This window comes from Brachycentrus maculatus, unplaced genomic scaffold (assembly GCF_059751285.1).
Source record: "Brachycentrus maculatus isolate JH-2025_06_01 unplaced genomic scaffold, ASM5975128v1 h1tg000113l, whole genome shotgun sequence".
Classification (NCBI taxonomy): Eukaryota; Metazoa; Arthropoda; class Insecta; order Trichoptera; family Brachycentridae; genus Brachycentrus; species Brachycentrus maculatus.
In genome coordinates this window covers 66803-181635 of record NW_028280866.1, presented here as the reverse complement: position 1 = coordinate 181635, position 114833 = coordinate 66803, and the positions used below count along the sequence as shown (strand labels likewise).

At 35.5% G+C, this 114833-nt stretch overlaps 3 protein-coding genes and 5 non-coding genes across 10 annotated transcripts; 4 read left to right on the top strand and 4 right to left on the bottom strand.

The window, feature by feature from the left end:
* The first annotated feature begins 225 nt into the window (after positions 1–225).
* Positions 226–5345, top strand: LOC148310000 (F-actin-capping protein subunit beta-like). The gene is made up of 5 exons (XM_088259180.1): positions 226–531; positions 718–1102; positions 2264–2463; positions 3299–3410; positions 4926–5345. The coding sequence occupies exons 1-5, from the start codon at positions 529–531 to the stop codon at positions 5054–5056; spliced, it is 831 nt and encodes a 276-aa protein (XP_088115306.1). The 5' UTR covers positions 226–528; the 3' UTR covers positions 5057–5345.
* A 6074-nt stretch (positions 5346–11419) lies between these two features.
* LOC148309999 (eukaryotic translation initiation factor 5A) lies at positions 11420–14894 on the bottom strand. Of its 3 annotated transcripts, none has more exons than XM_088259182.1 (4): positions 14793–14894; positions 13888–14164; positions 12385–12583; positions 11420–12303 (listed from the first exon to the last, which is right to left on the bottom strand). In XM_088259182.1, the coding sequence occupies exons 2-4, from the start codon at positions 14094–14096 to the stop codon at positions 12232–12234; spliced, it is 480 nt and encodes a 159-aa protein (XP_088115308.1). In that variant the 5' UTR covers positions 14097–14164; positions 14793–14894; the 3' UTR covers positions 11420–12231. The 3 variants fall into 3 exon arrangements, with proteins under 3 accessions (XP_088115308.1, XP_088115307.1, XP_088115310.1); XM_088259181.1 differs by having other exon boundaries at positions 14861–14894; XM_088259184.1 differs by lacking the exon at positions 14793–14894 and adding an exon at positions 14481–14757.
* A 584-nt stretch (positions 14895–15478) lies between these two features.
* TRNAT-AGU (transfer RNA threonine (anticodon AGU)) lies at positions 15479–15552 on the bottom strand. The gene has a single exon. It is a non-coding gene; the product is annotated as a tRNA-Thr (tRNA).
* A 756-nt stretch (positions 15553–16308) lies between these two features.
* TRNAR-UCU (transfer RNA arginine (anticodon UCU)) lies at positions 16309–16381 on the bottom strand. Its single transcript has one exon. It is a non-coding gene; the product is annotated as a tRNA-Arg (tRNA).
* Positions 16382–28388: 12007 nt separating this feature from the next.
* On the top strand, positions 28389–109014 carry LOC148309993 (uncharacterized). The gene is made up of 9 exons (XM_088259158.1): positions 28389–28787; positions 49063–49174; positions 66376–66467; positions 66548–66649; positions 84389–84505; positions 84979–85178; positions 86260–86361; positions 106957–107066; positions 108002–109014. The coding sequence occupies exons 2-9, from the start codon at positions 49087–49089 to the stop codon at positions 108313–108315; spliced, it is 1125 nt and encodes a 374-aa protein (XP_088115284.1). The 5' UTR covers positions 28389–28787; positions 49063–49086; the 3' UTR covers positions 108316–109014.
* On the top strand, positions 53011–53082 carry TRNAE-CUC (transfer RNA glutamic acid (anticodon CUC)). The gene has a single exon. It is a non-coding gene; the product is annotated as a tRNA-Glu (tRNA).
* LOC148309995 (5S ribosomal RNA) lies at positions 53386–53504 on the bottom strand. Its single transcript, XR_015837448.1, has one exon. It is a non-coding gene; the product is annotated as a 5S ribosomal RNA (ribosomal RNA).
* TRNAI-AAU (transfer RNA isoleucine (anticodon AAU)) lies at positions 55059–55132 on the top strand. Its single transcript has one exon. It is a non-coding gene; the product is annotated as a tRNA-Ile (tRNA).
* Positions 109015–114833: the final 5819 nt, after the last annotated feature.

Here is a 114833-nt window from a genome sequence, read left to right as displayed (position 1 = left end):
ATATAATATTCTATGGCTGTTGACCGCTTTACCCTATTATATAGTAAAAAATCTGTGGATTAAATTAATGTCTCCAAATTATATTTATTTGAGGATCGTTAGGTTCCTATGTTTGTAGTTTTAGGAACATCTGAGCGGTTAGGGTTTTGAAACGCGCTTTGAAATCAAATTAAAAAAGCAAATAAAAAAAGTACAAAATATATGGCAATACTGGGCTCGGTATGTAATGAAGGAAGACGAAAACCAATGAAGACTTTTCCGGAAATATGAGGACGCGATTAGAGTCAATCAAATCACTTTAAATGCGAAGTGTATTTTTATAATATAACACAAGGATTATTTATGGAAACCACACGAATTTGTTACATCAAACTATGTTCGCTGCGAGTGTGTAGTAGTTATTTTTTCTGTATGGCCGCGACCGGAAGCTGTCACCAATAACTTTAGTTCATTTTACGCTGGCTCCTATCTTGCCCAGCCCATTTCCAAGAAGATTTTATTTTAGTAAATCCATTGTGAATATCCAAAATGGTAAGTTTATCACTTTTGAATAAAGTTTTTTACAAGTTACCGAATTTTAGATTTACAGTTAATCGTAATGTTAAAAACTATTATTTTTTGACAGTTTATTTCGAAACCTAAATATTTGTTTTTAAATTGTGGGCATTCGAAAAATATACGAATGAAATCGGATATTTATGAATTTATCTTTTACAGACGGATGCTCAGATGGATTGCGCTCTTGACCTGATGAGGCGGTTGCCACCTCAACAAATAGAAAAGAATTTGAGCGATTTAATAGACCTAGTTCCGAGTTTATGCGAAGATCTCTTATCGTCAGTAGACCAGCCTCTGAAGATAGCCAAGGACAGGAGTAACGGAAAGGATTACTTGTTATGCGACTACAACAGGGACGGAGACTCGTACCGGTCTCCGTGGTCCAACACGTACGACCCGCCGCTGGAGGATGGCTCCATGCCCTCCGAGAAGTTGCGCAAGTTAGAAATTGATGCGAATCACGCCTTCGATCAGTACAGGGAAATGTATTTCGAAGGAGGCGTCTCTTCCGTGTACTTATGGGATCTGGACCATGGATTTGCAGGTTAGTTTGCGATAGATTAATCTTATCTGATGAGATCTAAAACCCTTGTTTTTTACTTTTCTCTGACAATGTCACGCTATTTCATGATCCACCACCCTAGCTCCAATTTGATTACTGTATAGTATTACATTTCAGCTTTGTTAAAGGGTAAAGTAATATTATTAGTGTTTAAGAGGATTCAATTTCTTTCAATAAACACCAACCAATTGGCAACAAAACGAACAAGATGGACGCTCCAGCAGATTCACCCGTGCACGGGAATACTTCTTTTTGTAATAATATTAATTTACATCATTTGAAAAAGGCTGTATTTTAATTTTTCTTATTATAACTATTAATTCCAATGCATTTTCATCACTGCTTAGACTTTGCACAGCTTTGATTTTTCATGCGCAATCATATCACAAATATAATAAATGTAAATGAGTGATAACTATTATTTTTTCAAAAATTTCCTTATTGATTTAGAGTATTTGAGTAAGTATGCATGTTGGTTTTGGAATATTAATTGTGATACCTTAATCAGTGCATATAAGTTACCACAGGCGTCAATTCCCCAGTTCCTTACTTGAAAAGCATCAACAGGGTTTGTATTCTTTGCGGTAATAGTAATGACACAGTAACAGAGGTTACAAGTTTGGTTTTGATTTTGTTGGTTGCCACAACTAAAACTTCGCCAATACCCACTGGCGAAATTACCCAATTTGCCATAAGGAATAGCGTGTTCTATTTTTGCGATATTTTTTTCCTTGGAAGTAATTCCAAATGGGCCTATACTCTTAATTTGACCTGAAACTTTTGGGAATAAGTCTATTATTATGTAGTAGATATATTTTAAAACTTTTTAAAATAAAAGTTAAACTTTGTTTTTAACCACTTTTATTTTTGGTACTTTTCTCCAGCTGGTTTCGACATGAATTTTTTTATCTTCAGGGATGGATATGTGCCATGAGTAAAGTAGAGAAAAGTACCAAATATTAAAGTGGTTGATTACAAAGTTTTTGTTTTATTATATAAAGTTTTTAAAAGTGTGCCACAAAGTATCTGCAATAAACATTAAAGAAAAAATAAATAATTGTGATTGTAGTTTGGTCTTCGTCCTACTCGATACTAAATGCTGGGTACTTGGGGCCATGGTTTTATTATTATCGCGCATTGCAGGAGTAATCCTGATAAAGAAGGCGGGCGACGGGTCCCAGAAGATCAAGGGCTGCTGGGACTCGATCCACGTGGTGGAGGTGCAGGAGAAGAGCTCGGGGCGCAGCGCCCACTACAAGCTCACCTCCACGGCCATGCTGTGGCTGCAGACCCACAAGGAGGGCTCCGGCACCATGAACCTGGGAGGCAGCCTCACCCGCCAGGTACGCTACCCTATACTAGAGGAGTCCAGGGCTGCCGGAAGAGCTTTATCAGGCCTGATAGTTCTAGATCTCTGGTGACCATCGCAAGCACATTGCTTCAGGGTGTTTTATTTTGTGTCAAAATATCCAGGGTCTCTTTTGCTGTCTTATTGTTGCCTTTTATCCACATTAATTGTTTTTATTATCTATATCCTTTCCTCCTTATTTTCCGGGAATAGGAGCAATATAAAATGTTGTAACTCAATGGATATGAATGATTTAATATGCTACTGTTAAATGCTGAACTTTTTTCAGTGTTATAAATGTTTTTTTTGGTATCGTTTTTATGCTTCAGTTTTCTTTTTTGTTTGTAATTCATGGGCTATTGCAATCAATCAAATGGTGTTTGCACAGAATAATAGCATATCAAGAGACTATGTATTATTAATTGAAGTTTTACTAGGTAAATACAACTATTTACCGTTAAACTTCAAAATTCAACGTTCCAAAGACACAACACTAAAATTTAGACTTGGCTTCACATACGGTGTTTGAAAATCATGTGGAATGCATCGCATGGAATGTGTCGCAATAGATTTTAAGAAATAGTGGTATATCCAATTGAAAATGGATGGATGTTACTACGAAGCGACTGCTGAATCAATAAATGAAGAGATTATGTACTCTATATTCTCCATTGCTAATTTTATTCCCTTATTGTCTAACCACAAGGACTTGGTTTTTTTTCCTGACATTATGGTTTCCGCCATGATATTTATTTATGCATGTTTATATAAATATCATCAAATCTGTTTTCAACATCTATTAATAATGATACATATTATAAATGTTCCAGAATGAACAAGACGCCCCTGTATCGGATGCCAGTCCACACATCGCCAACATCGGTCGTATGGTCGAGGATATGGAGAATAAAATTAGGAATACCCTCAACGAGATTTATTTCGGTAAGTTTTTCCCATGCATACTGTTCCTTTACTTCATATACCCGATTGCTTTAATAAAATGTATCAACAAGATCACCACGTTTCAAATTAGTTTTTACGGAATCATGACATCTTTAGTGCATTATTTTAAACACTTATCTTGAAAAATATTAATTTATTACAGTAACAGATATCTAAGTACAAACCATACAATACAAACCATTTACATAGATAGTAAATTACCCATTTAAACTTTGAAGAATATGATATATTTAATATAATGTGTTAGAATATATTTTTGAAATGTGTTTCTCAATCAGATAGAAGTGGTCAAGTTGATATGTGGGGCAAACGTGACGCAGATATAATTTATTGAATTGTGGTAGCCGCCAAGATCAATATTTTATTACATAAATGTATAATATTCTTTTTGTGTATTTTTCTTTAGGGTTATTTTCACAGATGTCAGTAGTATGAAGCATTTGCTAAGTTTTTAACAAAAATCATTACAATGACTAACAATCCTTTCAATGAAATTTATATTTGAATTTTGAGTACCACACTATCACAAACTGTGTGTTAAATGTGCATTGGGGACTATCAAATGTGTCACAGACTGCATGTTATAAATGTAAATGAAATATTAAATTTTGTATGCCAATAAATTTATATATATGCCAATAAACATACAGACACAGCTTACTCACATTTTTTATCTTATTTGGGCATGTATAATTTATTAGTGGCAGACCACATTTTGTTACCTATTCAAAGTCACCTTAGTGACACACAAATGACACATCTGATTGAAATTGTTTTAAATACATATCAGTAATAAAATTGACTTCTTTTTATGATATTGTGCCATGTGTCGACGGTATAATTTCCAAAAATAAATAACATTTAAAATCTAAAGAAATTGAAATTTTAATAAATTTCATCTATAATTTGTATATTTCTATATTTTTTAAATACTTAATATCAAATACCTTTAGTACAGTTTTATTTTATTATTATTTTTTGTATTTCAATCAATTTCACTTGTGTCTCATGCAGGGCTGATCAAGCATATGTTAATGAGTAAAACAAGCGTACTCCACTCACGTAACATATTTATCGCGACAGCATATTTATCGTAGTGGAGACAGTCCGGTGTTATACTCTTATAATAAAGCCTAATGAAAATTCAACAGATGTCACTTTAATATAGCTATTTATTAAGAATTATTTTGTGATCACAGTCTCTCACTACAGTGGCAAAAATTTTGGTAATTGTGATTAGTCTCCTGCAAATGGGGACGAGTTGGACTGAAGACTGTAAAATTTGCCTTTCGCGTAAGTTGTGTTAAGACGCTATTATTGCAGGGATTAGTTTTGTCTTTTGTCAGGAAGTCAATCACAATTGAAAAGGTGAAGAGAAAAACATGCGAATTAGAAATTATTTCAGGACACATTTTCCGTTATTCTTTTCAGTACATACTATCTGAAAAGTGTGAATCGATGTCTTTGCCTAATTGACTGCGCACTTTGTTCCAGGCAAAACGAAGGACATTGTTAATGGATTACGTTCCTCTGTGGCCCTCGGGGAGCAGCGGCGGCAGGCGGAGCTGCACCAGGACCTGGCGGCCGCGCTGCAGCGCCGACACGCCTCACGCCCCGCCGACTGAGGGCCCCTGAGCCCCCCCTCCCCTCCTCCCCCCGCCTCCCCTACATCCTACTCCTCGCACTCGCCCGACTCCCTCGCACTTTGATGTTTTGGAATCCATTCGGCCAATAACTATTTTTTTTAATTGCTCCTCGAAATAATATGATAAGACGCAGAAAGCAAACGGAGTGTAAGCATCCGTCACTTGAAGAATTTCATTTTGGAATGCCTTATTCAAACTAAAACAAATAACGATAATGGACGGTAAGATTTGTTAAAGATTTAAGAGGCTAAAATTGAAAAATGAAAAACCTGAATTTTTATAATTTATGTAAATTATTTACCTAAATAGTAGACAAATTTTGTAATCAGTTGTAATTACTCCCTTTTCGAAGCGTATAAATTGAAGGGTTGTACTTGATGCTAGAAATTTAGCACATATGTTATTCGAGATAACGCTCTTTTTGCTTTTCAGTTTATTTTTGTTTGAAGATTGAGTGATTGTGATTCAAATATTGAAAAAAGCTTAAGAAAACAATCTGTTGCTGTGTTTGATAAAATGTTGAGTGAAATTACTTATTGAATTGTTACTAAAAAGACTGGCATCACAGCGCCGAGGTGATCCCTTTCATTCATCCACAAAGCACACCCCATCCGACTTCCTCTCCAGTATTTTTAATACAACTGCCTAACATGTTTAGTTTAATGTAGCGTAACTTAATTTTATTAATCATTTTATAGTATTTTTATCTTAAATTTTCTATTTATAAATAATTTCTATTTAGGGATGATTTTTCGAGAATTACATTTTATCAAATTCGTCGTTAATTATTTGGCAAACATATTAGTGAAAATATTTAATTTACTAAAGCTAATAAATTATTCATCGAGTCATGCAAATTGATACTAAGTAAAAGTACTTTATTATAATTATAAATATATACATAATATATCTACCAATATAAGATTTATTTACAAAAAAAAACTAACAATCAAATAAACTGTTGCGCACGACTACTTATTGTAAATGCATCGGTATTTAATATACATATTATTATTAAATAACTAATTTAATTTGCTTTTTGAGATTCAACCTCAATTACTAAAATGAGACTTATCAATTTATAACCCGTGGTTATTTTTTTCCACCTTGTTATAATTCAAATTCTTCTATCGCATTTATAGATATTTTCCCAATCTTTGTATTGCGGAAATTAAATAATTACAGCCAAATAAATGTTTTAAGACTGACGCTCTCTTGTTGGCATTTCTCTGGAAACTGGAATCCGTAACTACGAGTAATTTTGTAATCATGCCTTATAAATGTATTATTTTCTTTTCTCTATTAATAAATATTTTTCTGTATTACTTATTCTGTAAAATTGTTGTTTATTGATTTTATATATTATGTTTCAAATGCAATCTAGCCAAAACAGTTTAATTCTCTTCTAAAGGTGTCTCAAAACCGGCAACGTCTTTTCTTTCAAATATTTTTCTCATGTAAAGGAACGCTGTCATTTCACAGCCATCAGCCTAGAATCGGTTTCAATTCACTGCTGAGATGGTGGGGATTTTGCAGAGGATACAAAAAAGATGTATATTTTACAATCATTATGCGCCATCTCGGCCCACTGTATGAATTTAATCAAGAAATCTGAGGCTGTTGGATTAATTCAGAATTTCAGGAGCGAATGCCATGTTAATTCTGCAAAACATTGCAACGTGTCACACTACGGCCAAAAGAATTAAGTTATTGCAGAAGTAGTTTCCTGGGCGTATTGAAGAATGAATTGACCACTAATCTAGTGCAATTTATCACTGTTAAACTTTTTTCTATAAGGGTTTTTTTGAAATAGAAAGTATGCAAATGACCCAAAAAACCATTTTGGACCTGAAGACAAAAATTTGTCAAAAGAGTATTTGAATATTTGCCAACAGTCTAGATCCAGTCTAGATCTAGTCTAGATCCAAGCAATAATTTTTTGAATATTGTGTTTCACATGCAACCTCCATATTCATCTTCTGTGTTAAAGTAAAAACACCCTCATATTTAAATTAAAATATGCATTTTATCAACAACAAAAAAATTAAAGTCGGTTTTGAGACATGTATGTAGCATAAATTACATAGATACATGTATAAACTAAAATGAACTACATATTTTGTTAGTACTTATAATTATAGTAATTGTTACAGCGCTAAATCATGTTTTATGAGAGTTGAATACATTTGCAGAATGATATAGGATTTAGTTTCTTATTTTTATGGGCGTTGTCAATGCATTTACATTTTGTATGTGACTCATTCATAACCATTATCTCTTTATCAATTTAACAAATTACATTTCACCCTAGTTATCAGCGATTATGTCATTTTTGATACCCGATTACAATGTTTAGATTATCATGTTATAATTTTTATGTTTGCTTTAAATGAAATGCATAATGCTATATTTTTTCAAATATTATTCAAATTCCCTTTGTGTTTGATAATGACAACGACCGTTAAAAAATATTGTACTAAATGCTCTTTGTTGTTTTTAATAGCATGTTATTTGAAATCTCGCTATGTCAAATAATAATGAAAAGGCAATTTTAACAATTTATTAATGTGAGTAAATGCCTCCTTGTCTTACTTTAAAATATGCACATGTCCGCAGATAGAGGAAAATAATATAGGGGAAACAAAAGTATTATTGTTGCAATTGTAAAAATGTACATACATTTGAGAAACATGACATTATGTACAGTGCGCTAGAGATCCCTTTTCAAGAAACTTGCCATTTGTGTAAATCGACTTTATTATCAAGTGCACTGCGGTAGAATCGGTTCATTTTATAATGCTTCAATATCCATTAAACACAGGAAAGGATAACAAAATATATCCTTATTATTCAATTCGAGACGTCCATAGAAGCTGCAACATTTGTTTACACGGAATGTACTAAACTAAATAGAATAAATATTATCGCATATACATATTAGAATTATTTTTAAGTCATCGGTTACTGTGCAAACGTGTTCACTGTAAAGAATAACACATTACAAAAACTGTCTACTTTTATTTCTCCCTTTTTATCTTATTTCTGTTTTGTTATACATATCTGCTGTTGATTACTAAACTTGGTCTGTTTTAAATCCTGTTTGTAAGTAACTGCCACACCTACAATTACAAGGTCCGTCCGCCGAGATGTTGACATGGTTTTTTTGAGTTGCACTTATTGAGATACGCAAAATTATAATTTTCACACAAGATGTAGATCTGTTGCACAACAGTAGCTTGTCATGTGTACGGACGGAGTCACTCCTAAGACAAGAGATATAAAATTCTTTACTTAGATGGAGGAAGCAAGTTTCTGGCCCAATAAAACAGGTAAGTGTCGACAATGGTTGTGAAAACTCGCATTTTGTGTCAATTGGTAAGTAAAAACCCTATTCAATCGAAATAAAGCAAATTCATTCAATGAATGATGAAGTTAAAATCTTGTCCTCGGTAAATATACAAACCTCTAACTGCGCTATTTACATATTTTATTGAATGTTTCAAATAAACATCTTTATATTTATTTGATCCACATACTGTAGACAATAGGGAATAGAATAACATGGTGGGTCAATGACACATCTACAAATCTGTTTATTTTTATCAAGTGGTAGTACTTAACAGTTTTTAAGAAAATAATTATTTGCATGTGTCATTTAGTGTCAGGTAGTTTCAGTTTATAGAACAATACTTTTCTTCGTGAATATGATAAATATGCGTGTGTCTTTGACAAACCAATTTGCAAGAACTTTGCAGTATTAAAATCTATCATGAAAATAAACCAAGAATATTAGTCGTCCCCCTTTGTACTTACTCCCTTGGTACAGTAGTATACTTAACTAGTTCACAATGTATTGATTTCCTCCTCAGGTTTGACAATATAAATATTAATATTTTATAATTTCATAAACAAAAACATCACTATCAAGATTACACTGGACCAGCGCCTTGAAATGTAAAGTCAATTACCTCAACTAACGTAATTTGCTATCAGAGCGATACTGCATTCGTTCAATGCGGAGGATTCTGAATTTATTATGGGTATGAAATGGTGGGTTAGTCTGTAAAACCGGGTTTTCTTTGACAGAGCTCTTAAATTTATAATTATGAGATTCAAACACATTCTTCTTTAAACCCTTATTTGCACCCCGATGGTGCATAAGGCACTGCATCATATAAACGCAGTTTTATCTTGAACGTTAACACATGAAGGAAAGTGATCAGCCCTCCACTTCAGGTACCAATCCGGGGTAATATTGAATAAACATTGGAGCCCTCCACTTCAGGAACCAATCCGGGATAATATTGAATAAACATTGGAGTGAAAAATCACTAGTATTTATTTAACACCCCCCTGGGAATCGAACCCGGGACCTTCAGAATGGTAGCCGAGCGTACTGACGTTACACTACGGAGGTGGACTAGAACATGTTTATTTTATGGGATTCTTAGACATGATTTTTTTTTAAATCACTCATCCCAGGCTGAGTAAATAATTCACAAAATTAAAGTATCTTCACGTGTTTTGAGAAGCATTTATTCAAAGTCAATCGCGGTGACATATGTAGTGACGCATGCCTATTTACATCAAGCCAACATCAGCTGGGCTTAAAATGTCTAAAATATTGGCCTCGTATACACGCTACGTTAATGAATCAATGCTAGTTACCAAATATGTACAAAATAAAACATTTACACATCAGGGAGGGTATTTCTAGCACCATCAGAGTAGTCATACACACTCGGGTGTTCATTCTAATGGCATTAAGAATACTGGCCATAACCACACAACTCGTCAGTACTTTGTCGCATAGAAAGGTCAGCAACATGGACCTATAATTTACAGTTATGGCTCACCAGATGAGTGCCTGCTCTTGAAAACTGTTGAAAATCATGTTGAGCTACATTTTCTCCATTTCAATATTGTGATATGTATTGGTAGACGTTGGTTTAGTTAATCCATACTCGGCAGTATGCACTACTACACAAAAAGTTGCACCCAGAGCAAGGTCTTGTTCATTCCTCCTTGGATATCCTCTTCGGCTGTAATCATCACCCAGGACTTGTCTCCTTTACACACCGGTAGTAGTAAAACTTCGGGATGGAGTTGTGTTCACTTTTAAAGGGTAGAATAACTCAAATATGACTAAGCAATCGCCGAGCATCTCGCGTGAGCACTTTAAGGCGATTTGTGCATCCCAAGATGTGCCTCTGCAAGGCCTCACTTTTTTCAGAGAAATCAGGTAGAAAGAAAGGTAAAGCGCGGAAGTAAGATTACTAAGCTAGATGAAAGTTATCGTGCCGGCCACGCATGTTGGTGCATTTATCGGTCTTCGTTAAATAGAGGGAAGTCCTTTGGCCCCAGGCACTGAATGTTAGTAACGGCGAGGCGTTGTAATGAAAGTCCATTAATATTTTATAAACCATTTATTAAAAAATTATAAATTAGCAGCTTTAGGCGCAGGTGCCGCAAAACATTGCTTCGAAATGCAAAAAATTAGTTTTATACACAAAGATCACCTCCAGGGCTAATGGACTTACCCCTAAACTGGCCCTACTCTATTATCAAAATGAGTTGATTATTTTTTTCAATCTAGCATTGGTTTTGTTAAAATACCAATTTGGCTTCGCTGTAAAACTGCGCTATCATCTAGGATTGTCCACCTAATGAAATCTCACTGGTATAGAAAAATACAATATTTACTAAAGCTGCGACATGATTCGGAGATTGGTGCTATGACATACTAACTAATAAAATGACTGGAGACACAATAGAGCAGTTCACAGAACTCTCTCTCATTGTGGACATCTTCATTGCATTAATTCATATGCATTTTACCTTTAAAACAATCTTTATAATGTTAGCGTATGTATATATTTACCAAAGTAGCGAAGATATCCATTTGTACGAATAAAAAAAACTGACAACTAAATACTCGGTATATTAGAAGTCAATAAATAATCTATTATTAACATACGCCTAATAATAATTTTAAAAGTAAATCTTACTGAACTCCCGTACTCTTAGTTCCCGAGACTTCCATTTTCACAGAATCGTATCGCCAGGCTGAACAATATAGGATTAATAATATTACTAAGCTTATAAGAAGACACTCAACATTACACACGTATTTATAATACACCACAGATTGGTAGGATATTATGGAAATTTGCAAACTGTCTACAGAATATCAGGGCAACTACCCACCCCCTCGGGGTAATAATTTCCAAGTGATTCTTTCCCGGAGTACGACCAATTCTTACCGGTGAGCGGGATGCGGTCTTCCTGCAGCAAACTAGGATGGCAGAGGAAATACCGCCGCAGGAAATAAATGTTCAGATGTTTTTCCACAAAGGATTTTATTGGTAAAAATAATTGCAGAAAATGATAATAATCATCATCCAACATTTGTCCTTAGTAATAAAGTAGCTCCTTCAAGTATAGCGGGACACGCACTACATCCATCCATCTTCTCTCTCGTTAACAATAACTGTCTACAAGATAAGTAGTCGGGGAGGTGTCGCACGACACGCTCCGCGATGCGCAGCTTGAGATCACCGGGGGTCGGGAACGGATAAGCCAAAGGGGGTAAGCGCAGTTTCCTCTTTATTATACTCGTCTCGGCGTAAAATGGTTCAGATTGCCAGAAAAATTAACGCTCCATATTATTTAAATTTTATTTAATTTCATTAATAAACTTTTCAACTTGTCATTGTAAATATCAAATCCCGATAATATAACAAACACACGCGGGCACGAGCACCCGCCATATCCGCGTACCGACTATATTACGCATTCCAGCCCGGAGACCGCAACGCGCTAGGAAGTAATACATACAGACTGTTAATGGAATAGACATAGAAACTGATCTTCTCTAGCGAGTATTATTATGTACAAGGCCGAGGCGGAGGTCTCGGTCACGCGGAGGTGCGGCGGAGTGGGACCTTCTCGGTCCACAGTCGTATAAATAGGATAACAAGAGGCGTACGGCCGGGAGGGGCGAGGCACACTGACCGCTTCACTTCCGCACACAAAACTTCCATCTTCTTTTGTCATTATTATATATATTTATAAAAGACCAGTCCATGTATTATGTTAAATGTATCATTACAGTAATGAGAGGTGTTGTAAGGGCAGAAGGAAACAGCCGCAGCCTATTTGTCGAGGGCCGTGTTGGCCTTGATGGCGATCACACACTCCTCCCCGCAGGACTTGAGCACGGTGCACTGCAACAGAGAGGGGCGGGGCATTAGAGGGGCATCGGGCGGGAGTCGGAGCGGTCATACACCACACGGCACGGCACTCACCAGCAGCTCCTTGCCGCCCTCGAAGTCGGAGCGCAGCTGCGTGCCGAGGTCGCCGTCCGGCACCTTCAGGTCCTCGCGCAGGTCCCCGTTGTCGGCCATCAGGGTGAGGTAGCCGTCGTCGATGTCTGTGAGCTGGTAGTCCTCGCGCTTCACGTGCGGGACGTCCATATTGTGAGTGGAAGGACAAATATCTTCATATCTGCAACGCGACAATCCGTTATTCCTCCGTCCCGAGACTACGGGGATTAAATCCACTAGAAAATCATTTACCCACATCGTCTATCAGAGATAAGACATTTTGACAGTTTATAAATCCATCGAGTAAAATATTATCCGGGTAATCTCATCGGAAAAGTTAAAAATAGAAAGCACTAAGAATGATTACCTTAATATCATTAGTTGGCTATAAGGCAAACATGCGGTGGCACAACAGATAACAAAATCATATTTACAACTTTATTTTTGAACTGGAACGAAAAGCTTGTGGTTTATGTTTACCTATTTGATAAAATTACTTTTAAATAAATATTTCGTAAAATATAAATAAGAATAATTTTCAAATGCGAACTCTTTATCCTAATCAACTCATAAAACTATCGACTGTATATTTATATTATTATGTTGAAATAACACAAAGTCGACTAGAAGTCGTGACTTGTGCATTATCAATTTAAGTACTTTTTTATAGTTATATTAATTGTCTTTGCAACATATTGTTGTAAAAACAAAGTGCACTATTATACTTATGAAATAACTTTTAAATAAAATAAAAAAACTAGAAAGAAGCATTAAGAAGTTAATCACTTTTAGGAAGCAATATTAAAAATGAAGAATATATGATAGCGGATCAACTGTATAGTAGGTATCTACTAACTACACAAGACTAACTCTTTTTTCTTTGAATCATACCCGCGCCCAGAGGCGTGCAGAGTTTTTAATAAGGGTAGGCAGCAGAGTCGGGTAAGGATAAGGCATAGTAGGCACTGGTCGTGTTTCTATATGGAATGCGAGTAATCCTGGGTAGGCACTTTTCTGCCTATTTATAATGCACGCCTCCTCCCGCACCCTTATGACGTACAGGGCGCAGCGTCGGATAAATATGGTATTAACCATTCATTTTATAAGAGAAAATGATCAGTCGTGTGGTCCAGATGCTTAGATTTAGGAAAGAAATATATCTGACGGAATACCGTTGATAAAAGAGTAAGTTTAGGGAGCAATATGGAAAGTAAAAAGTGATGAAATAAAGAGAATAATTAAAGATAACAAAAATTAGGCGATGTTAAATGAGAAATTATGCCTCGATTTAGTAGTATTCAACCATCTGAGTGGAGTTTTAGTTAATCTCTAAGAAACTAATATAACAATTGATCATATCACGAATTGGAACTTGGATGAGATGAAATAGGTAATAAGTAGATATATAATAAGCAAATAGAGTTGAACAAAGTACGAAGATTATCATTCACCTTGTTCGGAGTAAGGATGGCGGAGGTGACTTACTTTTTGCCATTGAATATGTCGATGCCCACCATGTGGACCTTGGCGTGGCCGTGCTTGCCGGTCTTGGAGGTGGACATCTCCACGATCTTGCAGGGTCGGCCCTTGAGCATGACGAAGCCGTTCTTGCGCAAGGCGCTGCACTGCATGGGGAAGGTGGCCGAGGCGCCGGAATCTCCGGTCTCGAAGTGGGTGTCCTCCATGTCGGACATTGTGCTACTTTGCTTTCCTAACTGGCTTACTGGGGACTACCGCGATCGCACGAACTCGTGTGCGACGGCTGCGAAAAACAAAACCAAACTAGATTAGTAAACATCCGCGCAATCTGCACATTTACAGCAAATATTCCACGTACTTATTTACATAAACAAACATTTTCTATCCGGCGAAGAAAAATCGCCTAATCGGGATAACAATGAGGTTATTTCGAAGCGCAAATATGTCGTATCGAAACGGAAAAAAAAGTACGCGTCAAAAAAACCTCCGTAACATAGATTTACTTCGATCCGCGAAGTTAATGTCTTTGTCTAAGAAGGGCGGTTCTCGCAAATATCTGCGAAACTTCGTAAAAACCGGGATCTAAAAGAAATATTGACCTCTAGTGGCACCATGATGTAGACATGTGGCTCTATATGTGTTGATAGTATACACTCAGAAAAGCGTATTGCCTCTAATTACACCGAGTAAATAAACTATAGACAGTCGCCGAGTCGCGATTTCTCGCCAAAATCGAAATTCCTGCCGCAATATTGTTCGCTAAAATAAACTGAAAGCCGACAAAAAGACGTGGTTTGTCAAGTCAAACCAGCCGGTTAAAACGGGCCACAAAAACATTTCACTGCGGGGCATTATCACTGCGAGACTTTCGATATTGGAGCGATGTACGCACGGTACCGGAAAATACTTACAAATATCGATTAACACAGGTAACAACACACAAATTCACGGCAAAATGGAAAAATTCATCTATACTCACATGTGACTGGATGGGTTCTTCAACCGAAAGACCCTGTTGCGCCTGCGTAGCAGATTCACGACTCACTTCCTGCGACGGGGACGACTGAGACGGCTGCAGCGCAACTATTCTCCGCGGGACTTTCAAACAACGAAATTTGTTCAATCTAAAAATCAGCGCTATTGTATTTATCGAGAATTATTTTATGGAATTTATAAAAATACATTATCAAATATTGTATTTATAAGTATTGAATTCGTCCTCTCCGAAGAAATATATTATTAAATGATTTCAAAAAAGTATAAATGAAGAGACCTGTTTTATTTACTGCAACGGAGAATTTTTCCTTACATGGCGTGTCGTAAGATGTCGGTAGTTTCCTAAATTTACAAATCATTACACGTCACCTTTGACGTTTTGTGCATTTTTGGCGGGATATTTTTCGACGATTTTTTTGGTTGAGCATCATCGATATTGATAAATAACGGTATCCAAAATTTAGGTATTTTTGCACCACCTATCGCAAACATCAAAATTCTTTCTTTGTGGATTATTTCAAATCAATTTTATTTCAATAAAAAAAGTTTATTTATTTATTTAGGAATTGCAAAAGGGTGGTCCGTCAACACCACGACCCACAGGCCCCGGCGAGATTCGAACTCGCGATCTCCTGTTTACTAGACAGGCGCTTTAACCAACTAAGCCACGGCGCCGATTTCCCGCGCTGGAAAACATTTGCAACATGAAAATGCGGAAGATTCTGGACCTTATTGTGATGACTAATGTTAGTGACCATTCAACAGATTGACCATGTCATACGTGGTATGGAAAAAACTTATTACCTATTTATTAGGCATTACTCCTCCGGTAGTACATCGACCACTGAGCGACCACCTGTTGAACCAAAAAAAATGCAAATGTTACTACGTTACCCGGCTGTTGCATGCCAAGTTGTCTTTCCTCGTCTGTATTAGTTAGCCCTTATCCTTGAGGTACTTATACATATCAGCAGTGTCCAAGTGACTCAGAATATTAGTATGCAACTTCGAATGCCTTCTCCATAGCCGCCATTCCCCTATTTCCCTCTCTCATTTCCTTTCCCATGTAGCAATAATGTTCTTTACCTTTAGCTCCTTCACGTACGTCATCCGAATCTCTTCAAATTTATTCCACTTCTCTCTCAAATCTGCATTATGTGCTGCCCTATGCATCTTTTGGGTTTGAAGATGGGTAAAAGAAAAGTAATAATTAGTTAGGCTTTAACATTGAACGACTCTGCTTCGTTAGGCGCACTGCAAATTACAAATGTTGTGAATATTGTAGGCGGTGGGTGATTTAGAGTTTTTTTGTCGTAATATTTTTTTGGTAATTATGTTTGCATTTGAATTCTCTTGACAACTGTTTTATTCTTTATTCATATGCCTATTCAGATAAAACGCCAGCATAATATATGCCCCGAAGGATATAGCCATCCCTTGTGGGGATCGAACCCACGACCTTTGGATTAGAAGTCCAACGCGCTATCCTCTGCGCCAAAGGGACTCAGCAGGCGCCGTCTTCAAATTGAGACCGGCTTACTTAGGTAATTTATTGAATTTAGCCGCAATGTTTACATGACCCTTCGTTAGGTGATAACATTACGGTATGATAGGAAGAGGCACAAATTGGTATCAGCCGATAAAAAACAACTGTCTCGACTTCTTATTTTATTAAATGACCATCAAACGTTATATTTAAATTTCATCGCAGTATTGAATTTTTAACGCGGACGCATTCATATACACGATGTAATGGTGAGTCACATCAAATAACGTATTTATTTGGTAAAATAACAATTCAGTAAAATTAGCGAGGACGCACACCTTTTCGCATCACTATTTTTTTTGTATTCGGCTGTATATTATACGACAGGTGGCGCTCTTGTATAGCTTTACAATTTAAAGTTGGCACGAAAATACTAAACCATTTTTTCAATAATAAGTCAAACTTATTTAACATTAAATAAATCAGTAAACAAATGTTATTAATCGAAGTAAGAATCGGGCAGGTCTTTGCCTTCTGTGCGACTTCGAGCGAAGATTTTAAGGACACCGAAGAATCAAAAAAATGGACGACAAAAGAGTTAATACTTTTAAAAAAATCTACGGCTATTAGGAAATTTTCAGAACTTTTAATGATGGAAAAAAATATGTCGAATTTTGAGAATTTTGTCAGAATTTTTATAACTCTTATGACATGACTTGCATGACACAGGAAGATCGGGCGCCTCATCTAATATGGCCCTTAAAACCCCTGAAAACCTGAAAATAAAGCAGAGGGTCGCCCTCCCCTTTGTTAAGAGATTGGAAGGTTGTTAAGGTTAATGAATATCTGAAAATATAGTAGCGCTAATTCTCCCACTCCGTAGACGGGAATTTTATTGCTTTCGGCAGTCTCGAAAGTCCCTTCGGAAAAATACATTAAACGTAACTACGACTTTTGTATTTCACATTTTTCTTACGTAAGTATATTATACCATACACATACAGCGCGCCTCTGGCTTTACAAATCTGGAAGGGTTCAAATTTATATTAATACATTTTAGTATAGTAATTCAAAGTACGGCGGGGTAGAAATGTACAAAATTGATTAGGTATAGTTTTCGCACGTTTCATATTTCATTAGAAATGTCTTTACTCAATTCAATTTGACTTAAATATTGCTGAATTTACAAAAATGCTGGAGCGAATCTTTTTGTACCCTAAATATAAAAATAAAACACTTATTTAAAACCACTTTTTTGAGCGTCTATGTAAATACGACTACAACATTTTGAGTGCGTCCAAATACTTGTTCACAAAATCTGGATTATCTCCAATTACAGGAGTTATTTTCATATTATTTTTTGACATCTCATCAAAGATGAAGAAGAATATGGAAGTCTGGGCATTTACGGGGCTGACGACCGAAAAAAGCTTCTTTACATCTCACCATCTCAATTGATGTCTCTAGTGAAGTTCTAGTGATTCAAGAACAAGGTTTCTAAGTTGGATTATATATAGAACTTCCAAGAATTTAAGTGGTGTGGTTGTCAATAATGGGTAGAATTGGTGAATGTTACACGTGTGTAAAGTGATCACTTAAACCAGCCTATGACGGTCGTCAGCCCCGTAAATGACCAGACTTCCATATTCTTCTTCATCTTTGATGAGATGTCAAATAGTAATATAAATACGACTAGTTTGGAGAACTATTTGAGAGAGTGTCATCATCAACACCGGGTTTTCACCGGAAAATATATGTTTTTTTTTATATTTACGGACACAAGCTTACACAAGTATAAATATACAACCCCGAGTGCCTTAGCCATTGTTTATATTTTTCTTTACCCACCTACCCCTAAAGTACTGTCACTTTGTTAAAAGTTTGTAAATTAATACATACATATATATTATTATTTTTTGACATCTCATCAAAGATGAAGAAGAATATGGAAGTCTGGGCATTTACGGGGCTGACGACCGTCATCGGCTGGTTTAAGTGATCACTGATCAGTGATACACACGTGTAACATTCACCAATTCTACCCATTATTGACAACCACACTACTCAAATTTTTGGAAGTTCTTTATATATGAACCAATTTAGAAACCTTGTTCTTGAATCACTAGAACTTCACTAGAGACATCTATTGGTGAGATGTAAAGAAGCTTTTTCCATATTCTTCTTCATCTTTGATGAGATGTCAAAAAATAATATGAAAATAACTCCTGTAATTGGAGATAATCCAGATTTTTGAACAAGTATTTGGACACACTCAAAATGTTGTACATATGTATTATATTTTCCCCTTCATTGTAAACAAGTAGGTACCTCGGCGCCTGTGCCAGTGAACTTATGTAGGTCCGGTACTGGCTGTACCGACGGCTATGCCAAATGAATCTATAGTTGACTTGATGAGGACGAGGGAATCATTATTTCGAAATTGGTAGTCGTGAATCGTGAAGTAGGATTTTTAGGTGGTATTACACAAATGATAATGAGACTGTTATATTATCATACCACAATAATGCTTTTGAAATACAAAATATGGTCTGTATGTTCCCCCAAGGGTCAATTTCGGCTTAAAGGGAGTCTATGCCAGCGAGATAGGAAATGGAGGTGTACGGGATGTAACTGAGGGTCCGGGCTTAGGATCTGGGATCCCATTCAGGGAGATAATAATCACTAACTAACTAACTAATGATCACACTGGTTCCTCTCAAGGTTGGGCAGAGAGAATAGAACGCCATACCACTCTGTCTTTTCAAACATTATTCGCCTCTTCCACATTCATGCATCTCCTCATACGTGCCCGCCGATTATTCCGACTTGTGACCTGACCGCTTAGTGCTTTATTTTTAAATTTAATTTTACTTCATTTAAGGGACAAGTCGGCTGAAAGATCTTTCTCTTTTAAGATTTATAAAAAGTTCGAAACGATGAATCGATTTTATCACGAATTATTATAGGTACTGTAAAAATATTGGAAATTTGTAATTGTACTGTTGCTAGATTTTCGCCCTTGTGGCTTTCTAAAGGAATAAAAGTTTTTAAAAAAAAACTTTGCACTTGTTGTCCATGAGCTACTGACACATATGTAATAATCCCTGTCAATTAGTAAACATGTGAAATATTTGATGTGGAATCTACCGAGAAGCTGAAATTTTGCAGCCTAAATAATTTACGGCGCAAGCTACAGCTTATATAGCTTGCACGTAAATCCAGCCTGCCTCGCGTACGCCGTGAAGAATGAATACCTCCAGTTTACGAGTGTGACATGATACGACACACGATAGCTGATAGGCAGCACGAGTATGTGTGGGCTGTGGGCTGTGTACGATGCAAGAAGGTAGCTACCCGTCGCCCGTCGCCCGTCGCGAGGGTGCAGCGGTTCATTAGGTATGCAGGCCGCGCCGAAGGGGATCCTTTGATGTCAGATTGATTCCTAAAGGGTCCTTGTCCTTAAATGTGATCTGCAGGAAACCAGATCACTCCACACTCCTTACTCTTTATCTCTCGCCCTTAACCCCTCTCCGTTCACTCAAATATTGTCATAAAAATCTCATCACTTATTCAACGACATATCAATTTGTCCTTTCTTTGACAATATTACCATTCTGTTACTACCTATCTCAATACATCATATTACGAACATTGATTCTATATTTTGCATGGTGAATTTCAAACAATACGAGGAAAAACGGAAAAGAATCTACTTAAAAGAAATTTCAAGGGATTCGTTATTAACGATCAAGTTAACAATGCGTCCGTTCGACGCCGTGCCCTATATGCTCCATCTGAAAAGTGAATCCATGAAAAACGGAGCATTTGGTTCTAATAATTCATCATTATTACATTTGGTTTCTTTTGCAATAATGACATTTTAATTCAAACTTTAAAAATGAAGTAAACATGTAAATAAAAATAACTTTCTCTAATATGGGTGTAATGGATATCAACGTGTCACGTAAAGAGAACCAAGAAATATCCATATATTTTTTGATCATACACATAATTGAAAATTGCAATTTATAATAATATGCCCTCATTGAGTTTTCCCGTGCCGAGGGCAATGTATTATATAATGGGAGATATTATATATGCAGTTACTCAAGTTGTTATGTAGTAATTATAAAAGTCCGCCTCCGTAGTGTAATGGTCAGCATGCTCGCCTACCGTTCTGGAGGTCCCGGGTTCGATTCCCAGGGGGGTTTAATAAATATAAGTGATTTTTTCACTCTAATATTTATTCAATATTACACTGGACTGGTACCTGAAGTGGAGGGCTGATCACCTTTATGTGTAATCGATCGAGATAACACTGCGTTTATATGAAGCAGTGCCCTATGCACTATTGGGGTGCGGTAAGGGATTATTAAAAATTATAAAAGTACATAATATGTAAGGAAAGTTTACGCAACAAATATTATATTTGATCATTTTGTTCAAACTTACTACTAGGTGTCGATAAGAAAAAGCTCTTCAGTGTGTTCTCTTTAGTATGTATATATTGTATGTGTGTCGACCAAATTAGTATTATATTTAGTAAAATTGTGGAGGCGGAAAAACTGATTTACGAAATACAAAATATCTGACAAAAATCACGTACGTTCGTTTAATGTTGTTCAATGATACAACAAGAAAGTTCGTATATTTAGGAATTAGATTGCCGAAATTGTGGCTTACAAAGAATACCTAATTATTTACAACTCCCTTCAGTATGGAAACTAATTAGTTATCAGGAGAAAAGGAAACACGAGTAGGTCCACTTGAACAGGCGTAACAAACGCAATCCAATCAGGGAGTAAATAAAAAACTACGTGGCCTGCCGGAGAGCGAGACAGGGGATGCGGACGGAGGACGACAGAGAGAGAAGGAACACAAGTGCCCGATGAAAGTAACCGACCGCTTCCATCTGTGCTCCTAATCAAATGATTCTCTTTAGCCTCCAGCGATAAGTTTTCCCCGACTTTTTCTCTTTCCTGATGATGGAATTTACGGGTTACCGAAGAGTGAAGGGTCACACAGGCGTAGCGTTTCTTTTGATCGCGGATTTATTTCTAATTTCATCAAAAGGATGTCTGTTTTCATATTCCGGCGGAAATTTTCGCAGAAAGTGGGTAGGTTTATCTACCGTACAAATATTTACTTGTCCATATTAAATTAGTCGGAAAACTTTGAGCTTCGGAAAATTAATGAGAGATAATTTACTTTGTGAGATAAAATTCGGGAATAAAATACCGAGTTCTACAATATTCCTTTTCGAGATAAGTATGAAACAGAAGCGAGTAGCTACGTACCTAATAAAATATATTTTACTTTATTTGTACTTTATATTAATCAGCGTATTCACGAAAATTTAAATCTTGCGCTTAAAATAATGTCAACATGCATATTTTCGAAACGTGATTCTGTGTTTTTTTCTTTAAGGGACTCATACAAATCACAAGTGTGCAAGTACCTATGGATGGGTGTGCATCCCCGAGTGCCCAAACCATTGCTGCTATTCTTCTTTCCCTAGCACTTTCTTTCTCCATTCCTTTACCCAATAAACGGTAATGTCCGTCACTCTGAGCTCCATCACTTGCGTCATCTGTAACCATAAAATATATTCCTGCCCTATATCCAAAATTAAATTTTGTATTTTGTAAAAACATTTGTATTTTTTTAAAACTGTATTAGTTAGTAGGTTGTATAAGGGTTAGAAGTAGAAGAAATTTCAAGTATAATGAAGCTTATATTCTCACATATTTTTGTTTGTACCTAAATATACCACATAGCTGGTGTATTTTTTGAAAATATAACTGGAAAGATTACGAAAAGTTCGTTGAGGTGGTGTGGACCATGTGGAGCGAATGGATAACGTGAAAATCACTAAGAAAGTACATTTGGCGAATGTGAACGGAAAAACAGAACGAGGATGGCCGAAAAAGACTTGGCACGACCAGATCAATCGGAACCTAAAATCTGGTGCAGCCAAATTCGACGTAATCGGGGGGCATGTATGACTAGATGTAAGGATATGAAGGAAGCTAGGAGTGTATGTCAGGGGACAGAAGAGTGCGGCGTTCGATACTATCTACCTACCTCTGGGGAGACACGGCGTGATGGTAGTAGTAGCAGTGTATTCTGACGTCGCGATTTTTAATTTAGGTCCTTTAAAATCGTGAGGCGGATAAAATGCGTGTAATGTGCTTCTAATGTGGTTGATTAATTCAATCGGAGAATCGGCCTAATTTATTTCTCCCGCCCGACTGGGTGCCGGCTGGGTGGCTGGTGGCCGGTGGCCGCTGGCCGGTGCTCTCCCTCGCCAGGAGGCCCTCGCAGCGGCGGGCGAAGTTAGACCAGACGAGCCGAGAGTTGGTCCTAACCCAATTGGGAGTCCAGCGAGGTCCGCGCTAACGCCATTACCTCGGCTAGCGGGATCCTGCCTCCGAGGAGGCTACTCGCTACTCTCACTCTTTCCCGTTCTTTGTCGTAATTTGCCACAATTTGTATCGGCGGACCTCTTTCGCCAATTGTTTAGCTAGAAACTTCTGATGAACCGGAAACTGTATATTTGATTATATAAAAGGTTCGTAGATAACTGGGAAGAAGTTACTCACATATATTATACTATTATATATGCTCGTTTAACTACCTAGATCTGTTTTTAAGTAGGTAAATGGTAAATTTTGGAAGCTTACTGGATGGTTGGGAAGATAATTAACTAAACCTCAACTAATATCTAAATCAGTGCAGGTACCTACTGTGTAAATATATTGATATCTGAAAATCAGCAATTGAGAGGAGTGATTTAAATTTTTGACACATGAGATTTTGATTAATTCACTTTTTATAAAAAAACATTTGTTAAATTTATTGTTACAATTAAATTACTCAATAGGATTTCCCCTGCTACTACAAAGGAGAGCACATTTTACAATAGCTGTTTGAAACATTATATATTACTTACATTTTTATCTTGACTCATGCAACCAAAGATGTGTGCCGATGACACGATCTTTTTCGTATATATCAAACGATATGTTTCAATTACTCTCTTATAAATGTTAGGTTATCTAATGACTGCGTAGATAAAGGTAGTAGGACATATCGCTCACTCCTTTAAAAAACGTCAAATATCAAAAATCGTCAATTTTCAGTTGTGCATGTTTTCGGAATGCCCAGAAAATGTACTATATCTCGGCAAAAGCGGCATATTTTTTACTTAATATTTACCCGCTACAGGGCAGAAAGTATTGTTTTTGCATTTTGAAGAAAAGGTATTGTTTTATTATTTTTTTTAAATATACTAAAAAAATTCAAATGCAGAAAAAACATTCAGGTTTTACCTAAAAAGATCTGTTGCACAGCAAAAAGTTCTATAATTGACTTGATATAAATTTTTAATAAATTTTATAATTTTTTTGAACCTTTAAAACAATCTGAAAAATCCTGAAAAAATCTATTTTTTTTATATTTGACGTTGTTGAAAGGAGTGAGCGATATATCGCTCACTCCTTTCAATATAATATATTATACTGCGTTTTTGCTCAATACTCAAAGATCCTGCAATCAAATCTAGTAAGTGTATAATGATTTTTGTCTTCGTGTGTAATCTTGTTTTTATACGAGTGTTTAAATGGAGTGAGTTTTGGGTACAATAATAAACACTAACAAAATTTAATTAAATTACAAGCTGAATTCAGTGATCAGATGATGGTGTTCACAAATGATATCAATTATGATCACGATTCTGTTTTTAAAGATGGAATATGGAATTTGTGGTTACTAACCTCTGACTGCAGAATTCCAGTAGGTACCTACCGGAAAAACCAACAGTCAATATTATTTTTAATGTTGGGTCCGTAGTAAAAAGAGGTCCCAAACATTGCGTGATTTACATTCTACATAAATATGTGTTATGTAAATGCTATCGGCCGCGGCAGTGGTGGACGTCGATTTTCTTAATAGCGAGATCTTCAGACTGAGTATGATACTAAAAAAATCTGAATTTACTGTGAACTTTGGCACAAAATATAGCGATTGCCTAAAATTTACAAATATATTTTACAATTGATGTCCCCTATCAAGACTTATAAAAGACAAAAAATTAAATGGAACTAGAATAAATTAATATAATCTAGGGGGAAAGTCTCCAAAATGAATTTTTATAAGTAAAGGATCCCCTTATTTTTTTAATGATACAATTGGCGAATCTGCCATTATTTAAATCAGTTAAAGTCAGTTAAATATGTTTGCAAAGCATTGGGTGAGTTGTGTTTTATCCGTTATATGGGAAAGGCTAATTGAATAAATTAATTTGAACCAATACGAGTTATAGTAGTTTTGTATTGTGTATTATTGAAACTATAGAAATAGTAAAAAAGTCATTGTTGAATTAAGGATTAATAATATTTATTGATTTCGCATTAACGTTATCAAATAGCAGGATGATTTAAATATAAAATTTTAACACTTTTTAAAATTTATTGATGTAAACAGTGTAAACACAACTAGCTTCGAGAAGTACAGATGTTCACATTAACAGATGAAAATACAAACGGGTATTTAAATACAAATACAAACATGTTAAGAAAAATGGTCTTATACAAGGGTTTTCTTTTCAATTATTTTTTATATGTAAATAAGGATTAATGAATCAATTTTTTGTCGAGGTGATATAAATAGTTTAAAGTGAGCAACGAATATAGCGAATATATTCTATAAGCATTATAATTTCATAAAATTTTGACCCATGTAAAATAAGTTTATGGGGATTCATTTTACTCACCATGGTGTAAAAAATGATATGCTCTCTTACTAAACCCTCGGATATTAATTTGTATGAAAGTCACTTTCTGACGAACTTTTGTCAAACTTAAGTTAGTAAGATTTAAGGGAGATACGGTAGTATCCAAGAAAAATAATTTAAATATTCACTTTGCTGTTATTATTTGCCTTCCTTATAATGTACAAAGCTTATGCTCAGCAAATGGATTTTTATTCTATCCAAGAAACTTTATATGTATAAGAATCGGGTAAGATTCTCGATTGTGGCCTGAAATTCCCATGGAGAAATTCTAATTCACCTTAGTGATGAGAAAAATTTCGAAAACTCATCTTCCGAAAAAGATCGGTTATTTTGATTCATATTTGTAACATTAAATTTTTTGAACTCTTTGAACAAATTCAAACAAAATTTCAATTGATTTCTTCTGTATTGATTTATATACCTAATATTTTGTACCACGTTATTATTTGAAAATGACCACTAGGTCATTTTACCCGCTTACGTTATTTTACCTACCTTTTTCCTACAGCAATTTTGATGCAATCAATTGCAACAAAATCTATGTAAGTACTTAGGTACCTACCTAGGGAAAAGATTGGCAAAATGACATTGGCAGATTAAATGACCTGGTGGTCAATTAAAAACAATAACACATTACGAAATATTAGATATCCAAATATATACAGAAGAAAAACGTTAGGAATTTTTTTTTGCGAGTGCAAAGAAAATGTGCGAATGTCCAAATAAAAGTTTCCTTGAAAATTTGTAGTACGGATAACATATCGTTGGTGAGGTAAAGAAGATGTATGTGTTGTTTTTTTGCAATAAAATAATAAAATGTAAACGTGTTAATAGCCGTATGACAAAATAGTAGTTTTGCGCGGCGTGCAAAGGACCTCCGGCACCATTGTGCCCTACTGTCAGTGACAGAATGCAACGTGCTGCGGGGGGCGGAGCCACGTCCTGCGCTCCCCCCACCCCTCTCCCCTGCAGGCCACGCCCCCGCGGGGAGGCTGAGACAAGTGTTACCTCGCCGTGAGGGAATACTTAATCCACAATTAAACTGAGAATAGCTCCCGCGGAATGGAAGAGGGAAAGTCATTTACGCTGTTTATATTTCATGAATTTAAAAATAGCTCATTTGCTTTATGCAGCGCCTTGTAATCGTGGATTTTAGAGCAAATTTTAATCACCGTCAATGAATGAGGTGCACTTATATCCTTTGTATGTAGGTCCTACTCTATTTTAGTGAAAACAAATAGAAAACATCGCGACTTATGAGATGACATACAAGTAGCTTCTTTCTTCAACGTTTTACAAATGTTATGTAGGTATTAAAAAAACTAATTTAAAATCTGGGTTTCTGTACTAAGGGAGTTATTTTTAAATGTTGACATCTCGACATAGATGAAGAAGAATATGGATGTCTCGTTATAACCAGGGCTAGTGACCTTTCATAGACTGGTTTAGTGATCACTTTAACTTGTAACATTCACCGTTCTACCAATAAATGGCAACCTCATTACTCTTTTTTTAAGCTCATACATACTTCATAAATCTAGTAACGATTTATGTTTGAATTCACGGGAGCTATCTATGCTCGGTTTGAGAAAGCTTTTATTTTGCAGAGACTATTTTATTTAGATGCATGCAAAATCTAAGTATATAAAAATAACATATTTCTTAACTAGGGTTTGAACACACCCAAAAATATTGTAACTAAATTAATCTTTGATTAAAGTTGTCTTTGCATTTAATGCATTTTTCAAAACTTCATTTTATCTTTTTATTTTTCAAATTTAAGGAATTTTGTACTATTGTTAGTTTTTGATATTTCACTTTATTTCCTTTGGAAAGTGTTTGAATTATTTTACAAAAGTGTATTGTAATTTTGATAGCTATTCAACAAGTCAATTATGTTTTATACATATGGATAGTGATTAATAACTATATATATAGGGATTATATTTATTAAGCATCGTGTATCGTTAATTAGTGGAGCAGGAAAAAATAGCATACGTATGGTCGCGGTCACGATGTGAACGTCAAGCGGCAGGACTGCAATCGGAAGCGTCAAGCGTTCTCAAGGATTCTTGAGAATAGAAAAATCGGCGGGGCTTCTCCGACGCTCCGGCTCCTTTTTCGTTTAGTTTCTCGACGCTAGCCGGTGGTCACTTGTATCGTTACCGGTACCTAAAAATAACCAGATTTTAATGATCTATGTACAAGGCGTGAATGTGTTTTTTTGTACATAAAATGATGGCTTATTATACCTTTTTTTTAAAAGTAATAATATGTGCATTTATATGATTCCTATGTAATTATTAATATAAAAATGGTTTTCGAAAATAAATACACCAACTATTACATAGAGTATTTCATGTAGTTAAAATGAAACCTTTTTAAGAATGCCTTGACTAAACTTTTTGATATCACACCATCAATTTGATATTCTTTTTCAACTAGTATTTATACTCGAATAGTACTCGGCAATATCGTATTTACGTAATACGAGTATTTTCGAAAGTAAAATATCAATGATATGAGATAATAAATGCAACGACCAATATTTTCGACCTAAAAATCTTATTCAATAAGCACTCATTAGATATTCCATGAAAAAGTCAGTCAACTTTTCTTTAGAAAGGCTACTATGAAGATGGAAAGAATAAGATATAAAAGAATGCGAAAAATAATAAATAAAATATTTTACAAGAAAAAACATAGGAATAATAAATTATCTGGTTCAAATTCGGTAATTGGGAAGACAAGTTGATAGAAAAGACGCCACCGCAGTTACTCGGCTTTACTCGTCGCATTTATTTCTAAAATTAATAAAGCCATTTTCGCGAAAATAAAATTCGGTTGATAAACAAGCAAACGATAAAAGTGGCGCCCTTAATGGCGTCAGCTTCCGGGAAAATGAGATCTTAAAAACACAACTGTCCCCACCCTCCCCGCTCCGAGATCCTCCAGTCTGCGGTCGCGGCGGGTCGCGCGTCTCCCTCCCGCGCGCCGCCCTCCCGCGGGTGCGAGCGAGACCTCCGCGGGCGCGCGACCTCCGCGGGAACGGACGGTCCCGGCTGATAATAAATCAAGTGTCGGGATACACGCCGGGTCGGCCGCCACGGGAAAGTAGGCTCTGCGGCTCGGCCTCCGAGGGCGCGAGGGTCGAGAGTGGCGTGCGGCGGGTGACGCCCTCCGCGCGGCGGCCGCTGCAGCTCCAGACTCCGCGCGAGCCGCGCCGAGATCACTCGCCGCTCCGGACCTCTCCCGCTCGCCGCGCCGCGCCGCGCTCCAGACCTCCCATACCTAGCGCGGTAACACGTCGCCAATCGCCAATCGCACATGTCAAAAATAACAATTCGCTAAGACACTTGCACATGACTATATAAACCGATTGTTTACGACGTTTTGTTACAATTTTTTTTATTTCAAAATAAGTATTGTCGATTGTGTATAAAGTTGTGTTAAAAAAAAAGTTAATTTAAAAAAATAAAAAATTGTATAGAACTGTGGTAAATATTACAAGAAGTGACAATGAGATCCCCGGCCTGAATCAGGAGAGCAGGAGTTCCGAGGCGGACCGGGTCCAGCAGTTGGCGGCTCCCGCCGTCAGCAACTGTCACCATATTTTCCGACGGAAATAAAGTGAGTACCATCCGACACTTGTATGCACTTTCCTGTACGCTGCGGTTGTCTTTCAGCGCAGGTGTTATGTTGATGGTACCAGATTCATCCGCTTGACGACGTTATTCTTTAAAACTGTTTTATTTGTTTATCATGATCATTTTCATGTCATAATCCACGTCTGTATAAGCGCCCTTGGGGTAATATTTTATGAAAATGGATCTACATAAATTATCTAAATAATAACAATTATTATCACTACCCGTCTTGATTGCTAATTATTATTTATCTTGCTACGCGGTGCTTACATCACACGGATTTTATGAATATTTTTTTAAAAAGAAAATGGATGGTTGACCATTTTTAATTAATTTTTTGGTCGTTGGCAGTCATCGTTGATAGGATTTGCGATTTAAAAAATGTGATTTTGTCAAGGAAAGATCCGTCGTTTAATTGATCCGTGAGAAATCCTTATTCGGATCATCTTAATGTCATATCATCCCCACCGCTACACCCAACCTAATTAAAAACTCCTCGGACGTCACCGATCACTATTTTTATGACTTGATCCGTATCTGCACGCATATGGTAAAAGACACATCAAGTGGTGCCATCTCGATAATTTTATATGCAGGCAGGTCTTGTGTTCCGAGTGAAATATATTTGATGGGATACAGGTGATACAAGTGAAGGTCAGGGTGGAAGACGTTATTGTTACACGAATGAGGAATAGTAGGTAGGAAAACGAGAATACCACCTCCGGGCTAGTGTACCTACTAGCTTGTGTAATTTATACATTTCTAATATGTATGAGTGTCATAAAGGCAATTATCACTAGTACCTACCTAAATAAATTAAACACAATGATAGAATAGGAATAGGAATAGAATAAAATAAAAGTTGGTAGAAAACAATCTAACTATCGCGCTACTTCTCCGCCGGGGTAGGCAAGAGAAACAATCATCCCCTCTTCCACATTCATGCATCTCGTCATACATACCTGCCGATTATTCCGATTTCTAACCCGTTAACAAGCGCCGTAAAGATATTTAATTATAGACGTTTTACTAAAAGTGATTCGAATAACCTCAGTCTTCTATACTTGTGTGATAAATGTATTACAAATACGTTATAATAAAATAACCTTTTTTACAAAATAAACAATAACAAAAATGACAGAATCCTTTTATAAAAAAAATATATATAAAACAAACTAGGTAACCAACAGTTATTTATACAATTATTGAGGCACTTACACGTACCTTTAATAGTTTACTCGTATAATAGTTTTATGGTACATTTAGAATTTAAAATACTTCAATTACATAATTTTAGTAAATCATAGTTTTCATACATATTTTTTTACTCATTTATTATATGTACATACTACATATGGGATCAAGCTGTTATACTAAATAAACACTGAAAATACGGTTTAGATCTCTCAGTGAGACGACTAAGTAAAGGTATGGAAAAATTTTAGTTAAAACCAAATTGATTTTATTTCAGAAATGTCATAAAAATAAATTCTAAAATTTCCCAAAGTAGAAAAGAAAAATCGCGAGAAAAACGAAATAAGTCAACGCAGTATTTGCAATGTCTAACAGCGATCTACAAGAATAAGATCGATTTGTAACCGTGATTAAAACATACAATAATACGAACAAAATAAAAAAAAATAATACATTTAAATAATGGTTAGAGAACACAGTAGAAGACGATGACTATTTTGTCCGTTGGAAAGGGTATGGTATTGTATATATTTTTTTAATTTACAACGAATTTTCCTAATCGACCACTTGAAAAGAGAAGAAATGATAAGTAGACACTACTATGGAAAATTCAAATATTGAGGGCCAAAATGTACTCTGACTGAAAAGTCGGAAATTATAGCTTTCGATTAAAACTAATAGCATTTTAAGATTTTTTCTCCAAAAATCGGTTTTTAACTTGGTCGTTTATCATATCTATCAATACGTCCATATAAATTAATAATATTGTTGAAAGTCAAGTTTATATTAAAGTTCTCGAAAGGTATGTACATGCACATGCTCACTTTTTTATGGTTGTTTTTAATTTATTTTTCTGTCTTCGGACCCCTTCATGCTAAATAAACCTTATTCTAAATAAGTCCCTGATAACAGCTAGCAGCTAGAGACAAGAGTGTGAGAACACTTACAGCCTACGTATCGTGTATAAAAGTACGAGTATGAGGAGCAGATCAGAAACCAGCGGTCAGTATAACTTTTAGGAACTAGAAACTAGTACTAGATCGTGAAGACACTTCGAGGATTGGACTGGTCAAGTACGCATAACGTACGAGTGGCAGACTAGAATGGAGCATTCAGAATACTCGTAGCAGCTAGAAACTAGCAGGTATTAATTCGCGAGGAGACTGAAAGTCTCGAGGATTGGACTTGTCACGGATGTATCGCGTATAGACAGTAACAAGGCGGAAAGGAGCAGTCAATATATTGCATAGCAGCTCGAAACTAGTAAGAGATCGTGAAGACACTTCGAGGGTTGGACTGGTCAAGCACGTATCGTGTGCGTGTGCGTGTGGCAGATCAGAATGGAGCCTTGGGTATACTTGTAGCAGATAGAGACTGAAAGCTTCGAGGATTGGACTCATCGAGGATGTATCGCGTATGGAAAGCAACAAGGCAGAAAGGAGCAGTCAGCATATCGCATAGCAGTTTGGAACTAGCACTAGAGTGCGAGGACACGAACGGACAGCGCTAATGGAATGAAGCACGACACACCAATTGAGTCGATTGTTCTAATGTCTGCTGAGGAACATTTTAAAAGTTATTTGCGTCTTTTTTATTACACCATAAAAGTTCGCTTGAACTGTCTATTTATCTACCCAGATCAACGACATATAATATATTTTTGCATTGTAAGGGTTCGTCCACCTTTATATTTAAGTATTAATATTTAGCTGCCATGCTGAACGTCATGGGTTCGATTTCTAGAGAGGTCAACATAACTTTATGAAAAAATCATTCTTATATTCATGAAATATCACCCTAGACTGGTATCTGTAGCACAGGACTTGCTTTGCGTGATCAAAGATAAAGATAACACTACGTCAGTGCGATGCTTTGCCCTATGAACCATAGGGCGTGGATGAAAGTTAGAAGACAAAGAAGTGTAAGTTGAGACTAATCTCTCAAGTCTGAAAAGAATATCATGTTTATAAATAGTTTCAAAAAATCTTAAATGCAAATTTGAAATTCTACAATATGTGAGATGAAAACACTTTGTTGTATGTATTGTGTTGGCTTAGATTTAAATTCGATACGTGTCGCAGGCTGTAAAGCAGAGTGCTCTGTGTAGCAGAGCAGTTAGTATGGTAGCGAGACTTCTACTATCTTTCAGAGCGACCCTCGAATTAAATTTAAATTGACATTATTTTGTCAGTATATTACCATTATGACAATAGCTTGTTGGGATCACACTGAGCTTGTTACTCGCTGCTTGTACCACTTGTACCTAGTTGCGAGTGCGATATTTCTAACGCAAATTATATTATGTACCTACCTACGTCATGTTCAAGCATTAAAGGGTATATAATCACCTCTAAACTTACTGACGCGTTCATATCGAAAAGATTAAGTGTAAATTTTTATCATTTTTTTAAATGCATTCAAGTACTGGATTCAACTCTCATGTGCCATACATAATAATTTTATAAATGTCTCTACAAATACAAGGTATCTTTTAAACGAAGGCAATATCGAGGTCTAGGCATGTACATGGTTTACGACTTATGATTGTCTGGCTTTGGAGATTACTTTATACACTGTGATATGTTCACCATTCAAATAAATATGAAAAAATTGAAGGAAGGGGAAAATAATTTACGAATTCATAGTCTTATATGTAATCATAATTTCTAAAGTGACATTTATTTAATTTACATAATAATTATAAATAAATAAAACTGCGAACATGTAGGCTTCGTATATCAGACACTGGATTATTCACCCCACGGTTGACATATTCATAACATAGGTATAAATTTGAGATATGAAACATCAATGTTTTTTTAAATGAAGGAGATGGAAGTGAGAGCATCCCATGGCTTCCGACTTGGCATTTGTTAATAAAACTTGTAAATATGCAATGGTGGTGGATTTCTTTCATACGTTGGTTCTAAGTTCGTAGACTTTAAAGTATTGATTGTGGCGTCATCATGTGGATGTTCAATAAATAGGCAGAATGGTGTACCTTACACGAGTGTATAAAGTGATCACCACTTAAGCCGGCTAAATGCCAGGTCATCCCTGCTTCTTCTTATTGTGTTTAAAAAAAACGATAGATGTTCTATATTAAGTCACCTCATGCACCTATAATATTTATGAAAAAAATAAGAAACCTATCAAAACAAGTTAATAATAAGACAAGCGATATAAAATAATTGAAATAAAATCATGATATTACGAAATCACAAATATCACTCGTTAATGAATTTGATATATCTCACGTGGGTGCAGTGAATGATTGATATCGAGGAATTAATTGTTAGACGATACACATTATCGGGTGCAGAGCCGATGCGGGTTTGTGCGGCGCTGGTACGGGGCGAGAAGGCGGCGGGGGAGGGGTACCGATGTGCGATGGAGACATAACGATTTGGTTATGGAGCAATTTATTTGATTATTAGTTTATTGGCTGTAGCGAGGATGTCGCCAGTCACATCATGTTTATGCGGTATAAATATACTAATCATGCACTTTATTACTGGACTAGAGAAGGGACTACTTCTAGTGGCACCCGGCGGCATGTTGCAGCCAGTGCTGGATTTACACACAAGCTAAATAAGCTGTATCGTAGGGCGCAAAATTGGTAGCCGTAATATTATTATCATTAAAATTTCATCGACGAATATTTCAGCTTATCGGTAGATGATACCACACCATAAGATGCAGAGAACCTGAATATATTGTGAACCAAGCAATAACCATGGATCTCCACGAAAGACATCTAGAGGAAGACGAAAAAATTAATCGATGCTACACAAAGATAACATGATTCTAAGGGATGGCCTAGATGACGGTGTCCTCATGGACATAGACTCATGGACATAGATGGCTTAGATGACGGTGTCCTCATAGAAGGACCTATAACCTGAGGGCGAAGGAAGCTGTACGCAACAGTCTACAAAGGCAATAAGTTGGGATGGAGCCAGGAAGAAGAAATGGATACCACACTTGAGATTTCATATGCTGATCAATTGACAGTGATGTCACCAGCGGATGGACAACCGGTGAAATTTTTTTAAACTTTTATCCCTCTAGAAGACCACAGGGGCGAAAATCTGGCCATATCTAGTAGTATTGGAATGCGTCAGAAATGAATTATCTCGGTACAATTAAAATTTTCCAAGATTTATATAATATTATAATTCATTATAAAATCGAATCTATATTTCTTAATACTGGGACATTACTGAAACTTTTTTAAAGTCTTACGATAACAAATTGCGAGAAAGCTCTTTCAGCTGGCTTAAGAGGGAATGTGAATCCACATTAGGGGAACAAAAGCTTTCAGATTTAGCGGTGCTGTGCATTTAAGCTGAAAAAATGAGAAAATTGTCTTTTAAAGACGTGATTGAAGATTTTTCTATTTTGAAAACGAAAAAAGTTATAATTCAATCTAGTTACTGTTTTATAGTATTGTTTATTTGTATGTATGCCAATATTTCTATTAGATAATATGAATTTGAATTTTCCTTACTTTTGTAAAAAATTAATTGTTTTTAAAAAATATTAAAAACTCTGAAAGGCTACATTTATATTAAATTTTAGGTTAGAGCCGTCACTACTCTAAATCCGTCACTGGTTGTAGGTACGTAACATGACCGGTCAATTAGACGAATGTCTCCGGGATCTTCTGCTAATTAGCGTTACATATATCGAAAGTACTCCGACTAGCATCGTTCCTTATCTCCGCGTGCTCCCCTTTTAGTACCGACTTGGTATGTGACTAGTGTATGACGTATGACTAATGATCCCGTCCAAAATATGCACTAAGAAAAATAAACTGTTGAATAATGGATAAAGAGTTATGTATGTAGATAAGACATAAGATATATATATATATATATATATATATATATATATATATATATATATATATATATATATATATATATATATATATATATATATATATATATATATATATATATATATATATATATATATATATATATATATATATATATATATATATATATATATATATATATATATATATTTATATATTATATATATTTAATTCAGTTTTCAGATTCGATCCATCAACACCAACTTGCTAATCAGTGCACAAATTTATTTGCGCCTTGTAAAGGAATTATATACCGAGAAATCAACAAGAATAGTCTGCTGTATCAAAATCGTTAACCAAAATTGCAACTAATTCCTCTTAGGCATATCTATAGATGAAATAAATTTTGTGGTGTATTAATCAACCAATGCGCAGTGCAAGACTTAGTATAAAATGGTTATTTATTATTTCTTTATATGGGAGCAAATCACGAGAAGCTGTCTCGTCACTTGTATATCTAGTTACACCATCCCACACCGAATCAGTCCTGACACATTCTGTGTCCATTAACGCATTCAATTTCATTATCTCCAGTATTAACTTACTTAGCAGACTAGTAGAACTGGGTTATACATAGTTCCTCGTCGCATCACTGGAATGAGATTAACTCCCACTCTCTTAGCATCGTCTTCATTCTATCATCAGTTCAGCAGAATTCGGATTTATTGCCAAAGTGAAGAGATTTTTCATCTACTACCTTTGTGAAAAATACTTCCAAACCACGCGAGTCCTTTGGATATTAAAATAAAAGAGTTTTGAACTTCGATGAATAAACAATTAGCCCTTACATCGAGTGTAATATAGTATACATTCGAGTATGTAACAAAGTAATGAGATAATAAATAAAAAATACATTGGTAAAGTGAATCAAAAGTGGGGTGTATAATAAGCTGCGTAATAAAGAGTAGTTTTTGCAAGCACTGCGGGAGGGCTCGGGGCTTGGCAATAATAATTAGAAGTAAAAGTGCTCTCTCATAATGCATGGGACAATATACCACGGTGTGGAAGGGGAGCGCTATTATGCTTTGTGAATTGTGAATAGCGGAGCAAACAGCTCGTAATATCCCATTATTGTAATAGGTGTGGAGAGGTTGTACTGCGCTCTGTACCGGCTCTATCGACAAACAAACTGCTCTGTGTCAGGACACGAGTACCTACTCCTAGGTACTCCCGAGGGTCGCGCCGCCCTATTGTTTTATCTTGTTTGTTATACGATTCAATCAACACTAGACATGCTTCAAACCGTTTAAAGAGATTTTTACACGAACACCTCTCTTCTCTTTTTTAACTCTCTATTAGGCCAATTATCAAACAAGGCTTATTGATTGATTTTTAACATAACGATTTTTTTCTATAGTCAGATAATGATGACAGCTGTTAACTGTCATTTTCCATTAACAGATTTTCGATATAGAGATAAATATATTCTTTTTTATTTTGGTCAAGGAAGGAAAAAGAGATAATAAATACATACAAATCAATAAATGATCATAAGGTAATAATATAAACAACATTTTGAGTATGTCCAAATACTTGTTCACAAAATCTGGATTATCTCCAATTACATTAATCAATTAATTTAATTTGATGTGATGTCAAAAGACAATAATAATATAAACAATTTATATTTAAAAATATATAATTCAGAACGTCACATTATTATATTTTGACTGTAAGCATAAACTCAATTAAAATAAAATCACGCGTTAAGTTAAGTTAAAACTGAATCGACCAACATAATAACAAAATCACCAATCACCAAATATTTCACACGTAAGTACGGATACTAACTGACATCAAAAGGCCTGTTATGTTTAATGGAGGCAGTTGGGTTTGCTTGAGGTTTTTAGATAAATAGTTTTTTTTAACACCAGTAATTTACTAGACAACTCATATTCTCGAGTAATTGGTTTATCATTAGTTTTAACAGGATGAGAGTAGTGTACAGGGGTGGGGTCAACCTTTTTTGTTTATATGGAGTTTCCGCTACGAGGTCAAATTTTAATATAATTTGTTACTTCGCCTTTATGAGTTTATTTATAAAGTTTATCGGAGGATAGAAATAAAACACATTAGAAGAGCGTCGGATAGTGCAGAAAGTCGATCTAAGGAAGGAAGTAGGAAGTAGGAAGTAGGAAGGGAGAAGCTCTCAAGCTGGAGGAAGTCAATGGTGCTTGAAGAGACAGAGAGGGTGATTGATGAAGTATCGCTCCTAAAGAGAGTTATATGGACGGAAAATAAAATGATGATTCGTGTATTTATATGTTAATGCACTAATGCTATTCGTAAACGTTGTATTGGCAACAGAAGATGCTGAAACGGAAGCCATAACAACTAGCAACTCGCGCTAAGGGGGCGGAGTGGCAGTGGAGCGGGGGAGGGGGGAGAAGGAAGAGGATGGCAATCATGTAGCAACAACAGTAGCAGCATAGAAACGGGGAGACTTCCGATATTAGGTATCATTAATAAAATATAAAACATTTCATCTAATTTCCCGTTCTTATGAGAATGCTTTCTATTCAATAGGGAAAGATAAATAATTAACTCACTCCACGTCACGGACTGGTCGCACTACCGTTTCCGCAACCTTCTATTAAAACTTTGTTGCTTCGAAATAAGTACAGTAATACTGTTCATTTATCATTTCTCCCACTTCATAAAACAACAAGTAATTTATTATTAATGTAGAGAAAATGTTTTAATCTACCGTATAAGTTCAATGAAGAGTATTATTTATCAATATGTTAGACAATCACAAATATGCATTTGTAGGTATGTGTGAATAAGGCTATCATAAAGGTGCAATGTGTCGTTTGAAATGATTGTTCTGACGAAGAGACGGTACGTTTGGAAACCGGTGGACTAATTTAGTAACAAATAAATTTTTCTAAAATACCCCATTATAAAGTTAGTGGTAATATCGTTTATTATATATATTTTGTAAATATATGTTATTACCTACTTTCGTTATTAGTGTATATCCGGACCAAATTTTCATATTTAACAAAATCTACATTTAATTCCAAACTATTGAGAAATTTTTAAACGTTCCTCATAATTTCATATAAAATAATGATTTTTTTAATAATATTTTTGGGTGTATCCTTGGGTGTATCCTTGCTCATAAATCAATTGCTGTCAATAAACACGAAAAAATACTATTGGTGATCGAATACATAGGCACCTGTTTACTAGGTAGAAATCAATCGTCCATCCGTTATCATTGTGATTCTATTCAATGCGTGTAGGAAAAAATGGTATTAAGATTTTTATAGTCATCATTAAATAATAGAAGACATATAATTACTCCCATTCATTGGCAAACAAATCTCGTTGTGTTGGCTGAAGTGGAGTAAGTGTTCCCGCTTAGCGCTTCCATGGTCACCTCCACCGGTGTTCCCGAGGCACGGCTCTAGTCCTGATACAGATCTCTCCTCAATGCTCCGGGTGTACTTTCGATTATTCAAAGGACTTCGTTCAGTATTCGAATTATTGAATTAATCTCTCGCCGTAAATTATCTCTAGGATCTTTACTGTATAATCAAATAAATAAATGAATGTACCATCGTGTCGCTTTTTACCATCAAACATAGGTTTATTATGAGCTCCTTGAATGGATTATTGCATAAAGGCGTTTAGCACTCGGAAACCTTTTGATAGGAATACATTATAATGGGTACCTCTTTCATTTTTCCCCATAACATAAATTACATTTCGTTTGTGAAGTATTCGTAACTGGGAACCTCTAATAAAAAATACTGACGTGGAGGATTTTCTGGTCAGTTGGTCATAATATGAGGGAAAAATAGATTTGCATAACAGAAGAAGACGAGAACTTCATCACCCTTGACCATAACATACATACATATAAATCTATAGACAGTAAAAGTTTTCAAAATACTTTAACAAGCGAGGATGAAAACTGCAAATATTGTTTACTTTTAGTATATTTGACAATTTTTTTAATCATATATATTTCATTAATTGATTCGGCAGTCACTTTGTGGTAATATCTATCTATTTTTAATATTAGGTTTACTCGGTAAATACCACTATTTCTTAAAATCTATTATGACACGTGTTTGGATGTATTATGTATGTGAATGTCTATGTGAATGTGTATGTCACAATTGATTTTAAGATAAAGTGTTATTTACCAAGTAAAACTTAAATCCAAAACATATATATTTCTTAAAATCTTTTATTTTGTTAGCTAAATTATCTATGTACTTCCCTCTTCCGCACCCGATGGTGCATAGGGCACTATTTACACATGAAGGAACCCCAGTCTAGAGTAGTATTGAATAAACATTAGAAAATCATTTCTGTTTAATGACCCCTCCCCCTTGGGAATCGAACCCGGACCTCCAGCATAGTGGTTGAGCGTTCTGACAATTACGCTACGGAGGCGGACAATGTAAAGTTAAAGTTTTAACAAATTAAAAATTGGTTGCATAGTTAATGGTACATTAAACAGAAAATAGTTGTAAATATATATATACATATATATATATATATATATATATATATATATATATATATATATATATATATATATATATATATATATATATATATATATATATATATATATATATATATATATATATATATATATATATATATATATATATATATATATATATATATATATATATATATATATATATATATATATATATATATATATATTGATATCAACATAAATCTTTTCGAAAAAAGTGAATAGGCGGAATTGGTTCTAACGGTGAAGCCTAAAATGAATAAATTATGAAGAAAATGTAATATTCAAAGTTAGTGAAACAATGACAAATGATTGTCAGCTAACCGTTTATTATTTATAAAAGCTGAAAGCTTCACCGTATTATTTTACAACATTTTGGAATTCCAGATTATTCGAGACAAGGAAATGAAAGCAAAGTGAGAAGATTTTTCTAACTTCGGTTTATTTTGGTTGAGAATTTAGTAAACTAAACCTACCAAACGAAATATGTTGCGTGTAAACGCATTTTAAGCACACGGGGGTGCAGAGTAATAATAATTTATTAGAAAATTTATAATTTTAATTGGACATGGGTAGTACAAGGAATAAGGATCGGTCTAATATTTGTTACATGGACTTTTCGCTACGAGGTAAATTTTGAACAGAATTCGTGAATACGAATATGCTTCTTTTCTTACATTATATTATCTAAAGAAAATCTACACAAAGCGATCGAGTTCAAGGGAATTATGAAATTGTGAATGTTAAATTACATTGCAATGATAGCAATACGTAAATTAAATCATTAAATATCGGTATGTGATACAATAAATTGTCAGCTTCATTTGTTAATCAGAACTGTTAACAAACACATTCTCAGGTGTTTATATTGCACATATCGCTCACTCCTTTCAAGAACGTCATAAATCAAAAATCGACAATTTTCAGAGGCATATTTTTAACTTAATATTTACCCGCTACAGGGCAGAAAGTGTTGTTTTTGCATTTTGAAGAAAAGGTATTGTTTTATTATTTTTTAAATATACTAAATATTTTTCAAATGGAGAATAAACCTTCAGGTTTTACCTAAAAATATTTGTTGCACAGTAAAAAGTTCAATTAGTGGCTTGATATATATTTTTGATACATTGTATTACATTTTTAAACTTTAAAAACGTTCTCCTGAAAAATCAAGTTTTTTTATTTATGACGTTCTTGAAAGGAGTGAGCGATATGTATATTCATATAAGCCTAAGGATCGGTAACATTACATAACAAGTTATTAGTTTTACATTTCTTAAATGCTAAGCAAGCCTCAGGGGATTTGTCGAGGAGTGACTGTGTAGAATGTATTACATAAACATGGGCTTAGAATTGATAAATCAATACAAAAAAATTATCCGGATCCTCATGCCCATTCATATGAAATCATAATTTGCCGGCGCTTAGGACTAATGCGCTAAGAAATTGGAACTGAACTTCGTCGACTCTGATTTTTATCAATATGGCCACCGAGAACGATTCGTTATGTTTAACGAGATTTCCGACGGTAATTTATGTCCGTGATTGTCTTTGATAGGTCGTTTTATCTATTGGTCGATTCAAGATTACGTCACTTTACGTATGACTAGACATTTATTTAATGTTATATGCCACAAATTTTGAAGAAAAAAAACACGCTTTAACTCTTGAAAACAATTTATTAACCCTTATTTTTATACATGACAATTTTCGTTGAAAATAATTTACTCTCAATACATCAAATATTGCTAGCAATCACAACACATAAAAAATGATAATAAAACAGTTGACTATGAATTGGACGATATATGCATAACATACATATATATTTCTAGAGGCACACGAGCCGTACATTTAAAAAAAGTGACGTATATAAGACTGGGTACCATATATCATATATGTAGGTATTTTTGATGAAAAATATAGAGTATCAATAATACTTGTTACAATTAACTAAAAATTAAAGCATTTTGACATCTCAACATAGATGAAGAAGAATATGGAAGTCTGGGTATTTACAGTTCTTTTGACCTGTCTTCACACGCCTAATATCCACCATTCTATCCGTGATTGATAACCGCACTACTCAATTTTTTGGAATTCCTACATATGTTTATCATAAATCTCATGACGATTTATATTTGAGTTGACGGGGACTATCTACGGTTGGTTTGAGACACTTTGTAATTATCGGAGGCCCTTTTATGAAAATGTATGCAAGATTCTAACCGGATTATTTTACATACTGCGAGACGTCTGAAAATATGATATTTAATTTTTATGTAGCTTTATAATTTGACCAAATTATTTTATTCGTAACTTTTTTTTTTAGTGTGTCTAAATCCATTCACATTTGTGAACAAGGGTTTGACATGTCAACATGTAGAAAAAAACCCTAATTTGAGAAACCCAGATTTGTGAACAAGGATTTGGATAAACAAAAAAATATATTGTGAAAAATATAGAATTTCGTATTAGAAATGCCATAATCAAAAATTGGAAGTAATAATTGAATGCAATGGGCGTATATATGTATATGGTAGGTATTTCTTCTTATACTGCGAAGAGGTAACAGTGTTAGGCGCAGAACTCTAGGCAAGTCCGTAACTACCTCACCTTTTAGTGGATACTCACCTGTACAAGTCTAGTGCTTGTTCGGGAAGGGGGAGAGGTGGAGAGGGGAGAGGGGAAGGCGGGATTACTCCAGAAACTTAATCAACTTTGAAGGTATAAATACATTTACACAATTAACTTCCAACTATTTAACCCGACACCTCAAAATATTATAGAGCTGTTTGCTAAATTTGCTACGTTTTGTTAAGTCAATAATAATAATCGTAATTCATTTAGTTGTAATCGTGATATGGATGGAGGAGGCACTGGACTATTGGTTCGGTCGCAGTTTCTTATTCATTTTTTTTAAATCTTTTTATTATTTATTTTTTTGTCGTTTTAAGAACACAAATATTGAATTTATGCCCCGAGGAATTCATCTTCTTCCTTCTTATACATCCGTATAAGAAGGAATCTGTCTGTTCCGTTGTGTCTCTTGTGACGCGGACTGCCAGTAGTCACGCCATCTCTTTAGAGGTGTTCCAGTCGGTCTTTTTCCATCTGGGTTCTCTTGAAGAGCAATTCGGGCCAGTCTATTTTCTTGAATTATATTTTACATGAGCATTTCAGCATCGTCTTCGCTGTCTTCCACATCTGACTATATCCTCTGTACTACACGTTCCTTATTCGATCTCTTAACGTGTTTCCGGTTATGTGCCTCAATGTCCACATTTCTGTTCTTGAGGTTTGGTTCTTGTTGTGTCTGTTCAGGTCTCTGTCCCTATATGGCATCCCCTCATATTAGTATAAACCCGCCGATTATTACAACTCCTGACCCAGACCACGGTTCAATATTAGAAATACGTAATCATGCCAAGTTTTCCTCGGTCTTCCTCTGCTCTTGTTTCCAACTATATTCGCTTCATAAATTTGTGTAGTAAAATATTGATTTCTTCTCTCATTCATGCCCAAACCCAAACCAACTCTTCACACTTTTCTTAATGTTATCGAAATAAAAATAAAAATGAATGTTGCTAAAGCATATACTTCACTAATATTTTCGAAATATTATAAATGAATGCGATTGCATAAACAACTTTACAATAAATTCTTAAATAATTAAAAAATAAATGCATCGGGTAGGGACATCGGATAGAAGCAGTAGATGGAAGGTATTTATTAGTAGACGAGTTTAGTTCAAGTGGCGGTGACTTTATGCAAAATAGTTGACTAAGTTCCTCCCGCGCTCCCCACAATGTTGGCCAGCGCTGGTCCTTAATGGAATCAATTGTCCGCTATCAGTTTCACGGTGCCCTGTACCTTCTCCTGGTCCTGGCTGCGAGCACGGGCAGTGTGGGCAGTGAGGGGGTGCGGGCACCGAGGGTGGTGCGGGCAGAGCGGACAGAGCGGGCAGGCCCGACCCTGCGGACAGACGGAATTCTGCTAAGTGACTTAAGGCGCTCTAACCGCGTTAGCTTTAGTTTATTGAGATAGGATAACATGCCTACTACTGCTTAAACTCACGTAGGTTTACACTAATGTGTCTAGTATGTAGGCTCGTAAATAAGGCAAATAGGAATAGTTATTACATATATCTGTGGACTTACGTTACGAGTACCAAGTCATATATTGTCATTTTGAGATATTGGAAATATAAACTGTTTAAAATGCGCATTGTGTCAGAAAAGAATCATTTTAGCCAAAGTTCTGACATAGAAATCTATATCCAAAAGTACGTGTGAGCTAATGTAACACGTAGGTACTAAATAAAAGTAGAATCAGCTTAGTTTTTCATCGTATTAAAATAAAATTAATTTTAATGATTATTTCGCATATTGTGTGTTAATTTCTCATTTTTTAACCAAGAGAAAATAGTAATTTTTCAATGTGATGCATAGAGTTGATAAATAAAAGCGTTTATTTTAATGACAAGCAAAGAAGTTGGTTTTAACTGAAATCTAACCCTTGTAATAAAATATAGCAAAATAACAACGATATGGCTTTTCCACATATATTTTATTATATAAAATGCAGTTCGACCAAGAAATGTTAAACAAAACTTAAATCTTGCAATGAAAGTTAGTCAATCAAAAAAATCTAAATTGTTATATTTTTTTAAAAAAAGCTCCAAAATTACACGCTCTCGTTCGTGGAAATATTTGATGAATATCATCATAATAAATATTTTTGGATGTTATCAGAATTAAAAATAAAATAAAACGGGTACACCGCGTATTGCCTGAAGCGTGGGTAGCTGACGGGAGAGCTGACATATCGTTATCTCATAAATCACGGTTGACTTAACCTTAGAGCAAATGAACACTAATTAAATGTGGAAAGTTAAGTCGAGCTGTTAGGAAAAGCGGCACGCTGAACATTGGGAAATTAATTAAAATCCGCCCAGAATAAAGTTCGAGTCTGCGGAGTCTCGCTTATTGGATTAGGCGGAATGATATGGTTGGCGGGAATCGTAAATAATTAAACGTTTGGCAACACTGAATGGTTCGGGAGCAGATCGGCGGTGGAGGCCGAGGGGGGTCCCCACCTCCCGGCTACCTCATCAATTTACTCATTACGGTTAAATGTGTCAAAATGTTGTCTCAACTTTGTCGGTTCCCCCCCGAGGCTCTTGATGCAGAATTAAATGTGGATATTTACGGATAGAGGTACATATCCGTGGGCTTAATCACACAAGCAGGGTAAATCGGTACAATTTTTGGGAAAGCGAACAACTTCCGTATTTAATTACTCTTCACCACTCACGTTATAAATAAATCATGAATTTGTGTGTTTAATAACAATCGTACAGAAATATTATATGTCCCGTTAGAGACGAAGCATATTTTTATACTTACATATTTGTTTTTTTTTAAATATTATTTTTATTGATATCTCGACATGGTAGGTGGGAACTTTTTACAATATGTTTTACAATAATGAAAAAAAATTGTGTGAAAGAGTAAATCTGAGAAACACCGAAGTCTTTCAATCAGATCCCGGAAGAGCTTTCAATGTGGATATTCAGAAGTTGTTATTAATGATAGTGTTGTTGCATTCATTGATTTGATAAACAGTAACTACGTAGACTTAATAGGAAGAATTGTCGGGAAGTTAATTTGGAAGGAACATTCGAGTCGCTGGTCGCGAGAGTCGGTCAGGAGAGAAGTGAGCATAGGTTGTAATATCCTCTTCCTAATGCAGTTTGTGCATCAATTTGTCCTTGTGTCGCTCTAGATTTATGATCCGTCCATATTATCCTATCCCCAGTGACAGTGTGCGGTGTGCAGTATGCAGTGTGCAGTGTGCAGTATGCAGCGCATGATTATAGTCTCTTTCCTTTGTTAATATCATCTGTCCGGAGTCCGAGCTCCGGACACTCTGGGACCGCCACCACTCGCTATTTCCGGGAATATTTGCGCGCTACTACGCGCTATGTGCGCGTCACGAGGCCTTATAATCTATTGATGTTACGTCACTGTGCAAATTTTTGTTTATAATCACCCTGGGACAAAAAATATTCCCATTACAAAAATTCGACCTTATTAGATTCATACAAGAACCCGGCATGCTAAACAATTTATTCGTTATATAAAAATAGCCTATTCTTGCATAAAATAATATATATTTTTTGAGGTAAGCTAAATATTTCTCCGTAAGAAATTTTGATAACACCCTTTTCTGGTAGTAGTTTGATTTAAAATTTAATTATGTACACTGTTTTTTCCACCTTTTTTGTCTGCCACCTTTGTGTAGTGGATAGCAAGTTTTACTACAGCGCTGGAGACCCCCAGTTCGCTTCAATATATGAAATAATAATAAAATAGGTACTCAGTTTTTTGTTAGTAGGTACATATGTATTGCGTTTATCTCTGTGACATAGTTCTTTAGCTTATATTCTTATAAAAAAATATTAAATTATTTTCTTCTCTGGGTGACATCTCCTGGTACTTTTTCCCTAAATTGGTTTCATCACTCAGTTTCTTTATCCAGGAAGTCCGTCTTTTTCCAGGTTCTAAGATTTCTTGAATCTTTCCTTGCATAATGGAGGGTTTCTTATTTCTCGCTGAGGATGAATGACCAAAATATTGTATTTACTCTTAATTGATACCAATAATAATTATGTTACGTATTCTTTTTTGTATACTGCGGTCTTACATCTGAGTTAAATTTTAGGGGACAGTCCATTTGAATATCTGCGACAATTTGCATCTGGCTGCATGGGACCCCCGGGGGGCTCCACCGGCGGCCGGCGGCCGGCGGCCGGCGGCCGGCGGCGGCTCGCGGCCCGTAATGAAGTATCTCCTCACCGCGCCGCCTAAACGAATTAGCGCCAATTTAGCACTCACAACTCGTCACTAACTAACTGTAACCCACACTGCGTCCCGTCATCGCGCCGCGCTTTCCCGACCTCACTCTCCATATGCGCGAGTGTGATATCAGACTGGGCGATATCAGCCCACCTAGTGCCTGAATGTATACAGTCGCGGGTAGCCTTGCAGAAGCCTTCTCATTCAATAATTCGCGTTGAAAGAGAACGCGACTTCAGTAAATCGACCTATTAAATTAGGAATTAGAAATTTACCTCTCCATTGTAGAATGTCGAGGATTGTCATTTGGTTGTTGGCTCCTTTATATGTTCTAAGTCAGGCCTATGTCCAAACAACGGTTTAGACGAAAACTGACTTGATGCCTAGTCAAAGAAAGAATGCATCCAAACTACATCACCTTGTTTGGAGTGTTACGAAAAATTTCTGGTTTTAAATTGTCGAATTTTCAGTTCCGCCAGCTCATTTTGTGTAAAACCTGTCCCAATTAATACATCCATCATCAATTGTGTTGCCGACCGGAGTCAAGAAAAAAAATCGTCCAAATTTGTATCGTCGGCAGGGGAAAATAACTCTGTGGTAAATTGTACAAAAAAATGGGCTGCAATTTTCGTAATTATGAAACCTTACTTTTCCTCTAAAATTAATTACGATCGTCATCCAAATTATCGAATCGGCGCGCCGACGAGGGTTAACCAATGGTTTACACACCATAGGAATGGCTTATCTTGGCGATACCGACGATTGTACGTCTGAAATACTAAAATATATGATCATGATTTTTCGAAGCTTAGAAAAAGTCTCGGAAATGAAGACTCTACAGAACATATCTGACAAGAGTCTACGAGATAGAATGAGGGACACAAGGATAAAAGAAATACGCGAGATTCAAGACGTCGTTAGGTGGGGAAGATAGCGAAGAAGACAATGGTATACGCATGTGAGGAGAATGGAACCATCCAGACTCCTCACCATTGCACTGCACGGCCAACCCCAAGGTCGGCCTACCTTGGGTACTACGGGGCAGACCACCGAAGAGATGGATAGACAGCTCGGAATCAACATCGCAGCAGGCTAATCCCTCTTAAAAACAGACCACAAGGCCTACATCAAGAAGAAGAAGTCTGCTTTGGGTGCCAAAGTTGCATGGGTGCCAATGTGTCAAGTCATACAGCCGTGTAAGAGAGCAGGTATTATGCGGGCGCTGTGCAAGCAGAGCACCAGTGAACTGGGCACAGCCGATGGTGTTGATCAAGAGATGGAAGGTGAGGCAGGTGTGCGTAATAAGATTGCGTGATCCTCCGCACACTCACACACTCGCGGCAGCGATCCCCACACTGATAAATCTGCGGCTTAACGAGTCCCCCCGCCTCCCGCCCCCGCCGCCGCCCCACACTCGAGAGAAGCACATTACTCCACATTTACAAGCTATATCTGGGAAAATAGGATTGTTATTACATTTGCAATGTGGCGGATAAAAGTAAGGAAAATCCGGGTAATAAAGATTGTTACTTTTCTTCTTTATTTTCCAATTTCGGTGTCATCCTAATAGATTTACACATTTTTCTTTATACGAAAAATATTTGTATCTTTGTAACGCGGTACGGTTAAAGGGAGCGATTGCCTACCTGGAAATCGTAATGGAAAAACATTTCCCGCGTTTGTAAATTGAAATATTTATATTTACTTTATTAAATTTATAAGATTTTTACTATCGTTCACATGCTGGTGGTTTATTTTGGGGTTATTATGCCGTGTTATTAGCGTACTTTTTGACAACATTTCTGCCACCATTTCAGGGGCTTTCCTTCGGGTGTAGTGGTACCAAAATAATGTGAGATAATAAATAAAATAATGATACGTGGACAAAAAATAAGATAATTGCGGTGTTTCAAACCTCCAAAATGAGATTTCTGTAACATATTTATATTTTTTAATTACATAGATCGAGACTGTGGTTATAATTTTTTTAGTATTTTCAGTACCTACCTATAAACTTCCTTTTTCTTCTTCTTTGACCCCAATCCGCACCCAATGGTTCATAGGGCACCGCATAAGATCAATGCTGTGTTAGACAATCCGATCAGAATTGTATAAAGACAAGGTAATTATTTTTGCCTTCCAGATTCTTGAGTGGAATACTTCAGAGACATTACTAGTATATGGTAATGGAAAGGGCAGAGGAATAGTGTGCACTTGTGGTTGCATACCCGTACTAATACTAGCTTGTGTAACTAGAATTTGGATCTATAGATGTGTAACTAGGATTTAAAATTAGATTATTTAAAAAAAAAGACACCTCAACATAGATGAAGAAGAATATGAAAGTATAGGTATTTACAGGGCTTTACGACCTGTTCATAAGCTGGCCACCCTACCTATGACAGGTCACAAGCCCTGTACATACCCAGACTTCCATATTCTTCTCTATCTTTGTTGAGATGTCAAAAATGCAAAAAAAACTCATAATTGGAGAAAACCCATTTTTGTCAACAAGTATTTGGACACACTCGGTAGGTTGTGAATTTTTTATATTATTTATTTATTTATTTATTGTAAACCTTGAGATGAAGTGTGCAAGCATCCAAGTTTCATATGGCATGTACAATATAATACTATATACAACAGTGTAATGTTACCAAGGTAACACCGTGTCAATCCGATGTGGTATCCTATGTACCACCTAGCTGCGGGTACCATAGCAACCCTTTACATAATAAACATAATCCAGCATTTGTGTACGAAATAAATAATCAAATGTTATGAATAAATTGAAGATTGTTTATAATTTATTTTGTAGGTTAGTGGGGCGGGCGGGCGCGGCATGTTCTGCTACCACTGCCCCCCCTCCATGCCTCCTCACCAGCACCGCCTGCCGCAGATCGAGTACCCCTTCACGCCCACACACCCATGTGAGTATGGCTCTCTATCCTCCCCATTAACTATGCTTATCGTCAAGAACCGTTGGATTATTCAGATTTTCGCCTTGTTCGGAAACAAAATACGTTTCATACATTTTTTGACATCTCAACATAGACGAAGAAGTATATGGAAACAGGGCTTACGACCATCATAGGCTGGTGTGATCACTTTACACACTGTAACATTCACCGATTATACCCATGATTGACAACAAAACTAATCATTTTTTGGAACCCCTAGATATATTGATCAATTCTTCATTCCATATTCTTCTTCATCTATGTTGAGATGTTAAAAAATGTAGGTATAAAATAACAACCAAGCGGAAATAATCCAGATTTGTGAACAAGTATTTGGACACACTCAAAATGTTGTAAAAAAATCTTATCGTTTTGAGTCCTGTCTTTTTCGTAGGTTACAATATGCGATTATTGGTTTGCGATCTGTGTTACAATCTGTGATGATTGGTTCGCTTCCTTCATAGTCAGTCTCCACCCGTCTCTATCTTCCGCTCGTCTCTATAACTCGGTGTACCCGCTGCACAGCGCATATTGGGAGATAATTTGTACATGTTGGTTAAGCGGGTCGTCCTCTGTAGTCTTGGATAGTTAGCATTTCTCGCTGATGATGGTTGCCGGTCTCTGCAACCTGCAATGTGATCCAAAAAGCCGGCAAGAAGTGCTTAATAAAGTAAATAATACAAGTCTAAGTTAATGTGGAAATTTTCTCTAATATTTTTCACAACTTGTACTATTGTCATTTTTTTCAATTATCTGCATTTATTTTTTTAAATCTTGTCGTCTTTAAAAACTGAAATTACTTAAAATTTCTAATAATTTTTCATTTTTTATTAATAATTTATTTAAAAAAATTAATGTATGTACATTACGTATTGAATATCTATTGGTCACCCAAACAAGCCGGTATTTCGTCAACACAAAGTTTCGTAATTGTCAAAGTAAATCTCAATCATTGTCTAAGTAACAGACCCTAAAGTAAGTACGAACTCACAGTAAATAACGTTGTTTTTTGACCTTTCTATCTATCAGAAGTTGATTTGAACAGAAAGTTAGCGTTATGGATGTTGTCTGGTTGTGTAGTACCGCTAGATTGGGTTAGAGGAAAATTGAGCGATTCGCTGGCAATTGATTGTTGGTGTTGATTCGGAATAAGCTATAAACAGCGCCGGCAGAGGATTGTAATTCGGCGGAAGTAACTTCGTTACTGGAACAATCGCTCCATTTGGTGGATTAGGGGTCGATCATATTATTATTCACCTTCCGCCCTCTGTGCTCCCTTCCCCGTACCGCTACCCGTAGGTACTCCCTATCCCTGCCACATGCCACATGCCACACTCGTGGAAATTCTAATAATATATACATGCTTTATGAAACTTGTGTAGTAAGGATTATAATGAACAATTTAGTATTACGCAAATTAAACATAATTCCTTAACATTAATATAAGAACATAAAATTTTCCAGAAAGTATAATCTTAATACAACCTACTTGGGTAACTAAGAAACTGGTTTTTGTAAACAACAATTCATTAATGTTTTTACGAAAAATATGATGTATGTTTGGTGTAGGAGCAAAAACAACTTTATGCAAATATTAATATGTACGAAAAACTGAAACGAATCTTATTAATCATTTGAATGTGTTTATTATTATTATTATTTGACATGTTTCTGCCAGTTTCAAGTCTTATTTTTATTTACAAAATAATAATAATTATTATTTTTTTAAAATAATAGTTTAAATGAGTTTTTAGGTTTGTAGTTAAAACCGTTTCAAATCAACTAGCAAATTGTTGAAATAGGAAAGAAAAAAAAAACAATCAAAAAAATAAATCGGTTTGTTGAGGTTGATCAAAGGTTTTATATATATTTAAGAAGTAGAGTAAACGACATTTTTGTTTTTAATAACTTACTATAAAATATTATATTCAAACAGGAGTTTTTGGTCTATACCCCCTTAAAGAAACATGTACCTACGAATAAATTTATAAGCGATAATTTTTTTTCACATATAAAAAAATGGTATTATTATTAAGAGTAAAATATCCTTCATTGTAAATAAATTTTGTATAGTATTACATGTAGGTACCTATTGGGTAGTAGTTAATCGTGGACTTTAGCGAACGATTTTTACTTTTCAATAATTCTTTACCCCTATTAGAGTCGAGAATCGGGAGTCGGGAGTCGCTAGTCGGGAGCCACTAGTCGGGAACCGGGAGTCGAGACCGCAAGCCAGTTGCTTTTTCTGATTGAGAATAATGATTTCTATCCCCCCTCGCATTAGGGATAATCTCCTCTGCGGATGGAAGGGGAGAGGTTGGAAACATTTCAGAGTGTAGGAGAAATAATTTAAAACCCGGATTATATTTTTATAATGCACAACATCAAGCACATTTAACTATAGGTACTTACTTAGTATCTATTCCGACGGTCTTCAAAAAATATGTAAAAATTTGTTTGAATAATGAATATCCGGGCTTTCTTTGATAAAATAATTATGCTTGGGGTTTATTACGATCTATTTTATTGATATTCTTGAATAATAAAAGAGTCTTAGTAATCCGACGTTTGCAAGAATAATATAACGTGCATATACGAAGAGCCTGTAGGGAGTTTGTGGACTCCACATGCTCCACATAGGGAGCGGAAATGCATAAATTAATAAAATGTTTTTTTATTAAACGAAATTAATCTTGCAATGCAGGAAACTGTAAAATGCATAGTAAAACATAAAACAGACTTATTTCAGTTATGTATTAAGTAAATCCGTATTCAATTTAATGTTGAACATCGCATTTTATATTTTCCTTTGCAAAACGTTTTCGGAATTTGTACTTTAGGTCTTTTTAAAAAAGCAGTTGGAATGTATGAAATTTATGGAAATGTCATAGCTTTACATAATTATAGAACATTTTCTGCAAAATATCGTAAACGCCTCTAAGGTAAAGATTGTTTTGTTTGAGTAAATCAGTTCAAAATTATCAGATTTAAGAAAAGGATTACAATTCTCTGATAATGTAGGGAAAGTGATAAAAAATGCTAACAAATGCTAATAACCTTAAAGTAATAATAAAAACAGTGTATTAAGTACATATTCAGATATGTATCAATATCCATTATGTAGAAAAATCAATCCAAATACTGTTATAATAATTTTACGTATTGCATCTAGTAGATGTGTCGGAATATTTATGGTAACATATTTGATGTATCATTATTTTTGTTTGAAGGCATAAAGCAGTGAGGCGAATGGTTAGCTGCTAACCCATTAGTGCCGATATCATCCCATTTACAGGAAAACCCCCTCGTCATCAGCCATCTATTATCAATGGCAAATATACCCAAATTGTATTTGATCACGGGGTACCTCCCGACAGTATTTAGTTAGGAGTCTGAAATCAATTTGGCGCCCAATTTGCCGCCGCCCCCTCCACCCTCCCCCCGCCCGCCCGCCGCCAGCTCCGTGTAACGAGTCAGTGTTGCCAACTAATTGCCCGGATGACAAATTCACCCCTCACAATGGTTGAATGGGAGGTACCTACCCTGCTAATCAATTAATGTTTACTTTTACATTTACACTTTGTAGCTATCAAGTGGGAAGGAGGGAGGGTTGCGAATACTATAAATATAAATTATTACTATTAACCGGCTATTTGTATATTAATATATAATTGCCCCCTCTGTAAAATATGTAGGTACAGCTATCATTATTGTTATAAACTTGTAGTAAAATCATTATATAAATAAATATACATATAAAATACAGTTATCGATACAGGCCATATTGTATTGCGGCAGTTCTCATCTCCGGTATGGTCTAGTGGCTAGGATACCTGGCTCTCACCCAGGAGGCTCGGGTTCGATTCCCGGTACCGGAATATTTTTTTGGATTTTTCTATTATATTTTTTTTACTTGTAAACCAGAAACACTTAACAAATCTAATTTGTTAGGTCATTATTTTTTGTTCAGTATTATTTACTTCTTAACATGAGTGGTCTAGCCGTTTACATTATTCGATGGTTTCATTTTCATTATTGGATTTATTGGACGTATTATAATAGACACTGAATAAACCTAACTAAATAGGAATAATGCGCACGTTCATTAAAAAAATCCATTGGAATATTTATTAAAACAAATATATTTTGAGAATCAATGGGTGGAAAATGCAAAAAAGGGAGGCCAACGGCACGCGGTGTTCCCAAGCGGTCACCCATCCAAGTACTGACCGCGCCCAATGTTGCTTAACTTCGGTGATCGGACGAGAACCGGTGCATTCAACATGGTATGGTCGTTGGCGAGATACGCGAAATGAAATTGAGTCAATATCAGTGCCAAAAAATCTTTTACCAATAATATTATACATATCACTAATTCCTTTCAACAACGTCATATATACCTATATAAAAAAAACTTGATTTTTCAGGAGATGGTTTTAAAGTTTAAAAATATAATAAAACGTATTAAAAATAAATACCAAGCCACTTATTGAACTTTTTACTGTGCAATTGATCTTTTTAGGTAAAACTTAAATGTTTTTTTCTCCATTTGAAAAATATTTAGTATATTTAAAAAATAATTAAACAATACCCTTTCTTCTAAATGCTAAAACACTTTCTGCCCTGTAGTAGCCCTATAGAATAAATATAAAGTTAAAAATATTCCGCTTTTGCTGGGATATCGTACATTTTCTGGGCATTCCGAAAACATGTACAACTGAAAATTGACGATTTTTGATATATGACGTTGTTGAGTCAGCAATATGTATATGTAAAAACGTACATGTATGTACAATATTACTGATAATTACAATCAGAGCCTGGCCTAAGCCTTCTTTTTCTTTCTTCAAGAGTGGTCTTGCCAGTTCCTAGTTAGTCAATAGTGTCTTGTTGTTTGAGATCATTTGAGATGTAGGCTAGAAAACCTTTGGAGATCAGATGATTAGGAATATGAAGGATGTTCCGTAACGTTGTGTAATTTCGGTAAACGCCTGATTTTCAAGTCTCAATATTAAATTTTAGTCAAGATTTAATGAAAAAAATGTTAAAATGACGTCTTGGTATGAAATAAATAAAATCTAAACATAATAATTTTCCTAGTTTTGTTGTACATACAAATATAATAAAAGAACCGCGTTTGTTGCTGGCAACGGGGTCAGGAGGATCAGGAGGGGAGGGAAAAGCTGGGGGTGTCCTGCAATCTCAAAGCGTCATTCTTTTTGAAGTGAAACTTCTTAGGCGGTGATTCTATAATCGATAATTGGACAAAAATTGAGAGTGAAATTTCAAGGACGCGTCACATCTATTAGGCATATTCGTTACAAGAGTGAGAAGAAATATATATAAAGTAGAGAGAGGGAGAAAGAGAGCTGTACATTGCGACGCCACGAGAGTGTAGTAAAAGAGAGCAACGTATACTCAACGATAGAATAAGATAGTGTCGCGCATGGGCACGTTGTAGATACAAGTCAGACACTATATAAGAATGGACGACGCTACATATAATGATCAGGTTGATGATACGATGCGGTGCCCTATGCACCACTTGGGTGCAGATAGGGGACAAAATAATAATATACGAATATAATTTATATATACATACATATAGTATTTATCACTAAAATACGTATGAGGCATATCAACTTATTCTATAAAGAATTTATCATCTTTAAAAGCTTCAATAAATCATTGTCTCCATTTGTTGGTGAGATATAAAACTATTTACTGTAGGTACTGTACAGAGCAGATTGTAAGTTGGGTACCGTTTTGGATCGGTGCCAAAATGATTGTATTTTATGAATAGAGGTGGTATTATAAATTCTTTACAACTAGTTGTTCGACAATCGGCATATCTGGCCCATTAGCTCAGTTGGTTAGAGCGTCGTGCTAATAACGCGAAGGTCGCGGGTTCGATCCCCTCATGGGCCAATTTACCTTTTTGCTCGATGTCATTTGTTGCAATAACGGTTTTAAAACACGTTTCACCTTGTTGTGATATGAACGTAATTTTAAAAAAGGGAGCACGTTTTTATTCTCAATTAAAAAAATTATAGACCGAATCAAAATGTTTCTAGATTATGTCAAAATACATGTTTGTACCAATTTTTTTTTAAAAGATTATCGTACTCCATATGATTGTGTTATATTTTGACCAGGGTAAAAATATTTCTCAGTATAGTGCATATTGATATATTATGTATATTGTTATTGTAAATAATAATAATGGAAAATTGTAATGTAAATAGTAATAATGGATAAAAGGGTTGACGTGGGGATCGAACCCGCGATATATGTATACATATATATTTTTATATTTTTTTTATTTAATTTAATTTTAGTTATTCTTTTATTTTTTAGCTATGGGAAGGTAAAGATGTGGGAGATAGCAACGTTTTATAAATAAATAAACTTAAAATAATGCATTTTAGGTGTGTTAACAGAGACGAAGCTTCTTTTATTACGAAGAGAACATCTTTTTAAGGAAAATTAGATAATTTTTTACACTGTGTATGAAAATATATTTCCCTTCGTATTAAAATAGCCTTAATCTTTTTGAGATATCTAATTTGTCTTAAAATATCATTCTCAGGGTTAAATCCAGAGTGAAAATACAACTTATGAAATCATTCGAAAGTAAAAATAAATATATAAATAAAAATATCCATAAAAATACGTTTTAATTCCAATGACAATACAATGAATAAAAGTTTCCATTGAATACTGGAAATGAATTGTAAATACGGCAAAATTTCAATATGTTTACTTTAAAACTGGTCAAATGTGAAAAAGTATAAAAAAAGTTAATCGACATAAAAATGTTTTACATTGATACACTTTATTACCGGGGAAACGACATTTACCGCAGTTTTCGTTCGTGGAAAAAAATAGGACGTTTATTTAATATTATCAATATTTTAGATTTTTTAATAAAAATTATACAACGTACATCTACAAATCGTTATTAAGGTCCCGTTAAACTGAATTAGCCGTAATTCGTCGGGACGTTTTTAATAATAATAATAATAATAATTTGGATAATTTGTATAGTATAAATACTACCTCAAGGGCGCTTATAAAGACATGGATAATAGTAATAATAATAGGATGATGATGATAATGATATACAAAAAAATAAATGGATTAAAACGTCGTCAATTGGTCTCGGGCCGTCGAGTCTGGAGCGGGGAAAAGATGAGCCGACAAATTAAAACGCCTTCCTCTTGATCCCATGGGCTGGAGAATGGCCAAGGTGTTGGGCAGGACGCCTTCCTGAGTGATGGTCGTCACGCTGGAGGGCAGCTTGTCGATCTCCTCGTCATTGTTGATGGCCAACTTCCAAACTAGCACAATTCAAACGGGTCCTCACTTTTATCCTCTTTTGCCGCCCATCCGTGATCCGACATGATGATTTTGTCTCAGGTTTTCCGCTTTCGTTTGTATACGAATTAGAGCTAGCGTAATTGAGGTATTCAAGGTTGTAGTTTGATTTCATAAAACTTTACCGTTTAAGCACAAATTCTAGAATCGTTATTGTCTTTGCACATTTTTATTGCAGTTATTTATTCCCGAGAGGCTAAGGGTTTCGGATGAATACACTATGGTCGTAACGTACCCTTAAGGGACGAACACAAAACACTTTCTAACGCCCGAATGCCACATGTGTTCATTCGGCACAGATTCTTAGAAATACACTACACCGTTTAGGTCCGCATTGCTATATTGAACGACGCAATGATATTCTTGATGCACTTTCATCAGTTAACAGCTAACCTTTGTAAAATTATAACTTTAACCATTTCAAGTTAACACTAATCACAATATTTATAGATGAGCAAAAAATTGTAGACTTGAGATGTAAATGTCCGGAGAAAATTAAATAAATGATGGAGCGTGGTTCTCTCAACAGCCGCGTCGGGCGCTCGAGGAACCACACTTTTCAAATTAGTAATAATAAAATAACTCGCTTTACTAATTTAATGAAATTAATAACTTATCATCTGAAAATAAATAACAACTGAAAAAAAATGTACAAAATAAATAGGTACAAAAAAGGTATGATAAATCTGGATTTCAGCGCATTGATACAGGCTTTTCCTTTGATCAACTATTGTAGAAAGGAGGAACAGAAATAATGTTCGATTCAGAAGTAAATGGGTCGAACGTTGACAAAGTCAAGTAGGTGAGGATCTTTGAACGTCATTGAATTAAAGCTCTTGCAATGTTTGTACTCGGTGTATTATGTAGCGTAGTCGGTGGTAATGCAATATTCACGTCGCCTCATTTTTTAGTTAATCAGTTTTCCAGCGGCGCACCTGCTCCCGCTCCCGCTCCCCCGAGCCGCCCGCAGTATTAATAACCTGTTGTGTGACACTACTGCCGCCGGGAGAAGGAGTGTCCTCCCCTGATTTTATTTAGGCCCTTGATCCTCCCACCCCGAGCCAGAAGTAACGCTCGACAGATGTAATCCGCCAACTCTCGCCCCGGAGGGATGAAGTCACACTGAATCATATTCTTCCGAGACCAACTCTGATTAGCGTTATCTGCCCCATTTTAATTGATAATTGCGGTGTTACTTGTAATTTTATAGGATTTGTGGGTACAAAAAATAGGATTACGGTGTTCAAGTGTGTTTTTAAAAAAATCGAGTCACGTGAGTCGTTTCTTTCTTATTTGTTGCAAAATATTGGTTTATTTTAGCGTTGACGTTGCTATCTTGAGGTTTTTCGTAGTATGTGATTATGGATTGTAAAAATTTAATTGCGGCGTCCCGAGACTGGTTCTGTGATTAACCGAGGAAGATTTAGAAATTAGGATTCTTTAGTTGTTTTTGTGTATATGTATTTTCATTATCTAAAATGAATTAACGCTTGCTAAATGCATTGATAGCATATTATTAATTTAAAAAATGATCATTTATCGTTTACATTTATATATAACGCGAATTACGAGTAAATTTCGGGAAATTGAAAATCATCTAAATGTGCAGCTCTCGTTGTCAACTGCTTGTTTTGTTTATAATATTTATTGTATTATAAACAATTGTATTTTGCTTTTTATTGATCAATATCATTTTCTATAAGTATTGAATGTTTATATTATTATGTAAGTGCCTCGATTCAAAGTACAAAAATACACGTACAAAAATTTCCGCCCAAACTCAAAAATCACGGGATAAGCAATTTGTAATCCCAGCGTCTACAAGACTGAAAACCCTTCGGGGTTTTGTGATGCCGGGATTATATTCCCCAGCTGTGGCTGATTACTCGGATATAACTCAGGTTATAAGAATCACCTTCGTATTTGTTCTTGTGATGGAAGGGTGATATTGAAGGGAATCCGGACTTGAAGAACATCCACTTGATGAGTGTATGGCATTTTGCGTCTTTCTTTGATTAATTTCACCCATAACATTTCCGAGAATAGTACAAACTAGTCAACTCTGGTGGCGAAAGGAATACTTAGTCAGAACTTGATGTCAGATGTCCGAAGTGAAATATAAATACCAACAATTTCCATACATTGGAATAATATCGTGAAATGTTGATATGTTAAATAAGTGTTGATATGAAGATGAAAATCAGAATATTTGTCACAGATGATACAATGTAAAACAATACTCTTTGTTTATAATATTCATAAATATTGTGACAAAACTAAATACTTTAAAATATAACAAAATTAATGATATACTTGGTTTCCAGAAATGTGAGAAATAAATATAAATATACAAAAAAACTAGCTTAATATTTTATTCATCGTATAGATCCAAGTAGGTACGACATCAAACAGAAATTGAAATAAATATAAAAAAGGTTTAGTGGAGAGTGGAGACTCGCAATAGTTAGTTGAATTCGTTGCTATATTCATTTCCGTAATTAATGTCAATTAAAATGTGACCAATTAAAACATTAACGCAATAACTGCCGAGTTCCATTACGACAGCATCCACGCGACTCGCGCTACTACGAGTAGCCAGCCAGCGGGAGCCACCCGGTAGCGGTATGCAGTGCCAGTGCAGGCGAGGCAACCAGAACCAAAACTCGGAACTTGCCCTCGAACCAAGTCAGAGATGTTCGCTGTAGGTCTCGGAAAAAACATAAATCGGTTCGTTATGTTATTTAGTTATTAAAATTGGTTCTTAAAGTAGATATTTATATTTGAGTCGCTACACACAACTCGTGTGAATACGACGAAACGAAAATCTGTATGTGTGATTGATGATCTGATTTTATGAGATTAATTGGAATTAATAAAGTAAGAAGAATGGTAAAAAGGGCGATGATAAATATTATTAAAGTAACATTTCAATGGGAATGAAAACATTAAAAGACATATAATAATTTATTCACGCCGGAAAATTTTGTAAATAGAGTAGAAAAATTAAATTTGTCCACAGAGTAGTAGTTAGTAAATTTGGCTACCATTCTAGAGGTAGGGAGATCGATTTCTATGGGGATAAAAATACATATGAGAGATATATTTACTCTTTTATTATTTCATATTACCCTGGACCATCTTGCTATATTTACCTGAAGCGCAGATATGATCATCTTGCGATCATATATTTAACGATCAAGTTCATATTGCGTCGGTCTGGAGCAGTGCTCAATGCACCATTGGGTGCGGGTAAGAATCAGAATAAAAAGAAGAGGGTTAATACAATGTTTAATAAACTGAATAAGCTAGACTTGTATTCAAATACTTGCTCGCTGATGAATAAATAATTGGAATTAATTTTTGAGAGGGTCCGTAATTTTATATCACTCGCCAACACGTGTTAAGTTTAATGCGACCACGTGTGAAAGCGTTATTTTAAGTAATTAAATTAATCGAGCTTAATAACAAAACATCCTCGGTCATCAGCCGTTTGCATCTTGCAGCGGAGTCGCTTCTCTGGCCACTGCTCGCTGCTCGCCGCTCGCCGCTCGCCGCTGGGTCCTGGGTCCCCGGCTCACCATGCCGCTGCGTTAATTGTGTTTGTGTATAATAATTATTAATTGGACTTAATTGGTCGTCCGTGACGCGTCGGATTATACTATCAGCCTATCATGTATAATAATATCTGTATTATTTATATTCAAAGCATTTACTTTGTGGTCAAACATTTTAATTGATATTAGTAATGTTAGTAAATAACCACTCACCGACTACTTCTGTCTACCGGTTTCGAGACGTACCCGTCTCTTCGTCAGGACATACACTACAATTTAACAATCATGCGAACAACACTACACCACACCCACTTAGTACTATTCACATACACTATCACTACACATGCAAAACATGCAGAGCGAGTTGTTAGTCCCACCATGCTTTTGGGAAACTAAATAATAAAGTAAAAATGTAATATAAATATACGCAGGTTGGAAACTATATTAGGATTCAAAGAGAAGGGGGTAGGTTCTGGGAAGTGGGAGGAGTTGAGTTAGGAGCTGATCGGTTCAGTGCTACGTCGAATAAAGGGCTGTATGGAAAATTTATTTGGTTATTTATTAATTGGATGTTATTTTTAATGGATTTTCTAATGTGAAACATTTCCATATTATTTAATTTTAACCCTTTATCATTTGTGTGTAGTATTTTTACCCGAATTTAATAAAGAAACAGGGGTAAAAATACTACACACAAATGATAAAGGGTTAAAATTAAATAATATGGAAATGTTTCACATTAGAAAATCCATTAAAAATAACATCCAATTAATAAATAACCAAATAAATTTTCCATACAGCCCTTTATTCGACGTAGCACTGAACCGATCAGCTCCTAACTCAACTCCTCCCACTTTCCAGAACCTACCCCCTTCTCCTTGAATCATAATATAGTTTCCAACCTGCGTATATTTATATTACATTTTTACTTAATTATTTAGTTTCCCAAAAGCATGGTGGGACTAACAACTCGCTCTGCATGTTTTGCATGTGTAGTGATAGTGTATGTGAATAGTACTAAGTGGGTGTGGTGTAGTGTTGTTCGCATGATTGTTAAATTGTAGTGTATGTCCTGACGAAGAGACGGGTACGTCTCGAAACCGGTAGACAGAAGTAGTCGGTGAGTGGTTATTTACTAACATTACTAATATCAATAATATCTGTGTTTATCCAACTGCAGTGGTGGAATACGGTGTTGGATAATAGAGAAAGTCGGAGAGCGATTTATTGTAATCAAATCCTGGAATGCATGTTCAACAACGCCATTATTTTCAATGTCCTTGATAAATATTATAACTCTTATCATAATTCCCTATGTGTGTAGTTTTTGATGCTGTAAAAGCTCTATCGGCCCAACATCATTTCGAAGATAAAAACCTTCAAACTAGTCTAGGTCAGAAGTTATGCAAATACATGCATATTTGTTTAAGGGTTTAATAAATAAAATGAATATAAATTATTGACTTTAGATCATTTAGTTAGTGTGTATAAACATTAAATAAAGGAATGAGGACACTTGACTTGAATGAGACGACTAATTGAATTAACGAAGTTCTACAACAGTACATGTATATTATTACGCAAAATACGATTTATGACTCCACTGAATTTATTTATTTTTGAGACAGCTGTTTCACATAAGCAGTTTTACTACAACGTGTATCTTGTCTTTTTTTACTGTTTGAAAATACTGTTGCAGTGCATTGCTTCAAAATAAATAAATTTAGTGGAATTATAAATCGTATTTGTAAACTACATATTTTTATATAATCTATTTTGTAATTAAGATACATGATGTTTTTCATTATCTTAATTACAAATGTACCAATTAAGATAAATGGTAAATGAATTTTCGAGTAAAAAAAAGCAGTAAAATTATAAGCAAACAACTGAGAGAAATTACTAGGTTTATTACTTTAATACTTTCATTATAAAATGAATAATTATAAATATAAAGGTAGAAATTTTTGAACGATAAAAACGTTGTTGTTATTATTAAAACAGAAAAAAATAACAAAGGCAAAAACAGTAGCTGTAAATTCATAAAAATATAAGGAAGAAAAAGTTTGTGAAACCAGGAGTGAAGTTGAAAGGGGAGATGTAAAAGAATCAAGAAAAGATGGTATGACGGTGAAAATTTAATTTAATAATGTAAGTTATAATTCTTTGAAGAATTTTTAATACTTGTTAAAAAATTTGCACACAATCTAAATTCGATTTGAGTAAGGCAATAAATAGAAAATGATTAGTCCGAATTGCGAACATCGTAAGTCGACAGAAATTAGAATAGAGATGAAGGTCATAAAACGTTGTAATGATTATCTCCAAACCCCTTGCTCTATTACTTCTTGATAATATAGAAATAATAATAGGTGGCTACATTTAGCTACCCCTTATTCCGTGTGTGCATTAACTACCGGCCGAGGGGGACATCTCCCTCGAGAGGATTAAATAACGCGATTATAGACTCGTCAATCCCATCAGCCCCTACCTACCTACCCGCAGGGCCGGCTGGCCGTGCGCCCTCTGGGTCGCGGTGGCTGGTGGCTGGTGGCTGCACGACGCACGCACGTCGACCTGCCGTAACGCGACGAGACGGAGTGAGTTCCTCTTCACCACCGATGTATCTCTTGAACGACGTAAAGATGAAACAAATCAATTTTGAAATCGTTACAAAAATTACATACATATGAAATATTTATTTCGAGAAAAACCTTCCCTTTTATCAGTGAAGCAATAAATACAAGGTTCCTAATTATACTATGCAAATGTGCATTTTATGTATGTATCTTCTGCAAAGACTTATGCGCACCCCAATGGTGCATAGGCCACTGCATCATATAAACACAGTGTTATATTGAATTCAACATGATTTTTTTTTCACATGAAGGAAAGGTGATCAGCCCTCCGCTTCAGGTACCAGTCCAGGTTAATATTGAATAAATATTAGAGTGTATATGTATATACATATACATGTATATGTATATATAAACACCATAAATACATATGAAAACTGTATACGTACTTATTTATAGAACACGTTGGTGGGTAGTGGTAGTAGTGCACTTTTGGACATTTAAACAAATTGCATATTAAGTTGGGCTATATTAACGTCCATTTAAAATTGATGAAAAAAACGAATTTTTCAATGCATAATTAATAAGCACTTTAAAGTGGTTCCCATTGGCGGGTTGGGTGCTCCCCCTCCCCCATCTCTTCCTCCCGCCGTCCTGCCCGGAGCATCAGGGGCGGCTTAGAAGATAAAAAATATAACATTTTAATTTTGATAACTTCATTTTATGAAAATGATTGTATTCGCCTACCGTGACCATTGTGTAACTTAAAAAGTACTCTTACATACATATAATTTATAATATTTTAAATGATGAAGGATTCACGTATCCAATTATGTATATGTAATATATAAAGATACTTGGTATAGTTTTGTAAACATAACATAAGGTCATAAAGTGATTAAATTCGATAGGGTGTGACGTATTCGTCGACCGAGGTAACAGACTGTTTAACTCTATCGGTACAACAGTCAGAATGTCCCAGGTTTGAGACCCAAGTTAAGCAGTTCCTTTTTTAACAGTAATATAATTATTAAATGTTGGTTAATTTATATCCTCCAATAAATAGAGGGTATGTATAATTTCCGAATATTTTCACTGTTGAGCATTCAGTCATAATAATTTATTCATACCACCCGCTCTTCAATCTTGACTCTCGATTTTTTACTCACTATTTTTGACTCTCGACTTTCCAGTTTTCCACGCCTTTCTACGCCTTGCACCGCTAATGTAGTGGGGTGTCCAAACGTTTTTCATTTCCGCTCAGAGCTGGAATCATTGTGTGAATTTTTAACAACGGATTAGGAACATAAATTTAATGGAAAACCGAAAAATTTATTCACTCCCCCCTCCTCAGGAAATAAAAAGATTGCAAACGTTAAATTATAACGTTTTAATTTGTCGGAAGGCCGACATTACCGCCGGTTTACTAATTAGTGGTCGGCGTCGGAAGTGGAACGTGGCACACGGAATACGGAACAAGACTCGTTACAAAATAATTCCATTCCATTTTGTTAAGCACCTCAAAACAAATACCTCGCATAAAAGGTTCCACTAAATGAATTATTACTTCAGGTTAGCCGTAAATTGTGTATCCTGGTGTAGTTATTATATTGAGAAATTTGATTTTGTATAACGCTTATGGTGAGTGCACTAATAGACTATTCGTACACGTCCAATTAAAAAATGAGTAATTGATACTATGCTGGAGGTACATAATAAAAGCGAAATTTGGAAGCAACTTGAGTAATCAATGCCTTACGCAGCATTGACTGTCATGAACTCTGTGGGTTAAAAGAAGAATAATAAACAATAAGTATCTGGAATGTGGATTTTATCGTGAAAAAGTATCGAATACATGAAATCGCTTTCCTGCATTTAAGTCGATTTATAGAATTAATAATGTTCTTGTATGTCGCGGTTTGTGACGTCAGTGTTTACTTTTATTGTTTTGTACCTGGAGAGAGCCAGAGAGCGTGTCGCACGACGCCGACGGCACGATGCCACTAATGACAGGGTAGGCTGCAGGATTGACACATTGCGGAGTGCATTGTTGCACATTCGATATGTTCGCAGTGTTGGTATTACGGCACGCGGGCGCGGGTCGTGATCTGATGGAAGAAATCGGATAATCTCCCTTTGTGGCCGCACCGCGGCGCGGGCGCGGGTGACACAATCATCGCTCGAAATCGCATTACTTCCGAGACTGTCGTGTAATCACACTCCGATACATGCATTACATCGCGTACGCGAGCGATAATTACTCGAAATGATCACGAGTGATTTGCTCCAATTGCCGCCCCGTAGGACTAGAAAATAATAAACCAGAATACAATGTTTATTGATGAACAGAACACAATGTATTTTGATACATGAATTCATACAAGTAGATTTAACTTTACCCCACGAGTTGACCTAAACATGTTAATCCGGGAGTTTTTAAAACTTACGAAGTGCTGTTGGTTAATACGCCTTGTTTTTGATGAATACAGATTGCAAACACCCAAGTATGTGTTCGTTATTTCAACTTCGATGGCCTTAGGAATACCATTATAGACATCTGTGTGAAAAGTAAAATTATAATTTAAATAAACTTAAAATTCAATTACATTTATCAATTTATATAGAACAACTCGTTTTCAAATATTTTAACAAGGAGTAACAGCTTAAACTAACGTTAGAAATAAATATAAATCAAACCAAATCGTGCGGCGATTCAAGATTTCTCTGTTTACTATATTTTATTTTACGCGACCTTTTTAAATTGCGTTATTGAATATGCTGATTCTCAATTTATCAATAACTTATCGGAATGAATTATGTATGAATGCAAACACAATGCGGTGAGTCGTAATGACAAGTTACCAGGGGTGAGAGTTGCCTTATGCCATAAGTACCTACCTGAGTTCACGCGCCGAGTGTCTACTTGCGCTGAGTACCTACCTACCTACACCCAGTCACCAGTCACCAGTCACTAGTCGCATCGCACCGACGTGGTGAGATTCATTACTCGATAATAAAAAGTGAATTGGTGCAATCTTCTTCTTGGAACACAATCTCTCCTCGCCTCTAATTAGTATTACTGCTGAGCTATTCTATTGTCAGATTCCTCGGGACCTGTATCTGGTACGTACTAGATGTACTGTACGCGCGGTAGGTACTCGCTCTCGGTACCGATATTGCATTTTATTACGTAAATCAGTTCTCGAATAAGGCAGTCGAGATACTCGCGTGAAATTATGGAAACAATATTAAAAGTAACTTCCGAGTTCTCAGAGAAGAAGGAGACGATTTGAATAAATCTGCGGCGTATCGTACTCCAATTGAGAATTCTCCATTAAAAGTTAGTAACGAGATAAAGTCGTTACGTGTTTGGACGCGAACTGTAGATACACTTTACTCTTTTGTCGCCGAATTCAATAAGCCGACATTATACAAACGAGATATCGAGTTAAGATCGTCCGATAACCGGAATACGAAAGTTGACGAAGTTAGGAAAGTAAGCCAATAATAGCGTGCCCGGGACAGATCTCATTAACCATTTAGTTCCGTAACACTGTTATTAAAGATCAAAGGGTGTGTCCATTAAGACGAAATCCAGTTAGAGTTCCGAGTCCCTCGGGACGCCCGCACCCTCGCCGCGACTACATGACCGTCTGTGTTGCAGATACCTCCTACTCCTACCATCCGGCCATCCACGACGACACCTTCGTGAGGAGGAAGCAGCGCCGGAACCGCACGACCTTCACGCTGCAGCAGGTGAGTGTCGGCTCGAGTGGCTGGCTGAGCGGCGAGCGCGGTGAGTAGCCCCTTTACTGACTCGACTTGTCTGCCCGCAGCTCGAGGAGCTGGAGACCGCGTTCGCCCAGACCCACTACCCCGACGTGTTCACCAGAGAGGATCTAGCCATGAAGATCAATCTCACGGAGGCCAGAGTCCAAGTGAGTGAACCCCTCATTTCCTTCGCAAGTCGATAACTTTCTCATGCGGCGGAGTTCATAGACAAAGTGTCCCCGATGAAAGTAATTGAATTTTGAATGTTTTCAATTTGATTTGTTCGTTGTCTGCGGATTGTGGCGGCTTAATGGGGTAACTCGGCGCCCGAGCGTAGCGCCGGGGCAGGGCTGGCGCGAGTCATTACTCGCTTCTGCTGACCAACTGCGCGCTGCTGTAGAAGGATTAGTAGATAATACTTTTATAGGTACGCACCCTTGATAATAATTATTATTATGAAGCCTCACAAAGGGATCGAGGGGTAGATGTAAAGTACCATTTTCACACTGCCCGTAACGTGTTATTATTGGCTTATGTCATGTAAAAAGTAATTCGTTTTTTGAGATTTTTAAAATCACTTTTGTTCTAAATATTATTAACAAAAATTATATAAATAATTTGAGAAAATTGTTTAATGACTGTAAATGATTAGTTAGGTGCACATAAGGTGTCATTATTGGCTTATGTCATGCAATTCGTTTTTTGAGATTTTAAAAATCTCTTTTTAAAAGAAAAAAAGAAGACGTTTTACATACTCGTATTATTAATAAAAATTATAAAAAGAATATATGATAATTGATTAATGATTGTAAATAATTACTTAAATTTTAAGTAATAATTAATTAGATGCCCATAACGTGTTATTAATGGCTTATGTCATGTAAAAAGTAATTTGTTGTTTGAGATTTTTTTAAACAACTTTTAAAAGGAAAAAAAATAAAAAGTTTTACATTCTATATTATTAATAAAAGTTGGATAAACAATATGTGAAAATCGATGAATGATTTAAAATAATTAGTAAGGCACCTAAATTGTGGATATAGAAAAGATTCCGTCAGTCGGTCGGGGGGTTGACTAGCGACTAGTGACTAGGGGTTGAGCGGTGCAGGAAGGGCGCGACGGGGAGGGAAAAGGGGAAGATCTCGAGAAGAACGTTTCGAGAAATGTCTAGTTTAATAAAAGTGCTGAGGTGTAACATAAAATATGGTTACAGCGATACAGAAACTTATCGGGTAAATACATTTAGGTTGAATGTTGGCAAAACGTGGCAGAGTTCATCTTTTTAGGGTGAAATAATCCCCTTTCAAATAAAACTGACAGATAATTTGGGACATAAATAACTTCCGGCGGAACGTTATGTTACCTAGTGATGGAGCTACATGTATACCTCTTCAAGCGAGCTACCTAGTACCTGCACAGCACTGAGAGGAAGGTGCGATTGAAAACACTAAAACGTTTATGATTATTTTTATGCCTTTCGAATACTCCTGAGGGAAGTATAAATGTCGTGAAAACGTTCTGATTAAATAGAAACCATTGGTTATTTTCTTTAGTTGTTTTTTTTTCGAATTGAGATATCTCAAATAAAAGTGTGGCAAGACGATGTATGATAGATGTTCGAATGGTGATATAAGGAAAATGCAAGGCTGAAATAAGTAATAACGATAAAATTAGGAAAGATGTGTCTAGATGGTTTGGGCATGTGAATCGAATGAGCGAATAAAAAACAGTAAAATAAATGTATGAGACGAATATGGTTGGTAATAGAAGCAGAGTAAAACTTGATGTGATCAAGTGTTTCAAATGGGTGCGGTCACATCAGGAGTCGGATTAATCGGCGGGTGGTAATAATGTGGAAATGCATTAATGCGGAAGTGGCGAAGATTGTTTGCAAAGGCCGATTGGTGTGGCGTTCTATTCTCTCTGCCTACCTCAGCGGATAAGGGGCGTACCATCACCATAGTTAGTTAGTGTTCTAGCCATTCGTGTGGAATACACAGCTCTTTAAGTTAAAACGCCTTTGGAACTTGGAGCAAGATCGAAACGGAGACATGGAGAGTAATCGTGCTTTGAGTGCTTGACGCCATAACATAACCATAACACCATACCAAATATTTGCCCTGATACAATATCGATTATGATCTTGTATTTTTAATTTTCTGATTAAATTCCCGGAACTTTTTGATGAAGGTGGTATGTAAAACCGAAACTTAAATAATGGTCAGAAAACTGTCGATTGATTTTTCTAATTACGAACAATTCTACCTTCTGTATCAGGGAAAATATTTGCAACGACAACATTACTACAGCTTCTTCTTTTATATCCATCGTCATTACTAATTTGCTCTTCTGAATCTTTTGATTTTCGTAATAACACCATAACACCACAAAGCTAGAAGAAAGCATACTCCTGTGCAATAAATAAGCATTTTAAAATGAATTAGTAATTTCGTACATTATGTCTCAGTTTGTATAAATTATAATCATCATGTACTACATGATGACTACAAACTGTTGTTATTATATGACCTTGTTGCAAAATGTAGTACCATTCCTACTCACCCGGTGGCGCTCCGTGGTGGCGAGGGTCGGACGATAAGAAACGGTTCCCATAAAGACAACAGAAAGCTCAAGTCGCTTTTAATAAATAGATATAATGTTGTGAAGGAGGCAGGACTCGCGGGGGCGGCGGGGCGCGGGGGTCCCGGGGGATCAGGAGACCCGCAGGGGGAGGGAAAGGCTCTCTGCGATGGATTACGGTTAACTCGTATGATTTACCTTTTCACATAACAAGAATTCTCTATTCACTTTCATTCTTTCTGTTGCAAAAAGGAAACCAGTTGCTCTACTGATCCCTTTATTTTAACGAATATCGTTAAACACATTTAAACGTCCCGGAGCTAAATAGGTTAACACGTTCTGTGCGTTGAACACGGCTGCCGTGTCCATACAAATATTGCAGCCACGCATTGACGGAAGTCTTCGTAATAATTCGTAGCCGGTTTTATGTGTTTTAAAAACAAGAAAGTATATGTTTATTAATGATGTTTAAATAGAAAGTAGAATTTGATTATGAACAATGTTATGGATTTTCAAAACGACATTATTTTATACTCATTGAATATGTAAACCGCTGATTTTTCCCCCTTTTCCTTAATAAGTGTATAGGGAACTGCAATAAGAGAGACAACAGAGTAGGATAACACATATGTATATACCCTATTTAGAAATCCAATTAGTATTTCACCTAAAAAAACGATAGACAATATAAAAATACTTAAGGCCAACCCTCACTCACTCATTATATAATATTCAAATCCATTTAAACTCTAACTTATCTAGTATATTATAATCGTTTTGTTCTGCATGTGCTTTAAAGCAATATCAAAGAAGGTGTTATGATTATGCTAAAGCTAAACGAAATTTTTGACGACAATAAGAAACAAATTTGCAAAATTCTGTTTTATTGCATTTTATTCAAACTTTTGTTCGTTAAAAAAAAAGTATTATATAATTACTTGTATTTGAAAAACTTAGTTTTATTAGCTAAAAATGCCAACAATACGAAGAACCCATTCTAAAAATTGCAAAAATTAAATGATTTTCATATAAAATTAAGGTAGATCAAAAAAAATCCTAATTTCATACGCAAAAATGAATTGTAGGTAGGTACTTATGGGATTGTTGTTGTACATACTATGTAAACATTAGTTTTATACGATCAAATAACAACATTCAGCAATATTTGAAGGTAGACCTAGATGTGCATGAGTACCTAGAGAATATCTTACCATTTGTACTACGAATGTAAGGCTTAAAAACTACGATAGTGAAAATGACATAATATACGTATGTATTTCTCTTTTATTTATGATTTTTCCTTAACACTAAGTGTTTGAGAATTGAATAACTCTTCTTATAACAAAATGGAGTGAAAGCGATACCTAACACTTACTGGGAGTCAAATTGAATAAAGTAACAATCTTTGCAAACTGGAGCACGGAGTCCGCACGTCGCGCGCCGGTCGCACGTCGCACGTCCAGGGGGCGCGGAGGCGCGGGGGCGCGGGGGGCGCAGCGCCGACCCCAGGGAAGGGACTCGGTGTCCGATTGCGATCCATTTTCACAAAATGTTAGGAACGATCGTTACGTGGGGTGCTGGTACTGCACGACACACACATTACACCATAACTACTAAACAACCTGTCAAGATGCTGCCTTTGCCTATTACAAACCTACACAATGGACCTGACACTCATTATCTACTTACTGCTAGAACTATCATTTGTTCAAAAAATAAAATAAATATATGTTGTATAAATGCAGGAAACCTTCAAATTCAAAACGTGCTTTGTTATTGTTAATGTTAAAAGGAGATTCAATAACCTCAATAGGTGCCAATATGGAAGTTGGGAATTTTACAGGGCTTACGACCTGCCATTGGCTGATTTTTTTAATCAATTTATGTGTACGCATCGTATATACGCGTAATGTTCCATTCTACAAACGATACGTGTGATACATTTAACCATATTGTTAATTTTTGAAAAGTTGTATTATGTTTAAAACACTTTAAATTTTCAGTACAAATTTCATTGAAAATTGTGAGTTAAGTAGATATGTTTTTTTATCCGTGGGATATTTTTTTACAACTTATTTAACATACTTAGTAATACTTGAAAATGCAATTTCAGTTTTTTATAATTATTTTTAGACCAGTTTTTATGTAATTCACTGTTATTAGAATATTTTAAAATATTTGTTCACAAAAGCTGTGTTTCACTTTCTCTAGAGGTACTTATATCGAGATTTTTTTTGTTTATATCACAGCATAGAGGAAAAGTTTACAAAGATGGGAATGCAGAAGTTAAGGTGTCGACAGAACTCCTATTTGGGGTAAAATTCAGAATTTTTATACAAAGAATCAAAATATTTTGAACTTAAGAACAATTTGGATTGGGTAAAAAGAAGAGAGGATAAAAAAATAAAATATAATTCATAAATATAATTCAAACGTTGATTATTTTGACCTTTCAATTAAGAATGTTTCAAAAACATCCCGTTCTGAATAAATGTTATCTACAAAAAATATCATTCGGCGTAAGTTGTGTAAATGCGTAATTGTGTAATTGAGTTTCCCGCTTCGCAGAACTTTGACACGAGTAATAATACAATTAAATTGATTCGGAACACAAATGCGATAATCCCCATCGAATTTGTAGCGTTTTATTTTTGACAGCGCGGCCGCTTATTCCATTATCATATTATGGGTCCATCTACCTACTACCTACTACTCGCACCCGCTACGGCCTCCACTCCCACACACCTACAAATAGTACTTATTTATAAAATTATTTATTATCATACTATATTTCCGCTATCAAAGCTATAAGCAATTCGAAAAAAATTAATATTTTACGTATTATAACTAATCCAACTTTAAAATATGATATATTAACTTACTATGAAAAAAAACATTCTAAGAAAAGTATAAGTATGTTTTTTGATAATCTCAATATTATTAATATTTTTTTACTTTTTTTCAATGGCGAAGCTGCTGCCGGCTCGATTTTATCGACGTCAAGTTAAAGTCCACTAAAATTTTCTAGATATGGCATTATGCGTGACGTTCATATTTTGTTATTGGCTCACAGTAGGAACTGAATTCGAGGCTGATTGATACTTTGATCAACTTTCGTATCAATCACATTTGAGAGAAAATCAATAATAATTATTAGTGTAACTGGCATAATAACATCACCAATTGAAGCCTGTCACATTATACGAGTAAGTAACCCTGTGTAGGTACTTCACTTCATATTACACTATTATTATTAGACATTTGTATAAAGTTATGCGGGCAATAAATCAAAATGTTCTTCAATTGTGTTCACTCGATACTCCTAATTAATATAATAAATAAATATGCTGATTCTTTTAACCCTTTCAGATAGCAGAACTATAATCTCAGATTATATTACATTGCTCACCGTGCAACTGTGATATGAATGATATTATCATTTTATGTTATATTTATCAATTCACCGTGTCAATGTGAATATTTCGCAAGTAAAATGATCCAATTTTAACTTAATAGCAAAGCAATAATCACGCCGCTTCACCGCAGAGGTGGGTAGAGAGGATAGAACGCCACACCACTCTGTTGTTGCAATCATTCATGGCTTTTTCAACATTTATGCATCTCCTCATACATGTCTGCCAATTATTCAGATTTCTGACCTATCTGCAAAAAATTGAGAATGAATTCTACTTTTTTATTTTTTATTTCGCTTTCCACTAAAATGAAAATACTGTGGTGCTTTTTTTCCTCTTCATTTCTAATATTCGCTAATTAATCATCACGAGAAACACAAGATCTTTGTATGATTTTAAAAAGAAAATAAGTTAATTTTTTATAATTTATATTTAAAGCACTAACTTTGTGATTTTACATTTAAAAATTAAAATGTAACTTTGTTTTGAAATCACTATAAAATGAATAAATTAAAGTGCTTTTAAAACAAATTTACAGTTTAATTATATTATTATAAAAGTTTATTTTGTTGCGGTTTAGTTAATAATTTATTAAATGCTAGGAATTATTTGTAACCTTATATTTTTATATACGTAGGTATATACAGTTATGTGATGGATTCATTAAAGTTGTTTTTTTTTTTAATATATTAACCTAGAAAATATATTACCTAGTATATTTACCTACACACCATATATGTAAAGTAAAACAGTGTAAATACATAGTGAAAAAATTAATATTCTTGACTTCGTAAATAGCGTATTTTTTTTCAATATTTTGTTTTATCAGAGAAAGTAAGAAAAACAATCTAACAATCAGTTGGCGGGTTTTTCTTTTCTTGTATAAACATCTTTTTATATGATGTATGAGTTTGTAATTGTATAACAACTTTGCTTCAATGCTTAAGAATTTGGAAAGATAAACTAATAACATCTCCACGTCTCTTTTTACTCACAAAGTTATTATTAAGAAGAAAATTGTACCGCCAGCGCGAGTAGCAGTAAATTCTTTTACCCCACCATAATGTGATATAAAATATATGATTATTTAGTAAGTGGTATGTGTATGTATGTATGTGTGTGTGTAGGTGGGTGGGTGATGGCGGAATCCGAGAAAAGTTGCTAAACATTTTAATGTATTAGACGGAAAGCAGCAGTTAGTAGGTAGGACTTTCTGATCGACAGCAAAACACATTAGCCACTTTATTTTCCATCATCGCGACTCACGAGGCTTACTGCCTCCTGCGAGTTGCACTTTCTAAGTACCTAGGTACACACGTATCCGACATAGCTTCGTCGAAAATTACTATCCTTTAAAAAATTGTATTTATCTGATATTTAAATATTATTCATTTGATAATATGAATTTATACAAAAGCGCTAAAAAAGGACTTTTAAGCACTTCACGAAAGTGAAATTATTTAATAATAGGCAAAAAATATTCCCATTAATTGATTACACTTTATGATAATATTTATCCATATTTAATTTATATTTCACTTGGTAGGTATATACCACCATATCTCAAAATGTACTTCAAATAATGCAGAATGCATCGATACATGTATCTCAATAGATTATTGTAAAAACAGTATTTACCCATTAAAATAAAAATTGAAAAAGTTTAACTTCGGATCAAATAGAAATAAAGGACGGCTGAAAAAAATCGCCTTTATCATTTGATTACAAATCTTCAGTTTTGTTTTATTTTAATCTATGCGACGTCGATTGAAATTGCTAAAGAAATATAGCAGAAGTGGCAAAATACCACATTGAAAACATATTTTTTTGAAAAAAAAAATTAAAAGAGTTATTTGTTTGAAGATTGAAATACTTTTTGGATAAAAATAGTGATTAAAATACACGTTTTATGGTGTTCGATTTCGTCGGACGAAAATTTGGAAATATGGACGGTTGATTGTTAAAACGAATGAGCGCAATAACCGACACATACTGCATACGAGTATACTTGTATGTATAGCTATAATATGTTCGTAGCACGGGGATGTTAACGGAATATTTTTCCTCGTAATACTTTGCGCTCGGAGCGGTGCGCCACCGTACCTTATTACTACTAATAAGTACCCCCTTTAGCTCTTGTGAGTCAGTTTTCCGCCGCTTAACGCACACGTGACAGAATTATGATGTATCAAATTCGTTTACCGGCAGCAAAGTTCGCTAAGAAGTTAATGGTCTCCTTATACCATACTTTTGCGCCTTTACTCGGTACGGAGTACAGAGTATAGAAAGTGGAAGACGCGTTATTTCATAATATTTCGCGATATATTGCTGGAATTAAATTTCATACTCCGCTCGCCTGTTTACGATAACCTTTTCAGCCTTCTTCAGGAGGATTATGAGACAACAGACAACGAGGCAATCACATTTAGTGCCATCTTGCGGTGGCGGTGGGGTGAACTTACACTTTACATGCGGCTTAAATTATACAACACGATGTCTATGAGGTTCCTTGAAGTTATTGAAACTTTAATATTACGTCTTCACCATTTATGTATGTATTATTAAGACAAATTGCATAATATTTAACCGCGTGCGACTGTACAAACTAGTCGTGAGTTGTTTTTTTGCTCCTAATTTGTTCGTTTCTAAGACTGAAAATAAAATGTTTCTGCGTGATTATTAACAAAATCAATTAATCAATAACCATAAATATAAATATGTATAACAGATTTTTGTACGTATTAACATTGTCGATAGGAATGAATTCAACATTTAGCCATTAGCTATACATATTTATTTAATTTCGGATATTGTTTACCGACAAATATCGAATTGAATTAATCAAAATGAAACACGAATAGAGTAACGGTGAACTAATGGAGTAATGTGTGAGGACTTGGTACTGAGAAATATCATATAGTAGTTACCACTGCTCCTGCTACGGGGGCTGCAATATACCGAGCACGGAATAGAAATCATCGCAAGTCTATTTGTTTACTTATTTTAATTCGTTTTGAAATTATAATATTTATACGTATTATTGATTCCTTTTTTCATTAGTTATTTTTACTTAAAAGAGAATTTAATTAATTTGTAGCATCTTCTATATGAGACGTGGTTTGCCTAGAACATTATGTGAATATACCCTCCATGTACCGAGTCTGTGGAGGACCTACTGTTAACCCTCTCCATGCTACTACTCCTTGAACACTCTCGAGACATCACTTATATCACCTAAAAACATAACCTCTGCCAGTCATTACGGAAACATGCTTGACGATTCACCGGGTTGCTTGTATATTACTGTAGTATTAAAATATCGGGATATCTTCAAAGTAACCATCAAGTATTTTCATCTACGATAATTTTCCGAGTAATTTATATACTTTTTTTTTCAAAGTCAATTTCCTCTTATTATTCATGGCTATTTAAATTTTCATGTTATTTTCATATTAAAAAGAACAAGCGAAACTGCATTTTTTACTTTTGTATTTTTGTATTGTATTTTTATATATGCACAAAATAAGTGTACGAAATTTCAAATTGATTCAACAAAGAAAAATGAGTAAAAATTACAATAATTTTGGAGGATACTTAATATTTAAATCAAATAAAAAGTACAGATGTAATGATTTCTAAGTGATTTTATCTCACTATACTTGCAGCATATATAATTCTTATACTGTGCAGACATTACATCATATAATGCAGTATATTATATATGTGTTTGTGTGTGTATAGCGTGTATGTAGGTACCAAGTACAGAAGCGCATGTGGGTTTATTAAGTTTACTTTTCAAACAGAGGCGGCGCAGGATGATTGCGCTTGCCCGAGGCGGCGGAGCCCGGTGTAATATATTTACCTAATAGGCACCACGCCCTCTGCCTGCCCCGGAGGGAACGACACAGTGATGATATTATTATTTCATAATTACGGTTTCTTTATTCACATTACCAGTCGGGCGCAGCTCACCCCTGCAAGCGGGAGGAAATAACTAGACGTAGAGTATTTGGAAGAGACGATCATAATTGATAAGTAGTATTTTTTTGTTGCTGAAGGTACATATGTTAGCAACATATTCATCTTTAATATCATCTCGTAGAAAAATAAAATTGGTACGAAATACAAGATTCAGAATCAATATGATAATAATGATTTTATAATCAGAGTATGCGAATCTTTATGCAGTTTAACCGATTTATCAAAAGAAATCAAAATAAATTTAGTTTAAAAACAATTTTTTATTAGATTTATATTTTTTACTGATGTATTGAGATCAGATATTCTGATGTATTTTATGAAATAAAAGAAATACTTAGCATTTTTCACTATCATTTTATTAGACTAGAGATGTGTTCAGTCACTAGTCAAATAAAATAAAATAAAAAAGTGGAAAAAGTTATATATGTAGTTGTTGTTTAATTATATAGACAATCTTGTTACTACTCAATGCTTAGATATGAATATAGTTAATCTGTTTTATTTATATTCAATATTATTTATATTCAAAGCATTTACTTTGTGGTCAAACATTTTAATTGATATTAGTAATGTTAGTAAATAAGCACTCACCGACTACTTCTGTCTACCGGTTTCGAGACGTACCCGTCTCTTCGTCAGGACATACACTACAATTTAACAATCATGCGAACAACACTACACCACACCCACTTAGTACTATTCACATACACTATCACTACACATGCATTTAGTTTCCCAAAAGCATGGTGGGACTAACAACTCGCTCTGCATGTTTTGCATGTGTAGTGATAGTGTATGTGAATAGTACTAAGTGGGTGTGGTGTAGTGTTGTTCGCATGATTGTTAAATTGTAGTGTATGTCCTGACGAAGAGACGGGTACGTCTCGAAACCGGTAGACAGAAGTAGTCGGTGAGTGCTTATTTACTAACATTACTAATATCAATTAAATAGTTAATCTGTATTAATATGTTATATATATATATATATATATATATATATATATATATATATATATATATATATATATATATATACACACACACGCACAAACGAGGAGAGGTATATAGTGGATGGGTCATTTTTTTGATAATTTATTGGCAAGAAGGGCGGAAAGTAGGCGAGTGCAATCCTTTCTTGCGCTCCCACCCGCCCAGGGCTGGGGCTGGAGGGGAGGTTCCCGCCCCTCCTGAGATCGTTACTTAAACAAATTTGTTTCCCAAACCCTCGACTTTATGGATGAGGTTTAAAATTGCCACCCTCGCGTAACTGCCAACAGGGAAGCCGGTGTAGAGTACAGAGTACTGTGTAGTAGCAGCGGGCGGCAGGTACAGCGCGATGCGATGGCTCCGTGTAACCTCGGAAAGGGCTTACTCCGCGGTTAGGATTTACGATGATCGAGACCTAATTTGCCGTTACAATGCGTGGTGGAGCGCTACCAGAAGCGTATTGAAGATTAACTTTTTTTTCAGTAAAAAATATTTGTGGTATTTTTTTTTATTATGTTGGTATATAATTTACATGAATAATTATTTTCCTCAAAATAAAATATTTTGGAATGATTCTCCACTCTGTCAGTGAGCAAGTTTTATATTTAATATGTTATTAATAAAATCATAATATTTTATAATGAAATAACAAGTTTGTAGTTTTTTCCACGTATACTTTTTTGACAAGTGACCGCGATTCGTCGTTACCTACATCATTAGACTGGTAGTGGGAGGCTAGAAAAAATCTGCAATTATATACACTACTAGACAGGGGTTGAAAAGCATGGTTTTATACAGATTTTATTACAAAAATAAGAAGTGTATTGTAATAATAATTAGGTTGTGCAAGAACTTAATTACTTATAGCATAAAAATAACACGCGACGCTACAAATTATCATAAATTTACATGAAAAACACGAAGAAAATAATTAAATATGGTTTTAAAAAAACTTTTTGAATACATAAACAAATATTGTTAAGAATGAAAAAAACTGTTTTACAACATTATCTTTTTCATACGTTTTATTATATTGACTTTTTCTTTAGTATAAAATGGTATAGTGTGAATAACAATTGATTTTGTAAGTACGGACCTGTTGGCGCCTCACTTTACCTAAATCTTGTAATCTCGTGAAGGAGGTATTTCGAGTTAAGTCGAGAAGGTAAATACAAAGGTGTAAGCACAAGTACCTGGATAATATAATTACTTAATATAATAATGATAGTAATCTACTTGAGACCGTTACTGACGATACAAGTACCTACGAGTACATATTGGTTTTATAGCATCAGATACGATTATTTACCTACGCAAAAGTTCATTAATTAGTTATTCGGTTTAGATCTGCAATTCGATATATTATTTTATAAATTATTAAAATGTATGTAGTATTGATGTTTATTTTTCAAATTGAAAAATGTTCAATTTCAATTTCAAAGTATTTTTGTAGCTCTGAGCGATTCGTTATTAAATATAGAAGTTATGTTGTGGAAAAGTGTATTCGAGTTAAGACTAAAATTCACACTAACCGTGGCGGAATCGACTCACAATCTGACTTCAATTCAATTCAATTGTTAAAAAAATATATTCTAAGATTATTTACCTGATTTTATTATCATTTCGGCATTTCTTGTACCACATTATTAAACATTTCATTGAACCAAAGACTTTTTCAAAGAATTTTTACTCTCCTTAAAAAAATGCAACAAATTGCTTCCCGAAAACACGACAATAAACAAGTTTCGTTATTTAAAAAAATGTTTTGTTTCCAAAGTGGAAGAGAGAAGTCAGAAAGACCATGGAACTGATCATGGATTAGTCATTTCCCCGTAAAATAATATAAAATTAATACCGCCGTAAATATATGTAAAGTAAAAGATAACACACATACTACAGAAACAACTTTCTGTGGTAAGTACATTAAAAAAATTCTAAACTGAAAAGGTTTGAAGATGGTCTCAGAGGGATTGAAACACGTGAAAATACACAACGTATCCCGGTACTTTATTTTTAAAATTAAAGCAATAATGATTTACTTCGTCGGACCACAAATGGTACTTCAGTTGAAAACAACTCTAACAAATACATACTACTCAAATATTTGTATTGTTTATCCCATACAGGCCTAAGGGGCAGTACAATTAGAATGTGTCGTATGTTATTAATACAAGCGATGCGCCTACCTAAATCAAATATTGAAACATATGAAACATTCATTGCGGGTTACCCAAATTATCGTCTTAGTCTATGTTGATTTAGAATATTATCAAACTCCAAATAATGCCTACTCTTTTTTAATTTGTATTTATCAATGGATGAAAAATTATTATTCACTTTTAGAAAGTGTTGAAAACAAAGAAAAAAATCTCTTTCTGTATCGTGTATCATGTCCCTAGTATACAATCTTATGTTTTATGAAAGCTTCGCGTGGAAAGTTTATAACATAATCGCATTACACAAAATAAAGGGAATGCAGATTAGCAGGGCGGCGGCTTGGGGAAGCTGTGGGGGAGGGGGTTATAGTTCCTCGAAGATACATTTTTTAAAGTCCTCATGAAAAATTCACCACCCTGTATCGCCGCTCTATCCTTCCCCTTACCCTCCGCCGCTCTCCCCCCCGCCAACTCGGCCCCACGGGGGAAGAATCTATGGGAATCAGTAACTTGATACCTTCACTTTTACAATCATAAAACGTCATTTAAAATTTAGACAGATCCATTTTACCATTATCTGCATGATTTACGCTTATTTCTAATATAATATATTATAATTATTTTCAGTATTTTAACTAAACAATTAATCTTATTTGTATTTTCAGTCGCTCCTACTGACACCGTTATACGTGACACATTTTTATTATTATACATATTAAATAGTCAATATGTCTTCTTAGAATACTTCCTGGAGAGTTAGATCGATCGTCACTTGAATGAAATCACTGTATTATCTGATGCAGTGTACAGTTCCTTACGTAACGTTAAAAGTTTAATAGACACGGATATGTGCGCTAGAAGAAAATAATCTAAAACTCTTTGTACCAGTTTATAAAGTGACTGCAAAAACATCGATTTTAGATTAAGGGGTTGGTAACAATTGATGACCACAACAGTGCTGCAGTGAGTAGCGAGAACAGTGGTATATTGTGAAGTCGGGTTTAAATAAAAAAGAACCAAAGGGTATTGTGTTCGGAGGGGAATCGTTAAACCACCATTAGACTGCGGGTGGCGAGGGCGGAAGGGGAGGGACGGGGGGGGGGGCGCGGGTTTAGGGGTTAAAAATTGACTGTTCACCTCCACGAGGAGAGAACACGCGGCGAGGTGAAGTGAAGAAAGCGAGTAAATACTTGATAGCTTGGATTGCTTTCATAGAGTTATCTTTTTTTTAAGCATTTAAAAAACAATCTGTTTATAATTTTGTTGAAATAAAATTTATGCCCAATAAATACTTTTGTATAGGTACCATTTATGTAAGTGGTGAATGTTATTTCATTCTGATGATTTAAGAATTACGGACTTAAACCAGTTATTTTCTATAGTTATAGAAACTACTCGTACACTTTCACTTTTTTTCTTTATCGAAGGAATAACCCGCAAAGCGTCTATTTTAGATGCTTGTCTGCAGGTAGGATAGTCAGGGTAGGGAAGGTAAATTTAAAAAAATACATCACAAATACCCAGACCAATTGAAAATAAATCTTTCTCGAATTCATTTTGCAATTGGCGGGAATCGAACCCGCGACGCAGTCGAGCGTCAACCCAACTACGCCGCGGCGTCTGCCTATAAACTTTCATAGAACCATAAACCGATATGTAGGAAGATAAATGAAGCGGCAAAGTAATATCTACTCGCTACAAGTGCAATTTGAGTAACATAATGGGACGTGTTTGTTTGTTAAAACACAATATCCATTCTGTAATTAGTTCCAACCCCTTTGCGGCTGGCTACAGATTAGGGCGGGAGAGAATTTAGAGCGTAACAATTATTGTTAGTATTAATATTAGCTCGCAGATGTGCGGAACCTCCCGCGATGCACTCGCACGCTCGGCATGGCGTACCGGGTGGGTACGGGGTAACCTCGTCACACACCTCGCGGGCTATTTGCGAAGGATCGGGGTTCTAGGCGACCCCGAGCCGAGTCAACAAGCGCACATGCTCTCTGGCGGGTCGCGATACGGAACCGCCAAACAATCAGCGCCACCGCCGCCGCTCGTACAATGTAACTAGATGAACGATTCTCGTTCGCTTTGTCGGGCACTTTGCGCTACACGGAGTGTATTGTCACCCCACTCGGAGGGGATCGGCGGAGAGAGGTCACCGAGTGATGTAAACACAAAAGAATGACGCTTCTGTAATGAGAGGGGTGTTGCGGAATGAATAACAGCTTCGCGGAGTTGAAGGGGATGTGCGAGTAGTACGAGAGCGGTGTTCCGTGTTCCGTGTTCCGCCTCCCCACTCTATCGAGACACGATTGAGTAAACTCAGTAAACTGTTTGTTATTCCGCTGAGCTACTCCAGACTTACCAAATATACTAAACAAGACCCCATTGTTTTATTTTCCAGTTCATTGTGTAATCCGATCCCTTCTCTTCGGCAAACTGGTTTTTCCAACCAATTATAAAATCTATTGTGACACGTGTTTCGATCATTTTCAATCACCGTATGTGAAGCTAAGTCTAAATTTTAGAATTGTATCCTTGGGACGTTGAAGGATGAAGAGGGGGCAGGGATTGTTTCTATTTTTATTTATTGATTATTCATATTTTTTATCAGTGGAATCATGGACATTAAATTAATTTAAATTAAAAGTGGACATTAATTCTTTTTCGATTGTGAAAAAGGAACTATCGCAAAATAATTTGTGACAATTTTTTATTTGTTTTCAAAAATATTTAATTTAATTACTAACATAAAATTGTGTTAACTGTTTAAATTTTTTTGTATATCAAGATGGTGTTGTAGATTCTGAATAAACTATCATCAAATATAAATTTGACGGTGTCAGGTCAAAATTTTTCTGCCTAATTCTTAATGTCTTATGCTATACATGTGCTAGCAAAACTACTTATTAAATAGCAGTAAATAAAATTTAAGTGCTAACCTTTACATATACAACTAAATCAAAGTTGAATAACAAGAATTTTACAAATGTTTGTATAAGTTCAAAGTATTATACTCTAACTTTGGGGTTGCTTCGATTCCACTTTAACACGTTCTTCTGACTGTAAAACAAAATAAAATAAAAACTATTAAATTGCCTCAGGGCAACACTTGCACTCATTAAGCAAGACAATGGACAATCAATTAAGTTCTTTTCAAAACATTGATGGTATAAGTACAGGAGTTGATAAATATACTTAAAATAATTTCATTATTTTAAGATTATTAGTGCTACTTGAAAAGAATACCTTTAAAATAATTTTATGAAAATTGAGAACGTAAAAAAATAAGCCATATAAGCTTAATAATAAATACCGCAAGAATGATAACGCAAATGAAATATACAAACACAGAGTGCATTAGAGGGTTAGAGGGTGAACTCGGTTTTAAAGTAATAATGACACGTAATCCCTTAAGCTCATTTCCCTCAATAATAGTAAAGCTACACAGACCTGCGCGCTGAAGGGGATGAGCGCTGGAGTGGGCCCTACACTCTGCCCACTGTGTAGTGTTACTTGCAGCACACCCCGAGGGCTGGAAGAGACTGAAAATATGCTTTTTAAAATACCACTGCTTTTCAGCTGTAGACTTACTACATTATTTATCTACAGAAATATGTAAGACATGAATAACAACACGAGAAATAATATATTTAGATCTATAATTCAAAACGAATAAACAGCTGCTTATAATATTATTTTAAAAAATAGTTGAGGAGATACAACGCAAATACAGAATTCATTCACCGGCCGACCTCCGAAGAGGACACATATTTCTTCAAGTCCGATCTTTTTTTGAAATATTTGGATTGGATATTTATTTTTTAGAAAATACATACTTTTTTTATATACTTACATATTTTTTATTCCTTTTCTTTCCATTACTCCTTTCTTTTCAAAACCATATAATTATTTAGAAGAAAAACTTATTTTTCCAATGAAGGTGTTTCTAGAAAAAAAATATCAAATACGTAAAATGTTACCTGGATTTAGAGAAAATTAAGTTGCGACTCAACGAATACTGGGCCTTAAGAAAAATAAAGAATTCAAAATAAATAACTAGGAAGTAAACATGTGACAATAATGACATTTATAACAATAATTCGAATACAATTTTTTTCTTATTTCATCGACGTGAGTAACAAATATTAAGTCTACAACATTTTGAGTGTGTCCAAATACTTGTTCACAAAATCTGGATTATCTCCAATTACAGGAGTTATTTTCATATTACTTTTTGATATCTCATCAAAGATGAAGAAGAATATGGAAGTCTGGGCATTTACGGGGCTTACGACCGTCATAGGCTGGTTTAAGTGATCACTTTACACACGTGTAACATTCACCAATTCTACCCATTATTGACAACCACACTACTCAAATTCTTGGAAGTTCTATATATATGAACCAATTTAGAAACCTTGTTCATGAATCACTAGAACTTCACTAGAGACATCTATTGGTGAGACATCTATTCTTCACATCTCACCAATAGATGTCTCTAGTGAAGTTCTAGTGATTCATGAACAAGGTTTCTAAATTGGTTCATACATATAGAACTTCCAAGAATTTGAGTAGTGTGGTTGTCAATAATGGGTAGAATTGGTGAATGTTACACGTGTGTAAAGTGATCACTTAAACCAGCCTATGACGGTCGTAAGCCCCGTAAATGCCCAGACTTCCATATTCTTCTTCATCTTTGATGAGATATCAAAAAGTAAATATTAAGTCATTTTGAAAAAATGTAACGGATAGTGATCGTTCAGTAATTTCGTGTGTGTTGTAGGTTTGGTTTCAAAACAGAAGAGCCAAGTGGAGGAAGGCAGAGAGGCTGAAAGAAGAACAGAGGAAAAGGGACGGCCATGACGTCATGGGGAAGAGAGACGACATTAAGGAAGACAAGGTAATGAGTAAACAGAGTATAATAGTAAATAGTTTGTCACTTGTATAAAACATGATACAAAATAAGTTGCATATTAACATTTTGTCCAAATCCTTGTTCACAAATCTGGGTTTCTTCACTTAAGAGTAATTTTTTCTTAGCATTATTTGGCAGATACCCTTTTATTTTGATGTATGCCAGATCCTAGCCGGATCATTTAAAAATCTAATAAAAGTTTTCTTAAACCAACCGAAGATGGTTCCAGTGAACTCACACGCGAAGCGTCGTGAGACTTAATATATATTTAGGAGTTACGAAAATTTGAGTAGTGTGGTTGTATCCATGAAGTAAAGTAAAGTAAGTAAAGTGATCACTTAACCAACCTATGACAGGTCGTAAGCCCTGTAAATACCCAGATCTCTATATCTTTCTTTATCCATGTCAAGATGTCAAAAATGTACGTTGCATATGGTTAATAAGGCGTGTTCTTTTAGACGGACGACGGGAGGTTAACTTCATCTCCGGAGGTGTCGGCCATCGACGACGACCAGGACCACGACCACGACGTGGACGGCGACGGGGAGACGGAGGGGGAGGGGGGGCCCGCGAGCCCCGGGGGGGCGGGGGCGCTGGGGGCGCCCGGCCTGCCCGCGAGGAGCAGCGATCCTGGAGATACCCCTTCACCGGTTTCAAGGTAACACGCAGATAAATACATAAATACAAACATACATGGGTACGTATTATCCGAAACAAATTCTTAGTAGAGAGAGACTTATCTTCTTAAGGTCTAGATCAGTGGTTCTGAACCTTTTTGAAGTCAGGGAGCAGTTTTCGTCATAAGGAAAATTCGCGGTACACCAAAACTAAAGATCCGAAAAACATACAAAGATAACTTCCAACTCGCATTTCTCCATCCAAATTGCTAAGCCTTTTGCGTTTCTTCGTTTTCAGATTGGTTAATGTCAAGGAACTTAGCTCACACAACTTTGAGGTTAAAAACTGTAATAAAATTTCGGTTTTCATAGTTTCGCGGAGCACTTGCAACAAGCTCGCGGAGTATCAGGTTAAGAACCACTGGTCCTAGATACATATGTTTATTCACATGCACATGCTAATGCACAAAAGCATAGTATTATTGAGCAATGCTATTGTACTTTATAGCATGTGTGTACGTACTTTACTTTTAAAAGTAATTTTTCTTTTCTTAAATCACAAAAAAAGGAATTCCGAAAACTAAGAAAAAGCTAAAATTAAATTACGAGCCCAAAGATCCGAGTAATATCAATCTGAAGGACTTTGTATTGTTGACCTGAAATTGTCAACCTTTTTTAAAGCTTGGAATATCTCTTCTTGCTGTTGGCCCAAACATTCTACCTGCATTGACTCAAATAGCTTACTAAAGTTTGCCATTTAGGAAGACATTCCCCTTTTTTGGACCAGTGACCCAAAGAATACATAAGCACAGCTTAAATTGTCCGAAAATCACAACAAACTTATAAAAATAATCGTCTAAATTTTTTTTTCCATTGCAATACCATAATACAAATCTGAGTAATCAAATAACTATGACGATTAATGACAGATAGAAATGTGAAAAAAAGAGATTACATACAATTGAGAATGATTTATTGTAATTGAAGATTGGATTTCAGGTTATAAAATAAAATTTCATAATAATTATTGTAGAAGCCGCTGTCAGCTTTATATATTATATTTGTACTTTCGTGTATTTCAACTAGTGATTTTATTTTGAGACAGATTCTGTATTGTTCTAGGAGTATGGGAGGAGGAAGCAGACCCCCCTCCCCTTCCCCAGCCCCCCCGCGGCACACCATACCACCGTTTCCAGCTCACATGTTTTCCGGGTTCGCTGATGGGTGAGTTCATAGTATTATTATTATGTTTTACTAAAAAACACTAGAATTTGAAAAAACTTGTGTGCCCTAACCATTTATGGTATTCTCTCTCACCTAGTTTATGAGCTATCCTTTTCTTTCCTATCCTCATCCATTTCCTTTCCAATTTGATAGATCTTCACCTTGAGCTCTTACACTCGTGTCATCTGTATTCCATCAAATACGTTCCACTTCTTCGAATGCGAACTTCTTCGAGGCACTTTATCTACAATTTAATTTTTCTGTCGTTGGCATTATCAACATCGTTTGACAACTGGACCTATCGTGATTGCATTTATGTTATATTATCTGTAGTGAGTTCATCATAGACACAATAAATTAATAACGATTTTTTTTAAAGAAGACTAAATTAGTGTCACTTAAAAATAAATACTTTTGAAGCCGTTTTCTACAAGTATTTTTTTAAAGGAGTAACCCGCAATGCCTCTATTTTTAAAGGTATCTGCAGGTAAAATAGTAAGTATTGGCAATGTTTAAATAAAATGCATTATTAACACCCAGACCAATGAAAAAAATATATTTTTAAATTCATTTTTCGATTGGCGGGAATCGAACCCGCAACACCAGTTTCGCAGTCGAGCGTGTACAACTACAACGCTGCCCGTCTGTCACGAAAGAATGTACATAATTGAATAACGCTTTAACAGAATTAATTTCACTAATTAGAGGAATGCGAATAATAACGACTAGTTCAACGGGCAGTAAGGAGACAGTTAGGAACAGCGCTTGTGACGTCACCACTAACACTGGGGTCAGAATAATAAGCGGGTAATTGATATTAATAATATTGAATAAGGCAATAAGAATACCTAATTGATGGCAACTCGCGAATCATTTTGCGGAGAAGCGAAGTCTTGCGCAATTCTATTGCAGCCAATTTGCAAGCAATAGAAGAATCTGCTCCGAGGGTCTTTGTAGGCCTCGCCAAAGACTAAAGATAACAAACTAAATGGATACAATTATCTAAAATGCACAATATTATTGGTGGTACTAGGTAGATATAACATTGTTAATTACTTTTAATTTATTTACGCGATTATTTGAGGAATCAATACAATCATTTCATGGTTAGTGCTTATTTTATTCATATTTAGTGAAATAAAAGATGACGAAACGTTTATTGTCATCTGACTTTTATCTAAAAGTCAACGAGTATTGAATTCATATAATTTTGTATATGGTATTACCAAATAGGAGCATTTTATCTAAACTTGAGGCATATACGAGTATTTCAAATCCGAGGTATGCAGCTTTGTTTGAGCTTTTTTGGCTGGGCCAGTGGGCATAAACATACAAGGATGCATGTATGTATGTATGTATTATAAGGAAATAATAATTTTGGAGAATACTTACATAAATCAAGTCATTCACATTTGAATTACACAAAATAAGTACTTTTACTGTTATAAAGGACATTTTTTTGAAGCGAAAAAAAATTATTAACTCGACAACGTTTACGTTATCAGAACTAGGTAAAATATAGTTAAGTATAATAAATATATTTTGAAATACATAAAAAAAAAACTTTACACCATAATAAACATACTTTAAAGTGGGTGAAGATTGTATGAAGGGTTGATAAATTGATTCCGATTGTATATTCATTGTATTCCCACCCCCTTTTTGTGACGACGCTAAAGGAAATGACTTCGGACTTTCGAACGAGAGGAGATGACAGAGTGTCTTCATTAATGGATCATTATTTTTTTATAGTACTGCAACTGATAAACCAAAGTCGTGTGTTAATTATTTGATGTGGAAACATATACAATAAATACAAAGATCGTTAATTATTAACTACATATAAATTGATGAGCTGATGATTTTATATCGGTTGTAAAATATTGATTTTATTGTTCCAATAGTGAAAAAGATCGAATGATTTATAACCGCCAAATAAGTGTCGAGTGGAGCCGTCGATTCGTTACACCTGCATGGCTCATGGCGTCACATTTCAGACAGCTATTGATATTTAATCAAAAATGAATAAAGTCCAATCACAAGCCCGAACTAAAAGGGTTATGGCGGGTGTTGCGCGACTCCAATTGCCCGGAATAAAACTGCCCTCAGCCGCAGCCCTGGGAATATACGACTACTCCTAACCATTATAAAGCGGTGACATTTTTTTGTCACTGGTTTCATTCAAAGGGTTAAATTAATCGTGGCAAATTGAATTCTAGATTATTGTTGGCAAACAGCGCTCTCAACCCTTTGTGGACGCAACAAAAACTACAAAAGCGCCTAGTAAGTGTCCATCACACACACACTCGAGTAACTTCACACAATGTGCACACTGCGCACTGCAACATTCGGGTCCCGACACACATCGTCGTGTTTTGAACTGAATTTTATTACTTCACGCTATTATCTACCAACATTTTTTTTAAACGCTGATTATTTAAATCTTGATTGTTAAAAGCGAAAAATCGTGTAATATTATATAAATGAATAACATATGAGAAATTGATATGATTATTGTGCGATATAACGTACATAAGTAAATAAATACAGAACGTTAAAATACGGTTAATGGTAAATACATAAATTAAATAATTAAATGTGACAAATTAATTAATTTGTTTCGTGATATTTCGGGATAGTTAAGAACAAAAAGCGCTTGGTAACGTTCACCTTCTTGATTTTTACTAAATACAAACAATTATAGATCACTTTTATTTGCTTATACCTAAAAAGATTTAAAAATTTGTTTATCCAGGTACACAATTTTAAGTTTAATGTTTCGAATTCTAATTCAAAGAATATCCAGATATTCTTTGAATTAGCATTCCGAACATTAAATATCTATTTAAACAATAATAGTGATATTCTCAATATTATTAATATTTAAAGCATTTACTTTGTGGTTAGTCATTTTTACTTATTTTTTTTTTTTACAAAAATGTTAATAAAATTAGTATATAACCACTCACCGGTGAGTGGTTATATACTAATTTTATTAACATTTTTGTAAAAAAAAAAAAAGTAATAATAGTGATTTTCACCATTGCGAATTGAATTCAATTATATGTATGTATTAAGCACGTTTGCAGACTGGCACTTGTAGATTTGTAGTGACGTGATACAATAAAGAGTACATAGTATAATTCGTAATTTTAATAACTTTGTTAAGTGATCTAATAACATTTTGATGGGTAAATAAAATTCTAACTAATAAAAAATAATTTAAATCGTCGTAAATATATTATTGCTCGAATGTTTTTATTGCTCCGATTAATAGAGGGCACATTTATGTTTGGTTTGATAAGTCTTTTATATTAATGCCACGTTTTATTCGTTTTGTGCGTGAATTAGTTTAAATGGTTATCAGTCCGCGCAGCCAAAGGGTTGACAGTTCTACAGTTATATGCGGGCAGAAAGGGTTACACTGACTCACACTATTATAATATGTTCTAGGTTAATTTACTTAATTTGATAAATCAATTAGTTTAGAGATTTTTATTAGGCAATTAAATATACTCGACTCGACCCGTTCAGCGTGGTACGTTCGACCGAAGGGGACACATGAACGTATTGATAAACGCATTATTAATAGTAAGAGTAACATTAAGCGCATTACCCGGAATATCCGTTTTGGACAAAGATGACCTTTTAGGAAGAGTGATTTCTTTCGGGGGCGGGCGCAGTGAGTAGCGCGCCCGCCGCGCCCGCTGCGCACGTGGCGCGCGCCGCGTGCGAGCCGCGCGCACGTGGCACGCGCCGCTCCGGAAGCGCAACTCCGTAGGAATTGCGCTAAACAAACGCGATACGCGGCGTTTCTGGGGCAATTGTTCGGAAGGAGGTGAAAGGTCGCCATTACAGAGCCCTCCGGAGCTATTGTCTGCTCAATAAAGCGAGCACTTCTTTATAGGGTACTTTGGGTGTAATGTCGCGTACGTGAACATCCACAAATATCAACATCATATAAATATTATATGATCTCCCGCAGTTGTCATCGTGCGGTATAGGAAGGAATACACGCTCCGCAAAATCACTATACACAACGGTATCTACTTCGAATAGCCGCATAGTAACTTAGCACAATACGCCAGGAAGCAGTAAACTGTGCTTAGAGGATTCTAAAAATTAAAATAAATCACAGCTGGTCCCTAAGTATGTAGAAAATTATCTTTTGGTCATATAGTTAGACACGTTTGTTGTACTATGTAAATTGTGTTCATTGGAAATAAGTTATCGAAATGAATATGTAGTTTGGTATTTTACAATAGATAATCATAGATCATCAAGATGTGTGATGATAGATGACCAATCAAAATTGCCTTTCTAAAATGAATTGTCAGCTTTATTAATATACATTTAATATAACATATTTATAAAACATCCTTTTTATATTATCTTCGGCTCATCCCTGTGAAATGTTAATGAAGGTAGTTCGAGAGATAGTTCTATTTGTCTACGTTCTGCGGCTTGTTGCTGAGCCGGGTGCATTCTTCGAGAACGATTTTCATTTCTGGAGATGCGACGCTGTTACGCGATTAGGGATTAGGTAAATATGGGTGAGCAACGAGTGAGGAAACGCGACGTTAATTAGATAAAGTCACTGTTCTTCTAGTAATCTAGTACTGGCACATCGTGTTACTGTGGGAGTAAATTAGTTTAAAGTAGAAACATGACATCATCGGGCTGTAATAATAATAATAGTAGGCGAGAATAGTTAGTATCGTGTTAGCGACGCATTACTCAAATAATAATTCTATCAGAGTGACAGCACGAACATCTCTTTAATTGAATGCCGGCAGTTTCCACACGCAAAACAATTTACGCGCTAAATCGCGGATCCACTGCATTAAGATGAGAAAGAAAGCTAACATTTTCCCACTATTACTTCGGAGGTGTACCTCCTACATATGTATATAATGTAGGTAGTTCTAATAATAATAGTAAGGTACGTGTAAGACGTTTCTCACATAACACATAATCCGCTAATCCGGTACTGGGGGCTGGTGGGGGTGGAGAGCCGAAGGAGGGGGCTCTAGTACTACAGTATCTACTCAATGAATTAGGGCCACGCAGAATTTCGCGCAATTTCTCAATTCAAACAGGAATAACTCAGAGAAAACCTTGAATAAAACAACATTGAATTTTATTTACACATGAACACTTTATTACGCTTAAATTATGCATATATTTTCATATAAATATAGTTAGTATTTAGTATTTCCACCTTTGGCAGAAATAACTGCCTCAATTCTTTTTGGCATACTTAAAATGCACTGTTTTATCATGTTTTTTATTTCTTCGTCTTCTGACCAAATTTTTTGAATATTTTTTTTAGACAGTCTACTGTCGGATTTGGAAATGAGTATACCTTATTTTTTAACATGCTCCATACGTTTTCTATAGGACTAAGGTCTAGAGAATTTCCAGGCCAGGGGAGCAAAGGCAGATTTTTGTTAGACAAAAATTTTATTATTGATTTAGCCCGGTGGCGAGGTGCCCCATCCTGCATGAAGGTGTATGGACCTTCTGTTGGGTCGAGTGTATGGTAGAAGGGCAATAAAATTCGTTCGAGGACCTGCTTATAGGAATTTTGGTTCATTGTTCCTTCCGCGAAAAACAACGGCCCAGGTAAATTGTTAATAATACACGACCATATCATTGTTGCAGGGGGGTGTTTGATAACTTTTACCACACAGGCCTCATTGTAACGTTCCATTGGTGTTTTCCTGACGAATCGACGGCTCTCTGTCACGGCTTCTAACCAGCACTCATCACTAAAGATGACCTGAAAAATAATGAAAATTTAAGTTTAATTCAAATATATAAGTGTATTTACTAAAATGATATGTTGAAAATTCAATTTAAATAAATACCTTTTTCCAATCATCTACCGAGTAATTTCAATGTAGCCTGGCCCATTTTAATTGATCCGCTTTCATTCGTGGTGTCAATTTTGGTACTTTTACAGGGCGCCTGCATTTCAGATTTACTTCGTAAAGACGTCGCCTCAGTGTTGATACCGATATATTTATACCCTCTTCTTTCAATTTTATTTTTAATGTTTTTGCTGATGCACTACGGTTTTCTAAGGCACTTTGAACGATTTTTCGATCAGTCCTCGGTGTTGTTTTTCTAATCCTACGACAGTTCTTTCGCCGATTGCTGGTGGCGGGTGACTGATTTTTTATTGATTTTGAAATTCTGTCCACTGTTTGACGAGAAACGTTTTCTTTTTTTGAAATTTCTCTATTAGATAGTATTCCTAATTTCAGTAGCACTATAACACTAGACTTTTTTTCCTCAGAAATGTCTTTACTTTTTCCCATTTTATCCTTTTAAAAAAAAACACTTGTGTTTACAAAAAAAAATTATACTTTATGAACTAAAATTAAAAATTAAGTTTTTTTCACAAGACACGATAACTATATAACCTCTCTGAACAAAACAACAACCAGAACTCAAGAAACTTCACTAATAAATGAGATAGGACTATTTTTTGAACTTTCAACTATCTGTCTACCTGTGCTAATTAGGGACCTTTCTCAGAAAAAGGGTTTGAAATTTTGTAAAGGCTTAAATAATCCAGGTATATTTTACATGTTATTGAAGGTAATATACATGATATTAGATGTCAATAGAAAACTTAAAGTATTTATGTAAAATAAATATAATAATCCAAAAGATTTCAGAGTATTCAAAAAAATAATGGGTGGCCCTAATTCATTGAGTAGATACTGTAATTACAGTTTAATTAACACAGAAATTGGTTTGAATTAAACACACACAGTACCGTGCCTTAACTCACACGGTGATTCGGAAATAAATGTATCGAAGCGAACGGTAGCATATTTGCAGATACAAATAACTGATTTGACATTATTATTTAGATGTCTATTGTAAGTAAAATTAAGTACAAATCTACTTATTTAATTCTGAATTAAAAGTACGTTACAAAATCTACGTATCTTGCAATTCTGGAGAATTCTTTGACGAACTGTGAGGTGCTGAGAGCAAAGTGTCGTTCTCACTCGCCAAATCATACATTTTTTTCTTTTTTCACCCAGAATTATATAAAAAAAACCTTTCTCTCAAGTTTCACGTATCGCTCACTCCTTTCAAGAACGTCATAAATCAAAAAACTTGATTTTTCAGTAGAACGTTTTTAAAGTTTTGAAATATAATACAATGTAATAAAAATAAATACCAAGCCACTTACTGAACTTTTTACTGTGTAACAGATCTTTTTAGGTAAAACCTGAAGGTTTTTTCTTCATTTGAAAAATATTTAGTATGTTTAAAAAAATTATTAAAAAATACCTTTTCTTCTAAATGCAAAAACAACACTTTCTGCCCTGTAGCGGGTAAATATTAAGTAAAAAATATGCCGCTTTTGCTGGGATATAGTACATTTTCTGGGCATTCCGAAAACACGCACAACTAAAAATTGACGATTTTTGATTTATGACGTTCTTGAAAGGAGTGAGCGGTATGTGAAATTGTGATAATTATGATATTCAACTTTTTCGTAAGTATTCCTTAAAACATTGTTCGACTGTATGAATTTTGTTAGTAGTTGTATCGTTATTGTTTGCGAGCAGGAGCGAAGTGGACACGAAATATTTAACACAGAATTACCACTTGTGCAACAAAAAAACAGAAAATGTTTTTAAAATTGAATAGATCACGAAACGATTACAAACAAAAACCATTTTCATTGATTCCGACGCAGGACATATGAAGGGAGATGTTATTTGACTTGTATAATTTCCGGAACAGGCTGTCTCTGTGTATTGGGAAGTGTGGGGGGAGGTATGCGGACTCCGGATAGGTTTCCCGCGCAAACCCATTTACATATCAAACAGACTGGGATTAATCAAATTCCTCTATTATTTGACGACTGTTATTTTAATAATTCACCAAACTAGCGGAGTAATGGATTATGGCGGAGAATATCAAGACGTGCATATTGTATTAGGAGTACAATTCGGCACCCCCCCTCTCCTCCCCACACACCAACACCGATACGAACACTGTCACACCTGTTTACATGACGACACTCGTCAGAGATATTCTCTCTAGGACTTTTTGCACGGGGATACATTCTAGAGGCAACCGTGAAAAAAAATGTGGAAAATTAAAGATAGGTTCCACTAAAATAATAAAGTTTAACTGTAAACTTTATATTTGAAACGTTATATTGTTTTAATTGAAAAGAACGTTAATTACACACATAAATTCACACACGCTTATATTCATATTCAGTTTCAGGTCATTAAGTGTTACTATTGTACGATACACTTTCTCGCAATCGATTGTTTTCGATGGCGAAAAATTGCCTTTGTCATTGGAAATATTTGATGGCGATATTAGAAATATGTATGAAGAATATCACTTTATTAACATTTATGTTTCACTGATTTTGAACTCTGTCATTATACGCAATGATGTTAATTCTTTATATAACGTATTCATAACGTATTGCAATCATACTTATTAATTTTTTTTACAAAAATGTTAATAAAATTAGTATATAACCACTCACCGAGATTTTTACGTCTACCGGTTTCGAGACGTACCCGTCTCTTCGTCAGGACAATCACTAACACAGCATGCAAACAATACTACCCTTCACCACCATAGCACCATTTACACACTCAAAACTAAATGTAAAATAATAATGCGACGGCTCATTCAAAAGTTTAAATGATCCAAGGAGCGAGTAAAGGGGGAGCGGAGCGGTGTTTTTTTTTTTCATTTTGTATATCGTTAAAATATAATAGAGTATGGTTAAAAGAATTCAATCATCCTTGAGTTAAATTAAAGTTCCGATAACAGTGAAAAGAGTTTTTAATGACATCTTTTCAATATTTTAAATATTTAATTCAGGTTGTTTTTAACGTTTAAATGCTATTAGGAACGGATTAATATAATAGGTTTAGAACATTTTTTAAACAAATTGATTAACGTCAAATTTGTAAGATAAAATCGGCGAATATTGAGTATCGACAGATATCTAATGTGGTTTTATATAGTAAATTAAAAATGAAATATGGCTCACACATATTAAACCCAAAATCCTACAATAAGAATAAATAGATAGTTAGAAGTACCTATTTTCGTATATAGAAACTCAATTCATTGAGAAAAAAGGTAATTACCTAATTCAAAGCATACCGTATAAATCGAATCGGAATATTCACGTCACATTAAATTAAGCTGAAATTTGGTCTCAATCCTTTCCAAGTTATCTCTTTCAGTTTCCAGATTGTGCTCTCCATCTCCCGGGGTGAGAGGGTGGAGCGGGGGGAGGGGGGAGGGGGCGGTGGCGGATGTATTAATTACTGAAACAGAATATATAAATTATTCCGCGCTACGAGGATCCGCTGCGGCTGATGTAATTAGGGACTAATTATGAAATGGCGGACTCCGCACTGGAGGGATGCAAATCTCGGGAACAAATCATTTTATCACGAAAAACACAAGTCGACTGAGTAATGAGCTTCTCGCCGTGACTGTCGCTGGACGAGTAGGTGCTTGCGCTTGACGAGCGCGGGTAGGGCCTGCCGTGGTGCAGGTGAACTGTGATTAGATCTCGAGTGATTCCGCCAGTGCCGGCAGTGTAGAGGTAGGTACCCACCCGCCTAACCCGCGAGATAAAGTAATGCAAATGGCGACCGACCCGCTGATGCTTCTGGCAATTCGCGTTCAACTCTTTTGATATTTCATTTTGGAATTCGGAATGGAATTTTCACTCCAAATTAGATTGGTTTCCTCTCCTTTCTGTGTAGGTAAAACAGGCCGCCGTAATAGATTCTAACCCCGTTTTCCGTTGACGTACAAATTTCCCACCACGTCTAGAAAAATGGCGGACAATTTCCCTTTGACGAGAACTCGCGTTCCTTTTAAGGTTCAAATTATGTTTATAGCTTTATTCCCTTACGAATTTCGGGCGAAAAAACTAAGTTTTCTCGCCGCGAACTTTCAAATTGTTATTAACGACACAGAAAAGTCTTACGCAAGATTAAAACTTGTATTATAAATAAGCATTTTCACCTTTCTTATATTTCTCTTTCGACTTTCCTTTCTGAATTATGTAGAAAATAACTTTACTCGTTTCTTTGTTCATCAAATTTTACATTTTTACTTTGAATTTAATGAACGTACTTATGCACGCATATTAAATTCTCGTAATATAATTTACGAGAATTTTATATGCAATATGAGGTTCAGAAACCTAATATTTTTTGTACTTAACGTAACTGGCATGTATGTATGCCATTCTACTCATGATTGTCAACCATTTCCTCAAATTTCGAATCGTTGTAAATATATTTGAAGAGAAATTTAGTGACTTCACATTTTCAATTAAACTTCAAAGCAATTTTTAACCCTACACTAACTTAACATACGTTATCAGTATATACTTAAAAGTTACTCTAAAAATATTCCAAACAATTTTTTGTCCCAAGAAATTTTCAAAATGTTAGTGGGTTCTTGAGGTGATGAGTCGCGATATGGAGAGGGAAAGGGGGAGGGAAAGAGAAGGGAGACATCAATCATCTTATTAAAATTAAAGATCAGAGGGTCAATTAAAATGGAGCATGAAAATTAAAAAAAAGAACAAAATGCCAGCAATTGAGTTTGCCCGCTTGAAATATGAATTAATTACATGTTGATTAGTCCGTGCGTGTGATGCGCTCATTCAATAAGTATTGTATATGTTTTATGGATATTTTGTATGAATATGTGTACACCTCCGCATTCGGAGAAATTAATTCAATTGACAATGATTAATTAATAATACAAAATAAAGACTGGGAGGATGAAATTGTTGACTTAATTGAATCGTTATATTTATATAAAAGATAGATGAAGAAGATAATGATGATGATAATGAACAATCTGTGTCTAACCGGAATGATAAGAAAATAACTGTAAGAATTTCAACTTCTATTTATCATTTTAATTCTTCTTAATTTATATTTTATAGGAAAAAATTAATTGGTAAAAGAAGAATGAAAGTAGGTTGAATACAGTCGAAATGCGATCTCTCGAACGAATGTGCGGTAAAACGATGTAAGACAGATTTCTAAACGAATGTTATGTTACGTTTTTCTTCTTAAATATCATAAAATTTTTATATTCTATTTATGTTCCTATTTCATAAAATTTATTTATATTTTCTATTGCATGGTGATTTGAACGTTTATTATATGAAGGCCTACGCTTTAGATTCCAATTCTCGTTTAAATAAATATTAGAGTGAAAAAAATCACTTATATTTATTCCCCAGGGAATCGAGCCCAGGACCTCCAGCATGGTAGCCAAATGTGCTAATCAATACACTATGGAGGCGGACAAGATTCTAATACACGTGTAATTTCAATTTCTTATATCGGGTATTTTCTTAACGGTAGTAAATTCTATTCTTTTTCTGTCGAATTGTAACCACGCTTGAATGAAGTTGACAACTATTCTATGCAAAATTATGTTTTTTTTCATAGAAGTTTTCATATAATGGATATAAAAATATGGACATAAAAATCGCTTTGTGCTCAATCTAGAAAAATAGAAAACTCGAAAAGTGATTACCTTACTATTAGTAGGTACTACCTGCGCAGTATGCAGTAGGTAGTATAATGCCGAGGGAATTAAAATATGAAATTATGTATATAAATATATACTATAATAAAGGACGGAACCGAATGAGCGTTCGGTGGAAAATGGAGCGGAGTGAAAACAAAAAGCTCCAAAAATATGAATCCTCATTAGAAAATAAAATAAAAATCCGCACATTATAATTCTCAGTGCGGTAATGGCCGAGGCTCACCGCATAATCCCCTCAAATAATGGCTTAATCCGGACTACACAGAGCACCTATATATGGCGCATTACGCTATACCTACCCTGTTCGCGAGAGTGAAGATGCACTCTCGACTCTCCAGCTCTCCAGCTCCGGTACTAGTATAACGCAACACATCCCGCGCGGACTGTAGCCGATATGGGTATTGAATCACTCCGCCAACTCCCGTTACGAACGAAATCTCTCCGAGATAAACAAACCTTCCGAGACACACGCTTAACGTAAAATGGTTTGGCAAATCTTTTCCTCTCTTATTTGGTCGATATTAAATTTAAAAAAACCAAAGCCGAATGTTTGTCATAAAGGATAAAGAATAATCTCGTTTGTTCAAAATACGTCCATTAAATTTATGACAGATTCTGCGGGGCACTCGGAAAAGAACCTCGGAAGAGAAAAATAATAGATTGCGAGAACCCCCTCCCCTCCCGCCGACCCCACACCGGGAATCAATAAGCGGAATGAAATTTCCCATTTTAATACACTTTCTTTATTCCAATATCGAATATAGCCGCAGTAAAGTGAATCAAGGCTTCGGGAGAAGTGGAGATACACAAAGCTCCTTAAGGGAAAAGGAAATGTCAGTCAATATGAAATTTTACGTCAATTTTTCATAAGTTGGATTGTTCCGAGGGTACTTCCTTCATTCCCTTTCCCCTTCCCCCTTTTGTCCAGAAAATCCTGTTCTCCCATCAGCTTGCAGTCAGTACTTTGGTATTTACTATTACTATTAACAGGGAGGCCGAAGAACAAAAAACTACCGTCGGACCTAAAGTATTATGTCGGCTAGTGGTATCATCGTAAACGGCGTAGTTATCAAAGAGTTGGTTGTGGCATTCTCAGCACGTAGAGGAAGTAGGTTCAACGTTCCAAAGATGTTGGCTCTTGTTTCAAGACGTTGTCGATTATTTCAATAACTACTGAACCGGTTTATCAGATGAGGAGTCTATTTGTTGCTCAATAAAATAAGTACTATTGTATTTTATTTATCTTTAATGTTTGAAAGGATATATACAAAAAAAAACACTATTAAGTTTCAATTAAATAATATATTATACTAAATATATATTTTTTAATTATCTGACTTTTTTAAGAGTGGCATGTCAGCGTGGTGTAGCCGTGTACATAAATATTGTAGAGATCTATGAAAAGATAACCTGGATTTTGTAGAGAACATTGTATAATTCTCTTCAGTGTAACAAATATCATTGTTTGACAATTTCTTAAAGTTTCGCCTCTTCTACTGTATGCACAATCCTAATTTTTAATTTTTCAATGTAACACATAATAATAAATAATTATAATAAAATACTACAATATTTTGCGCTGAACAAACGCTATATTTCTTAGTTTAAATACCTGCTTATTACTAATAAAACTATAAAGCACTAACCTGGCAAGTAACTATTATGTTTATCGGGAATTACGAAAAATCATACAAAAATCTTCAAACGTCTTGAAAAGATCAAAGGATTTCATTGAATGATTTTATAATAAATCTAGAATACGGATATCTTAGTACCCGATACGTAATAATATTATGTAAAAACACCTTTAGTTTCGCAATAAAATTAGAAACGATCTCCGAAAGCAAATACGAGACAAGAGGATTTGACAGCGGTATGATAGTTAACACCTTAATTTGATAAGATAAACCCTCCCTCGGTTGCTTGTGTCGGGTGGGTGGTGGCGGGGGGCCGAGGTAGGGGGAGGGGGTGCTCCCTTCCGCCCTTCCACCATCCCGGCCCACACCACTACCGCTTTGCCGTTGCAGAGTAAATTAATTCAATTTCTGGTTTTCTTTGCGAGCAGTATAAATTTTGCTTTTTGAATTTAAAATTTTATTTAGAGCAAGTAGCGCGGCATTACGTTTATATAATGTAACCCTTTGGGGACAGACCGGGACTGGGCGATATAAATCGGGGATTTTAATGTGATTATTCTCTCATCTGAGGAAGGGCCTCCCTTATTTGGCATAATGTAGATAATATAGAATCGCTGTAATCAATGGAGATAAATATGTGATACATTTCGTTTTTGTCGTTTTCACCCGTGTTTACCCCTCTTTCACATTCTTACACTCCTGATACTTTTTTTTCCTGGGGGTCAAGGGATCTTGCATCCCTTATGTCACTGCGACCATGTTAGGTCTATTGTGACTTTTGATACTTACTTTAGTACATCCCAACATTTTGTGATACCATATCAAGTTGCCATCGAATTAAATGAAATGTATTTTCTGGAATATATGCAATTACGTCTTAATAAAGTTGTATTCTTCTCTCGAGGTTAGATTCAAGTAAAAGAAATCATCACCAAACCTACTACCTTTCACCTGCTGCCACCACATTATTATCGGGATACATTGAGTCAAATGAAGAGCTGCGTTGATTACACGCTGATTTTTTTCTTAATTGTGTTGCACATATCGCTCACTCCTTTCAAGAACGTCATAAATCAAAAATCGTCAATTTTCAGTTGTGCATGTTTTCGGAATGCCCAGAAAATGTACTATATTACAGCAAAAGTGGCATATTTTTAACTTAATATTTACCCGCTACAGGGCAGAAAGTGTTGTTTTTGCAGTTTGAAGAAAAGGTATTGTTTAATTATTTTTTAAATATTATAAATATTTTTCAGATTGGAAAAGAACCTTCAGGTTTTACCTAAAAAGATCTGTTGCACAGTAAAAAGTTCAATAAGTGGCTTGATGTTTATTTTTAATACATTGTATTATATTTTTAAACTTTAAAAACGTTCTCCTGAAAAATCAAGTATTTTGATTTATGACGTTCTTGAAAGGAGTGAGCGATATGTCCGCTACGAAACACAGCATTACATTTCATTTATAGATTTTTTCGCGTGAACCTCATTCGTAACTAATAAGCATGCATCGATTTAATTTAGTACCCTATGCACCCGTGCGAAGGCAACATTGCGGTGCGTTTGATTTTATTAACAGGCATGGTATTCAATTATTGCGCAGGTAGCCTCAGAGACAATGAATAAAAACGTTTATGCGGGTGAGAGCGACCCTCGATGAGCCGAACTGGCAAGTTGCTCGACCAAAATTGGGTCTCCGATTGATATTGCGAACAAAAATTTGTTGAAGAAGAAAATTATTTCATCCCTACCTTTCCTTTACATCAATTTAAAGTAAGGCAATCCTCACAACATGCAGGTGCCAATTTGGAGTCAGGTTTACAGCCGTGCGGTGTCGCCTCTCGGTGACATCTTACTAGAGTCCTAATATTCCGTAATGTTCAGGTCGGAGATGAAGTTAACAAAGCCCGCAATAAACTTCTTCTGACATTTTTATATTATTATTTTATACATTACCCCCTCCCCGCCGGCGCCGCACTCCACTCCCGGCCTAATCCGCCACCCCCATTCCATCACCGAGTCAGGGGAGACTAAATTAATAATACGATTCCTAATTTAGTATTTTCCGTTTAAATAATACACTAAAATTTATTCATTTATTGTTATGTTGAAAACGGGGGATCCGTAAAAAATGCTCTTGTATTATTTTCACATGTATTTAAAATTAATTTAATTTGTGAATTGAGCTGAAAAAATCTATTCCCTTAAACGCTTTTAATTGATTCCATACATTAAATTTTGCATTTAAAAAAATAATAGTTGTCTTCAAGTTTTGGCGAGTTGTTGAAAAAAAATAATTTTTCCGTAACAAAATTCATACTGAAAGTATGATTTAAAAAATATATATTTTGCGAGATTTAAAGCACCCTGTATTTAAATATGGGGAGGGAGTAGGTAACGAGCGAAGTGGAAGGGGGTGTTCCATCTTATTATTTTTTACCTGTTTCCGAGTTTTTAATTTACCAAACCGGCTTATTTTTCTTTTGTCTGAAGCGGAAATTTTGCAAATTAACTATTTAAGAGCAGCTCCCCCCTCCCCCCTGTCCGCCTCCCGCCTCCCCATACATTGTATTATTATCGTTCGGCAAAACTGATTGAAATTCTAGGAGCTTTTACATTTTTCATTCTTTTAAGGAAGATTATCAAATTGAAATGTTTTAATTATTCAGAATTCCGTAAAAATACAATTTAAATTACAATTCTCTCTCTCTAAGTTATAACAACATGAATAAGTCATCTTCGGGGAAAAGTAATTTGGTTTCTTCGTTTTATCTTTACTCAGAGTTGGTCCGTTCGGAGGGTTAATTTTCCATTTTATTCTTCTTTCATTACCTTATCTGTGGGTATTATACATTTCGTAGGTAGGTAAGTGAATTTCACAGAAACATGAGCCTTTTTAAAAATGGAAATGACTGTATTGTTGATCCCGGTACTTTGGTAGGAAGGTATCTACACTACATATGTAATGTGTAGGATACATACTTTTTATTTTTAGTGTCCGCGTAATGTAGGTAGGATTCTTATGCTCGGTAAAAATAATACTCGCACTCAGTTTTGTGTGACGTTCCCTTCAATATTAGATATCTCATCAACTGAAATTATTGCAGCGGAGGCCACATAATGAGACGACACATCACTTTGTTGACGCGCGGGTCGCGGTGCCGGGGGGGGAGGCGGGGGGAGGTTGTAGGATAATAAAAAGAGGCAATCTTCTCGCCGCGGCGGGGCTCTGGGGGGCGGAGCGGGGAAGGGAGAGGTAATGCCGACCTAAATAGTGAATGAGCCATCCGCCATCTTGTGGTGGAAAATTTAAAAAAGAAAAACAGGTTCAGGGGGCGCGAGGGGCGAAGGGAGGTGTACTCATTCTAATATAATAATATGCGGCGGGTGAGTATGCAGCGCCTAATACGACCTATTGCACTAGCAAACCCTCATTATGCGGAGAGACGTGTCGGTACTGAGCAGATTGTAGTGATAAATAAGTGCAATATCGACAAATGACTTAACTACTCGACATCAAGGCATATATTATTAGTGAAGAGAACCTAGCGAGGCTATCGTGAAAGATATTTGTAAGAGGATTTATTAAAGTCACACCTTAATAACCGTACTAACCATACAGAAGAAAAAAAACAAAATGCTATAAGGTATGCTTTTATATTAATAAAAAAATCAATATTTATTTCGAAATAAGATTTTTTTAAATATTTTGGATGTAATATTTTGGAATGAGAAATGATAAATAGTTGGTCCTTTTAAATTAATAAGTAATTAAAATGTTACGAGACATCCAACATCTTCTGATAATCCAACTCTCACGGAAACCATACATATTAGGGTGATCAAGTGATACAGGTATGCAACCGTGAGTGACCTAACCATTAAATATTTACTCCTTTATTTACCAACATTCCTCCTCCAATTTCTTTACCATATGGTAGAAATATCATTCACTGTAACCTGTCTTTAAAATTAATTATTTACATAATAATTAGTGGATGATTTTTATTCTGGTTCAGTAACACATGTTGTCACTCTATTAACGTGATTTTGAATTTGAAAAAACGAGTCGATAATACTTGTTGTAATACATAAGAGTAGTTAAAAATACGTCCACCTCGAGGATTGATGACGATAGTAGGTCGACAGAGAGTAGAAATGTATCGGTAAACGAGGAATAGATCGTATTACGAGGAGTGCTGGGGGGTCCTTCGCAGTGGAGGTACACTAACTACACGTAGCACGCAGAACGAGCAGCAGGAGTCGGGTTGATTACGATAGTAGGTCGACAGAGTAGAAATGTATCGGTAAACGAGGAATAGATCGTATTACGAGGAGTGCTGGGGGGTCCTTCGCAGTGGAGGTACACTAACTACACGTAGCACGCAGAACGAGCAGCAGGAGTCGGGTTGATTACGATAGTAGGTCGACAGAGTAGAAATGTATCGGTAAACGAGGAATAGATCGTATTACGAGGAGTGCTGGGGGGTCCTTCGCAGTGGAGGTACACTAACTACACGTAGCACGCAGAACGAGCAGCAGGAGTCGGGTTGATTACGATAGTAGGTCGACAGAGTAGAAATGTATCGGTAAACGAGGAATAGATCGTATTACGAGGAGTGCTGGGGGGTCCTTCGCAGTGGAGGTACACTAACTACACGTAGCACGCAGAACGAGCAGCAGGAGTCGGGTTGATTACGATAGTAGGTCGACAGAGTAGAAATGTATCGGTAAACGAGGAATAGATCGTATTACGAGGAGTGCTGGGAGGTCCTTCGCAGTGGAGGTACACTAACTGGAGGTACACTAACTAACTAAGTGGAGGTACACTAACTACACGTAGCACGCAGAACGAGCAGCAGGAGTCGGGTTGATTACGATAGTAGGTCGACAGAGTAGAAATGTATCGGTAAACGAGGAATAGATCGTATTACGAGGAGTGCTGGGGGGTCCTTCGCAGTGGAGGTACACTAACTACACGTAGCACGCAGAACGAGCAGCAGGAGTCGGGTTGATTACGATAGTAGGTCGACAGAGTAGAAATGTATCGGTAAACGAGGAATAGATCGTATTACGAGGAGTGCTGGGGGGTCCTTCGCAGTGGAGGTACACTAACTACACGTAGCACGCAGAACGAGCAGCAGGAGTCGGGTTGATTACGATAGTAGGTCGACAGAGTAGAAATGTATCGGTAAACGAGGAATAGATCGTATTACGAGGAGTGCTGGGGGGTCCTTCGCAGTGGAGGTACACTAACTACACGTAGCACGCAGAACGAGCAGCAGGAGTCGGGTTGATTACGATAGTAGGTCGACAGAGTAGAAATGTATCGGTAAACGAGGAATAGATCGTATTACGAGGAGTGCTGGGGGGTCCTTCGCAGTGGAGGTACACTAACTACACGTAGCACGCAGAACGAGCAGCAGGAGTCGGGTTGATTACGATAGTAGGTCGACAGAGTAGAAATGTATCGGTAAACGAGGAATAGATCGTATTACGAGGAGTGCTGGGAGGTCCTTCGCAGTGGAGGTACACTAACTGGAGGTACACTAACTAACTAAGTGGAGGTACACTAACTACACGTAGCACGCAGAACGAGCAGCAGGAGTCGGGTTGATTACGATAGTAGGTCGACAGAGTAGAAATGTATCGGTAAACGAGGAATAGATCGTATTACGAGGAGTGCTGGGGGGTCCTTCGCAGTGGAGGTACACTAACTACACGTAGCACGCAGAACGAGCAGCAGGAGTCGGGTTGATTACGATAGTAGGTCGACAGAGTAGAAATGTATCGGTAAACGAGGAATAGATCGTATTACGAGGAGTGCTGGGGGGTCCTTCGCAGTGGAGGTACACTAACTACACGTAGCACGCAGAACGAGCAGCAGGAGTCGGGTTGATTACGATAGTAGGTCGACAGAGTAGAAATGTATCGGTAAACGAGGAATAGATCGTATTACGAGGAGTGCTGGGGGGTCCTTCGCAGTGGAGGTACACTAACTACACGTAGCACGCAGAACGAGCAGCAGGAGTCGGGTTGATTACGATAGTAGGTCGACAGAGTAGAAATGTATCGGTAAACGAGGAATAGATCGTATTACGAGGAGTGCTGGGGGGTCCTTCGCAGTGGAGGTACACTAACTACACGTAGCACGCAGAACGAGCAGCAGGAGTCGGGTTGACTGTCTCGGTAAATAATTAATGCCTTTACTCCGTTACCGAATTTGCCGTTGTCATATTTAATCTGTCATATCTTAGCGGATTATTAAAACTAATTGTTATTGCATAATGTATTAGCAGCAGCAGATGGTACAGAGGAATTAAACGGAGAGCGGGGCGCTTCTTGTCATCCTAATTAAAATTTACCGAATTCCCTTATTTAATAATTAAAGCGCCTTTAAGTGAATATTTCATTTGGATCCTGAGCGTCGTCGCTGGCGTCACCGATCGTCCCCGTCCCCCGGCAGACCTATATTCCATTCTATTTACATAATACTGTACTCAGATATCTAATTATTGAAACTATTCACATATTTTTGCACAAATTATGAAATGCATAATGACAAATTGAAAGTATTCGGCATGTCTTTCAAATAAGGGGTATATTATGTAGCGACGAACCAATGTAAACTATGATACGATATTACAATGAAGATAATGAACACTGCGCATCCGCTTTCTTTGTATTAATTTGGTTAGAAAATCTTTTTTTTTATTATTATTTGTAATCAAAAGATTATGAAGTTTTACTAACACTGATACTAATCTCTCGCGCTTGGAGAGAGACTTACATTGGTTTCAACTGAGATTATTAACATGTTTAAATCATTAATATCTAATGTTCTTAAATGGGGTACATTGAAGCTTAGTTTATCTATATGCATTTATAATGAGATGTATTTTATTTTTAAATTTCACCCTAAATATAGGGATTATCACTCAATTATCACTTTCAACAAATATATTGGAAGTGATCATTGAATTTCATTTAAAGCTATTATTCGTTGTTTATCTATTTGATTTCTGTAGAGAGGTTTAGTAGACGTTGTTAACGCAGACATCTAGAGAATAGGAGAATTTGATGCAAAATTTGAAGATAAAGAGTAATTACCGTGCTTTCATATTATTGAAGATCAAATTAACAACCCATCGATCTGATGAGGTGTCCTGTGGACCACCTGGGTGCGAAAAGGGGTCAAATAATAAATCATTTTTGACAGTCATTTTGGAATGTTAAAGATGTGATTTAAAAAATATATATATATTGTTATTAACATAAGTCCGTTTTAAAGCTCGTCTATTTATATAATATGGTAGTAAATGAGTGGGAGAGTAATTAGTGACCTGTTGTTGCAGCGGAGGATTTCGCCCCCTGGACGGGTCCCGCCCCGGCCCGCCGCTCTTCTTCCCCCCTCACCTGTCGGGCCTGCCGCACTTCAGTCAGCCCCTCTTCCCGCCGATGAAAGGTGAGTCCGCTCATCACCACTGCGCACTGGAGAAATCACTTACTGACTCGTGTGTGCGAACTTACCCACCTTGCGGGTCGTCCAGATTACTGTAAGGTCCAAGCGCCAGTGCCGACACAACGCTTCACCTGGATGATGGACTTCAATGGACGACCCGAGTCTGCAATCGATTTCATCTCAAGAATTTTCCACATACATAGACAAAGCTTCTACAGCAACAATTTAAGAATAGTCACCTTAAGAATAGGCACCAGCCGACACAAAACCTTTTGTGCCATTCATATATTTTCAGTAGGATTCAGATTCTTCTGAATAGAATTTAGTCACTGAAAAGATCAGATCTCGGATCTATCAAGATTAAAATTTAGGTTTAGGTTAGATGAGACAAGATGGAAGCCTGAGTTTAATATTACGCAAACGAAATGAGTATTTTATTCTAATGGATTAATTCATTTTATTTTTTAAATGTTATCATTCAGAATATTCGCTGATGCACGAGCAATTTTTGCGAAGCATTACCGAGATATCGGTAGTTTTTAATTTTATAATACAATATTCGTACCAACCTAATTTTAACTCGAAGAGTTAACTCCTTGAGGAAAAGGCAGAGTTTCCTTTGTGATCGTATTGACCAATGATAACTATCTAGGTATACTCGTAGCGATTAAAATAACAATAAATCTACTGAAAATCAAATTTAATAGCTAAATTCTAATTTTAACCAAGTCTTGTGAAAAATTAATAAGGAAATTCTGAAAATGGACTAAGCGACAGTTTTTTTTACAAAACAAATTTATTTCAAACGCATTCATGCATTTTCCATTAGGCGTCGTTTCAAAAGTATCGGTATGCGAAAGAGATTTTTTTCTATTCGGAGGGGTCTAAAAATGAACTGATGTAAGTTGTCGAGTAAAGTGGAGTCTGTCCGTTCGCAGGTTTCCCGGGACTGTGCTCGTGCTGCCCCATGAAGCCGCTGTCGCTGCTGCCGTCGCCGCCCGGCGCCGGCGCCGGCGCGCCCGACCAGCGCTCGTCCAGCGTGGCCGAGCTGCGGCGGCGCGCGCGCGAGCACTCGGCCGCGCTGCTGCACGGCCTGCGCGGCCTGCAGGGCCTGCACGGCCTGCACGGCCTGCAGGGCCTGCACGGCCTGCCGCTGCTGCCGCCGCTGCAGCTGCTGCGCGCGCCCTCGCCCGCCGCGCCCTCCGCGCCCTCCACGCCCGCCTCGCCGCCGCCCAAGGACTCCGAGGACTAGACGTACTTAATACCAGACTAGAGTGGAACGGAACCGGAGAATGTTGCATTTCTTGACTGAGTAAAGATAGTATGTAAATTCAATTTGGATATAAATAATTCCGTGACTTATGTACGTAGTCATCCTTTACCTCGCGTCATTACTCGTTATGAGGAGAATATTGTTACCGTAGTCCGACTGGCCGAGCCCGCTACCGACCTTCCTCGTCTCTCGTGTCCGTCTGCCGCGAACCCGGAGGTGCTCGGGTCGAGACGCAATGTGTACCGTGGGACATAGTAGCGTTATGTACACAAGTAGGTAGGTACTATTTGCTGTAAATAGTGTAATATTTAGGCACAATTCACTGCTGTAGAGATAGAATTCGTAATTTATGAAATAAAGTGTTCTTCATTTTGTAAATAATATAAAAAGTTAAGAAATATTTAAAAAGTTGTTAATGTGGAGGATATTGTGAGGGAGTCGCGATTGTTAGGTAGCTTTAATAAAAAAGAAAGTAGCGATGGATGTAATAAATAAATTGACAAATAATAAGACTTTCTCATTTTCCTTACACTACCTTGAACGGGTTATCCCTTATTTATGAAGGAAAAAATATATAACAAAGAAATAAATAATTGTATTGTGATGTATGGTATATATTCGTCGACCCGGAATATAAAACTCCTATCTCTGTTTGAATTCGCGCAATGAGGTCTTCTATATTTCTGGTTATGTACACTTCATACGTTCGGGTAAAATAGCTGGAGTCTGAAAATAAATCAAGGAAATCACGACACCACGACATTCAGACTGCCAGACTGCCAGACTGCCAGACTGCCTTACCTGAACGACAATAGTGTGTCACGTGCGTGCTGGACAAATGTATTTAATACGAGTATGTGGTGTACGAGAGTGATTTGTGGCCTCGAGTTCCGGTTCTCTTGCCCTGATAAATTTATTAATTTATTACAATTTCGTTCATAAACAAAAATTACATTTACAGTAGGTACGTTTTATTAATGTTGATAATCTAGATTATATTGTATAAATGAATGAACGTCTAGACGTGGATTCATTCATTTATAAAATTTGAAATACATGCGCAGAATTTACATAATCTAAAAAGAAAAGATAAAAACATATTCTAGCAAACATTTCACGCAGTTTTGAAAACATAAAGATAAAATTAACATTGGATAAAAGTATGAAGCTCTATCAACGCAATTATGTTATAAATGGAAACTACGATGATTCGCAACACCACAACTTGGTTAAACATGTGATAGGCAAGTATTGTACATAACATTACGTATGGGTTGTGAATATTACACCATAAAACACGCTATGCACGGGAGAATGTGGTTATTCCGAGTGGAAATTGTCTTTTATTCGTGATATAAGCTTTCAATAAAATTCAACGTAGAATTATTCTACAAACGGCATACACGCGTTTTTACATTCTATTCATTAAATAAAAGTTCAATTTAACTAAAATTATTGTAATTAGGTACTGACTATTACTGTGAGCAAAAGAGTACACTTAGGTCAATACAGATAACTTATTATTTAATAACTTGTAATTATAAAATAACCAGACCAAAATAAAAATAAAGAATCTCGCATATATTCAAATAAAGAACTTACCAAAATGTGCAATGAAATCACTCACATTAGAATAAGGAAATGCACGTACCTACGTACGTACTTACGTACATAAATACATATTTTTGGTAATAATTAAAATAAAAATCATAAAGAAATCTAACATCACTAATGTACCCAGCGGCTAGAATTTAAAAGAGTTAGCTGGAGTCTGAACTATTTCATGACCCTTTACTTCATTAATAAATAGGCTGGTATAGAATACAGTTTTCAGGAATGTCAATGAGAAAATTGTAGTATGGTATACACGTAACATTTAATTAAATCAAATTTATTTTCTTTTTCTCTGGTAGATCGCTTATCCGCACCTATCGGCAAATAGTACATGTCGCTCACTCCTTTCAAGAACGTCATAAATCAAAAATCTTGATTTTTCAGGAGAACGTTTTTAAAGTTTAAAAATAAATACAATGTACTAAAAATAAATATCAAGCCACTTATTGAACTTTTTACTATACAACAGATATTTTTAGGTAAAACCTGAAGGTTTTTTCTCCATTTGAAAAATATTAAGTATTTTAAAAAAAATAATTAAACAATACCTTTTCTTCTAAATGCAAAAACAACACTTTCTGCCCTGTAGCGGGTAAATATTAAGTTAAAAATATGCCTCTTTTGCTGGGATATAGTACATTTTCTGGGCATTTCAAAAACATGCTCAAATGTAAATTGACGATTTTTGATTTATGACGTTCTTGAAAGGAGTGAGCGATGTGTTATGCCCCAGAAATTAATTTATATATATATATATATATATATATATATATATATATATATATATATATATATATATATATATATATATATATATATATATATATTATTTTTATATATTTTTTTCAATATTTTAATACTTAATAAAAAAGTAACTTGAGGTTTTAAAAATCTGTGATAAATTTAACATTGCTGAAATTCTTCGATTGAACGGTAATAAGGTTGCAAAATGAAACCATTGTTAATAGACAACAAGGCGAACATTGAATTACGCGCAGAATCGGGAAAAGCGTCCGGAAACTTGGGGTCGCGTGGGAGGGCCTCCTCGGGCGGGCACACCGGGGAGGGGTGGAGGGGGAGGGAGACTAAATAAAAATGATTGGCCAAAATTGGATTACTCCTTCCCCCGACACGAGCCAATGGGAGCCCTCCACCCCGAACCTTTTTTTTTTACTATAAAGCCCTTTAAAAAATATAATGTCCATAATAATAGAAAACAGATAAATATTTTTAATTAATGTTTTACTTAGTAAATACCACTATTTCTGATAGATGAAAACAGATAAATAGTTTATCTGCAATTTGGTCATCGATTCATGCAGTTTTTATTGTGAAATAAGAACGACGTGGCAATAATTAAGATAGCCCTTCACTCTCGTCGTCACATGGTAATTAATTTACCAAAGTTAAAAATATTTAAAATCGACGTTTAAAAACATGATATTATAAATTACGATTTTAAAAAAAAGTTACAAATGCTCTGATTATTCACTAACAAAATTGTAACCGTCACTTACCTATCGTTCATACGATATATATATATATATATATATATGTATATATATATATATATATATATATATATATATATATATATATATATATATATATATATATATATATATATATATATATATATATATATATATATATATATATATATATATATTTATAACGTTATGGTGAAACAAGGATAGTAAAATGTCTATTCCCTGATATGTCGCGACATCATAAAATGAGTTTAATTTTCAACATAAGGATTATTTAGGCATCCTGTCATTCGATAGGAGCTGTTAATCTATTGTTTTATCATATCTTGTCTGATGGCTGACAATATCCAATATATCGGTAGATAGAATTATATTTCTCATCAAATATTAATATTCAATCAGGGAACAAACTTTATAGTTATATTGAACCCGCGACGCCAATTAGACTTTATAGTCTAACTAGCGTCGCGGGTTCGATTTCCGCTAATCGTTAAATGAATTCAATAAATATTTATTTTCATTTGGTTTCTTGAGCCCCAAGCTACCCCAGATAAGCTTAATTGATGTTTATTTATACCTTATGTCTTAAGAGGCTTTGCGAGTTATTCACATTTGAAAAACCAATATAAATATTCACTGAAAACAACTTTTACAAAATTCATTATACATATAAACAATAAATCTAAATGGAGATGAAGACTGAAGGAAGGTGCTTCTCAGACCACTATTCTAAGGGCGAACTGGATCAAAAGTTTTTCATTCAGTCATACTAAGTGAGTGCCAAAACTGGTCGTTTTTTGCTAGCAGACTTTTCAGCAGATGTTTAAAAAAAAGAAAGCAAATTCTACTGGGCAGTAGAATTTTCTTCATCGTGATATTTAACAGGAAAATGGTGTCAGAATGTTTCATAAAATCTGGCGAAAAAAAGTAGATATCTATCTTCTCCGAGTGAGTAAAAAATTACTGAAAAAGTAGTGTATGCCTCAAAAGGAAAATTTGGACATCTTCAAATTGTTCGAAAAAATCCAAAGGATGCAAAAGAAATAATTGAGACATGTCGCTCACTCCTTTCAACAACGTCATATATCAAAGAACTTGATTTTTCAGGAGATCGTTTTTTAAGTTTAAAAATATAATAAAATGTATTAAAAATAAATATCAAGCCACTTATTGAACTTTTTAATGTGCAACAGATCTTTTTAGGTAAACCTGAATGTTTTTCCTGCATTTGAAAAATATTTAGTATGTTTAAAAAATAAATAAACAATACCTTTTCTTCAAAATGCAAAAACAACACTTTCTGCCCTGTAGCGGGTAAATATTAAGTTAAAAATATGCCGCTTTTGCCGGAATTTAGTACATTTTCTGGGCATTCCGAAAACATGCACAACTGAAAATTGACGATTTTTGATATATGACGTTGTTGAAAGGAGTGAGCGATGTATTTAGCAGTTAACAGCCATCTGGATGTTTCAAAGCCCCGGGTCCATGTTTTGGGCTAAGAAGTATTTAATTTGTAAAATTTAATTGATACATTCTCCACTGATCAGTTTAAACCTGTAAACTAAAACTTGTATATAAACCACAAAAATTTAATATTTTAAATTTAGTTGAATAAACTAATCTTCAAAATTTAGTTCGTTGTTTTACTAATTATTTTTAAAAATTGAAACTTAATCTGGGAATGACCCCTTGGACGCCAGCTACAAATAATTTAAAAACAAAATATGCATTTTTAAATGCATTATTTTTATTCAATATCAATTTATTTTTTCTTGGACATGTATAACACGAAAATTAAAAAAAATATGTATTTTGCATATACTAAAAAAAATAAACGTTATAAAAAACATGACAATTTATAAAAAAGGTAATCGAATAACCTCGGGTTCGATAAGTAATTTTTGAGATAATTTTCCTACGACGTAATAATATATTTAAACAACATATAGGGTGAGTAGAAAATAGTATAATATTCTAACGTAATATCGTTAGAATATTGACGACGATTCTACAATGTTTTATTACAAATAAATACTTAAAATAAAGCTTTTATTACATTTGCGATAAATCGAAAATCGAATTCCAAGATTACGATGATTTTATACTTTTATACGGAAAAAAAATCGAAACATTTTTCAGTAAAATGCCCTTCATTGTGCTCGGCAATATGATTAGTTCTTCCGGCGTAACATATGAAGACTCGTTATAAGATAGGTGTTTTTGTAAAATCAAAATTTTCCGACCATACTGTACCGCGGGCGGGAGCAGGGGTCGGGGGAGGGGGAGGTTTACTGGGGAATGTGATCACTTCTAATGACCAATTCAATTTGGTGGCGGGACGTGGGAGAGAGCGAGACAGGTGTTCGGATTCCGCACGTAACTTGAGCGGGAAACCTTTCACCCCCAGCGCCAAGTGGAAACAGGAAGGGTAGATGTCTCGCGCCCGCTTCCGTCAGTCTGGCGAGCGAGCGAGACGGCAGGCGGCAGCGCGCGGGAGAGAGCGAGACCGCGGAGGGCTCCGAGCCCCGCGAAGGCGAGACGAGCCCATTTGTCACGTGGAGTTCAGACAGGAAGCGAGTGCAATAAAGACCGCCAGAAGGAGAGGGAAGATTCTTAAATTATTGATACGTGAAAATTCAGTTTGCGCCACTGAGTTTTCACGTGCCTCGGGGGAGTGCGAGAGAGACGGAGATAGTCAAGGCGGATGAGATTGATATTGAGTGGAATGTCTTTGCATACGAAATTGTTTCGAGTCAAATTGAAAATTTCGTTTCTAGTTTCTCAAATTTTACGATTTCCATGTTTTGTTTTATGCGGATTCGATGTATTTGTAATGTAAATCTAATTGTGTCGCGTTAAAGGGGAAATTTATACCCAAGTAACACGTTTTACGTATGTATCATGCATAGAGTAGTAAGGTCCAAAAGTGGTTTGCGCGGAAAATTAATAAATCAAAAATGTAATACATATTTAAAATTTCATTTTAAAAAAATGCTGTGTTTCGCTAAATTAATACTTTTAGTCCTCGTAACACTGTTGCATTAACTAGTTTTAATTTTTGTTTATCTATTGATAATTTTTCTTAAACGCCTATTTTTATATTTTATAACTTTCACGTTAAACCCGGTGTAGACAGACGCAGTGTTTTCCCCACATAGCAATCTTCAACTTAACTTTCCTAGGCGTTTATTTTTCTTCAACCTTCAAAAACATATTAATATTATTTGGTTCTCATTTAATTGCTTCCTTTTTCATCAGTCAACAGAATCTCTCGAAAGTCTTTTCTACCGCGTTTATTCTCGATTTTATTTTATTTTTTCTTTCTACGTACTCGAATTGATTTATTTTAAAAGAAAACATCACGGCGAAGAATCGTTATTTCTCACAACT

What these genes read in the sequence shown, in the direction of transcription:
- LOC148310000 (XM_088259180.1), top strand. An exon ending in TCTGGACCATGGATTTGCAG is followed by an intron (nt 1,103 to 2,263) that starts GTTAGTTTGCGA and finishes CGCGCATTGCAG; the next exon opens with GAGTAATCCTGATAAAGAAG. An exon ending in CCTCAACGAGATTTATTTCG is followed by an intron (nt 3,411 to 4,925) that starts GTAAGTTTTTCC and finishes ACTTTGTTCCAG; the next exon opens with GCAAAACGAAGGACATTGTT.
- LOC148309999 (XM_088259182.1), bottom strand. Translation starts at nt 14,096, where the DNA reads ATGTCCGACATGGAGGACACCCACTTCGAGACCGGAGATTCCGGCGCC. An exon ending in GACATATTCAATGGCAAAAA is followed by an intron (nt 12,584 to 13,887) that starts GTAAGTCACCTC and finishes GTCGCGTTGCAG; the next exon opens with ATATGAAGATATTTGTCCTT. An exon ending in AGGGCGGCAAGGAGCTGCTG is followed by an intron (nt 12,304 to 12,384) that starts GTGAGTGCCGTG and finishes TCTCTGTTGCAG; the next exon opens with TGCACCGTGCTCAAGTCCTG.
- LOC148309993 (XM_088259158.1), top strand. Translation starts at nt 49,087, where the DNA reads ATGTTCTGCTACCACTGCCCCCCCTCCATGCCTCCTCACCAGCACCGC. An exon ending in ACGACATTAAGGAAGACAAG is followed by an intron (nt 84,506 to 84,978) that starts GTAATGAGTAAA and finishes GTGTTCTTTTAG; the next exon opens with ACGGACGACGGGAGGTTAAC. An exon ending in ACCCCTTCACCGGTTTCAAG is followed by an intron (nt 85,179 to 86,259) that starts GTAACACGCAGA and finishes GTATTGTTCTAG; the next exon opens with GAGTATGGGAGGAGGAAGCA.